The following is a 144,179-nucleotide window of genomic DNA, read 5'->3' as shown; positions in this document are numbered from 1 at the left end:
CAATTTATTTATTCATTTAATTTTTATTGGGTAAAAGTTCAGCTTAACGTTGTGCATAGTTTCATCAGAGGATCTGGTGCAGTATGCAGCACTTTCTAGTGCATTGTGATCTTTGCTTTTGATTTCTTTGGTCCATCTCTTATGTTATTAAAGACATATGAAAAAAATGACTTTAAATTAAACCTCCCAATCTTGTTCATGACAAAGAACACGGAGTCCCTTGGGATTTAAGATGACAAGTTCGTCACTTACCATTTGTAAAATGTGATAGATTGTTTATTTCATACAAAATCCATACATGTGTAAGGGAGAACTAATATGCTCACTTGAATTTGTCCAGCGAGAGGCGAATTTGTCAGTAGGACCAGACAAGTTTGTCCTTCACCATTTGTAAAATGTGATGGATTATTTAATCGGTAAACGTATAATGGAGGACTAATATGCCTACTTTTTTCTTCTGAATATTTTTTTTCAAAAAAAAAATTAAATGATGATTGATCAATATGTCCGGTGAGAGACGAGTTAATCTATTTTAAATCCTAAAGGGCTATTTTGGCCCTTGGGGTGGGTATGGCTCTATTGTATTCATCCTGCTCAAGTAATTCGAGTATATAGGGTAACACTTCTAGCAGTGTTTTCTTTAGCAATTTGGCTTCTCTCAAGTGTAGGGTGTGCATTTAATTTTTAGAAAAATAAAGGTTTAGGATTTTGTAAGAGATATAAACACACACATAATATGCCATATATGTGCAGCAACTGATCTCCTTTATTTTCTTATCAATAATTTAGATTGTTCACTTTGTTCTCCAAACTCAACTGTGCCCTTTAAATTATTCTGTTAATCTCATTAGGTGGTTGAAAAATTGCTTGTTCTATTCTTTTTGTGCTCCGTTGCATTCTTTTGCATTAAAGTTTTCATTTTCATCTAACCTACAGTTGACTTGCTGTGACTTTTTTTTTGTTGATTCAACTTCTGGTCTGGTTTATATAACCAATTAACCATAATTTAGGTCTGCCAGCTTTTTGAATTGTTAACTGATAATACAGGCATCATGGAGACTAAGCGCTGTAACTTCTGGCTTCCCAACAAAAAACGATTTTGTGCAAACTCCCCGATTGGTGATTCCTTGTAAGTTGTGTTCTATTTCTTTCTATCTTAGCTTTTGATTCATTTTTCTGACCTTTCCTTGATTCATGGACCTAGGTACTGTGGCAATCACAACTCAAGGTCCGAAGGCCAGTGGATCCCATGCCCCATAGATCCTTCCCAGTACATTCTCTCCCTCTTATGTTATATATTTTTTCTGTACCATTGCCACAATTTATTAAGGCTTCTTAATTTGGTTATTGTGCATTCTTCATTTGATAGCTCAGTACTTGAAGAAAACCTCAAAGGCCATGTTAAGCGGTGCCCATTGCTGAAACAGGTTCAGTCCTTGTCCCTCCATTCTTTCTATCGAAAGGGGATCAATGCTGGTTCTGATGGAGAACAAGAAGACAAGGAAGTGTTAGGGGTTGATGATTCAAGGTTGCCGGCTAAGACTGTTTCTTCGGAAATGAAGAGGAATGCTCTTCATAATATGAGTGTGCCTGAATTTTGCAATTTACTTGAAAAGATTGAGTCTATTCATGAATCTTTCTGTAAGGATATTCAGGACTCGTTTCAGATGCCAGAGGTTTGCCGCATGTGGATTAAAACTGGAGAAGAAAACAGGTACGGCCAGTGGTGAAACCATGAAATTTATTGAAGTGTGTTTGATTTTTCCCCAAGTTGTCTCGATTCAAATAATGGTGTCAGTGTGTTTTAACTTTGTTACTTTTCCCTAGTGGTTAGTTTTATCAGCAAAAGCGTTTTTATGCATAGTGGATAATTCAATTAGCATGAAGCTTACTTCTATTTGTCCTACTAGTTTAATTAAACACATGTTACACGTGTAACGTGACAAAGTTGAAATCACAAATGATGCCATTGATTTCAACTTGAAAGTAGAAAGGTAAAACAGATGTTAACCTTTTACTTAATGGATTTGATTTACTATTTCCATCTCGTGTTTGCAGGAAATTGCCATTTCAGGAGAAACATATAATGCAGCAGGCATCTATTCTGGGAAACTTGGAAAACTTTGGTATATTGAGGAGTTCTTTGAATAGAAAATTCTCCAAGAGCGAGGAACCAGATAAACAGGAGAACCCTGTTCCTGCGGTGATTGAGTTTGGAGCTGGTAGAGGGTACTTGACACAAATGCTTGCAGATTGTTATGGAATCAAAAGCGTCTTCCTGGTTGAGCGGAAGTCATACAAGTTGAAGGTAGGTTTTAGCCTAGAACCTTATCTCTTTGCTGAATCTAAAACTTGATTACACATTTTGATATATTCTTGGGTTATTTGAACTTAGTTTTATACTATTTACACAATGCCAATGCTATTTCTAGGCCGATCGAACTTTGCGACAGAATGATAGCTTGAGATTAGAACGTTTGAGAATTGACAGTAAGAGCCTTTAGTATTCTTGTCATAAAACTTCTGAATCTGTAATTGTAATGTCGAATTACCCTTCACGATGTTCCTATGTTTAGGAAGTCATAGGATGACGCTTATGATTTTGTCTTAAAATAATTGATTTAAGATTTGGTGTAATATATTACATATATTTATGTATATGTATCATTATGCAATGACCTTCAACAGCTTTCGAAACTTTGTTCAAAAGAAAAATAAATGTACAGAGTTGAGCTATATTTTTATATGTTAGGAAATTTGATTGCTTTCCTTTTCATGTTTTAGCTATGCTTTCTATTTGAAGGGAAAAAAAATGTTGGTCTTTCTTTGTTTAGGGTGTGGCTTGAAAGTTGAAAATGGCTATCCTTGTTTTATTGATTCTGCTAGTTTTATTGATGATCTTACTGTTTGCTATAGTGATATTTAAGCTATAGAAGATAGATTGGATTAGTTATGATAACTGTATGCGGTAATTGGGGTGTATTATACTTCGTTTGCAGAATAGGGTGAGTACAATTTAAGCATGAGAACGATACATATTTCTCTTGATCTTATCTTGGTCTGGAGTTCTACTTGGTTTTGATTTCCCTATAAATTTAACTTTCATGCATGTTATATTTACACACGACCAAACTATTTTAGATGTTCTGTGTTGCTCTCACAATTTTAGTAATTTTTAGGCTGCAATTATTTTAAAAGTTTTCTAATTTTATTTGGTTTATTTATATTTTGTGCAATTTCATTTCTTCTTCCTTATACTTCTGTACTACTGCATGATTATTTGTATTCTGTTTATCATATAATTTTCTGCACTACAACTTTGTACAATCCGACTTTGCAGTTGAGGATTTAGATTTGACTGCTGTTGAATCTTTGCATGGAGTTCCTTTTCTGGCCATTGGTAAACATTTATGCGGGGATGCAACAGGTAATTTTGGCCTTTTACACCAGCACTCTTTTGAATTTAATGGTCATTTTTTATTGATGAAAACATAAATGACTATGCAATATTTTTTTCTTCTTATTTTTATATCATCACAGACTTGGCTATGAGATGCTGCTTTCCTGTTAGTAAAGATAATGATGGTGGACAACGCGATGTCAGTAAAAATCTTGGAGGTTTAGCAATCGCGACATGCTGCCACCATCTTTGCCAGTGGAAACACTATACAAGTAACAATTTTTTTCCCTCTTCTTCTTTGCCTGTTAATAACTGTATATTTCAACCACATTCTGGATGTGATGTGATGATTTGTGTTGGTTATGACTTTTGAGCTTATTGTTATTGTAACACTTGTAGATAAAAGGTATTTCTTGAATTTGGGGATGACAAAAGAAGAATTCCATGCTATTACTTGGTTTACAAGCTGGGCTGTAGATGCTAATCATGGTTCAGATCTTCCTGATGCCACTGATTTCAGATCACATTTCCAATCAATGTAAATTTTCGGTTCTTGAATTTTATTTTCAAAAATTGAGCATCACAATACTTGTTAGCAACATATTAGAGGTTAGTCTAGGTATGTGTTATATATTGGTATTTAAAAGGTTAAATTACTCCGGATTTCTAATAATCTTAGTTAGTTTTCAACTAGGTCCTTATTTTTAAAAGTTTATAACTAAGTTTTTATTTTGTATAAAGATTTCCTATAAGGTCCCTATGATTTAACCATTTATAATCAAGTCCCTCTACAGTACAATGTTTTCCATCTAGATTAAAAACTGTGATCAAACCCCTATCTTGCATGATAAATAACTATATTGTTTGAGGATTTTGGTATAGCATAGGGATTTGATCACGGGACTTAAACTAGAGACAGTCTAGAGTGACCTGGTGGGTTTTACGAGAAGCATGTAAACTATTGGGACTTGGCTAAATTTTGTACTATATGGAAACTTGACTACGAAATTTTGAAATATAGGGACTTAATTAGAAATTAGGTAAAACTCTAGGGATCATCAAGTAAATAAACCTAGAGTAAAGTACTCTTTTAGTCTCTAACGGGATAGTCCTAATTTTGTTCCCAAATATTTTACTTTGTCCTATTTTAGTCCTCTGGTTAAGATTAATTTTTTCTTCCAAAAATATCTGCTTTCCTCTTATTATCTTCTTTTTTTTCTCTTATTATTTTATCACTCTTACTCCGAAATCACTACAACCACTATTATGACCACTATAATTACGATTTTTGCCGCTACCTAGAAGAAAAGGGTATTTTTGGAAAGAAAATTTTCATTTTGACCTGAGGACTAAAATAAAACCAAATAAGATATTTGGGATAAAAAAAGATGTTTCAAACGTTAGGAATGAAATTAGGACTTAGTTTAAACGTTAAGGATTAAAACAATACTTTATCCTTAATCGTAATGAAAATCTTATCATTATAAATTGGAATACTAAAGGTGTGTTTGGCAGCAGAAAGGAGCAAGGTGATGGTTATGTGGATGGAGTTGAAAAAATCCTTGCAGACATGGAAGCACCTAAACGAGCAGCATTGGGTTTCAAGTGCAAGTGGATTATTGATATGGGAAGGTTGATGTGGTTAAGAGAATTAGGGTTAGATGCAGAGCTTGTCAAATATGTTCCACCCACCTTGTCCCCAGAAAATCACTTGCTAATAGCTAGACCTGCAAATTATTTGTAAACTGTATTTTTCCCTCTTATTGTTATCCTATGTGACCTTATATTTATTTGATATGTTCTATTTTCTATGTGCTAATTTAGAACAATAAAGAAGAGAAGTGTTGTTTGGCAAAGTAAAATTTTGTTTTATTATTTTTTTTTTTTTTGTGACTAAAGTAAAATTTTGTTTAGATGTAGTTGACATTGGATGATTTACATAAATAAAAAAGAATCTCGTAAAATTGAAGCTGTTAAAAGAGTCTCTTTTAATCATGCAAAAGAAATTACTACTTTCTTTAATTTGAAACATTTTTTTTGGGGGGGGGGGGTGTTTGAAATAAAATACTTTATATTTGATTTGATTATATTTTTATTTTTTATTTACCACAATTTTTCATCATCATCAATAATTCGAGACGGCCAGTGTTCAGAATTGATTGGAAAAGTAAGTCTTTTCTACTTGGCATAGTGCCATGGATCACAGGGTTTTACATTCAGTATTGTCTAGAAAAACGTAATCTTTCTCCATTGCATTTATTCTATGATAAGGTGGATGACCAAGTCTAAGGTGCCAAAGTGTGTTTCTGTTTGTATGTGCTTGTGATGCAAGTGCACATGCATGAATTTCATGAGTGTGTAGTTGGCAAGTAAAAAGACATGATTCAAGTATAAACTAATATGCCAATGAGCCTTAGTTCAAGTGGTATATATTCCCCTTTCTTACCAAGAGGTCTCCGGTTCGAGTATCATCTAGTGCAAACTTGACCAAGAAAAAGGTTATTGAGAATGTGATTGAGAATGCTACTTGATTTGTAGCTTGAGTCAATGACCTAGGAGTTTGGGGTGACCAAGAAAAAGGGGATTGAGAATGTGATTGAGAATGCTACATGATTTGTAGCTCGAGTCAATGACCTAGGAGTTTGGGGTGAAAACAGATAAAGCCATGATATGAGAGATACCTTCTTGTGTGGTTCAATTTTTCAGTCTTTCCTTCTCTTTGGTGTGTCCCTTGTTAGTGTCACAAAATATACTAACTCAATGTCTCTGAACACAATGTCGCTGTTCATGTCTCATCTGTCAAACACGAGATTTTGTATTTCTATGTCCCTGTTTCAGTGTCCTCTCCCTCGTATTTGGGCGAAAACCATGTTTCTATAACAAACATCCACCAAGTATCTATTCTTCGTGTCCATTCTTCCCGCCATGAGTGCAATATTTGGAGCTTCTGCCTCCTTATAATTTGTTCTAGTTTATCACCAAACTAAAAACAAGAACATTAATTTTTCTGTCTCTGTTCTTTGTGCATTATTCTCAGCATCTTGTCAGCCTAAAAGGTCTCCTTGTCTCATAGCAAACAATTCCTCTTCGAACTGAGCAATTCTGCAATTCTAAAAATATTGCTTTGATAATACCTGCGTTGTAGTTCTTTCAACAAATCCTTTGCCGACCAATCTATCCATAACACGCTCCGTGCAGTCTATCCATGAAGTCACATAAGTGTTCATCGTTCTCACGCTTCCATTCTTCTCTGTTTTTATTGATCCATCTACAAACTGAATCTTCTTCGCCACATCACTTTCTCCCATGCATGATAATTGTTTACTCCAATGTTGCAATTAATGGAGTTCCTAGATTCTCCAGGGTGAATAAAGTAAGAACTCGTTTATTAGTTGGAGTTCTAGGTTGATTCATCTGTATATGATTGATCTGATTCACCAGATTTGCTAGCATTTGGATAGCAATGGAAGAAAATGAGGTTGAAATATCATCCATTGGTTTGAATTCTCAAAGAATTCTGGATCTATTCAACGTTCAAGAGATGCTCAATTTGTGATTCCTTCAACTTTTCTCACCGCACCATATAAAAAAATGTGAATTCTATGAGTGAAGAGAATCAAGAACAAGGAGTTGTTGAACTGAGAGAAAAAAGGAAATGAGATAAGGAAGTGAAGAGAGGAAAGAGAGAGTTTGTCCCAACTTTTATGTGAATTTCTAGAAGGTGGAAAATAAAACTTACAAGAACAAATCACACATTCACACTCATTACATCTAACTCAAGCTTATATACTACAATATGCCTACAATAAATATCTTACACATGCTTAATAGCATTGTCTTTTAGTTAGTCTAATTGCATAACTTACGGATCATTTAATTCTGCACTAACTGCTTTTGGCGCCAATTCTAACTAACTCATGTAATAAGAAGCATTATTATTTAACTACCTTATTCTAAATATCCAATCTGCAAGATATCTTTGCAACTTTGTCCTTTCTATACATCCTGCTCATAAAGTTAAATATTATTTTTATTAAATAGAAAAGAAGCGTATACATTCTTGGGCCAAAACAAGATTTGCACAAAAAAAACAAGAAATCATGAATTGTTGGTAAGACCAAGAGAAGTGACTGCACTAGAGGATAAAAACACATCGATTTTACCGGGCTAAATTTGGATTAAACGAATACATAACAATCTCAATTCTCAATATATCTATAATCAAATAAGGAATTACCGACCTATCCAAAAAAAGAACCATAATTGCTATTGTAAATGAACTTGAAACAAAATATTATCGAGTGGGTAAAAGCTATAATATAATCCCAGTTATGAGGATGAATGCTGACCCGAAAAACAATACCGTAGGGGCCATGCCTTTCATGGGTTTAACCGACTTCGAACTTGCTCTGCAAATTGATCTCTAGGAATGGTTACATCATTACTAGCCTCCAAGTTTTTCAATTGCACAACACCTTCCTTTATTTCTTGCTCACCAACAATCACCATCCATGGAATCCTTGATTCTTTGGCAAAGTCAAAGTGCTTCTGTCTTCTTTTATTCACCAAGAACTCTGCTTTCACACCAGCATCCCACAATTCACCTGCCAGCTCTGCAGCTAGCGTCAGGTCATTCCCTAATATGCTCACTAACACTTCTGTCTTGTTTGGCCGCGGCACCTAAAGAATCACAATACCAATCTGAAGTTATAAAGAACTAACAAGCGAGGTACAGAAGGGAAAACAAAAATAGGAATACTGGCTAGACAATGCCAGTATGCCACCATCATCACTCAAACACTGTACTAATCCAAGTTATTTAGGAACATTAGCTGGCTTGTATTTTCTTTCTCCTTTTTTTTTTCCTTTTTTTTTTTTTTGTATTCAGGTATAGCATCAATGTTCACTGAATGTTGTAACAAAATTGGTTTCAAAATGATATTCCATGCTCAGAAGAATCAATAATTATATATATTTAACATATACAGCCAATGAAGTTACTTATCAAGCATTATGACTTTTACCTGGTTCTGATCCTTCTGCTGTTGCTCCATTATCGCAAATACTCTCTCAATTCCAAGACTTACACCAACTGCTGGAACTTGCTTTGAGCCAAACATTCCTATCAAGTTATCATATCGACCACCAGCAGCAATTGAACCAACCTGTGGAAAAACCATAAATCCCAAAATACGAGAGAGATTCAAATAAAACTTATGTAGATGAACAAAAAAGTGTGCATACACAAATATGACTATCATAAGACTAAATTCAACATAGAGGTATTTTCGAGAATAAAAGATTACCCGTTAATGTTACTAAAGTTCAAACATTCAAAATGGAAGACATATAAGACATATGCATTACCTGAGCACCCCCTTTAAAAACAGCTTCGTATATAACTCCAGTATAATAATCCAAGCCCCTAGCAAGACTTAAGTCAAAAACCACTTTATCAATGCATTTTGATTTATCCAGAGCTTTAAATAAAACTTCCAGGTCATTCAATGCATCAGCAGATCCAGCATCTTCTAAGAAAGCACTGCCCTCTTGTTTAAGTTTAGATAATAACGCTAAAGGTGATCCTCTTTCTTTCACATAAGTTTCAATTCTATCTGCAGTCTCAGCAGTTAATCCTTTCTCTTCCACCTGCAGCATGACAGCACAAACCATGTTACTGACGAAAAAAGGGGGGGGGGGGGGGGAGGGACCGGAAAAGATATTATCCTAAGAGATCAGCAACGGGGGGGGACCGGAAAAGATATTATCCTAAGAGATCAGCAACATTTAAAAAGTAACAGCCATACTAAACTCACCCTATGTAAGTTATCAGCACTAGAAGAAAAGCAAATACTAAATACGAATAACCACAAGAAGAAGCATATGTCTCACCATTTCTTTTCTTATCTGTTCAAAAGACTGTTTGTCTAACTTGTCAATGCTTGAGCATATAGTCCTAAACTTCTCAGGCGGGACTCCACAAATTTGCATCATGCCATCCAGTAACTTCCTATGATTCAACTTTATCTGCAAAACATACGATGGTTACAAGAAAAAAGTCACATACCAAAATATACTGCATAATCTGAACACATTAATCAACAGAGTTTCAAGAACCACAGTCAATTGCCGGTCACATCCAAAGGAATGATTGGGATTAAAAAGGTAAAATATAGCACAAAAGTTGGGTTGAGCAAAGACCACATCAACTTCCATGTAGTTTGATCATTGATTAAGTGGCATAGAAAGGAACTGATATTCTGATAACAATGGGGGTTAACAATTGCACTTTGAAGGAAAACGAAGCCCGTAAGCACAGAACATATTAAATAAAAATCCTGGACCAAAACATAAGCCCAAGAATTAGCACATTTTCTAGGGGTATAATTCAGATTTGTTGCATTGCTAACCACTCTTCAAAAAGTATTGACAATTCATGATGTTTGATCTCAATGTCAAATTATGAGCACAGAAGACGGTCCTACAACATAAGAATATTGTGTCTACATAATAAATGACACAAATATTTACCTCATATTCCCCAACGTCAAGCTCATCAAGCAATTCAGTCAAAACTCTAACAACCTCAAAGTCTGGAGCCATTTTTTCAGAGGGTCCAGCAATATCAAAGTCACATTGGTAAAATTCACGGTATCTTCCCTTTGATGGATTGTCTCTTCTGTAGACCTTAGCTATTTGATATCTTTTTAAAGATGTCAGACCATTCATGGCCATAAACCTAGCAAATGGAACTGTCAAGTCATACCTCAACGAACAAAGTTCCCCACCCTGTCAAACAAGTCGATTACAAGTTAGCATGAAATAAACTTTGAAAAAGAAGAAACCAATCTTACAGATAACCTACATAAAAGTCATATGGAAGCAAAGTCAGGATAAATAAAATATGAACGTCATCAAATATAGAAGCAAGATTATAAATGAAACCAGCAATAAATATATGTACCTGATCAGCAAGATCATAAATCAACTTTGAATCTTCTCCATACTTCCCCATTAGAGTTTCTCGCAACTCAAAAACAGGGGTATCCAAAGCTGTGGCACCATGTCTCTCAAAAACTTGTTCTATTATTGAAAATGCCTTCTTTCTAATTGTCATTTGTTCTTTGGCGAAATCACGAGTTCCCTGAAATTTTGTATTGCAATACTCAAGGAAAGACTAAAACACATCCCATGTGGGAACAGATGCAAACACAGAACAATTCCATTATCTGTAGACAGCAGCACCAAAGGCCAAAAAGATAAAAGTAGACAAATGAATAATAGCTCAGCAACACAAGCCATTGGAATTAGAATATATGTTATTTATAGCTTCACCCCTTGTAAGCTCAAGCTCAAGCTCAAGCAGTCTACTCTTTCGATGATTAACACACATAAAAGTGCTCAAATGCATTTGATACGAATTAAGTAGATTACATATGTAAGCTTGACAAGTACATTTAGAGAATTACCTTTGGAATCTTTGGCAATCTTCTACTTTCATTGCTTTCCACAATATCCTTTACCTTCAATAAAAATCCATTAAACTCAGGTTCAGCTGAATCCAAAAACAATAGAAAGTTTCCCACCATCGTCTCTAACCCTGATTTTTGAACAGCAGCTTCTCTTTTACTCTGCAACGCGTCCTTAATCAATGGCAAAATCAAACTAGTTCCTTTGCCCAAAATAACCTTCTTCTTCTTCTTGTCTGCTTTTGAATTCTCTGCATTGCCCTGAACCCCTTGAAACTTTTCATTCAGCTCCGTACCTTCAAGTACAGCAAAGGCAGTCACAAGTTCCCACGCCACAATCTTCCAAACAGACCCCAAAAGCACGTTGACTTCGTGTGCAAATCTAACGTAGTCCTTTTCGAAAACCAAGCCCAAAGCCGCATTAAAACCACTGCCTAAGCTAGCATCAGTGGGGCATTCCTTTCCAAACATCTCGCCTATGCTCGATTTCAAATCATCACTGCTTATTGACAACAAATTATTCTTAGCACGCAGAAAACTACACTCACCAAGTTCCCTCAATGCCGCTGCCAATGACAATAGCACAGTGGAGACAGATTGCTCAGTTCCATCACTACCAGCCTGAATTTCAGCCAATTTAAAACCCGAATTCAACTCAACTCGCATCTTCAAATGCACCAATTTAACCTGCTCCCTCAAAGTTCCATGAATCTTTGGAACCTTGGCAACCGATCCAATCTTCTCCTTTCCCACCAGCTTGGATCCGTTAAGCAGAACCCTCATATCACTGGCGACTCCGACTTCCTCCTTGGAGGTATGACCATCACCGGAATCCATCAAATTGAAGGCGGTCACGTCGGCTTTCGAGGCCTCACAGGACAGTGCAGCGGCGACATCGGAGAAGGACGTCAATGCGGCGGATTGGTGGTCCAAAATAGCTGAAACTCCAAGCAATGCCGAAGAAGCGTTGTTGAGAACGAGCAACTCGTCTTCTGTGACTTGGAGGTTTTCGAATCGGAAGGTGTTGGGGTTGGAATTGAGGGATTCGGAAATGAGAAAAAGAAGGTCGGCGCGAATGGAAGAGGACGAAGTGAGGAGGAGCTTGTTGAGAAGTACGAGGAGGAAGGCTCTGGTTTCCGAGAGGGAGAGGAAGCTAGGGATTGCGATGGTGTGCTTCAACGACGGCGTTGCGGAGGACGATGAGGCGGAGAGCCTGTCGAGGGCGGATGTGTCGATGCGGACATGGGCGAGGCTGGCGGCGACGGCGGAGATGGTGGAGGAGGAGAAGGAGGAGCCCTTGCCGCCGAGTGTAACGGTACAGAGCTCAGCCATGAGTGGTGGAGGGTGAAACTGGTTGAGACTTGAGACAACGGAAGCAGGGTTTTACTGTTTTAGGGGTTTGGGTTTTTCGTCAATTCCACCTTCTGTTTCACAAAAAATAAAATAAAAACTGAGAAGTGGGAACACTAAACCAAAATTATCATATTAAAACTAAAATTAGAACACCACCGAAATTCATAAAGCATCCACGAAAGTTAAATGAGAGAACGTTGATAGTGTTTGTGAACCCTGTTAACATTCAACAAAGCATGTTTTGCTTTGATCAGGGTCAATAACGAATAACAATGTACCAGTTATGACAGTCACACTTTTTTCTCTATTGAAGTAATCCTTGTAATTGTAAAGGGTATTCCTTGAGAGATAGGATTTTGTTTATATTATGCTAGCCTAAGATCTAATCTAGGTAGTCTTTTCGCAGGACAAAACTCTAGGTTATATATATACACTTGGTTATTGGGAAAAAGATTACTGCCTTAATGAGATTATTGAGCTCACCAAGAATATAAAAAACTCCTGCATGGTTTGACTGGAGAGGATTATTTAAAGGCCAATTCTATGGTGTCTAGAGTTAGAGTCTAAATTTTGTCTAACTTATTTTTTTGTAGTAAATTTTGATTTTTTTAAAATTATTTATTGTTATATCTTTTAAATTAAATACTATTTTTTAACTTTTTTTAGTAAATAGACACCACTTTTTAAATACCATAGCATTCACCTTATTTAAATCCCTACAGAGCGAGCATTTTCCATACATGTCACTGTGCGACCAATTTGGTAAACGGGAAGCTAGTAAACGATGCAGGAGACATTGCGTTAGACCAGTATTTACATGTATAATATTTTTATTAATTAAAATTTAATATATATAATTAATTAAACTGTGTTATTTTTTATAAAATTAGATCAAACAAATTAATTTGGCCAAAAAATTGATAAATCAAATCTTGAACCGATCTAAATTAATATTTTTTTATAGAAAATAACTACAATAACTCTATTATAAAAAATGACTAAAATATTTATATTATATATATAATATTGTTAACTTCTTGGTATATTATACTACGTTTGTTTAGTAGCATAGTCAGAGATATTATGTTTAAAAATATTAAATTAATATATTTTATATTTATTCTGATAAAAAAGATAAAGAGACGTTAATAAGAAATATTATTTTTTTTATTTTTTATTATTTTTTTATAATTATATATTTTATTATTATATTTTTTCTCAAATTTTTTAAATAAAAAAAATAGAATAAATTAAACTTTTATAATTTGTTTTAGTTTATCACCAAACAAAAATATAAGAATATTAATTTTTATGTTTTTATTCTTTACATCTTATTTTCAATATATTGTATTATCCTATTCTTAGAATCGAACACAGCTTTATTGTTTGGGTATATATAAAAAAGTAATCTCTTTGTAGATGTGCAGGTTATGGGTTCTCGGCTAATGAGTATTGGACAATCTCAAAAAATTGTCTATAAAAATGAAATGAATGAGAAAATAGTGGCAAAAGAAAAAAACAGAATATGTTCAGAAAAAAAAAAAAAAAAAAGACTACGAGAAAATGGCTGAAAAATTAAAACGAATAGAAAAAGAATTAGCATACCTGAAAAAAATTCATAAAAACTGTGAATAAAAAATGTAAGGATTGGATGATGATAAAGTCGTGTTGTAGAACCAACGAGTGGAACTAATTGTTAAGATGAAGTAATTAATTTGGATTGATCGAGTAGTCAGTTCATTCGTCCGTTTAAGCAAGTGTCGAATGTTCGAATTTCGCTTTGTGCATACATTAACCCATTAGCTAGCGACAGACCTTAAAATAAAGCTCAAAACTGTGATGAATTTATCCTTAACTTGTCGAATTGAGAGATACCGTAGACAACAAAAAAAATTGTTCAGATGAACAAAAATGAAAAGCACCAAAAAAAAATGAAAACCATGTGGTTTACGCATTTGTTCGACTTTGCGAAGTACAAAGTCGCCAACTTGAAATGACCGAGGTTGAACTTTTTGGTTATATGGCCAAGCTATTTTCTATTACATAGCTCGACTTATTAAGGAGGCGACATTGCATGCCTCTTCAATGAGATCAAGCTTCATAAGTCTTGGCTCATTAGGATCACTCTTCTCTAAAGATTGATATCGAATAAACTCTTGTGAAACTTCTAATGGAATCATTGCATCATATCCATAAACCAATCGAAATGGTGTCTCCACAATAGAGGAGTGTGATGTGGTGTTATATCTTCATAAAATTTATGATATTAGTTCGGTCCATAAGTCCTTTGCATCATCTAATTTTTTCTTTAAAGCATGTAAGATGACTTTATTAGTAGTTTCTGTCAATCTATTTGTTTAAAGATGTTCAACAGAAAAAAAAAAGTGTTGAATAATTTAAGATTATGTAGGAAGTCAAAAAATTTTTTATCAACAAATTGTTTACTATTGTCAATGACAATATACTGTGGTATTCCATATTTATAGAATATATGTTTTCAAACAAAGGATATCATCTTGTCCAATATTATCTTGGCTAATGGCAAAGACTCTATCTATTTAGAAGAAAATCAATGGCAACAACTAGAAATTTTACCTAACCAGACGCAAGAGAAAAAGGATTAAAAATAGAGTTAATAGTCAAAATCGTCTCTAAAAGATACCTCGATCTCTATTTTCGTCCCCGAAAGATAAAATTAATCGAATTCGTTCCCAAAAGATACTCAACCTGGTCATGTTCATCCTTCTGTCATCTCCTTCGCTGAGTTGGCAAACGTTCGCTGACGTGTGTCGTTACCTGTCAGTGTGGCAGACGCCAAGTTGTACCCTGTTGTTGCTGACAACATAAGTCTTTTATATCAAGTCAAATTAGTCCTTGAGTAGATAAACCTTAATCCCAAATTCAACGATAAATTAGTTGCCGTCAACACTTCCGGTGGCCATAGACTTCAGTAGGAGCTATAATTGTTGGTTCACTGCAAGAATGGAGATAGGAAATGGAGGTCGTGGTGGTGGTTTGTCGCATCCGTCGCATGACAGTCATGGTTGTAACGCTTCAATGCGAACGAAGAGGTTGAAGACTCATGACGAATCATGTTTCTGTGGGTTGAAGACTGTGATTAAAAAATCTGGGACAGCAGAGAATTCGAATAGATTGTTCCACGCATGTCCAAGTTACCGGGTAATTGGTGTTGAAAAAAGTTAACGGTTTTCCATCTTGTTCTGTGTTGTTGGGTATTTTTTGATTTTTTTTGTTTCCTCCTTTCTAAAATTGCAGAAGGACAATCACTGCAATTATTTTAAGTGGGTTGATGATGATGACTATCAAGAAGTGAATGTATGTGGTACAGAGAGAACGTTCTCAACCTCAGGTTAGAATTAGATTTCTTCACTCTTTACGACTGCAGTTGGTTTTCTCATACCTGCACCAGCAATTGCCTGCAGATTTAAAGGCAGGAACCTCTACTAATTAGTGGTCCTAAGCTCAGAACCTCTCTTCCATTATCAACTAGGATTGTTTGACTGAATAGTACTTAAATGAAATAAACATTATTGACCTGTTCTTTATTATGAATTACAATATCAATTTCATCTTCTGAAGTAGTATGTTAATGATATTCAATTGTACAAGTTAGCTTTCTAAAATGATCAGGTAGGGGAACCAATAATGAGTGGGATATGCCATCATTAATAGGGATGCACAATTTTTGACATTATGCTAAATGTTCTTAATCATATCTATAGATAAATTGCACTTCTTTAAAGCTTTAATATGTGATTGTGAAGAACTGATGAGAGAGAATAATATGTGCCTTGCCTTCTTTTTTGCACATTTTACTTCAATGTGCTAAATTTTTTTCTTTATTCCTTTTGGCACATAGTTAATCATTTCTATTTTTCATGTCCATGTTGACTTATATATAGGAAGAAGTGGATCTATTTGCATCACAGCCAGCCATTCCTTCAATTACACCAACAGTTGACTTGTTTTCCATTCCTAAATCATGTAAAAAGAAATATATGGTGTTTTCCAATCTAAATCATGTATCACACTTACAACAAATGTTACTAGGCTCAGCTAGTGTAGATTATAAAAAAGTCGGTATAAGAAACTTTGTCTGACAGTTGCTAGTTTGGATAAAATATCAGAACGACTATTATTCTCTCTTGAGATAGGTCTAATTTCAAAATCATTGGAAAAAGAAATGAGCTAATAAACAAATATTTTAATGGCCAGCCAACTCGGTTTAGAGAGCATCTATCTTAACGGTTGTTCGGTATGAACGATAATTGTATGATTTTGGAAATAGTGACGCAAACGTCGTGTTGTAATAATTAAGGCTAAAGCGAGCTTTTCCAATTTTGAGTATTTAAGTTCAGCATTTTGTAATGATTTACTTACAAAGTAGACTGGATGTTGAATTTTATCTTCTTCTATAGCAAGCACAGAATTAATAGCTAAATTAGTGACAGATAAATATAAACATAGAAGCTTACCAAACTTTGATTTCTGTAAAATTGCTGCAACATATAATATAAAGCTACCACAAAGGAGCACCTATCTTTTAATACTTTTTTTTTTTTTTAGAACAAGTTGACATTGATTAGAAAGGGCTTCAAGAGTGCTTAAATGCTTCCAAGACTATATAAAAGAATTTGGAACCTTGATCAAGTGATGAAAAGCCAAAGAATAAGACCGAAGAGAAATATGCATCCCTTCAAAATTTTCTCATCATTCTATTCGCCCCTTGATATGTAAGATTACATTCTTGTAAAGCTAAGAAGAGTTTGTATTCGTTGGATAACATTCTTGAACTACACTGGATAGATTTTTTTATACAGTTCGTATACTAATCTAATAATGATCAGTCTAGAAAAAGCTTAACAAAAAAAATCTAAGGTTGTTAGATTAGGAGTCCGTTTGGAAACTTTAAAAATAAATTTTTTTAGTTTTTTATTTATAAAAAGTAGTAGTATTAATGTTTAGTGTAATTTTTAAAATTAAATTGTAACTTTTTAAAAAACTATTTAGGAGCTTATAGAGAAGTTAAAAAAAATGACTTTTCTCGTAATACTACTATTTTTTTTAATCATAAATACTTTTAGAACTAAAAATCTAAACATAAAATAACTTATTTATAAGCTACTTTTAATATAGCCATTTATTATTTAAACTATTTTGTTAAAAGGAATTTAATTAAACTATTTATCCAAATTAAACCTAGATTTTACTTAAAAAAGTCAAAAAAATATCAAAGGTTCTTAAATTGGTGGGTTGCTAATCTGAGTTTTACTTAAAAAAATCAAAAAAATATCTAATATTTTTAGAATATCACAAATGAACGTAAACTATTTTCAAAATTAGAAAAATGAAATATGGTCTAAGATATAAAATAATAATCTACCTAGATTACAACTCGAAGAAGTATATTTCTTTTAAGATAAAAGAATGAGGAAGAGAATAAACAAATGAGGTTATGAAAAGAGCACCACTTCATTCTCTATGATCATTTTTCTACTACTTCAAGAATTTGATTCTATTTTATATAGGTAACGAGCATTAAAGATCGTCAAACCTGTCTCCCCTTTTTTTGTTTCTATCTCCATATTTTTCAAAAGGTGATGAAATTTTAGTTTAGTGTACCCATAAATTTTGTAAACACATATAAAAGTATCTATCAAACAAGAAAATTAACGTTGTATTTATGAAAGATGGGTTTTATGTGACAATAGTACTAAAATCGTAATTTTTTGTTGACTTTTTAATAAAATTTCTAAATTACCCCTTCTATCTTCTTTCCCAAATTCCAAATTTCACAACCCTCATCCTTCGTCTTCTTCTACCACTGCCAGTCACTATTCCCTCAAGACCCAAACACCTGATGTCTTCCTCCAACCTTTATCTTCAACCTCCATCTCTCTTTATTCCAATTCTAATTTGTTCTCCAAATCTAAATCTTGTTTCTTTCTTCTTCGGATGCAACAACACTAAGAAAGCACACTCTTGTCAAACTCTTCAACCTCTTCAACCTGAATATTGTTGTTCTTCTTATTCCAAAGCAATAAGTAGCAGAATTCAGCAACTAGAGCCAACAAGAGGCAAGTGGCCACGTTCTCTTTCCAACGGTAATTCCAAACACTGCTCAGCACCGTCAATCTGTAGAAAAAGGAGCTGCTGTTAGAGTATTTTCATGCCATTTAGTGGACTGATATTCATATCGTAACCGCCGCCGTTGCTCAGGCTAGACTTCCGAGGCCACCGCAGAACCCTCTAGAAGGTTGTGATGGTAATAACGTTATTGTTGAAGGATCTTGTTTCACTTTGAGTACTAGAAAACAAGGAGGGATGATGATGGCGGGGTACATTGATGAGGATGAGTTTCTGAACATGTCGAGTATGATCGAAGACATGGCCAGGGGAATGCAGGGTGAAGAAGGACCCACACTCCCAAACCCAGCTTCGACGACATCATCAGCAACTGCTGCTCCTCCGGTGAGTTCCCAGCGAAGCTTCTCCTCTGCAACAAATGCGACCGAGACTATCTCCGACCTATCTTTCCTTCCGTTCCCAAAGGCTCTTGGTTCTGTGTCTCTTGTTCCCACAGTGATACCAAGAAACCAAAATGTATGTTTTTTTGTTAATTTTAAACTTCTTTTTCTTTTTCTACACCAGATCTACAAATTCATAATATTTGAACAATAACCTCAGATAATTAATAATCCACAGTTTTTAATCTTTTTAATTTTTTGGTGGCTGGCAGCAGCAGAGGAAGACGAAGGATGAGGGTTGTGAAATTTGAAATTTGGGGAAGAAGATAGAAGGGGTAATTTGGAAATTTTATTAAAAGGTCAACGAAAAATCACGGTTTGAGTACTATTATCACACGGAACCCATCTTTCATGGATACAACGTTAGTTTTCTTGTTTGATGGATACTTTTGTCAGCATTCGCAAAATTTATGGGTACAAATGGTAGTTTTTTCCTTTAGCTTATGTCAGCAATTTTTGCAAAGAATGGTAGCTTTGCGCTGTACTATGGTGCAGTTTGGGTAAACAACTTAAATAAGCTCTTTTGGAAAAAAAGCTTAAAGTATAAGAATTTTTATTAATAGCAGCTTATAAATAAGTTATTTTGTATTTGGACTTTTTAGTTATAAAAATACTTATTTTAAAGTTCTAGCGTTTGGATAAATAACTCAAAAAATATAATTATTTTTTCACAAAAAATGGATATTAAAACAACGATGATAACAAATACTTTTTGCTATTGAATGTTGATTTTCTATAACCTAATCACTAAGATTACAATTGTTTAGGCAATTAATTTTTTATTTGCTCTCTTATTAGTTATAGTTTTTAGGTAGAAATTGGTTCTTCTACTTCATCTTCATCTATAACCGTGTTTTTGTATGTGGTAAATAGTAATAAAATTTTAATTCACAATAATCTTGATAGTAATGCTAAAGAAATGATTTTGTAGTTAGTGTTTGTTGTTTTATTGTGTATGATATAGTAGATAAAAATAAAAATAAATGTGAAATGTATGTCCATGTATATTTTGTTGCTGTTTTTTTTTTTTTTTTTACTTTTATTAGAATTCCCTTCTCTTTTATTGGGGTCAAAAACTTGCTATAACTAATTATAAAAATAATAGCAACTATATAAAAATAAAATCACATGGAAAAAAATAAAATTAAAACTGAGATTATATCACACAGGTACACACAATGTTAAATACAAATTTAATAATAAAAATAAAATGGTAAAATAATTAAAAAAACTGAAAAAAATATATATAATAGGTGATTTAAATGAAACATTATTTTAAAATAGTGGTAGAGATAAACAAAAATACACAAAAATATTTATAAATATCAAAGTGCACTTCATAGATTATTTTTTATGGATAAAAGTATATGCTAAAGATCTATAAATATCAAATCCCTATTAACTCCACTCACTTGCATAACCCCCAAAAAATCCTAATATAAAAAATAATTTTTAGTTTTCATCACCGTATAGGAGAATGATAAAATTCCTCTCAAGAGTATAACTATATAACGCACATTAAAAAAAAATCTACCATTTTCTAAAAACAAAAATTAATACACCGACCATTAATTTACGAAACTTGTCCAAACCACCTTATCACTCCCCTCCTAGGATAGTGGTATAATGTTGAACTTGAACAAAAGTCCTGCCACCCCTCCTCGATTCAAGGGCACAAAAGAAAGTAAGACATAACTTTGACAAAGGTGATCCATTTAATATTATTTCTTTCAGAAACTAGAGTGCTTTGTTAGAACCAGAAACCAATCTCTAATTTTTTTTTGACAGACAGGGAAAGAGTTAATTTCATTCGGATGGGCAAGGAACATCTAACCAAGCTAAACTTTGTACATTGTTTGAAGCATCTTCTATCCATACCAACTTTGGAGTGGTAAGAACTAACTTGGCTAATTCATGACCAATTATATTCTTATTTCTTTTAAGATTTAATTATTCTGTTGGTCTCTATAATTTCGTAAAATTTTTAATTAAGTCTCTATATTTTTTTTCTTTTTAATTGGGTCTCTGCACCAAATTTTTTTTTCACTTAAGTCCCTCTTAGTAGTAATTGACTTAATTTTATAGGGACGTACAGAGACCTAAATAAAAAGAAAAAAAGTGTAGGGACCAATTAAAAAAAAAAAGTATAGGAAACTAATTGAAAATTTTGCGAAACTATAAAGACTAACAGAGTAATTAAACCTTCTTTTAACATGGCCAAATGAAATGCTTCTAAAATACTCACTTAAAGAAAGAGAATCAGTAATGAAGGATTCAAATTTTAAAGTTGAAACTATCTTTTTTTTAATAATATTTAAAAAAATTGCATAAAATTTTAATTTTTAAAATATATACTTAATATTTTTTATTTGTCGTTTCTATCTTTTAGAATTTTTTTTTGTCTGTGACGTAAATTTTTTAGTATCATTTTAATAATTTATATTGTATTATATTTATAATTAAAAAATAATAAAAATATAATGATTTAATTTAGATATTCATAAAAAATTAATTATTTTACTGAAAAATATATAAAATTTTATAATATATAATAATTAATTTAACAAAAATGCATTTTAAAATTTGATAACCAATTTGTAACATTGTCTTTACTCTTTAGCGGCACCCTTGGAAACTGGCATGGGAAAAGAGTAGAGAACACAGTTACAAAGATGCTTAATCAATGGCGATAGAAAGGGGAATAGACTGGGTCTACCTTCTTCAATGCTCTGTCTCTCTTGTGATCTTGTCTGCAAAATTTTTTTTTAAATGTTTTTATTAATTATTTATTTTTAAATTTTTTCTTTTTTTTTTTATAAATAGTTTTTTTTTTTACTTAATAGATTTAGATAATATGAATTCTTTTCAGGTTATATTACTTATCGTTAATTAAGTTGCTGAGATAATTGAAAAAACAATTATTTTTTAATTTTTGTAAATTTTAAATATTTTAATTTTGTTTGATTATATAAATAATTAACATTAAACGGCTTTTTAAAGAAATTTATTTGCGTGTCATAATTCTTCCAATAAGGCAAGGGTACTCTCTACCCAAACATTTCCCCTGAAATTACTACTAGCTAAGAAGAAAATGTATCATCAACTAACTTTAATTTTTAACCAATTATGTGTAAGCATCTAAAATTGGAAAACTAATAACCAAACCAAAAGTATATTAAATTTAGATTTTGTCAATTTGTGTCTTATGTGTTCACCTCGGTTTTAGGGAGGGTACCAAAGGTTATGTGCTTCTTGATCTGATTTCAAAAGAAATTTTTGTATCTCGAGATGTCAAATTCTATGAAAATCATTTTCCATATAATGCTTCATCTCAGTTGCCTATTGATTCTCCCCAAGAACCAGTTTTTCAGCAACGTAATACACCCCACGTCATGCATGATTATGATTTGTTTGACCACCACATAACCGATCTGCACACCCCTGCTTCCAATCCACTCCACACTAGTCAACCTACACCACACATACACACTGCCACACAGCCCACAGATATTGAATCCTCGAGTCCAGCAGTACATGCACAATCCACTCACTCAAACATTCAACATCATAATGTACCACCATCTTCTCACCCCACACCGAGAAGATCATCACGCATTAGTAAACCACCAGCATACTTAAAGGATTACAAATGCATGAATATTACTAATAATCACAACAGAGAAACTTCTTCCAATCAACGATATCACATCTCAAAGTTTTTATCATACAAATCTCTTTCACCCATGCATAGTGCATACTCATTAGCTATCTTGAACATTGAGCCTAAATGCTATGAAGATGCCATTCTTGAACCTTGTTGGCGAGAGGCCATCCGAGCTGAATTGGATGCTCTGAATGAGAACAAAACCTGGACATTGACTTCCCTTCCGAGTGGTAAGAAGGCGATTGGCTGTAAGTGGATCTTTAAGGTCAAATATCACCCTGATGGTAGTGTTGAGCGACATAAGGCTCGTCTCGTGGCAAAGGGGTTCACTCAAGTCCCCGGAATTGACTATAAAGACACGTTTAGTCCCGTTATCAAGCTAGGAACACTGCGGGTTGTTTTGGCACTGGCTGCTGTCAAGGGATGGCATTTGAAGCAAATTGATGTTAATACTGCCTTTCTGCATGGTGAGCTTGATGAGGAAGTGTACATGAAACCCCCCGAAGGTCTTGCGATAGCTCCGGGTCAGGTTTGCAAGCTTGAAAAGTCTCTATATGGGCTTAAACAGGCTAGTAGACAATGGAACTTCAAACTGAAATCTGTTTTGCTAGAGTTAGGATATAATCAATGTAAATCTGATTACAGCATGTTTACTAAATCCCAAAGTACTGGCTTTACAGTCATTTTGGTTTATGTTGATGATTTAGTGTTGGCAGGGGACGATTTGTTTGAAATTGAAAGGGTGAAACAGACTTTGCATGACAGATTTCGGATTAAGGACATAGGTGATCTCAAGTTCTTCCTTGGTTTAGAGGTTGCTAGGTCTTCAAAAGGCATAGCTTTATATCAGCGAAAATATGTTCTAGATCTCTTGCGGGACACTGGCTTTGAGCATTGTAAGCCTGCCTTCACTCCCATGGACTATGGGGCAAAATTGAGCAAGGATGATGGAGATAGTCTGCCTGATTCCTCCGATTATAGGAAAATCATTGGGAAACTGTTGTATCTCTCAAACACAAGGCCGGATATAAGCTTTGCAATTGGCAAGCTCAGCCAATTCTTGGATTGTCCCACAACTAATCACTTGCAAGCGGCACATAGGATCCTCAGGTACATAAAGAACTCTCCAGCAGCGGGGCTATTCTTCTCGGCCAATTCCGATCTATCTCTCACTGAATTTTCTGATTCTGACTGGGCTGGATGCCCCGACTCGCGACGATCAGTTTCAGCCTATTGCTTCTATGTGGGTTCCTCCCTTGTCACTTGGAAGAGCAAGAAGCAAGTAACCGTCGCAGCTTCTTCCTCTGAGGCAGAGTATCGGGCTCTTGCACTGGCCACCAGAGAAGCTCAATGGCTTAGTTATGTGTTGAAAGACTTAGGAGCACCTCTTGGTAAACCTGTAAATTTGTACTGTGACAGTAAATCTGCCATTTATATTGCTACTAACCCAGTATTTCACGAGCGTACAAAGCATATTGAGGCTGATTGTCACATTGTGAGGGATAAATTGCAAGAAGGCTTAATTCATCTTTTACCAATTTCTACACATGAACAAGTGGCAGACATCATGACTAAGCCTCTGGCACCAGGACCGTTCAACACATTGTGTAGCAAGCTTGGGTTGTTGGATATTTTTGTGTCCAACCCTCCCAGCTTGAGGGAGGGTATTACCTGATATAACATATATACTACATATATACTGCTGTTGTATTTATAAAGAGTTAGCCTTAGTTAGTTCTCCCTAGTTTGGTTAGTGCAGGTTAGCGTAGTATATATACATATGTAGTTTGTTACTGTAGCAGTTACTGAAAACATTTCTTGAGAGAAGTCATAATGAAAACTCTTTTCATTGGCTCTGAATCTGAACTTGCTTACCTCTTCCCTCACACACCTTCAACACACATTAAGATTATAAATAAAAAAAATAAAAAATTTAAAAAATTTAAAATTTTAATATATTTATTGAAAGGAAAAAAATTAAGACTTTTTATTATTGATAATCTTATGGGTCCTAAACCCATTAAATTTTAAGTATAGTGATTTCAGTTGTTCTAAAATACAGGTTAATTATGGTAAAAAATGTTAATTTTTCCCCGTACATTACATTATTTCATGTCATGGCTCCTCGTACGGCTCAAATTTATGAATATGGAAGGTTTGGGTGTAATCGGTCCAGATATGGAGTTATGGCATATAAGAAAAAAATGTGGGATATTTTTTTTTTGAGCCAAAGGAAGAACAACTCGAACCATGCGAATTTTTTGGTCATGAAATTTTGCTTCACAAATTGCATGGTCCGATTTGTAGCTGATGGAATTTGAAATCTGAACGTAGAATTTGAATCCTCCGTTTTTCTTGTTCTGAATAATTTTTTTTACGTTTTGAAAGACACAACTCATAGGGTTCAAATTCTGCTTCCTCTAATCCTACAATGAAATGAAACACAAACACCCCTCCTCTCCATATGCTAGTCCAACACTTCCTTCGCTTCGATATTCAAATTAAAAAGCACTCCTCATACATCTAACATTCTGGGCTTCTGGCTTGTGTCAGAGTTACCAGCCTCAGAAGACATAATCACATGCATGATGCATCCCATTTCCTATCTCCATGCATCCCATTTCCTACACTCCCAGTCAAAATCATTGTCGGCAAACAGTAATTTTCTTAGAGTCAGTAGTTCAGTACAGTACCCAAGGTTAAAAACTAAAGAAAAGGAAGATGTATTGTCCAAATATTTTTTTTTTCAATAATAAATATAATAAAAAATTATCAGAATTTATTATTTTTTGTTATTATTTTTAGTTATTAATTTAATTTTTTTAGTTAAATAATTCAACAACATATTTTAGTTTACATACACTTATAAATATTAATGACTAATTGATGGCCAAAAATAATAAATTTTGATGATCTTCTAATATTCTTCATAAAATAATAATAAATTTAGTTAATATATATATATATATATATTAAAATTATTAATAAAAAAGATTTTATGATAAAGATATAAAATTTAATTTTTAATGTATTTATTATTATTTATTAAAAAATATTAAAAAATTATTAATAATAATCTTATTATGACATTTAAATTAATATACTTTGATAAATAAGAGAGTAGAATTTAATGACATTTAAATTAAGTTTAACTAATTGAAAAATACAATTTATATATTAATTTTTTATGAATACACATTTAAATTAGTCTTTAAAAAATTTTCGATTGGGTATTTTGTTTTCTAACATTTTTTTTATAGAAGTTTATAAAATTACTATTGTAAGTGATAAATGGATAACTTGTCTAACAGAAATACTTTTCGAAAATTTTTAGAGCAACAAAAAATTATTAAAAATCAAAGTATTCAACTTGAAATTTTTTGGAGATAATTTGGATGTTTCTTCTAATTTTTTATTAATCGATTATCATTATATAAGAATATTATCCCATAATAATTAGTATAGAAAATGTAATTTACTTAATGAGTTCATTTTTTCTAGAAAGAAAATAAAAAAACAAAAAATTATGCAAGGGTTCTGTATCAAACATTCAAACAGATACCAACAAAACTCAGATGGAGTTAGTGAATAGTTTAATCCTTTAAATACTTAGTGGGATTAAATTCCTCACAATATGTATTTTGAAAACTTAGTTGAGAAAAGCATAGTCATTTTAATAATCTCAAAATTTTGAAAAGGGAAGCTAGTAATAGTGAACAAATATTAAACATTCAAATCATTCAAACTAGTGGTTAGGTGGCGTTAATGATGAAAGCTTATTCTTTAATGTGAGCGATTAAACCCTAAACCCTTTATACTTTCTTTGGATTGAGGATGGAAAATGAGAGGAAAGAGAATACACAGAAAGAAAATAGAAGGAAAGAAAATAAAAGGAAAAGTTTATTTTTTTTATGTTGTTTGGATGAAGAAAAAATGAATGAAAAAAAATAGAAGAAAATTTTTCTTTTGTTTGAATGAAAGAAAAAGTATAAAAAAAAAAATTATAACCAAATAAAATTATTTTAGTACCTTTTCTACTTTAGATATAGGCCTCACGCCACTATTTTTCTTTTTTATTCAATTTCTACGCTGATCCAATCAAAAAAAAATTTCATTTTCCATCAATTTTCCTTCCTTAAGTTTTCTTTTCTTTTAATTTCCATGGATCCAAACATAGTGTTAATGTTTAATCATAACATCCGGATCTGTGGGATCCAGTTTTTATTTCAAAACTGCACACTTTACAGTACAGTACTAAAAAACAGTCATATTACTTTTCCTTTTCACATTTTTCTAAGACCAAGAAAGGAACCATGAAGTATGAATTATGAATGCTGCTGCTGTTGTTATAGTAGGATATATATATATATAATTTTGATATACTGTTAATATAAAATAATTTTATACGTATAATTAATTATGTAATGTAATGTCAGACCAATAATAATAATTATTTTTTATATTAATTACGTAAATAATTATTCTAAAAAAACCTATATAATTATACGATGGTGTAAAACGCTTTACACTGTCAACATATCAAAATTAAACTCTATATATAATAATGAAGAATATTATAAAACAGGTTCAGTAAGTACTTTAGCTATGATTATGATCAGAAAATGTGTACTTGTAATGATCTTCATCAGCAAAACCAACGCTAGGATCTCTCCCATTCCTAATTGCTTCCCTCACTCTCTCTATCCTTTCAAGAATCCCTTTAACTGCCAAATCAAATGCATCTTCAATGTTAGACCTTGGATCTGCATAAATTATACTTGGAATCAGTTTAATAACCTCCTCTCTCAATGCAACTACCTCATCCTCTGGAATCGCCATTAACACCTTCTCCACACTAATATTTTTCTCATTCCATTCTTTCACATCCCTCACAGGTATATAAACTGAATACTTGGTTCGATTCTGCGGTAAATTCCATCGGTACTGCGAATAAGCCGTGCCAGGGTGGAAGAAAACCGGAACACAACCAGCCACCATTGAATCGAAAATCGACCTTCTTGTGTAAGAATCACCCGGAGGCTGTAAACAGAACACTGAATCCCCAAACTCCATTATAACGTTAACAGGATCCTCACATTTTTCTTTACCAATGCCATAGCTGCAATCAATGAATTTGCAAGCACGCGAGCTTCTACAATGTTGTATCACTTTTCCTCTAATGGAATCCTCGATTTCAGGCCTAGGGGCGCCGGTGAAGGTGAACAAGTGAGGCCTCTCTCTGTTCCTGATCTTCCTCTGCCACTCAACAATTTCGCTTTCTTTCAATGGATGGAACGAGGTTGGATATGGAACAGCGTAATCATTGTTCCATGAGCTTCCCTCCACGGCCAGCATTGACATGTTCATGGATTCCGGTAAGAATCTAAAGTTGCTTCCCCAATCCGACAAAGTATTATGTTGTCTTCTGAAGTCCCAAGAAATCCTCCCGGAAATTACGAAATGGTCCCTTCCCCACATTCTTTTCCACTCCTTTTGACACGAAAGCCAGCTAACAAGGTCTCTTCCAGAAGCATCCCTGACCGTCAGATTAGAGACCCAAAGGAATCTACTGACGTCGAGGCCGGCGTAGAACGGAACGAAAATCGCCGAAGCTACCGACGAGTCGTTCGTCAAACACTTGTAATTTTTTATCTTGTGATGAAAGATGAGCTCTAATGAGAATTGGTTTGTTTCATACCAATTGCTGTTCGTGAAAAGCTCTGGCGATTTGGAACCGGAAGAATCGAGTTTTGGGCCGAAGCCCATGTTTTTCATGTACGGACACATGTTGGGCTTATCGGTTCCTCTGGTTAGAGAATCGCAGTGGTCAATCAAGTAGCGGTTGAAGCGAGGGGGAAGGTGGTGAACGTAAACGTACCTGCCATGGCATGGATCTACTTGTTCTCCATTGTTGTTGAATACTAGTTCAAGTGAAGGAGAATGATTGAAGTGTGTTACGATTATGGTACATAAGAGGAGAGAGATGAGGGTTGCAAAGCGGAGTTGGTGATCGTAGCAGCAGGTTCTTGAGATCATTATTGATGGCTTTTCCATTTGATCATCACAAAAGGAGGAGGAGGAGGAGAGGGTCTCTTTAAGTAGTTAAAGTGGTAAACTGGGAGAGAAACGTGTAGGCAAGGTTGTCAAGTGTGGGAAAAATGCAATCTCAGTATCTCACTCAGCTTTTCGGGATGATTCGGTCATAAAGACAATTAGACAAAGATGGGTAGTCAAAACTCAACGATAGAATGTTATCATTCACCGGTGAACAAGTGTTTAAAAGATATTAGTTAAATAAATATAAGTGTAAAATATATACTTTGTTTTTAATATTTATAATTTTAAAAAACTATTTTTAATATTTAATTTTTTTAATATTTTTTATTTTTTAATTTTATTTTTAATATTTTTATTTGTGACAAAATTATTTTTAAAATTTTTTAATTTTATTTCTAATATTTAATATGGAGTTAATATCAGAATAATTGATATAAATAAAAAATATTAGGAACAAAATTGAATATAATTAAACGTTAAGAATATTTTTAAAAAATTATAAATATTAGAAACAAAATATATACTTTATTTTAAAATAAAAATAAATTTTTAATAAAAGTTTTTTTTTTACTTTATTTTTTGATGACTATGTTTTTTCTTATTTTTTTAAGTTAACAAAACCCTTCAATTATTTATAGATAGGAGAATTTTTTTCAAAACAAAAAATTCCATTACATATTAAAAAAAAGAATTTTATATCCACTAGTGTGTTAATAAGAATTAATATACTTATGAATCCAGTGTTTTTATTCATTAAATATGAAAACTTGGTATTAATGTAAGATTAGTTACAAAGATAAATATTTTATAGTAGATATAGCAGATACTAGATAATTGATAAACCCATGCTTTCTCTTTAATGAAGGAAAAATTGGTTGCGCTATCCAATTTTTAAATATTATTTATCTTTTGTAAATTTTAAAAATAAAAGATCAAAGGTATCAGATTCAACTATAGTGTAAGAACAGAGAAAAAGTATAAGAGAGACTTCTAGAGTGTAAGACATTTTTCGTAGGATCACTTTTTTGTTTATGGTTCACCTGTCATAAAAAGTAACTCCACATCAGCTTTTATGTCATAAACAGTAAATAGGAACTCAAAACATCTCTTTCTTCTCTATTAGAAGGAACTAACTTTAGTCCCTGTTGTGGTCTCACTTAATTAATTTATTAAAATACTTAAAATTAATGTAATTAATTTTTTTTAATAATATAATTTAAATATTTAAATTTAAAAATAATTCACTATTAAAAGATATTAATATTAAGAGTAAAGTATCGTTTTTGTCCCCAACATTTGGAATAAGTCCTATTTGTGTCCCTAACGTTTAAATTGTCCTATTTGTATCCTTAACGTTTATAAAAGTGATTCAATGTTATCCTACTATCAATTATACTAACAAATCAGATTATATTTTTTAATTATTCTCATTTGGATGTATTCATTCTTAATTAGGTCTCACTTGGATGTGTTCGATTTTAATATTATACCCACTATTTGTGTTTAGATTCAATTATGTCCCTAGAAAAGTGAATTATGTAAATGTTGTAGGAATTAGTTTCAACATTTGATGAGTTATTTTTCGGAGTAGATCATCGATTCTATTCCAGACATTTGTATTCTAACTTCAAGAAGAGATTTTTAAAACTCAAACTAAAGCACTCATGATGTCTATTTGACGGCAGGATAACATTGAATCACTTTTACAAACGTTAGGGATACAAATAGAACAATTTAAACGTTAGGGACACAAATAGGATTTACCCAAACGTTGGGGACAAAAACGATACTTTACTCTAATATTAAATAAATTCATATATAACAATAATACACAATATATAATTCGGGTTACACTAATTTGTAAAATTACTTAATATAAAGAAAAACATAATTAAACTCTATAGTTGAAGACAAGCATTGTGAAATTGCCATATGTGTTCAATCAAGTCCTCTTTCAATTGTCTATGGTGCTGCCTATTTCGAAATTGGGCATTTCTTTGGAGAAATTGATGGTATGGTGCAAAATCTTCTTCTCCCAAAATATTAATTTAAGTGGTATATATAGAGTAACAAAATATTAATTTATTAATAATAACGGTAACATAATAACGGCTAGTTTCTAACGGCTAATTTTACAACGGCTAGTTTTGCAACGGCTAATTTAATATAATAATATAAATATAAATAATATTTAATATTAATTATGATATAAATAATTAATATAAATTATTAATTAAATAAAAATTTAATTATTTAATCTAATTAATTATTATAATTATTAATAATTAATTATAATTTAATTACTTAATTAACTATTAGTTAAATAATTAATATAAATTATTAATTAAATAAAAATATCAATATTTAATATAATTAATTATTATAATTATTATTTAATTAATTATTATTTAATTATTTAATATAATTATTTAATTAATTAACATAACTATTTAATTAATTAACATTTTATACAATTTTTATTTTTTACCTAACTTGTCATTTGGCAAGTGTGGATTGGCTAATGGGAGTCCCCATTCAGAGGGACTCCTTCGTCTTGAAATGAGTGAAGGAACTCATTTGAGTTCCACTTCAATACTCCAATTCTCTTTTCTCTCTGACAAAATAATAACCGGATTCCAAAATTTAGCCCGTTGGAGATGCTCTAAGTGTATTATTATTATTATTATTATTACAATGAGAGTTGTTCTGCTTATATATGTTCTATAAGTGCTATGATTAATTATGGGTTAAGTATGATTTTGGTCCCTAAGGTAGGGGCTGAAAATTTTTTTCGTCTCCGACCTTTTTTTTTTGCTATAAAATGGTCCCGAAAGTTTAACTTAATTTTAAAATCGTCATTCGGATGAAAATACCCTTCCCATTCTTTCCCAAAATAACCAATTCTTCTTCTCAATCACAACAATTTCAATTCCAGTTCTTCACCTCAATCACAATCATATTTCTTCTTTTTCTTTTTCTTCAACTAAAATTTCAACAAAATTTTAACTACAATTTTAACAACAGCAGCATAATTTCAACAGCAACAACAAAATTTCAAATAACAAATATAAAAAAATCAAAACATAAAAGAAGAATACAAAAGCAATAAAATTTTAACATATCAAAACAGAAAAACAGAGAAATAGAATAGAATCAGAATCAAAATAGAAACAGAAAAATAGAAAAAGAAAACCAATGGAATCAATACCCAGGATAAAATCAGAGTCAACAATAACAGTGTGATTAACAAAATCAGAATTAGAACAGAAGCAGAATAATCAGAAACAGAAGCAGAATAATCAAGTTAATCTGAATCAGAATTGGAAACCTAGCGGCGAGGAGCAACGGCGAGCAGCGACGACGTGAGACGAGCAGTGTCGAGATCCAGGACGAGAAGCAGCAGAGGAGCTTCGGCGACGGCATTGGGTTCAACGGACGGCAGCGGTGGCAGCTGGCGCGATGGCGGCGACACTCCTCCTCTACCCTCAGCTCATGCATCTCTCTCTCTCTTCGCGGTCAGCGTCACGGTGGCAGATCTAGCGATGACAAAGCAGCTCAGAACGGCGACGACGAGGCGGCTCAACGGCGGCGACGAGCGCGGTGCGACAGCGGCCTCCCTTCTCCCTCGCGTGATTCCCTTCCTTACCTTGGCACCTTCCCTTCCCCTCTCCCGTTAGTGTGACCGAACACGAGGAGCGGCAGCGGCGGCGGCGGGAGGAGCAGCGGCGCTTCCCCTCCCCCTTCCCCCCTTCCCTTCCCTGGAACCCCCCCAAACAAAGCGCGACCCCCTCCCCCTTTTCCCCTTAACCCGTTCCCTTTTTTTTCCTTTTTATTTTTTATTTTTTTTAATTAGGTGTATTTTTGGAATAAAAATTATAAATTTAGTAAAAAGGACAATTTTAAAACTAAGTAAAACTTTCGGGACCATTTTGTAGCAAAAAAAAGTTTGAGGACGAAAAAAATTTTCAGCCCCTACCTTAGGGACCAAAATCGTACTTAACCCATTAATTATCTACTATACAGGTTACTCCTAACTAGCTTTATCAATTATAAACAGATTTTAACTATCACTTCTAACTATCTCAAACTTATTCATTTCATTCTCCCTTAAATTTAGGGTGCTAAACTCTGCAGTCTAAGTTTGTTTCGAAACTCTAAGAACTTAGTTGACGAAACAACCTTTGTTATGATATCTGTCACCTGAGCATACTCGGGAATGTGATGCACTTGCAACCTGTCTTTTGCAACATGATCCTTGAGAAAGTATAGATTGATTTCGAAGCGCTTGGACCATGAATGCTGGAATGGATTCGCAGCCATTTGGATAGCTCCTTGATTATCATAGTAAATCATAGGAACAGGAAGTGCGATGCGAATTTCGAACAAGAGTTTCTTGATGGCTAAGAGCTTTATAGCTAGGTTGCATACCCCTTTATATTCGGCCTCGGTACTGCTTCTTAAAACTGAGACTTGCTTTTTCGATGACTAAGAGACAATATCTGGCCCCAAGTAAACACAAAACCTCGATGTCGACTTTCTATCCTCTATATCCGAGGCTCAATCTGAGTTAGTGTATCCTGTAAGTTTGAAGTTCTGCATCTTTTATAAATGGAGACCCAAGGTGGTTGTGCCTCGAAGGTATCGCAAAATTTATTTGACCGCTTTTCAGTGAGGCTTGCGTGGTTGCTACACATGAACTGACACACCTTGTTGACTGGATAAGTAAGTTATGGCCTAGTTACAGTAAGGTACTGCAAGCTGGCTACAATGGACTGATAGAGACTCGGATTGTTAAGAGGTCACCAGCAGTGGATGTGAGCTTTAAATTAAATGTCATAGGAGTGGGAAGAGGGTTGCAATCTTCAAAACTTGCCTTCTTTAAAAGGTCCATGATGTACTTTGATTATGTGAGCAAGAGACCATTTTCAACTAGCCGAACTTCATTTTCAAGAAAGTAGTGAAGATTACCCTTATTTTTCAGTGAGAAGCTATCATTAAACTATTTGATGAGCTCAGAAATTGCACTAGCTAAAGTTTCAGTGATAATGATGTCATCGACATAAAGGAGAATGAAAATTGTGGTTGTTGGTATAGCTTTATAGAGGAGTGAAACATCAGATTTGGTGGCTGTAAAGCCAAGTTTCTGTAGCGCCCCTTTGAGCTTAAGGAACCACACCCTGGGAGCTTGTTTTAGCCCGTACAACGACCTTGTGAGCTTGCATACCATATTAGAATTTCCTACTTCATAACCAAACGACTGCTTCATATAAACTTCTTCACCAACCTCTCCATTAAGGAAAGCATTATTGACATTCAATTGTTTGATTGGCCAATTATTAGAGAGAGCAAGAGTGAGCAAAATTCTTATTGTTGTAGGATGAATTATAGAGTTGAATGTCTCTTTAAAGTCAATACTGAGTCACTGATGAAAGCCCTGAGCAACAAGTCGGCCCTTGTACTTATTGACCGAACCAGCAGGGTGATATTTTACACGAAAGACCCATTTGTTTCCGGTTGCTTTTCGTTGAGGCGGTAATTCGACAATATCCCAAGTGTGATTTCTCATTAAGACAGCGTATTCTTTGTCCATGGCTTGCTTCCAATAAGAAATAGTGAGGGCTTCTTTTGCAGATTTTGGTTCTAGTGGCTTGAGCTCAGCTGCAAATAATCTTGGTTTCAAGGTTCCACTCTTAGCTCTTGTGAGCATGGGGTGAGCATTTTGAATGACTTGAGGTTGGATAGTTTGTTGAAGGTTGTGGGCTGTGGGGTGGAGAGGGTTGGTTAAGTAAGAGCTGAGTTGGAAAAAGTGATGTTGAAGTAGATGGTTGAATTGGTGTTAGGGGTGTTGGTTCAGATTGAGAGTTTGTGAGAGGCAATTTTGGAATAGGAGAAATAGAGGGTATAGGTGTGGGTGGAAGAGCAGGTTTGGGTAATGATGAAATGAAGCCATAGCTGGGATCTTTGAAGGAAAACACTTTTTCTTCAAAATTAACATTCCTTGTGATAATGATACGACCAGTTCTTGTCAGACACTTGAAGCCTATATATTATGGAGCAGGCCCGAGATACACACATGCTTCAGAATGGAACTACAACTTGGTTTTATTGTAAGGTCTTGTACTGGGAAAGCATAAGCAACTGAAAACTTTCATCATATTTAGGGACTGAGTCTTGCCAAACAGTTTCTGGCTTGGTGAGGTAAATTTCAAGGTAGCAGAGGGCAGCAAGTTGATTAAGTAAGCAGAAGTTACAAATGCCTCTCCCCAGAACTTCATAAGCAAACCTGCCTCTTCCAACAAGGTTAGACCCATAGTGGTGATGTGTATGTGCTTCTGTTCTGCGCTGCCGTTTTGTTCATGAACATAGGGGCATGAAAACCTGTGTTGGATACCTTCATCACTGAGAGATTTAGTTAAAGCAACATATTCCTTTGCATTGTCAAACTGAATTTGTTTAATCTTTACACCTAATTGGAGCTCCACCATTATCTTAAGCTACATAAAGATTGCACATACTTGTGATTTGTGGTGCAATAAGTATATCCAAGTGAATTTAGAATATGCATAAAAAAAGTGAATGTAATAACGAGAACCATTTATTGATGGAATCGGAGAGGGTCCCCAAATATATGTGTATACTCTAATAGATTATGATATCTAGATGTGAAAATAGGAAAGGGGAGTTGTTGAAACTTCCCGATACAACAAGAATTACAAAACAAATCAGGAACTTTAAAGGGAATATCGCAAGACTTAAAGACTCATGCCAAGACATTATTAAAGGGGTGACCTAATCTTAGGTGCCAAAGTCGAAAATTAGCATTCTCTTTGACAGTGGTGATATGTGCAGCAGGTAAGTTTTTGTGATTTGGTCCAAATGCGTAGACGTCATGATCAACAATTTCTTGGAGAAGTGTTTCCTTGGAATCCTGACATTTTACATAACAAGTATTAGGGTGAAATTCAATCCAAACATTATTATCACACACAAATTTATGAACACTAAGTAGATTCTTGGTTAAATCTGGGACATGCATAAGTCTTTTCAGTTTAAAATAGTTTGAAGTAGAAAATGGCTTAAGTAAAGAGCTACCAATATTTGCAATGTGTAAAGAGTTACCATTCCTAACTTGCACTTGCTCACTGCCTCTATATGGATGACACTCTGTGAACTGAGAAGCATCTGGAGTCATATGGTGTGTGGCGCCTGAATCAGGGTACCAATTTGGATCAAACACCGTTGAAGGAGCCCCAAATGCATCTGTGGTTGTAAGATTTGCTTCAGTTTTAAAGTGCGAGCCAAAACCAGCGAATTCTTTATTGAACCTATGCCAACATTCCAAAGCTGAGTGGCCAAACTTTTAACACACTTGACATGTAGGCCTTTCTTGAAAAGATCTGCCTCTTCCTCTTGAGGCACCATAACTTCTACCTCTGCCTCGAAAATTCTGGTAACTATTATTATTATTATTATTCATATAACCTCTACCGGTTCTTCTATTATAACCATCACTGGGCTTCAATGTCCACTATTTTCTCTACCAAATCCTTCACTGTTGTACCTTCTTTATGCTACATCTTCTTGCACCATGAATTTTGACCTTCTAAATTTCTCAACGCACTCCTCTTGAGCAAGAAGCATAAATTCAAAAACATCTACTGTAACTGGAGTTTCCCTTGCATTGAGCATTGTAATAAATGGGTTGTACTCTTCAGACAACCCTCTCAAGATCGCATTCACACATTCTGTTTCATTCATATGAATTTCTGTTGAAATTAACGCATCCACTGTTCTCTTTATTTCCAACAAATATTCACACATTGCGCCTTTTTTCTTGATGTTGCTCAACTTATTCTCAATTAATTTTCTTTTGTCCTACTTTGTGAAGCAAAGAATGTCTCTAACATTTTCCAAATCTTATGAGGGTATGTGCATCCAACCATTCTAGCTATGAGTGAGGGAGTTATCGATGCAAGAAGCCATGTTTTCACTAGCGTATCTTGTCTTTCCCAAATCTTGTACTCTGCCAATAGCTTTCCATTCTTCTTATCTTCTTCTATTATTAGTTCATATCCTTCAACGGTGCCTTCAACCTGATCTTTTCATGGCAAGAAGTTATCTCCATCGAGTTTGATTCTTATTGGATTAGTGAACGCTTGAACTTTTTTACTTTTTGATTTCGCCATTGCTGTGGATTTGAACCTCTGATACCATCAAAGATATAAGACCCCAACTATAGTGTAAGAACAGAGAAAAAGTAGGGATAAGTATTGTTTTGGTCTCTCACGTTGAGGGTCAGAATCGAACCCGTCCCCGATCTAATTTTCGATTTAGAATCATCCTTAACGTTTTTTTTTTCGTATTAAAATCGTCCTTTTTAATTTTTATTCCTAAACTACCCTTCCTTTTTAATAAAATTTAAAAAATTAAAACAAAAAAATAAAACCCCTTCCCGCCTCCCCCTCCCCTACCCCCCTCCTCCCCTTCCCCTCTCCCCCTCCCCGTCTCCGTCTCCCCTTCCCCCCTCCCCCACCCCTCCGGTCTCCCCTTCCCACCACCATCCACCCCCACCCCACCCCCACCTCACCCCCGGTCTCCCCCTCCCCCACCCTTCGGTCTCCCCTTCCCACCACCATCCACCCCACCTCACCCCCGGTCTCCCCCTCCCCCACCCTTCGGTCTCCCCTCTCCCCTTCCCCCTCCCCCACCCTCTGGTCTCCCCTTCCCACCACCATCCACCCCACCCCACCCCCGGTCTTTCCCTCCCTGTCTCCCCTCCCCCCACCCTAACTGTGTTTTATTTTTTTTTAATTTTTTAAATTTTATTAAAAAGGAAGGGTAGTTTAGGAATAAAAATTAAAAAGGACGATTTTAATACGAAAAAAAAAACGTTAAGGATGATTCTAAATCGAAAATTAGATCGGGGACGGGTTCGATTCCGACCCTCAACGTGAGGGACCAAAACAATACTTATCCCGAAAAAGTATGAGAGAGACTTCTAGAGTGTAAGTGTATTATTATTGTATATTATTACAGTGAGAGAGTTATTCTTCTTATATATGCTCTACAAGTGCTATGACTGATTACCTACTATACAGGCTACTCCTAACTGTCTTTATCAACTATAAACAGATTCTAACTATCGATTCTAACTATTTCAACCTTACTCCTTTCAAAAGATATTAACAAAATCAACCATTAGGTTGTCTATTAAAATAAATGTGTATATAAAAAAAGATTAATTGTCAAAATAAATACCAAAACAATTCTTCCTCCACATATTCTCCAACCTAACAAGTTAATGATTAATTCATCGTGAATCGACGCTTTATTTAAAGGTTTGTCGCTATCCAATAAATTATTTCATGCACAAAATAAAATTCAAACTTTTTAACACTTGTTTAAGAAAACTAGTGAGTTAACTACTAAACTAATCCAACTTAGTTATACCAAAACAATTATGAAATACCAATTAACTATACTCAAATACGTGTCTTTAGTATCTCTTCTTTATCCTAAAACACAACTCTTAAGACACATAACTTTTCACTTTTGTTCCTTCTTTTTTCATTAAATTTTAATTTTAACCTTATGGTAACCCTAACTCTAATCCCTTTTACATTTCTCTTTTTTTTTTTTTTTTTTTTTATCTCTTTCCACCATCACCTTTCTCCCGCTTCCTTCTTCATTCTTCATTCGTGTTACCCACTATCTCTCTCCTTCACATGTCGCGCCGCCCGCGCTCCTTTCTTCCACATACTCCAAAATAAAAAACTTAAAAGTGTTAACCTTTTCTAAGTGAAGACGACTTTTTTTCACACACAAAACTTTACCATAAAATTTGAGTCTTAAAATTATATTTATTATGATTATGTAAAAAGTTGACGATTTATTCTATGCTTGTTTCGAAGTTTACACTTCTGATTTATATGATTTCACAAAAAAAGTTTTTTTGTACTTTTTTTCAAATGTTTCCAAAATTTTGGACTAATGAAACTATTTTTTCAAATAAAAAAAAGACTAATATGACTTACGATTATTTCAAAAACAAGATCTTGTTTTTTAGTAGACTAGAAATTAATTTCTTTCATGACCAGTGTAGGTATCAGATGGATAATGACTAGAGATTGATTTTTTTAAGATCGATTTCTTTGAAGAATAATCCTCTAATAAAATTTTTATTAAAAATTTAATTTTAAATAAATTAAAAATTAATATTAAAATTAAAATAATAATTTTAAAATATAATAATATTTTTTAATAATAATAACATTTTTAATTTATATCGTATATTAAAAATTTAATATATAATAATCTAATTGATTAATAGGATGAAATATTCTTATTAAAAGACGTTTTAAAATATTTTGTTCGAGTGTCAGTGTACACTCAAGAAGGAGGTCTCTTATATAGAGAAAAATTTAAAACAGTCTTTAATAATTATTTCGAAAGACAAAATTTTTGACAAAAAAAAATTCAATTTGATTCCTGACAATTATTTTAAAAAGACAACAAAATTTAAATTTTTTATTTTTAATATTGAAGTAGTAGTGGTATTTTTTTTAAATGTAAATTGTTAGGGTGTTATACTCATATATGGAATCGTTTAACTAGAAAAGCAGAAATCGGACTGTCCGATTTGTGAGAGATACACAAATCGGACCATCCGATTTGTGAAAGGTACACAAATCTTCACAAATTGGACCGTTCGATTTGTGTTTAAAAAAAATTAAAAAATTTTAGGTACAGAAATCGGATCCTTCGATTTGTCTACTTTTACAGTTTTAAAAAACACAAAAAATTACAATATTAAGATATATCATCACTTCTACCTCTATAAAAAAAAATTAGTCACGAAAAAATTTCTGTGCCAAAAAACATTAATATTAATTTTTTTGTCATAGAAATTAATGAGTCCCAAAAAAAATATCAAAAGTCGGATTAGATATTTTTTTAGAGACCTCGTTGTGCTTTCGAAATAATTGTCAGAGATCGGACGGAAATTGACTCTAAATTTTTAATAAAAGCATTTCTATTTAGCAGAACCGCGCCAGCTACTGTGGTATCACTGAAGAAGCTCAACAAATGGCGGCTACCAACTCAAACTCTGAGGTCACTATTCAATTCATAACTCCTTCTTCATACCACTCAACTTAATTCAATTCAATTCATGCGTTGCACTTACTCTGATTACTATCATTATTATTGCTGTAATATCATTTCTCTTAGAATGTTCAGAAACCAAGTTTCGAAACGTTTCAATTATTCTCTTCCACCGCTTCTGGTTTTGGAATTTTCGACGATCCTGCACAACAAGCACCTTCTATACCTCCTCCTCCTTGCGTTGAAGTTCTCCCCTCTGAGGTTTTCTTCCTTCTTTTGTTTCTTTATAACGGTTGCTTTGAAATGGTGCCGTTTCTTCAAAGGGGATTTTTTTCATCCAAATAGGTTCATTCTTCCGTCAAACACAGTGTGGAATCAGTAAATTTAGATGGAATTACTTTGCTCAAGGTAAAGTTTCTTTCTTTGTTTACAATTCGTTATTTGTATTTGGATTTGGGTTATCTTATCTTATTTGTTATTAAAGGAAGAGTTTTCTTTTTAATTTTTTTATATGAAATCCAAACATGATCCTAGGATTTTAGAAGTGAGATTGTTGCTTAGTTTTTTAATTGTTATGTGATTTCTGTGGATGAATTTGTTTCGTATGTACTATTGTCAGGGCCGAGTGAATACCCAACAAGTTTTTGGTTTATCTAACTCTGACTTAGTTCCTGGCAAATATGAAGGTAGTGACATTTTGTTCCTTGCATTTCTGTTTATTTTTTCTTGCTTGATCTTCATGTTTGGCTAATAAAGCAGTTTCGGTGTTTGTTCACTTTGGTTACCAAAAATGTTTGGCTGTGGATTCTAGGGGGTTTGAAGCTGTGGGAAGGTTCGCTTGATCTGATTAAAGCCCTTCGTTGTGATATCAAAAGTGGGCTTATCTCGTTTGGCGGCAAGCGAGTGTTAGAGGTGGGCTTCCCCCTTTATGAATTTAGTTGTCTTGATTCTGCACTGAATGTTATTGTAAAATATCATTGCGGCATACATCTTTTGTAGTACTTGGAATACATTGCTTCTATTCCTTCAACACAATCATTGTTAGTGTTGTTGTGTTTAGTGGTAGGGTTATAAGTGAAGCGAACGAATTTTTTTAATGCAAGATTACGGGACTAGGGGATATACCACATCCTGTTTACAAGAGGAGTAGAAAACAAACAAAAGGAAAAGATAACTAAAAAGCATAAGTTTCCAATTCTTTAAAATATCGGAGAGGGAAATTTCTCTAGAAAGATTATGATATTTACACTAAATAGAGGTCAAAGGTCTAAATCCTATCCCATAAAATTTACTTTTCCGAAAATCTATCAATTGAAGACACTTGAATTGTGCTTAAATCAAATACTGTGGTGTATATTACACATTGCCACAATGAGATCAGAGACTCAGAGTAGAAAACAAAGTAACATAAAATAGATATATGAAAATATTTATGCTAATTTGTTTTGGAAATGTAACTCACTGACTGGCAGTCTAACTAATTCCCTCTCCCTCAGTGCTGCATATACCCTTCCTTCATATACAGTCAATACCTTCACACTCCTTGTGAGCTAGTAATGGACTCCTTTCTTTATCTCATTTCTCAGCCTTTGGCCTTGGACCAATCACCCCTTTCTTCCTGGCATACACAATATTTTGCATGGTTGTCAAAATCACATGTAGAACACAGTTCTCAACACTTACTCTGGATTTTTCATTCATTTTTGGATGTTCGGCCAGGGTAGGGAGCACAAAACCCCAGCCTGCTGGCCTTTCCCCAATCTAAATGTATCAAATCCCCAATTTTACCTTAATGAACCACAGTACCTACTTGCTGCTGCAAGAGAGAGAGAGAGAGAGAGCAAGTTTGAACTGATTGGTGCTTGATGTTGTTGGAGCTGCAACTTGCCACGTGTCTCGGGATGCAACTTAACCGGGGTGGTGACACCGTGGCAGGATGGAGTATAATTGATGGGATCTGTGACGATCCTAATGGCTGAGGTGCAACGGGGACCCATGAGGAAGATGACCTTGCTTTGCTGTCCTTCAGTTCTTACTGTTCTGTTCGTCTTCCTAGATGTATTTTTGCAATCTGGTGTTTTTCTTCCCCGTTCAGAATTTTATTGTTTTTCTGCATGTTTGTTGTTTGTTTTGTTTTGATATATGGCTAACTTGTTTTTGGTAAAAAAGAATACAAACTCACATGAATAATAATTTTGAAACAAATATATGAAATATATTTAGATATATCACAGTTTTTTTTTATTTTGCATAAGTACATATATACTGATATATATTACTGTGTATGAATAGGTAGAAGCATTTGTGTTATGATCCTATGCTTTACGTTCCTAGCTCCCTTGTCCGTTCTTAGGAACTGCGAACTTGACAACCTGATCATTTGAGCCTAGTCTGGTTTTCTCTCAGAAATCTATAGTTTTTATAGAAGTTAATTAATAAGACATGCATAAGGCATATCTTTTGGTGTAAGCTATCCTACTCTCTCTCAGTTTCTGTATTGTATTTTCAGCTTGGATGTGGTCATGGACTGCCTGGAATCTTTGCATTGTTTGAGGTGAGTCTATGATTAACTTGCACTGCATCAGAGTCCTTTAATTCAGAAAACATAATAATGTATTTCTTCTGGTTGCTTAAGGGGGCAGCTGCTGTACATTTTCAAGACTTCAATGCTGAGGTTCTACGTTGCCTCACCATTCCCAATTTAAATTCAAATCTTTCCAATAAGTCTCATCCACTGTCATCAAACTTGACAAATTGTGACAAGATAGACGTTCATTTTTATGCTGGTGACTGGAATGAAGTTGATAAGCTGCTTCCTTATGTTGCTACACATGTAGAAGACAATCAAAATGCTGGTTATGACTTTATTCTAATGGCAGAGACAGTTTACTCAATCAACAGTCTCCAAAATCTCTATAATCTTATCAAGAAGGTATGTTTTATACACGAGATCTATGAGTGAATGATCTTACTGTAGATATGATACATGATAAGGCACAATGACGTTATTTGATCCATGTAGCCGACACCATTAGTGGGATAAGGTTTTGTTGTTGTTGCTGTTAATATAAGATTGGAACCTATTATGTATGTGCGACTTTTGAGGTTAAAACTTCAGATATTTTTGCTGATATTACAACAAATACATAATTATACCTTCTGTAACACATTGAGGCAAAGTCTTTGTCATTAACTAAAGCAACAGTTTTCTATGGCGAGTCATTGCAACGTACTTTAAGTTCGTTTTCTGTTTGTGTAATTATGTATATTTTTTTAATTATAAACATATTGGTTTTCTTATCTATTGAATTATTAACAGTGCCTCCGACATCCTGATGGGACTTTGTATTTTGCCGCAAAGAAATATTATTTTGGAGTAGGTGGTGGAACTCGGCGTTTTCTGTCTGTGGTTGAGAAAGATGGTGAGCATCTTTACATTTCTTAGTTTATTGAGAAACTTAAAATTTATATGTCCTCAATTCAGTTGTGCCAATCCTCTAAAATTATTCAGGGACGCCAATACTTTGTATCAGTGCAATAAAATTATTCTGATCTTGTATATCTTGTTACTCAGCAGTTCTAAAATTTAAAAATTAAAATAGTCATTGATGCAAACAACTCATAATAATAACAGCCCTACTAATTTATTGAAATATTATTAGGGTGCATTTGGTTTGCGTTTTCATTTTGTTTTCATTCTTAGTATTTTTTGTTTTTTGGATTTTGTGAAGGAAAAAGAGAAATCAGGAAAAACAATAAAATCCTGTTTTCTCTTTTTCCTTCACAAAATTCTGAAAATAAAAAACAGTGAAAAGACAATCCAAACGCACCCCTAGGTTTCCATCCTAATTACACGCATACAAGGAGTCTTATGTCTGAGTTATTATTTGGCACCTAATCTTAGAATTGTGAATTTCATATCCTCTTGTAGTATCAAAAGTTTGATCATATTGCGCAATGGGAATTATCAAGCATGCTATGCCATCTTCATCATGATATATTTACTGGTTCATTGCTCATTCCTCTTTCCACTTATTAAGCTGTTGTGATTTCATGAGTGCCCTTTATTTGAGCAGGCGTGATGGCTAGTAGTCTGGTTGCTGAAATCACAGACGGTTCATCTAATGTGCGAGAAGTGTGGAGGCTTAAACCCAAGTAATACTGGTATTTTCTTCCTTCAATCAAACTATCCATAATTTTTTTTTTTTTTTTTCCCTGGTTCAAATTGGAAAATCTGCACATGACCACTGCATTTTTTTCTAGAGTTTGTAATGGATGAAGCTGGAAAGGGGGCTGTTGGAAGGGAGTCTAGGGTACATTTTGTATGTTTATGTCCAATTGAGGGATTAATATTGCTGGACGAGTTTTTGTAATGATTATTTGAAACTTTGTGCTCTTTTATTTTGTAGAGAATATCATCCCTCATTTTCATGCTGCTCTTGCTTATACTGTTGTTGGTTTCCTTGGAATGTTCGTTTTTATTGGGTAATACAAATCTAGTCATTCATTCATCTCTAGCATTTATTTCCAAGTTGACAAGTTCCATTGAATGCAATTCGGAACAGGCATGAAAGCTTCTTGTTAATAGTTATCTAAAGAAATAAATAGTTGATATAGGATTTGGAGAAAGGAAAAAGCCAACCCATGTGGCTTCAAGGAAGCAAAATCCAGTATAGATGATAGCAGCATTGCCAAAGCACCCTGATCTGAACTGTGAGTAAGATTCCAAATCAGTCCCTAACAAATTTTCAGTCAACAAATTTTAATTACTAAATTAGTTCCTAACTTTTTTCTTGTTAGTAAAACCAATCTATATGTCAAATTTTGATAGAAGAGTTAGAAAAATCAATCCCTTTTATTTAATGAAGAAATATCATTCCCCTAAAAATTTTTAAAATTTTTAGATCAGTCTCTACATATAGACGAATAGTATAGAGACTGACTTGTCTAACGAAATAAAAATTTAAGGATTAAATTGGTGATTAAAAAATTGTTGAAAACTAGTGTCTAACTAAAAATTTGTTAGAGACTGAATTGGGGTATTATTCTATTATATTCCCAAATTGTCTCTAGCCATATACTGATATACAAGTGGTACCTTAATTCAATATTGGGTCTCAAACTCTCCCTAGAGGCTAATCTTAACTAATGATCAGAACACCTAACAAGTTCATTCATAAGGACATGAAAGTGAGAAACATACAACCTTTACTAGGTGAGATTAGTAGCATAGATGTAACAATTGATGATGAAAGTAGACTATTAGAAACTTTATTTGAATGCATGCTTCATCAACAATATTAAGATCCTTCTATAAAATTGCAGTCTTAAGAATCAGATCTACAGCGATAGTATTTTGAGCAACCTCTATTTTCAGGGTTTGAAGGGGGAGGAAGACACCCTTCATTTTTACTGTAAGCTTCGCCACGTTCACCACCGTTGCAAGCTGGTTTATCTCTGCCAAGAGCTCCATAAGAAATATACTTCTTTTCCTCCAGAAATCGTCGGCTTATTTCCGATTCCATCAACATCTCATATTCTTGGTTGCATTCAGCTATAGAACCATTGCATGTGTATGTGTATGCATGATTTGTTTGCGAGAATACAGTTGTACTTAAATGCATATAGCTAACTATCATGAAGCAACAGAAATTCTGAAACCTAATGGTATATTCTGAATCCATTCTTGTGTTTTTGATGTTTCCTTCCACTTCAATAAGCACTATATAGAGGAAGAATATACAACTCCCGTTTATAGAAAAGAGATGCAACTTGCAAGTGGAAGCCACCGTTAGTGGTACGCATGTGGAACGCACTGCAATAAAACTGTGGCCCAAAAGTGTTGCCAGTGTTATTTTCCCATGTGCCACTGATGCTGAAAAAAAACGTCTTAATTATTATTGATGGGGAATGCTAGGTAGACAATGACCTTGTTGAATAATATGAACAACAGACCCTAAAAATTAGCCTAATTAGATTACTAACACAGTATATCCGTATACATGCCCTTCTAAATCCTAATTTTAATCATCTTAATTACTAACATCATAATCATCCCACCCACTCCCACCTTCTTTGACCTAGCAGTAAAAAATTTTCCCCTTCCTCACTATTCAAACGGTATTCAGGAAGTAATAGCCTTCTCCTACCCCCAATTGGAACGGCATTGACAAAGGAGGACCTTCCCACATCCGGCACTTCTTCTCTGCTGCATCCCGTCGTCCATCCTGCCCCTCGCCGAATCGACCATCCTCGAGGGCGCCTTCATTGTGAAGACGAGCAGCAGCAGGCGAACCCCCTGTCGTCGTCTCGTGGAAGTCGCCCAGCCGCCATTCGCGTTGTCTTTTAACAGCCATCTCCCGAGGTTGAAGTCCCTGCATGTCCGCGCCGCTTGGAGTCTTCCTCGGACAAAACCAAAACCAGAGCAACAGTGGTGTGTGTTTGCTTGCCCCTATTGAAGGTCAGTCCCCCGATAGCCATTTCTTCAAGGTTTAGATGTTCATAGTAATGTTTATGTTATAGTTGCATAGAAGGGTTTTGTTGCTTGTGGGAATTGCTGGGCCTGTTTGACTTCTTCAAGTGTTTGTTAACATAAGGAAACTGAAAAGAATAATGATCCGTACATGTTGTTGAGGATCCGGTTTTTTGCGTCTTGTTTTTTAATGGTTGACTGTATTTGGGTTTGTTTTGTCTCCGAGTACTATTAAGTCAGCAATTGGTGTGAAGCACATGCTTAAAATTTGTTGCTTTGTGAGTTGTTTAATCACTCTAAGTTGGATGATCATTTCTATACATGAATGGATGGTTGAATTTTTTGCCCAGTTGTTTGAAATTTGGTTGACGATGTTAACTTTTTTTTCCTTCCAATACCTAACCTAAAAGGGTGTCACATTTGAATAACTGTTCAATTCTCTGATTATGCATATTTGATTTTGAAGAGGTATGTTTGAATTGGTATCCTGTTTGTTTATTTAAGGAAAAAATTGTAAGTATAATTTGGAATCAATTTACATTTTTCTAGTCTTAACTGAAAGTGTATTTTACTTTTTCCTCACATGTCTACTTGTATTTGATGCATTTGATTGGATAGGATCTAAATGAAAGTAGTTTTGGCATTGAGTTTGGTCATGTAAAGACTCTATTTACATGTTAATCAGCATATTTGCCTACCATCGCAATCAATATTTGGGAACATTCTAAATAAACCAACTTTAGACTTTAAAAACAGTGAGTAAGTCAGTATGAATAGTCCTTTTGACACGCTAGATCGAAATAAATAGTGCGTTGCCTTGAATTTGCAAGTTAATTGGTCCATTTGATTTTTTTAATACTTGCAGCGGAAAATTATACTAGATGAATGTTTAAAGTTGAGCGTTGTGACATGATCTACAACATTTAGGAAGCAATTCTTACTAATCTCTAGAGCCTATCAAGCTGATTATATTATGACTTGTTTTGGTGACTTTCGTAATCAGAAGTTCAATTTTGACTGCTACGCCTCCAAGGACCTTGTTTTTACTTGATTTTTTTGTTATCTGCCTGTGTACTCATACTGCGCACGATTGTAGGTGTTCTGCTGTTGATTTTTATTTTATCTTTTTGAAATTATAGCAAAGATAGTAATATCACATAGTTCATAGATGATTGGATTAAAACGAAGTGTATGAAATTTGATGGAGTTTGGGCTTGATATTTTAAAATTCTTTTCTTTATCTGTTTCTGGTTCATGTGATTGACTTTTAATTTCTATGAATTACGGATGTTCAATTTTGTAAGAAATGATGGATGCAAAAAAGAGATGGCTTTTAGTGGTGGTTTAACTAGATATGAGTTAAATTGGTTGTAAATACTATAGTTGCATAATGTTTGATGTCTACATATTTATGACTTTATTATTTTCGATCATGAATGTTGTAAAGACTCGTGTTAAACTTTTAAGAATAATACATAGTTATATAGAAATAATATTTTTTATGCGTGTGAAATTTTCTAAATAATGCGAGCGGACTATTATACTACATGAATGTCAAAAATTTACGGTTTTGAAATTATCTAAATCATTTATGAAGCAATTTTCAGTGTTAATAATTTCTAGTGCCTATTAAGCAATTTTTATTAGGAATTGTATTGGTTCATTTTGTAATCGGAAGGCCATTTTTTACTCATTCCTTTCTACGAAGCCTGTTAAGCCCGATTTTTGGTTCTTTGCCTATTTACTTGTATTGCGCACGGCATTCTGTTGTTCTGCCGTTGATTTTCAGTTTTTTTTTTTAAATTACAACATAGTTAGTAATATCACATGGTGCACGGATGCTTGGATTAAAGCGAATCGTATGAAATTTGTTGCAGTTTGGTGATTGATTTATTTGATTTATTTTGTATATCTATGTGTGGTTCATGTGATTGACTTTGAACTCTATACACTATGGATGTTAAATTTTGTAAGAAAACATCATACCTAAATGGAAAAGTATTTTTCTAGTGGCTAACCTACAAATGTATTAATATGGGAGTCATTACTATGGCAGTTTAATTGTTGATGGCAACATATTTATTTGTTAACCCTTCTAAAAATATAGGAGTCATTACATGGCAGCTTATGGTTGAATGTTTCCTGACAGACAAGAACCTGCTCTGAGTTTCAGTTACTGAATAGCATTTAAATGGAGAAAAAGGTTAGCAGTGTTTTGTTATTACGAAGTATTGATTCCTATTATTTCTAATAACTTGTATTGTGTTTCTTAATAGAAATTAGTGGAGACGTGATGTTCTCGATGCTACATCAACGGGATGATTAATCACTTGCAAGAAATTAATGCCGATGCGAAGCTAGCTGAGACTGACACTATTGGGTTTGGCTTTGTAAAGAAGATTTCTCACTGGGCAGTGAAGCAGAAGATAATAATTCAACTGGCCAGGGTTTATGATGTGGAGACAGACACACTTATAGTGGATGTCAGGAAAATCCGAGTTAATACTGAGTTAATATGGAGGGCGTTAGGGATACCCTCCAGTGGTAAGCTCCTTATTTTTACTTGTGAATTTGTTGTCGTATATGGTTCGGTGGGTTTTGCTCTTAGCTATCGTTAAATTTATTCTATTTGCTTGTTTCACTCTGAAATGTAGGTGTTGACATTCCAAAAATAGAAAAAAAGAATCCGGCTCACCGGGAAATCAAAGAGTAATTTAAAAAGAAGACAACCACTCAGCTGTGCGACTTCGTTTATGCCTGCCCTATGGACACAGAAGCGGATAGGATGAATTTTAGAAGGTACTTCATATTGGTGGTCTTAAAGATGTTCCTTTGTCCAACCAGCCAACAAACCATTTCTCCATGGCACATACCTCCAATTCTTGATGTCTCAGATCGCAGCAAATTTAACTGGGCACATAAGACATTCAAGTGGCTGGGGAAAGCGATTGAAACACACCAAAATAAGAAGCTTGAAACTTGTGGCGGCTACATGTTTGCCCTGATGGTAAGTTTAATTGTTCAATTACTTATTTAGCCTACTTGCGGTTATGCTGAACGAAGTAACCGTTCAATCTTTCCATCCAGCTCTTGTACTTTCAGCGGCTAAGGCATGATTCACTAGAGCGTTGTCGAGAACCAAAGCCATGGTTGACTGCATGGACTGCATCAGAACTTGAAAAAAAGGCAACCAATGCCATTGATTAGGTACTAAGATGGATGATATGTTCTCTGTTATATTCTAATCCAACTGAAACAGTCAGAATTTTCTATTCCGGGATTTCGGATGATTGTTTCGTAACCTCAGTTGACCCTTTGATGTTAGGGTCCCATTGGAAAGAGGGCAAAAGTTCGTGAGGAGCCAAATTTCGAACCAGGAAAAAGGGAGTAGAATCCGCCTCTAAAAAAAAGAGCGGAAAGAGAGAATGCAGGACTAGAGCAGTTCAGAAGGTAATGTATCTGTTGAAATTCTCGCTGAATGTACACATTAATGTCGCACGTACTTTGCATTTCAACAGACACATTACCTTATGAACCGCTCTAGTCCTGCATTCTCTCTTTCCGCTCTTTTTTTTAAAGGCGTATTCTGCACCCTTCTTCCTGGTTCGAAATTTTGGTTCCTCACGAACTTTTGCCCTCTTTTCTATAGGACCGTAACATCAAAGGGTCAACTGAGGTTACGAAACAATCATCCGAAATTCCATACTAGAAAATTTTGACTGTTTTAGTTGGATTATAATATAACAGAGAATATATCATCCATCTTAGTACCTCATCAATGACATTGGTTGCCTTTTTTTCAAGTTCTGATGCAGTCCATGTAGTCAACCATGGCTCTGGTTCTCGACAGCGCTCTAGTGGACCATGCCTTAGCCGCTGAAAGTACAAGAGCTGGATGGAAAGATTGATCGGTTACTTCGTTCAACATAACCACAAGTAGGCTAAATAAGTAATTGAACAATTAAACTTACCATCAGGGCAAACATGCAGCAGCCACAAGTTTCAAGCTTCTTATTTTGGTGTGTTTCAATCGCTTTCCCCAGCCTCTTGAATGTCTTCTGTGCCCAGTTAAATTTGCTGGGATCTGAGACATCAAGAATTGAAGGTATGTGCCATGGAAAAATGGTTTGTTGACTGGTTGGACAGAGGAACATCTTTAAGACCACCAATATGAAGTACCTTCTAAAATTCATCATATCCGCTTCTGTGTCCATAGGGTAGGCATAGACAAAGTCGCGTAGCTTAGTGGTTGTCTTCTTTTTAAATTACTCTTTGATTTCCCGGTGAGCCGGATTCTTTTTTTTTTTTTTTTCTATTTTTGGAATGTCAACACCTACATTTCAGAGTGAAACAAGCAAATAGAATAAATTTAACGATAGCTAAGAGCAAAACCCACCGAACCATATATGACAACAAATTCACAAGTAAAAATAAGGAGCTTACCACTATAGGGTATCCCTAACGCCCTCCCTATTAACTCAGCATTAATTCGGATGTTCCTGACATCCACTATAAGTGTGTTTGTCTCCACATCATAAGCCCTGGCTAGTTGAATCATTATCTTCTACTTCACTGCCCAGTGAGGAATCTTCTTCACAAAGCCAAACCCAACAGCGTCAATCTCAGCTAGCTTCGCATCAGTATTAATTTCTTGCAAGTGGTTAATCATCCCGTTGATGTAGCATCGAGAACATCGCGTCTCCACTAATTTCTATTAAGAAACACAATACAAGTTATTAGAAATAATAGGAATCAATACTTCGTAATAACAAAACACTGATAACCTTTTTCTCTATTTAAATGCTATTCAGCAACTGAAACTCAGAGCAGGTTCTTGCCTGTCAGGAAACATTCAACCATAAGCTGCCATGTAATGACTCCCATATTTCTAGAAGGATTAACAAATAAATATGTTGCCATCAACAATTAAGCTGCCATAGTAATGACTCCCATATTAATACATATGTAGGTTAGCCACCAGAAAAATACTTTTCCATTTAGGTATGATGTTTTCTTACGAAATTGAACATCCATAGTGTATAGAGTTCAAAGTCAATCACATGAACCACACATAGATATACAAAATAAATCAAATAAATCAATCACCAAACTGCAACAAATTTCATACAATTCGCTTTAATCTAAGCATTCGTGCACCATGTGATATTACTAACTATGTTGTAATTTAAAAAAAAAATTGGAAATCAACGGCAGAACAACAGAATGCCATGCGCAATACAAGTAAATAGGCAAAGAACCAAAAATCGGGCTTAACAGGCTCTGTAGAAAGGAATGAGTAAAAAATGGCCTTCCGATTACAAAATGAACCAATACAATTCCTAATAAAAATTGCTTAATAGGCACTAGAAATTATTAACACTAAAAATTGCTTCATAAATGATTTAGATCATTTTAAAACCGTAAATTTTTGACATTCATGTAGTATAATAGTCCGCTCGCATTATTTAGAAAATTTCATACGCATAAAAAATATTATTTCTATATAACTATGTATTATTTTTAAAAGTTTAACACGAGTCTTTACAACATCCATGATCGAAAATAATAATATCATAAATATGTAGACATCAAACATTATGCAACTATAGTATTTACAACCAATTTAACTCATATCTAGTGAAGCCACCACTAAAAGCCATCTCTTTTTTGCATTCATCATTTCTTACAAAATTGAACATCCGTAATTCATAGAAATTAAAAGTCAATCACATGAACTAAAAACAGATAAAGAAAAGAATTCTAAAATATCAAGCCCAAACTCCATCAAATTTCATATAGTTCGCTTTAATCCAAGCATCCATGAAGCAGCAGAACACCCAAAGTCGTGCGCAGTATGAGTACCCAGGCAGATAACAGAAAATCAAGTAAAACAAGGTTCTTGGAAGCGTAATAGTCAAAATTGAACTTCTGGTTAAGAAAGTTACCAAAACAAGTCATAATATAATCAATTTGATAGGCTCTAGAGATTAGTAACAATTGCTTCCTAAATGCTGTAGATCATGTCACAATGCTCAACTTTAAACATTCATCTAGTATAATTTTTCCGCTGCAAGTATTAAAAAAATCAAACGGACCAATTAACTTGCAAATTCAAGGTAACGCACTATTTATTTCGATCTGGTGTGTCAAAAGGACTATTCATACTAACTTACTCACTGTTTTTAAAGTCTAAATGTGGTTTATTTAGAATGTTCCCAAATATTGATTGCGATGGTAGTCAAATACGCTGATCAACATGTAAATAGAGTCTTTACATGGTCAAACTCAATGCCAAAACTACTTTCATTTAGATCCTATCCAATCAAATGCATCAAATGCAAGTAGACATGTGAGAAAAAAAAAGTAAAATACACTTTCAGCTAAGACTAGAAAAATGTACATTGATTCCAAATTATACTTACAATTTTTTCCTTAAATAAACAAACAGGATACCAATTCAAACCTACCTCTTCAAAATCAAATATGCATAATCAGAGAATTGAACAGTTATTCAAATGTGACACCCTTTTAGGTTAGGTATTGGAAGGAAAAAAAAAGTTAACATCGTCAACCAAATTTCAAACAACTGTGCAAAAAATTCAACCATCCATTCATGTATAGAAATGACCATCCAACTTAGAGTGATTAAACAACTCACAAAGCAACAAATTTTAAGCACGTGCTTCACACCAATTGCTAACTTACTAATATCCGGAGACAAAACAAACCTAAATACAGTCAACCATTAAAAAACAAGACGCGAAAAACCGGATCCTCAACAACAGGTACGGATCATTATTCTTTTCAGTTTCCTTATGTTAATAAACACTTGAAGAAGTCAAACAGGCCCAGCAATTCCCACGAGCAGCAAAACCCTTCTATGCAACCATAACATAAACATTACTATGAACATCTAAACCTTGAAGAAACGGCTATCGGGGGATTGACCTTCAATAGGGGAAAGCAAACACGCACCACGGTTGCTCTGGTTTTGTCCGAGGAAGACTCCAAGCGGCGCGGACATGCAGGGACTTCAACCTTGGGAGATGACCGTTAAAAGACAACGCGGGTGGGGGCTGGGTGACTTCCACGCGACGGCAACAGGGGGATTCGCCTGCTGCTACTCGTCTTCACAATGGAGGCGCCCCGGGGATGGTCGGTTTGGCGAGGGGCAGGATGGACGACGAGATGCAGAGAAGAAGCGCCAGATGTGGGAAGGTCCTCCTTTGTCAATGCCGTTTCAATATAGGGAAAGGCTACTACTTCTTGAATGCCGTTTGAATAGTGGGGAAGGAGAAAAGTTTTTACTGGTCAAAGAAGGTGGGAGTGGGTGGGATGATTATGATGTTAGTAATTAAGATGATTAAAATTTGGATTTGGGAGGGGGTGTATACGGGTATACTGTGTTAGTAATCTAATTGGGCTAATTTTTAGGGCCCGTTGTTCATATTGTTCAAAAAGGTCATTGTTTACCTAGCATTTTCCTTTTTATAATATTAAACTGCAATTGGTATTATCCCTATTATGATGCAGACTTGTTTATTATTCGAATATTGGAAAGCAACAAAAATCGTTGCTGACTTATATGGAGCCGGAAGAAGACAAAAAAAAAAAAAACTAGAAAGAGGGGATGATTACTGCAGAAATTTTTTTTAAAGAAGATGGTAGGAGCGACTTGAGGGATGGTGGAGGCAACATGAGCAATAGAAGGGCGACTCTGTGTATGTTGGGAGCGATTTGTTCAAGCCAAAAAAATTTGAACAATAGCTGCTAATAAGGGCTGGACCAAGGTTTTGCGTTTATCTTGTTACTTTTCCTACTCTATTTTTTCTCTGTTTTTGTTTTTATTTTTTGTGAATTTATTACGGTTGGTTATAATTTAGAAAAATATTGAAAAAGAAAAATAAGTGATAGGGTTAGTTTGAGAATATATTATAATAATCAAATTTTATTTCAAACATTTGAAAATGTAATATTTATGTGCGAGAATCTATATAATATTTTTGTTTCTTTTACTATATTATTTGAAGAACTAAAAGTCTAATTTGTAAAATAATAGATTCTCAGATATTGAAAAGAGTGACTAGTATTCTTTACAAATATTCTGTAATAATATTAAAAAATTCATACCATTCGAGATAAAGTATGTCAATGGTAAAACAATAATACAAAAAATATTTTCAATATGTCACAAAAGGCGATGACAAAGAGTTTGCCATCGAATTATATTATTATCGTTAGTAATAATTTTTTTTTAAATATTAATTAAAACTTTTGATATTCCACTCTTATTAATCACGTATTATTTCTATTATACCTTAATATATTACAAATAAATTTAAGTACAAAATCTAAATTTTAACTAATTATGTCAACTTTATATTAATTCAAAATATTTTTTAAAAAAATTTACTCTATATATTCAAACATTTAAAAATTAGTGCGATGAAGTATTTTACTAATATCTTAACTAAACTAAATTTTTAAACTACACTAACAAATTCTAATATATTAACAATCTCTAAATAATATTAACTAATACAGTCAACACTAACATTAATTAAAATTAATATTAAATAAATTAATTTACATATATAGAATGATCTAAAAATTGAATAATATATTCTTCAAATTTAGTGAAATCACCAAACACCAGAATTATTTTAATATTTTAAATTTAAAATTTTACACTACTCCAAAGAAGCTTTTCTTAAAACCATCCATAAAACTCTTCCTCCTTCTTTGTAAAATTTTTTCAGTAACTAAAGAAATGAAAATGACTTTATTACTTGCCATCCAATTTTCAATTACTTTGTTGGGTGAACCTATGAAGAAAGAGACAAAGCAATCTATCCAATCAGCCATGCATCCCCTCTCCTGACTAGCTATATTGTGGACATTTGTCCTCTCTCCATCAATTTGCCCTTCGGACTACCCACGCGTTCCCTCCATTTTCTATTCAAGTTTCAAAAATGTTATTGAAATTGAGTCTCTATCTCCAACGCTGCCCTCAGATTTTTTGGGGAAGTCGCAATTCACCTCGTTCATTTGGGCTTGATAACTGAACTTGGCAATTTCGGCACTTCCATTTTTGTTTTCTATAAAATCTGATTACACATTAAATGGGTCATTTTCAGCAAATATACTAAAATTGGCCCAATATTTTTAAAAAAAATCGTGATATTAAATACACAAAAATGAAAAAGAAAAATGTTGGAAAATAACATATATTCCAAAAGGGTAGCATATAGATATTTTATATTTCACATGCAATTTTGTTAAAAGACACAAAGTCAGAGGCCGAGCTTTATTAAGATAATGGAGCCATCCCCCAAATTTTTTATAAAAAAATTAATAGTAGTTCTTTAAACAATAAAGAGTAGTTGAGTTGACTCAAATAGTTTACTATAATTTAGAGTATCTAGATTCAATTCCTATTTCATATTTTTATTGCATAATAATTTTTAGTTTTAAAGTGGGTATTTGTTGGCTTCATAATACATTAAAATTAAAAGATAAAATCAAATTATATCAAAAAAATTATCTAACAAAAAAAATAAGAATAAAAAAAATCATCTAATAATCAAATCAAATATAAAAAATTATCTAACAAAAAAGAGATAAGAATAAAAAAAAATCTAACAAAATAAATAATGATGAAAATAAAAAAATTGATGCATTTTTTAAGAGGAAGACTAATATTTAAGAAGGAGAACATATAACTTATATAATATCAACACCTGTAAATAGTTCTTCTACTTTAATGAATCACGAAGAAAATGAGATACAACTTTAAAAAATTCAAAGAGTTGCATCCGATGAGTTTGACCTTAATTCTTTAGAATAAGACCCTGGAAAACGGCTTCAAATTTGGCAATATCACCCAAACCAGAGAGATGAGGTTAGATGAATTTATCTTAAATGGGATCCATATTAAAATCATTTTGACAATTATCATCTATCATATAGAATTATTTATTTAATATCTTATTAATAACAAACTTAAAGAATAATTATTTTTATAAATTTTTGCCCTCAAAATCTTGTTTCAAGCTCCGCCACTGCACAAAGTAGCGTTTGGTGGAGAGACAGAGACGGAAAGATTGAGACTGAGAGAGACTAAGAGACAGATATTGAAATAAATTTCAGTATTCTATTTGGTATAAAATAGGAGACAGAAATTAAAACAAGAATGAAACTCTAATTTAATTTGTACAAAAGGTAAAATTGGAATTAATTAATTGAAATAAAGGTATTTTAGGTATAAAATATTATTAAAGTTTCAGCCTCCATCTCTACAAATTTTAGTCTCCTATATCCTCACTTTTTGGAAGTATTAAAATACTAAAATTTAAAAGAGAGAGACAAAAATTTTAGTACCAATCTTTAAATCAACAAAGATGATATAAATCTTAATTTCTCGGTCTCTATCTCTAATAACTATTCTGGAACAACAACAAACCCAGTCCCCTCACTCCTTCCTCACCTTCTATCAACAAAACCCTAAACCCCATTCCTAAACTCTCTCACTCATTTCTGAGCTCTGAACTTTTTTCTTCTTCTTCTTCCTCGAAACTATGGCGACTCAGATCTTCTCTCGAATCATCCCCAAATCCCTAACCCTAACCCCTTTCATCTCTCGCTCACTCTCTTCCTCCACCTCCACCTCCACCTCCCTCGCTTCTGCTTCGTTCCTCCGCCGCCTCCGCCCTCTCGCCTCCGTCGCCTACCCCACCCTCCGCAGCCTCTTCCTCCCTCCTCGTTCCTCTTCCGCCCTCTTCTCCACCCGCGCCTCCACCTCCTCGCTTACCGACCCTAACCCCAACTGGTCCAACCGTCCACCGAAGGAAACTATCCTCCTCGATGGTTGCGACTTCGAGCACTGGCTCGTCGTCATGGAGAAGCCTGAAGGAGACCCAACCCGCGATGAGATCATTGATTCCTACATCAAAACCCTGGCTCAAGTCATTGGAAGGTGATAATCAGAAACCTAAATGTTTATTAAGTTTCATTTTTTGTGGTTCTATTTGTGTCTGTTAAAGTTTGGAACTGTGTGTCTGTTGCTATTTGAGATGAGGATTCTTATGATTATTATTGTAATGGTTGTATAAAATGGTTTTGCGTTCTTAGCTCTGATCATTTGGTATCTTTTTAATTTTTATTTTCTTGGGGTGTAGTGAAGAAGAAGCAAGGATGAAGATATATTCGGTTTCAACTAGGCACTACTTTGCGTTTGGGGCACTTGTATCCGAAGAACTTTCATACAAAATCAAAGGTTAATAAATATGCTTCCCAACTCTCTTTCTTTGGTTTCTATTTATGTTGTCTTTGCTAATAGGTTTTGATTTTTGTTTTCTTGGTTGAAATTTGCAGAGTTGCCTAGAGTTCGTTGGGTACTTCCTGACTCGTATTTGAATGTCAAGGAAAAAGATTATGGAGGTAAGGTTCCTTGTTTTGTCACCTTGCTCATGTTTATTTGTGTATATACTCGTGTGCACTTGTTATGTTTCTTTCTCTTAATTCTTGTACTTCCCCAACTGGAAATCAAGTTAAACAATTCTTAGGCTTTATAACATGGTATGTCATGATGCCTAATTTTTATGGTGTTGGCTATTGGCTAATGCATTATGGATTTTTGTGGTTCCATCACCAGGTGAACCCTTCATCGATGGACAAGCTGTACCATATGATCCCAAGTATCACGAGGAGTGGGTTAGAAACAATGCCCGAGCAAATGAAAGGAACAGGCGCAATGACAGGCCTCGAAATGCTGACAGGTCAAGAAACTTTGATAGGAGGAGGGAAAATGTGGTGAACCGAGACATGCAGGGTAGGCCTCCCATGCCAAATCCTGGTGCTGGTGCTGGTGCTGGTGCTGGTGCTGGTGCTGGTGCTGGTGCTGGTGCTGGTCCTAACATGAGTGGTGCACCACCCAACAACCCAGGTGCATACCCTCCCAACAACCAAGGCGGATATGCTCCTCCTGGCGGCCCAGGTGGATATGCTCCTCCTGGTGGCCCAGGTGGATACACTCCCAACAACCAAGGTGGATATGCTCCTCGTGGCGGGCCAGGTGGATATGCACCTCAAAATGCAGGTGGATATGCAGCTCAAAATGCTGGCGGATACCAACCACAGAATGCACCGGGTGCCTACCCTCCCCGCAACCCACCTCCTAACACAGGGGCTGCTCCTCCAAACAGTGGTTATGGTCAAATGGGAGGTGTGCCACAGAATAACTATGGCGGCAACATGGGAGGAGGAGTGCCTCCAAACCAGAACATGGGTGGGGTTCCACCAAACCAGAACATGGGCGGGGTTCCACCAAATGCAGGATGGTCGAACAATGCTTCCAACAGGGACTACCAGCCTAGAGACATTCCAAACAGGGATTTCAGAGGCCCGGCTGGTGGGAACACGTACACTGGCTGAGGTGTGACGATAGAGTTTCTTGTGCAATTCTTGTGCTGCAATGTAGATAAAGAAGAATTGTCTTGAGGACAACTTCGGGTTTAGTCTTACTTCACTTATTACTTTACTTTCTAATGAACCTGCATGTCATGGAATTGAAGTTCACAATTTTTGATGGCTAGATACAGTCATTTGTTTGCAAACTTGATAATATTGTACACGAAAATGCAATTGAACTAGGAGAAATTTTCAATGTATATGTGAGAAGATAATTTTATAATGCAAAATCTCCCCTTACATCCGGTTGTGTATTTGAGAAGTGGAAAACGATTCAGATTATTGGTTATTATTCATAACATAATTGAAATATAAGATTAGAATAAAGTATTAGGGTTAAGTATTAAATTCGTCCTTTACGTTTGGGTAGAATCTTGTTTTGGTCCTTAAGCTTTAAAGTGTCTTATTTGAATTCAAAAAAGTTTCATTCCTCACAACTTAGCAGGCCTGGGTAGTGATGATGATTTTGGCTATGTGGGTATGCATCACATGATTTATTATTTTATTCTAAAATGGCTTTTCTGATTGAACCATGGTTAGACCGGTTAGACCAGTAAAACAATGATTAGAGCGATTCGATGATCGTCTAGTTTTCAGAACCTTGATATTATGTGATAATGATTATATATATAGTGATAATGAATAAGACTTTCATTCAATAAACTATATCAATTCAATTTAATTTTATCACTCATTTTCAAATTAATGATATTTTTAATCATATTTAGTATTTAGAGTTTGCCTCAATTTGGTACTGCTCTCATGGCTTGCATCGAAACAGTGCTTTACCCCTAGATCTCCAGTCAACTGCTGAGCCTCAACGCATTTCGGGGAGAACCAGCTCGCTCTGGGTTCGAATGACATTTCACCCCTAACCACAACTCATTCACTGATTCTTCAACATTAGTTGGTGCAGAGCTCCACTTAGTTTCACCCAAGATTCATCCTGGTCATAGATAAATCACTCAAGCTCGAGTCTATAAGAAATGACAATTGCTCTATGAAGACTCGCTTTTGCTACAGCTCCAATGGTTTCCCTTAACTAAGCCACTGTCTATGAGTTGCCAACTCATTCTTCAACAGGCACGCGGTTAGATCCCCGGGCTGGGATTCTCCAACTGCTTGGGAGTTTAAGGTTTCATGTTCTATTTCACTCATCGATGGAGTTCTTTTCACCCTTTATTCATGGTACTACTTCACTATCGATCACCCATGAGTATTTAGCTTTGCAAGGTGGTCATTGCTAATTCACATGGGATTCCACGTGCCCCATGCTACTCGGGTCAGAGCGTAAGCTACTGATGCTTTCGGCTACTGGACCTTCTCCATCTAGGGTGCAACACTCCACCGCTTCGCCCAGTACAATGCTTGTATAGCTCTCTCACAACCTCGTTTTCAAGATTTAGGCTGCTTCCATTGTGCTTGCCACTATTACGGGAGTCACTTTTGCTTTCTTTTTCTTTGGCTACTAAGATGTTTTAGTTGGCCAGGCTGTCTCTTGCCTGCCCATGGATTCATCTGCAATTCGAAAGGTTGACCTATTCAGTAATCTCCGGATCTACGCTTATTTTCAATCTCGTTTGACCCTCGCCCGTAAGTTGAAGGTTATGCCATCCTAAAGTGTTGTTAGATAAACAGATCTTATCAACGTCCATGAATAATAAATCATAGCACAGATCATGCTGCCAAATCAGAAAAATTGGGTGTTATCATATAGCATAACTTTGTATCGATTAAGTTCACGAGTTGGAGATAAGCAGACTCGAACCACTGACATCTACCACAGGGTAAACCATCGCCTCTCAGGCCCTGACTGATTCTATTATAGAGGCCAACGATAGACAATAACTCTCTCTCAAACATAGCTTACAACTTTTATTGTATTGTGCTTTCCAAAGAGCAACTCTTCTCAAAATCTCAAAAGGTGCTGAGTTGGAATCCCCTTCTAACTAAAGATTATTGTGGTTCCAGAGGATCCAACTATAAGAGAACCGGGAATGGAGATCCCCCTTTCCGCTCGACTCTTTGGTCTTAAGAATTATGATTTTAAGAATGAGTGATTGCCATGCTTCGACCCTTACTGCCTAACTTAAGAGCAGATAGATGATGTGCTTCGCTTTTTGAATAGGGTTTCTATGGTCGGTCTGCAACCCTTTGGATGCCGAAGATATCGTTGGGATGATATCATTGTTTCTATAGGGTGGAGACGATGGGGCCAATCCATGGATTTTATTTCCTTTTGCCGCATTTCATTCAAAGGACTGAAGGGAGATAGTGCATCAAGCTATTCGCAAGGGCCAACTTGATCCTCTCCCCCAAGATCAGAGGTAGGAGAGTTGCCATCTCCAACTACCGTCCATTTACAATCCCTATTAGATCTGACCAACTACCTATCGTACTTCCTCTACGTTCTTGACAACCCATCTTTGTCTCAGTAGAGTCTTTTAGTGGCATGTTTCGGTCCTCTTTTCCATTACTTAGAAAAAGTGAGCCACCGGTTCAGGTACAAGAAACTATCATTACCACTTGGACAATTAGACATCCAACTAATAATAGCAATGATCCAATTGCAAGAGCAGAGCTCTACCAACTGAGTTATATCCCCCCGAGCCAAGTGGAACATGCATGAAGGAAGTCTTCTATTCTTTTTCTTGGTGCAGCTGGGTCATCCTGGACTTAAACCAGAGACCTTGTCCGTAAAGTAAATCATCGCACCTATGGTCCAATCCAACCAATTGGGAAAGAACCAATAGATTCCTTTTCAAGAGCGATTCATCATTCTCAAACACAGCATATAACTATCCGCGGGACTGTGCTCTCCAAGTGTGCTTGCTCTCCCTTTTTCCTTACCTTGGCAAATTTTTGTGAAAAGATTCTGATGAGAAGAAAAAAGAAGGCACTAAGAGACCCTCTTGGTCTCACCTTAGACACTTTAAGATCCTTTTTCAAACTTGTTTTCATTTCGAGTCAAGAGATAGATAAATAGACACATTCCATTGTACTGATCGGGGGTGTTTGTAGTGACTGAGGGGTCGAAGACCAAGAAATGAGTTATTTATTAGTCAAGCATTCTTCTTCTTATAGCTAGATTCAATCTCTTGATTTTTACGGAAAGTATAAAAAAAAATTAAAGTTCTTCCTTTTGGGAAGGGAAGATTAGGAAAATTCTATTGAAATTTTTTTCAGAACCCCGAAAAAGTATGGAAGAAAAAGCTCGAATGGTATGATCCCGCCATCACCTCAAAATGAAAAGGGCGATCTCATAGTTTTTGGTCTGTGAAGATACGTTGTTAGGTGCTTAGTTTTTCTTTTTTCATTGAGGCCGAACCTAAACCTGTGCTCGAGAGATAGCTGTCCATATACTGATAAGGGATGTATGAATTCTCGAGAAGAGAGGAGATACGGAACAGAACCTAAGATAAGATGAAAATCAAAGAAAATGACTCATCTACCTTAATTTGATTTCATAATGTAACAGTTAAGAAAATCATTCTATCTCTCCTGTTCATACCAAAGTTTCTAAAAGAAATTCAAAAAGATTTTCATTCATCAAAAAAAAAATGGTTACAAGGTAGAGATTTTTATACCTCTTAGGTTTAAAACTCCAACTCATAAATTTACTAAAATAAAAATGGGTCAAATCACAATTAGGCCTAAAATAAACAAAATAAAATAAACATAAAATAAACATAAAATAAGTCTTAAAATAAATACTAATAAAGTGATGTCTATTTGATTCAACTTGACTAACGAGAGTCTTCAATGCAATTTGTAAATAGTAAGACGTTTGGTTTTTCATAATAGTTAACCATTGTTTTGGTTTCTCTTAGTTTTTGCTCTTGTAATTGGATCAATTGGCATATGACAGTTCTCAATTTGTTCACCAGTGCTCGTATCAAGAGGAGTCGTGGTGGTTCCCCCGGACAGCCCAGAACCCATGAGTGAGTACGTAGAAAGTTAGATCTACATTAGATCTCACCTGAATCGTCCTATCTATCCCCCTGAGGAGAAGTTTGGTTTCAAATCCTGGTTTGAACAGGAGAAGTATGCTATGCTAATATGCCTTGGATGTTCCACATCTCAGGATCAAGCGCCGATGAGTACATTGAATTATCCATGTGATTGAGAGCCCTCACAGTCCAGACACAACGATAGAATTATCAGGGACGCATTCTGCCACTGAGCTAATAGCCTGTTATGCCAAAAGCAAGAAAAATCCCATCCTTCTTTTTCTTTTTCTTTTCGCTCTCGTATGGCAACATGGGGCAAGAAAAAAAAAAGAAAGAGATCCTATCAACTTGTTCCGACCTAAAATAATAAGCTCATGAGCTTAGTCTTATTTCACCTCCGAGAAACAAAAGAAAACTTCCATCCCTAAATTTAACTCAGACGTTACTCGCTTCTTTTAGGGTGTGAAGTCGTGTCAAACAGAACTAGGCAACAAACATTAGCTCTCCCTAAAAAGGAGGTGATCCAGCCGCATCTTTCAGTACGGATATCTTATTACTTTACTCCAATCACTAATCCTGCCTTCGGCATCTCCCTCCTTACGATTAAGGTAACGACTTCGGGCATGACCTACTCTCATAGTGTGACAGGCAGTGTGTACAAGGCCTAGAAATGCGTGGAGCTTGTGGGGAGTAACACTACAATAAAAAAGCTCTCGTGGTCATTAATTCTTAATCTATTAAGTTGGGAGACAATCAAAAATAAATAAAAAAAAGTATCCAATGAGTCAATGACTGCTCTGTGGTCGGTAGTTAGGTAGAAAAAAGTCTGGTTTCCATTTAATTTGACTTAATGATTTAATGAAGACTTCTTGAGTTCCATTGATACTTATACTAATACCAAATCAAATTGTTGAAAAGTGGGTAAATGTTCGAAAGCGTGAATGCTGCTTTTTTCTTTAAGCATTTGTTTTCACCAATTCTCAAAATAGTGAAAATACAACTAATTGTTAGGTCATTGTGGTGTATTGATTTTATGTGAGTACTCAATAATGGAATGAGGACACAACCAACCCATTGTTGTTGCTTTTCCTTTCTTTTATTTCTTTTTTTTTTTTTTCAAAAATCGATACTCTCAAATTGTTTTCCAATTAAGTTTATAAAATATAATCTCTTACCATACACTCTTTTAAGTAGTCACCAAAAATACACGCTTTTAAGTAGAATTTAAAAATATATAAAAACTATTATATAATAAAATATCACACTTGACAACATTAAGAGAAAAAAAATGATGAAAATCAATTTATTTTCTTCTTCTCAATTCACACTGTATGCAAAATCATACAAGAGGCTAATAATCTAAGCTACAGACTTTTACCAATTATTTGCCAACCATATTTGTAGTTGAATATTTGGATTTGACTAAATAACATTTTTTTTTTTTTGTTGTTTAGGGAGAGGAGCTTTATTTCCTTAAAAGAGATTAGTACGATAGTATACTTTGCATTTGCATTTGGTTTTACATCACTGAACGGGAGCAGCAACACCTTTAAGGAAAGCTAGACTCCTTGTCGTCCTAAATGAGTATATACAAGTATAACTTTTTTTTAAAAAAAAAATAAAACAAACTCAAATTATGCATTTTTTTAAGAAGAAAATTCAAATTTTTTTGGCAATTATACAAACTATCCAAACTAATTGCTTACTATATATTATTAGATTCCTCACTACCAGACCAATCTTAATAGCTTAAAATTTGATTACTTTTGTGTCCCGCTTTCCTTTGGCACAATTTTTAAATGTAACATAAGTACATAACCAGTACTATATTTGACGAATTACAACTAGGAATTAAACTCTAGTAAGAAATCGGCTATTTTATCAGAATTCTAATAAGGAAAAGCTACGGTATCTAACCACAAAGGTTCAAAACAATAACAAAACTACTCATTAAAAAATGCAATTCACCTTACCGTAAAATATAGATTTTGGTTAACGAAAATATCTAAACGTTAAACTTTTATTGATTCCATTAAAATATTACACTAAATGCTCAAATTACCTCCTTCTATCATCTTCAAACTCTCAAACCCTCACATTCACCAAAAACATAAACCCCATCTTTGACGTTTTTGTGATCTTCAAGGGCGTAGATCTGAGTAGAACACGAGTAGAACGTGCAGATCTGGCTGTCCATCAGAACCCTGCAAGCAACACTATTGGCATTGAGCAGCAGCACCCACAACAGCACTGTTGGCTAAGAGCAGCAACGAGATCTGATACGCCCTGTCACAGATAGTTGATCGCAACACAAGACATTGGAGATGCTATGGCAGTTACAGATATGTTAGAATAAAGGGATCATGCAGAGGAGCTTGGTAGGGTTGCGACTCATCGTTCGGATCTGGTAGCGTGCCGTCAATGGACACCTTCCGTCTATCGCTCTGCCTTTCTAGTTGTTTAGCAGGTGTTCCCTCTTGTAAGGATCAATCACTCTAGTAACTTCATGCACCATGATTAACTTATGCCAGCATTGACGCTCTACACTTTACAGCCTCCGGAAAAGGCAAATCACATAATTTCTAAGAGACAATTGAATACTTTTTATATTAAGTGGAAACAGACAACTAGGAGAATATAATAGATTTCAATGACTCTTGCTACAAAAAGTTATATGCAATGCCACCCCTGATACCATTTGTATCAAATCAAACCACTATGCTTGATCTCACTGAATAGGGATGACTACATAAGTCAAATACCATATACTCCCCCTATCAAACGACCCTTCTCCCCATAAAAGGGGAAAATTTATATATTGTACAGATAAATTGTGTTCCCAAACCATTTCCCCCCTTCTAGAAAAGTATCAGATAAATTGGATCTTAGTTAATGCCAGGTTTCCTGGATGGATTTCTAAAGAAACTCAAAAATGCTTCAACAGCAAGAAAAAATTGTGGCTATATAATTCACAACTTCACACATCAGTTATGGTATAAAAGGGAAACTAGGGTGATTTGTGGTCAGAATATTATACCCAAGAATATCAGCTGCTTTGTTCACCATCATGCATTTAATGGTATTATGCATTGCTACTCATCACGAAGGGAAAAATAAAACGGATGAGTTAGACTCACATTCACCAGGGAAAACCAATCAACCAGAGCGTCGTTTTGATTTTCTACGTTTCCCCAAGAGTTTCAGCATGTTGTCAGTGACATCAGGAGGAGAGTTATCATCTTCTTGTTGATAATTGTCAGAGGTGTGAGTCAGCCAAGCCAATGCCTCTATAGCAGCATCTCTTTCTGCAAGCTGCTTGTTTCTCTTTGGTTTGCCAACAAATTGCATGCCTTTAAACTCCACCAATGCTCTAAATTCATTTGTCTTTAAATGTTTTGTTTTGTATGTAGGTGGCGAGTGACCCGCTCGCATCAACAGTGTTTGCAACAAGCTCTTGGGGTTCGTACCATCTTTTGTAAATCTATTCTCGTCGCTAGAGGGCTTGGGCTTCCTGCTTTCACGGCCAAATACAAATCTTCCTTCACATTGATCCCCTGTAACCAGTTCCTGAACTGCAAGCATTAAATACTTTCCTTCCTTGTGAATGTCAATGCTAGGATCATCAAGCTGCATAAGCACAAAATTGTTACTCTTGATGTAACTTTCACCAGCAATCACAAATTGCGTTTTATGTTACGTTAACAATAACTTTTATTAGACGAATTTGAAATTTACAGACATCCTGCAGTACTTTCTTGAATTGAAAATTAAATAAGGATTTGAAAGACAAGGAAATGTATATATGCTAACCTTCTTTTGGATAAGCTTATTAAGCTCTTCCTTCATCTTCAAATAGCAATCAGATAAATTAGGATCCATGAAGAAGTCGACATACCCATCCAACATTTTCAGATGCCCAGCCTAAAACCATCAAATCAGGGAAAGGCATGTCAAGGTATTGAAATTTCATGGAGCCGCATGTTCAGCAGAAAGATACATATGTATCAATGAACAAGTCACCTGTATCCCATTACTTAGAGCGCCACCAAAGAGGATGAGTATTGAGTCAGATACACCGGTGGAGTCACGGATGAAGACAGCATTGACCTTCACCTTTTCACCAAAAACCAGCCATGGGTAAGGAATGGTCTGGTAACGTGCATTCACTGAATTCTGCTCAAAATCAAAGAAACAAATAAAGAGCAAAAACAAAAAAAAATAATATAGGGACAGGGTAATTTATCTCATAATATACTGAAAATTGTCAAGTGGTAGCACAGCTCAAACCTGATGAGAAATATAACTTCAAATACTTTTCTTTTAATAGACAAGCATATTATCATAAGAAAGAGGGTATAACTAATTAACTATGCAATGCTAATATACCATCTAAAATTTGAAACATTGTATCAAGGAAGATAAAAAAAACACAAGAATAAACCTAGGCAGCTCAATGTCTTTTTTTGTATCTAAAATAAACTCCCTAAAGAGAGTCATGAGCAGAACAAATGAGACTGATAAAGGGATGACTTTCCAATCCTAATATCCCGAGACAAGGATATATTCAAGTAAAAGCAACAGTAGGTTAATAGTTTCCAAGGCTCCAAGATGGTGAAAATACTAGGAAATGTTTGGTCTCAGAGAGAAAAGATTGGCTTAACTATGCAAAAAAGACAGATGAAAGCATTACACACTCAGCACTAATTTATAAGGTAGGGTTTGATAGAGAGATAGAGACGGAAAGACGGAGAGATAGAGACTAAAAGACAGAGATTGAAATAAATCTCAGTATTCTGTTTGGTGCAAAATGGGATACAGAAATTGAAACAAGAATGAAACTCTAATTTAATTTGTACAAAGGGTAAAATTGGAATTAATTAATTAATTGAAATGAGGATATTTTAGATATAAAATGTTATTAAAGTTTGAGTCTCCATCTCTAAAAATTTTAGTCTCCTGTGTCCCTACTTTTTGAAGGTGCTGAAATACTAAAATTTTAGAGACAGAGACAGAAATTTTAGTACCAGTCTCTAAACTAACAAACATGATACTGAGTCTCAGTCTCTTAGTCTCAGTCTCAGTACCTCAAAACAAACTCTACCTAAAGTAAAATTACATTGTACAAGGTAATTTCAATGAAAATGGAACTGAAATCTCTAATTTTAGTTAACTCATTCTAATCGTTATACAACAAACATGATTAGATTACACACAGAGAGCGCCCGCGCACACACGCACGCATTAATCTTTTAGTCATAATTATACAATATAAAACAACTAATAAGAAAAGGTGCCACTTAAAAGCTTGATACCACAAGAATCTGGTGTCCATAATTCCATAAAGTAATAATACTCAAATGTAGAGCAACACAAGTCCGAAGGTTTTCCACAAAAGATAGCCAGAGAGGCTTAAATTGAACTTTTTCATTTAATATCAACAACAATTGTTAAACACAGACCCAAAAACAAATCAACCAGTGCAACAAATGTTTTCAAGCGAAGACTCCCAAAGGTTTGGTTGTGATCCTGAGGAAATATAAAGCAAAGAATATTCTCTATGATAGTTAATTTCATGCCTAAATATTTGTGAAAGTAGAATAATAAAAAGCACCCACAATATTTACGTAGACAACAAATTAATGTATGCCACATTTCACACAGACAGAGATGCTTTGCAAATAAGGGCAGCAACAATTCAATAATAACCTAGACTGCGAAAGGATATTCCAAAAAATATGGGGCAGATTTTTGTTGGACAAGATAACCAATGAACATTCATTGAAAGCGACAAGAATACAGGCATCTAAGTATTGTTTTGGCACTTACTGCGTATAATAAAACCTGGCCATCGTCCATTGTTTTAAATGACATGGATGTCTCCCTATGCTGTAAGAGGAAGAATTAAAAAATAAATAACAAACAATGAAATTTTAACTTCTAAGGCAAGAATAGGTATTAAAGAATAGTTTTACAAGAGAAAATCGCTCACCACTACTGATGCTATCCCAGGAAAGAGTCCAGAACAAATGACTGCACGCACAAGAGCTTGATTGTGACTCAATTTGTTGTTGAGGCTAGCATCTGTGTCTACCAAGCCAGCTTCTTTCAAAATGAAGTTAAACTGCTTCCTAAGTGAATGGATAGCCTGAAGGGTTTGGGCAGAGAGGAAATTTCTCCAGCAGTATTCATAAGCAGACCCTTCTCTTTCTGCATCTTTCCATCCTTCATATGCTCGAACAAGAGCCATATGATCGCTATAATCCTTAGCAGAAAACCTAGACTTTGCTGTTCCGGCTAACTGAACACAAACACGATAGTCATAATTAGTTTCAGTAATAGTTAAAACTTATATTGTATCAGTGCTTGAAACAAGCAATAATATGCCAAACTCTAAAAGGTAATTGGCATATCTAATAAAAAGTGAGAAAGGATCAAATAATTGATAATGCCTCAATTATCCACCACCATATTATATAATGACTATTACAGGAAACAACCGTCAAATATCACATACCAAGAAAGGGGGAATTTTATGCAGGAGAAGAGTTCTTGTGTGACCAAAATGGGAAATGCAAACTCAGTCAACGAAGAGAAGAAAAGTTAATAATTCCTCAAGCCCACATTTGGTTTATAAGATCAGTAATGCATTTGATGTTAACTACCAGCATATTATGCTAGGCAGGTCGCTATGCTTGCAAGTGATTAGAGGATCATGCTATCAACATCATGTTAAAAATGTGATTAGCGAAAAGGACTTATAAAACCACATTCAAATTATTTCCATATAAAAATCTCACAAGTTTTACCAAAAAATTAGATCATAAAGTGATTGAAACAAGAGTTGGTATCATTGCCTTGCTATGCAGCCCAATCAATATATACGAATGATTAAGATTTTACAATGCACCAAAAGTTAATAAGCTGCCTTACATCTCTCTTGTCTTGGGGCAAAAGGAATGGGTCCCTGACACTAAGGCCAGCAACTATCGTAAGAACAGGATCAAAGCAACGAAATATAGCTCCCATTATTAACATTTTCCCTAGCTTGGGATCTACTGGAAGCATAGAGAGAAACTTCCCTGATGAATAAAAGAGACAAAGGAAATAATTATAATCAATAAAAACAGCCACAGACACATAACAGTCAACACAAATGAACAGAATTAACAGACTAACCGAGGTGGGTAAGACTTTCTTTTTCGTCTAATGCTCCAATCATCTTGAGAAAATCAATAGCATTTTGGACCTATTTCATTAAATTTTTGTTGGAAAGTTTAGAAACAGCCTAACAATCCCAAATCTGGATAGAAATAAACAGTGAAACTAAACAGTGACACTAGTTTCATATAATAGAACACATAATACACATATCAGGAGACAAAATAGTAGGAGACCTGTACTGTTATAGCATGTCGTCTAGTATCATTCCTGTTAAGTACAACTGTCCAAACAAAAGATTTTACAGTAGGAAAAGCTTTGAATTCCAAATGGATTGTGCAGGAAAAAAAATGAGTGGAACTCTTGCCAGAATTATTTCCAATTTACCAACCACTTGATTGATTGATTAAGTTAATACAATATACTACACATTATTATTCTTTGAATATCAATATTTATTGAAGGATCTAGCAGCAAATAGTTCCTCAATTAAATATTTTTCACAATTTCATCCAAAGAAATGATTGTTTTAAACCAATGATGCATCAATCTCTTGCATAACATTTTCCTTCAGATATAACAACTATCTAATATTAACATACAGAAGAAAGGCAATAGAGATAAAATAGGGACAATAACAATAGCACTTACAGCCCGTGGCTCTGGTGCCTGCAAAGCTGCCGACAAGAACTCCCCTATGCTCTCAACCTGCAAACTTTTTATTTGTAAACAAAGCGAATTTAAGGGTGTTCTGAGCAGCTCAGGAAGTTGATATTCAGAAAAAGCTTCATAAACACATCTAGGGTAAAGGTGATAGCACTCTCCTGGCTGCACACGACCAGCCCTACCCCTTCTCTGCAATCAATGAAGCCAAATAAGAATGTTAGTTGCAAGTGTGGGCGTATACAATACGCAAGTATACCATATGAACACACAGCACAAAATGACTCAACATTTACAATTACTTGTAACATTCAATTGTGAATGGGTGAAGCCGTTTCTTGCTCTCTTAACATTTCGAATTTTAGAGATTTAGTACTTATTATGAGTTTTGTGGTGTTTTTACTCGTGCCATAAAATAAGATCGTGTCTTGTGGATTTGTGTGCTTGTTATGAGTTTATTGGTGCTCCTATATGGAGATTTAGTGTCTATTTCAATTGGATTTTCACTTGTGTTTGTTCCAATCAATCTGAAATTCATGTGAAAACATGGCTAAAAGGGATGATAAAGATCCTACTGTTGTGTTTTATAGAACAACAAAAAAAAGCTCGACAGAAAAATTGCAATCTGGGTCTATCCAAATGGATATTGATCCTAAGGGACGTATTTCAGATACATGATCCTAGGGTTTTATTTTGCAATCTCTTGGTATTAACTTTTATTTAAGTCCTTATATTTATTTTCCCATCAGATTTAGATTGTTTTTCTAATATTTTTTATTTTTAACATATATATAGTTACATTCTATGGTGGCTATGAAACTTTGGCAACACTTAAAAAGTGTAGCTAAACTTAAGGTCACACTTTATATTATTTGAATATATGACCTTAAATTTACCTACATTGTTAAGTGTTGCCAAAAGTTCTTGGCCCCCATAGAATTCATCTATATTGTTGGGGAATTTTCTGGAAATCTGGGAGAAAAATTACAATAACTACATGAAATTTTCTGGATCAAATGGAAGAATAAAGTTGAACACCAATTGAGAAGATACAGTGTGGAGTACAAGCTAATGTCACTCCCTTCAATTGAGAAAATACAGAACAGCAATAAGCAAGAACAGCTTACATTTTCTATTTATTTATAGAAAAATAAATTTTATCAGAAAGGAAGCCTGTGGTGACATTCACCAACTAGTCCCTCTCAACTAATCAAGTAAATCTATAGTCTGATTGGGAAAATTTCTTTGCTGAGGTGCCTTGCTCAAAGCCCTGTAAACCACACCATCTCCACCCTTCATCTTTGCTATTTACTAAAATTACAAGGCTTTAGTAGTGGCCTTTCCTAGGCAACATAATACTAAATTCTACATATCACCAACAATCTTTCCATCTTTCTGTAAAATGCACCACCAGTAGGATCAAATATTTGGGATTCCAGCTCCCAAGAGTGTGATGGCATGATAATGTCTATCAGGTAGTAGACCTCAAGGAGCATTGGAGACATCTTCAACTTCCACAAACCCTTGCAAACAAGTTTCCAGCTCAAACAGCTAAGTCTTCTCGTCACACACTGAACTGGAAACCCTAAAGCACAGCAAACCCTAAAGCACAGCCTGTTTGAACTATCTCCTTGTAGGCAGGTGATAGTTGATGGTGCATTGGTATTCGAATAACCCAAGATCAAACTACATGCACATCTCACTCTGTCTAATTCAACCGTATTTTCCATTCCTTCACCATTCCTAGTAACATCTCCCTCTTACTCCTACTCCTCCATTCCAACCACCACACTCACCTACACCAACCTGTGCACACCACATGGCCAGTGGGTAGCCTCCACAGATAAACCGCCACCACTACAATTCCAATGGAGGTGAAGTGATAGTGTGGATAGACTTTAACCACAGTTCCTATAATGTAAATGGCAATGGAAGACAAGGGTAGACAGACTTGGAACATGAGTTCTTGAGAGTGACCTAGGACTTGTAATCAGATTTTTCTAGGTCAGGGAGCCACAGTAGCCGCCACCAAGGGTGAGACTGCAAACATTTTTATAAAATAAAGAAGCAACAAAAGGCTACACTATTTTTCAGTCGAATAACCTAGCTATATTTATCAGGAAAAAAGAAAAGAAAAATATTAAAATACGTAATAGGCAATACAGAGATATTCAATAGGAGTGCATCGTCAATAATCATGTAACAATTAGAATAAAAGAAAATGCAACGAACATAACTTAGGAGAATGCATACTTGCCTGACGAGCAGATGCTTGTGAAATCCAAGAAGGTAGTAGACATGGGGTGTTATTCAAAGCATCATATGTGGTCTCTTTTGCTTTTCCACAGTCAATTACAAATACTACGTCATTGATTGTAATACTTGCTTCAGCCATATTTGTGGCAAGTATTACTTTCCTTACATTAGGAGGTGGTCTCTCAAATATGATTTTCTACATAAATAGAAGACAAAAGAACAAATCACTTATCTAGTTCGAAATTAAAAATTAATCATCAATTATCAATTATAACCTTCAAAAATGGAAAGGTTACATATGTCCCTCAAAATACACAACAGATTATATATCATCATTTAGCCAAAAAGTACTTCAATGAAACAGAACAATCCATTATTATTTTATATAATTCAAGTTTTAATGGTGAAACATTAGATAATCTAAGAAAATGAGAAATAACTTAACTCCATTAGTTATTAGAATAAGATAGGACAGTTTCATTAGTAAAACAAATCAGAAGAAAGAGAAAGAATAAAGTAAGAGTAAGGCAGTACAAGATATTGGAATGACATCCAAAAGTATGAGCAAGGAAATATCTAACCTGTTCGGAAGTTGCCATTGAACCATGACATGTTAGAAGCAGAATCCTATTCGGATCTCCTAAGAGAGGATGTGCTTTAAGCTGATCTCTTAAACAGCTTATATCCTCCCATCCAGTCATAAACACTAAAACACCACCCGGTCGCTCCTTACGACAAATATGGCACAGAACGGCCTCAATAAGATTAAATCCAATGCAATCAGGTGCCCACGCTGCTAGTGAATCACGTGCCCTGGAACTGTAGCTCTCAAAACTCGATTTAGAAAGTGCGTCCTGTCCAAAATTACGAAAGAAACATCTTAATTTTTCAACATAATGCAGTTCACAGAAATCAGTTTCAGTTTTTTAAGTGAAAATAGAATATCTAAAAGCTTGGTCAGTTTCTTTTTTCTTTTAAATTAAAAAAAAAAAAAAAAAAAAACAATTGCATATCATTCACAGAATACTATTGAACTTGTAAAACAATAAGAACACTTCATGCTGTATCTGTCAGTGTTCCGAGAGAAGATATTTGAGTCCAAAATTAAAATACAATTTTTTTGGCACCCAAACCTTGTGATGGGGGATGCAAGTAATAAAGTGAGCTGCCCAGATGACAGCATTAATAAATTCAAAGCTTGACTAATTGCCAAAAGGTTCATAAAAGATTGGTGTGGATTATTCAGAGACATCTTCACCAATGGTGAAGCCAGCCACCATTTGAGTGATTCTGACCTTAGCTTTAACTCATTGCTAGCCACTGGGGAACTGAATTTTAATAATGCGTTTCTCAATGGGATATTAACAGAAGTCGTCTACATGAATAAGCCCGAACCCCGAAGGCTTCTCAGACGGATCTGCATTGTTTGTAAACTCAACAAGTCACTTTATGGGCTCAAACAAGCCCCTCGTGCCTGGTTTGAGACACTCAAAGCCTCCCTTCGTAGCTTCGGTTTCACTAACACTAGGTGCGACACCTTATTTGTAAGAAAGCAACCCCTCACACATCCTTACATTCTTGTGTATGTTGATGACATTATACTCACTGGCTCCTCTTCTACCTACATTAGTAACCTTGTTTCTACTCAACAAATCTTTCTCACTTAAGGATTTGGGAGACCCTCACTACTTTTCTCAACCGTCATTCAAATTAAGTTTCATACCTCAACAAGGGCAGTGATCTGATTTTTCCTTTTTCGCGGTGCTAGCTGCTTTTGTGTTTTCCACATTTTCTCCTGACCATAATCATCGATTTGGTTGAAAGAATTCAACTTATACCCAGTCATTTCCAAAACATCTTCTAAGAAGTGAGCTCTCACAGGATAGGTGAAGCCCTGAGGAATGAACATATTAACTCAAAACATTTGTTTTCATGAATAAACATTAATCACATATGTAACTAAAATTACAGGAAGAGATATATAAGCATTGTAGTATTATAAAGGAAATGATGAATGCACAGATTCACAATTCGTTTCCACAATCTAGTAAGCTATACCATCAATAGACTTCTTTGTATTGGTTCTATTATATTAGATTTCATAATCATAGAAAGAAAAGCAGAGGGGTGAGTAGTGAGGAAAACTCGAGACTATAATAATGTTAAACTGTATCCAATATTGAATTTGAAGCATCAAAACAGAATTTATACATGTGTTGTAAATCACAAACTGGTATGGCTACCTGTAACCACATGCCAACAGATTAACTAACTTTGTAACTAAAATGCCCCGTAGTAAAATTCTCATGAAACAAAAAGCAAATGATATAAAGTATCATGTTATGCACTAATCACATTTCACAACTTTTCAGGTAGAAGTTTTCTATTGCTACAGTATGTAGTGTGTCTGGGGATTACTCTAAATTTTAAAAAGCAATAAAAACCATTGAAAGAATCTGTAGAAAAATCAAGCAAGTTTGAGATACCCAAAACTGCTTAGTTTTCTAAACAAATATTGGTGACCAAAGTGAATGTGTCAGCTTTTGGACACTGTAAAGGAAATGACTGAAGTCTCCAAAACAAAACATTTTGCTCTTGCTGATAACAGTTTTGAGGCCTTTGGAAGCTTAGACAAGTACACACTAAGACCTATGTTACAAACAGAATACAGAACATTTTACTCTGGCTGATAACAGTTTTGGGGCTTTTGGAAGCTTAGACAAGTACACACTAAGACCTATGTTACAAACAGATTATAGAACTGATATATTATGGTTTAAAATAGCCTTTAATGGAGTACAGATTAAGCATCGATTTGGAGATAAGGTTGCATGCACCCAACCGCCTGCATATATCTTAAGTTGTCAATGCATGCTCAATACAGATAAGTAACCAATAGCTATGATAGGTAAGCCAATATACTCGAAAGTTTAAGAGTCAATACAAATAAAGCTCAAATAAAAAATAAACTTGAGATCAGCATACCGGAATATGAAACGTTGGTGCACTTCCAAAATAATTAGAAAAAAGCTCAGCATTCAAGGTAGCACTCATTAGAACCAATCTTAAATCTGGACGACGTGGAAGAAGATCCTTCAACACAATCAGTAAGAAGTCTGACAGCGATAACATCATAGTTAGAAAACATAAACCTACTTGATTAATTCCCTAGCTATTTGTAAGTCATTAAAAATTATGTGAATAGGGGAAACTACCTTCATTCATGCCTCGCTCATGAATTTCATCAACAAAAACATGTGTTATACCGTTCAGGTTTCGATCACTCAGCAGCCTTCGAAGTAATATACCACTGGTACAAAAGAGCAAATGGGTGTTTTTTCCTTTCATTCCTTCTAATCGAACTTTGAAACCAACCTATCAAAAAACCTCTGTTGTCGTATAGCAGCAACACAAAGATATCCCCAATTTTAAAAACCCATTGAAAAGAAACAGTAGTTTATATCCATGTTTTATTATCTGCATGAAAAATTACATTTGTATTCATGATTGCCATACATTACATGCATGTCTTTTGGTCCATTTCCTTAAAAGGCAGAGCTTACTGTTTCACCGAGAGGCTCGCCTCTCTCAGATGACACTCTCTCAGATACAGCCATGGCAGATATCCTTCGAGGTTGTGTGCAAATAATGCTGCAAAATGCTCCACGGCCAGACTCTATCTCTGACTCTAATACATACTGAGGAATTTGAGTAGTTTTACCACAGCCAGTCTCTCCAGATATTACTATCACCTGCATGACAAATATTCATAAAGATACGGAATCAATTAATTGCATAGGAGCCCCAAATTTGTTCACTACTTTCAATTCATCCCATGAAAAGTTACAAACACAGACAGGAGTGCTTGAAGTTCATTAGCTGAAAGATTTCAAGTTAAATAATTACAAAATGAGGTTAAATTGTTAAAAACAACCTGCTTCTCGTCTCAAAACAGCATATCATGATGAGAATTCTATTAAGTACATAGCTTAGCAGCCTTTTGTTTCAAAGTTCAAAGTTTTTCAATGGTAAATTTACTACTTTATTCAGGATTTTAAATTTTCTTGAACTTGGAGGACTTGTGTCTATTGTTACATTGCTAGGAAACTTCAAGCTACTGCCTCAGCTATCTTTAATGGTGTTCCTTATTTTTATTATCGGTAAAGGGTATTTCTCACAAGCTTAAAGCATAGTAATCTTTAGGAGGAAATAATGTGACTTAAGTTATTTAGCTATGTTGAATCTTTATTATTGTTCTTGCAAGTAAAAGCTGTATTTGTTTCTTATTTTGTATTATATATAAATATAGATATAGATAGGAATGTCGACGTACATATCTTCCAAATTAAGCATTAACATACAGAATTGAATATCATACACTGTTGATTTTCAAAGTCCAAACTAATAAAACACACAGATAGCTGATCCTGGAAAACATTTTATCAAATACAATTGGCAAACACACCTGATTCCGAGCTATAGCTTGAAGTAAACCTTCCTTCTCTTTGAATGCTGGAAGAGACTTCCGGAATTCCAGCATCCTCTTTCCTTCAGGTGAGTCCTATAAATGGGTACAAAATATATAATGTTGAGCCAAGGAAATGTATAAATTACTTCAAGGGCATTCTACTTCATAAAATATAATTATAAGGGCAGCCATGCAGTAAAATATGTGTATTATCCTTTCTTTTTGTTTACTTTAAAATGTCATCTGAGAATATCAATTCAATGTGAGTTGTTGGTAGAAAACCCAGAGATTGACGAGGATATACACAAAGAAGGCCGAACAGAACATACTGAAACCAAGACATCATAGTTATATACCTTATGTCAGAGTAGTTATCAAGAATTTGAGAAAGAGAGACAAAATAGAGAAAAGTGAGTTCTGAATCTATGATATTATTATTGAACCGCATTTACCAAATGGCTTCATTTGAAAACTTTTTAACACAGACAAGCAAAAACCTTAATCGGTGAGCCTTCTAGGGAAAATTTTAAAGGTGGAATGCAAAATGCAAATGCAATTTGGATTAACAAAGTCTCTGCCAATTACAATACTTCCTTTATAGAAGCTTACCAAGAGTGCTCCAAGCCAAGAAATAGAGCAGCAACAATATCAATTATGACCAATTAAAAAAATATTTTTTAACAAAACGATTTTTCCTTTTTCCTCATACTAAATAACCACAGGTTATGAAAGAGACTAAACAATAAAGAACAACAATATAGTTGACAAGAAAATGGAAATAAGAACAAGGGTTCTTCCTGTGGCATGTATGAATCAAGTGAGATATAGGGTGCATTTTCTTCAGCTGTCAACATTTGTATTCTAACTTGGAATAACTAACCCCTTTCAATTGATAAATCAGATATGAAATCCAAAACGAGCAATGAATTAACAAATTATAAGAATAAACACAACAGAGTCGCACTTGTGACAATTACTCACTAATTCAAGCATGTGAGACCAAAGAAAATATGCAACACAGAATCAATAAACTAAACAAAAAAAAGCAAAACCTGCCAAGATCTTTGCATATTACGCATCCTTAAACTCCTCTTCTGGAGAACCTTTTCCATAACAGATCCATCCACAAATGAATCAGCATTTTCATCCAAATCTATATCTTTATCCTGACCAGGGGGTGTAACATAATCCCCCTTGCCAATTGCCTTTTCAGAATTCAAATGAAGTCTATCAAGGTGCTCCTGCAACAAACCCTCAACCCTTCTTTGCAAGCTTAGTGGAACCACCACCTGCAACAATGAAGTATTAGGTTTAATATTCTATGCTGACACCAATCTTGTTATAATTTGAAGCACCCCACCATACCTATCCAACCCAAGTTATTACCTCCCTTTGTGGACGTTTGTCATCCAAATCTGGTCGGTAGTTAGGAAGAGGCACCTTGCTTGCAACAACCACTTTCCCAAACAACTCACTGTATTTTACAGTAAATGACAATAACATTCAATGATTGATAAAAACACGCAGATCTTCATTTGCAATTTGAATTTAACCATCAAAAGTCAATCAAAGTGAAGATACTTCAAGCAATGGGACAACTTTGCAGCTCATTCCACACCGCCTAAATAAATATCTGTTAATGTACCTGTAAAGTCCCATTCGTTTGGCAAGATTAGCTATCTGTTCATAGTCTCTCCTGTCTTTTCTGTCTCTAGATACAATCTCCTGGTCCTTTTCGCTGCGTAACAGCATGCTGAGTTTCCATTTCCATTCATCCACGTTGACCACTGTGGACGATGCCTGCAATATAACCAATCCATTTTCTTTTAACTAATGAATTCACAAAATAATGACCTTATGACAAAGCTTATCATGGTTTTCAGAAGATAATCACTAAGAATAGAATATTGATAGGAAGAATAACAAAAATTCCAACTCCACTGCTAAATCAAAACAGTATCAGAAGCAAACATTCATCATAACATTAACTTCAAATAAAAAATCGCTACTTAACAAAAATTAAAAAAACCAAAAAAGGAGCATTTGTCACATGATAGCAACTACGTTGCCATGCCAAGAAGATTTCAGTAATGAAAGAACAAACTTCAGGTCAAATTCGAATTCTGTTTGATTTAAGCAATCAAAAGACAGATATAAAGTATTAAATTATAGAATTCCAGCAAAACCAAGCACCAAAGTATATTTCAAAAAAATGAGACATAAAAATAAAAATTAAGAAAAGAAAGATACGTGGTGGTTCTCGAAATCGCAGTCATATTCATCGTCGGAGAACTGCTCGAATGCATAACGAGAGAAGAGGCGCGTTGAAATGAAACGTTGGAATCTGAGTTTGAAAGTGTAAGGAACAGAAAGGTGATTTTTGGGAAGATGGAGGCACCTCAGACGTGCTATGAGAAAAGTATGCATTGTTGAGGTTCAGGCATGTCGATGCGGCTTTACCTTCAACCGCCGTTTGAGTGTTTCAGCTGAATAAGGTGGATTGCTCCGTGGGAGTAAGTAATAAATTTAGAGCTGTCAATACGGCAAGCCAACCCGCCGATCAAGGTAGCGAGTCGAATCGGCCTTTTTTTTTCTTGCAAAAAAAAAAAAAATTAGAATCGAAGGCTCAAAAAATGAGTTGCTTAATTATAGATTATACGGAAAACAATTTGATTCCCTAATCTAATGCCAATTAAGACTTAATAATAAACCAACAAACCAAATTAGATTCATCTAATAGTTAGCTCATTAGTTCGTTTAAATAAGTATTAGATATTGACTTTGTTAGGTAGACAATAACTTTTGTAAACAATATGCTTTAAAATTGGCTCAATAAAATAAAAATACACTACACCTTAAATTACTCACCTAAATCTTAATATTATGATAACCATCTGCACACCCAGTGAATTAAACATCCAGTATATTCATTGTTCATATTATTCAGTATTTTCATTGTCTACCTATACTTTTCCAATTCTTAAATGAAGTTCAGTACCACAATAAATTAGTCCTTAATTTACCGAGATAAAAGATACCTAGGTAACCAAAAAAATTAATAAAGCAACAAAAAAGCACAACGATTTGAATTTGATGGAACAATTTAAATTTGTTCCAAATTATTTCTCTAGGTCTAATACTAGTAATCCAACTTAAGTGCATTTAAAAAGTATTAAAAATAATAATTAAGTTTCATCGATTAGTACCTAAAGTGAATTTTCACAATTTTTTTAATTATTTGATAAAATATAATCTCTTACCATTTAATATTTTCTTTCATATATTTTTTCTTAATCTCACTTAAAAAATATAAAATAAAATATCACACTTTACCAAATAATTGAAAAAAAAAAATTCATTCCTACAAATAATTTACATCCTTTATAATTGGAATTGTAAACGCTCATATCAAAAGTAGTATTCATTCTATTTAAGACATAATTTTCATGGGATTAGGAACCCAGATTAATATTTGTCACAATTAGTTCTACGATACCATGATTGCAGATAGATTACTTCGTAAATGTACACGAGAAACAAACGAATGAAAGGTGTTCCAACCCAAGATAGATGATATCCAAAAATTTAGCTTGGGATTAAAACGAAGCTCTTCCTTTTTTTAGAACTTTTTTTACAGAGGAATCTAGGATCTTAGGAGACAAAACATAAGCCCAGCCGTCAGTCTCAGACAGCTAATTACATTCAAGTTACCAATGGACATCTTGCCAGAATATCATGATTTGCCATTTGCCATTTGCCAACAAAATCTGAAGTTCCGAAACAGGATGAAATTTCCGCTCATCTCTGCTGTCAGCAAGAGAATAGATGAAGGCATTATACAGTCATGTATTAGGCTATTAGCATAACATAAACATAATTAGATGAAAAAGGAGTCAAGTCTTGGGCTTTTTGGTGGTATCGGAGTTTGATGGCTCAGCTTTCCTCTTAATTCCCAGGAAGTGCTCTACCTGAAACAAGTGAAAAACGAACTTTAATAAGAAAATATGCATCTGTTCAAATTGAATGCAAATTATGCTTAAAGATGGGTAGGACTCAACCACATGCTAGGTAACTATAACATTCACCATCTCTAACACTAAAAACTGATTTGAAGTTCCAGGATCAAAGATACTGAACAAGCTCCAAATGTAATCAGCATAGAGCAGTGCATAAAACAAGATTACAGTAGTATGCTTCTACACTCGAATCAAAAGTGCGTCTCAGATTTCCTAGGAATTCTAAACATTCCTACAAATAGCATTCACCTATACAGGAAACAAGATATATCAATTTTTGAAGGGTAAGCATTCAAATGTATTTCTTCTAGCCTTAAAAAATCATATATCTTTTAGCTTAAAGCTACCACAAGAATTCACTGGGACACTTGAACATTCATAGGTCATGGCAGTTTGGCAGGGCTTGTTATAACAATACTTGGAATGAAAACCAAATATAATATAATAGAATCTTGAGAAAATGAAAATGCAACAAATATGGTGAGATGCAGTTATACCTATGTATATCCTTATTGTAGTTTCCTTCTTGGTTTAATGCAAAATTATGCACGACAGAACAAAATATTGCACGCTTTATATTACCTTCCGATCACCAAGCATGGGTGTTAAGCCCCCAGGAAGATCCTTCTCAACTGTAGCAAAACCGCTTTTTGGGTCGCTAGTTTGTCTGTGAATAAAAACAACTTCCGTGAGTATATTGACTGAGAAAATGAGAGAAAGAGAAAACCTACCATGAAAATATTTGCTATATTTATTTAAATATTGAAATTATCAGAAATGTGCACAATACAGGAAAAAAACACTTTAATTTAACTGGGATATCAGTCAGGAAAAATACTAGTTTTTCATCAGATTCCAACTGCCAGCACAATCTGATGATGTTTTGGTTTTGAGGTTTGTAGCTTAGTTGATAGCATAACAGATCTCAAAAACAGTAAAACACTTCTTTAAGAAAACGTAGTTCTGGAATTTCGGAGAGAGTTCAGATGCAGAGACAGAAGAATTTATCACTGACAAAACCAGGATAAGAGAGTTTGTTTCAAGCTGAAAACAATTTAGACTTTCAGTGAATACTGGAAATCAAACATAAGATACACTATTATAGTAGTTGGGGTTTTGAAATGAGAAGTGAATTTATCAGACAGTAGACAAAGAGAAAAAATTTCATTGGATACATTTTCCAGAGCAACCCTTAATGGACATGGATCCAATCATATTGGTACAGTGAAGACAAGGAATTTGTCGGAGCAATAAATACATCCCTCATATGTTTCAAGCCAAATATTATTCCACTGTATATTGGAATTCAAATATGAGATAGCTTTTGATGTTTTGAGATGAGAGTAATTTTATCCAAGTAGCCAAACAAAAACAAGTTCACCACCTACAGAACTGCTAATATGCAATGCCAAACACTTATCCCAGCATGAAATGAAGGCTCTGAAAAGAGTAATAATGTGGAAATATAAAATGAAATAAGTAGAAAACGGAGCAGGAAACCAATCATATACTAATTGTAATCTGACAAGGAATCTTTCAACATAATAGAAATACCCCTCAGGTGATGAGTAGTGTTGTTTGAGGGCACCTATATCCCCAAACAACTACACTTTTAAAAAGCAGCCTAAACCTATGCTATATCTATTATCTAGGTAACTCTTGTACAGAAAACCATAAATGAGATATAGAACAGTAAACTAACACCAGCAACTGGTGTTCTAAGCATTCAAACATTAGTGTTCTAACTGCAACATGTTACTGAAAAAAGAAGTATCCTTTAGGGGAAGGGAGAAATTATAGTCTCAATTTAAGAAAGCATGTCCCTCATTGCAGCTCCAACTTTTTTCACCAATCCAGGAATTTTATTAAAAGTACATAACAACTAATTTTATTGAAAATTCAGCAAATTTTAGTCTTTGAAGTCAAGAACATACCCTGGTTTGACATGACCACTAAGAACAAGGTAAGGAGTCTGCAATCGAGCTTGAGTCTCCCTCATTCTCTCCACGGACAGTGAGGGAGTATCTGAACTCTTCATCTGCTTCATCTTCAATTCTTCTTGATATTGCTTCATACGCTTTTCTTGCTTCATCTTACCAGGTCCTTTACCATGAAATTTATGAGAAAGCATCCGAAAGGCTTCCTTTGGAGTCAACTGCAGCAGTAGAGGGGAAATCAAATTAAGATCTGATGTTCCACTACAATTTCCAAATAAAACATTGTAATGTATAGTGCGAGGCATTGACTAAAAATACTCAAACGTGTGTAAACTTAAATATCAAAAAATAAAAACACAAACCTAAATATACACACATGCTGTTAAGTACTTAAGGAAGGTGAGGAGCCACACCTTAAAAACTAACTATTAAGGAGGAAGAACGACTTTACTTAAATACAATATCAACCATCCCTTACTATTTGATTTGGGACTTTGGGCACCCCATAATACCCAAGTACCTAACAACACACCGGCCCTAAAGAACCGACGTATTTCGTATTTACCATAATCCAACCTAAAGGTAGCCCTTTGCCACCGACAACCTAGTCTCTAATACCATTGTTAACCACCCAAGAAAATGGGGAACCACACCTTAAAGCTAACTATTAAAATGGAAGAACCACTCCCCTTAAATACAACGTCAAGTATCTCATACTATTCGATGTTGGACTTTGGACACTGCATAATACCCAAGTCCCTAACACATACATGCAAAAGAATTGCACTACTCACATATTTACAAAATGTCATCATTCCTATTGGCTATTAGAAGAAATCACACCATAACCTACACATATCAATAGAGCATACAGACATAGACCAACTGCATCTGGGAACTGTGGGCTCTATTTATGTTCCCCCAATAAAATGATTACCTGACAGTGCTTCATTTCACCTAGTTATCCTCCCTTAAAATTTTGGATTTCTATGCTCAAATGAATTGATATGGAACTACTCAGTTATAAAACAGCAACATTGACTAGGTATTAGTAGACTGAGGTCAAACTCGTAATGTTTTGGTATCAGCTCATTCAATGCAAATTAATGTGAATCTTTTTTCATCCCTGAACCTAAATAATATTAGAAAAGAAAATTATAATTAAAGCAAAAGATAAGGACATGTAAGACTCACAATTCTCCCAAATTCATCTGTTCTCTCAATGCGAATCTCCTTTTTCTTTTGTTCTTCCTTTCCTTCATCATCTACGATCCCAACCAATTTGCTTTTCTTCTTGTCCATGTTTCTGCCACCCCATTCAATGCTTTCTTTAAGTGTCCCTCTGTCTTTAAGCAGTTTCAATGCCCCTGACAATCCTTTCCCCACAGCTACTTCATGGATAGTTTCATCGGGAACTACCTCTTCCTTGTCTTCTGAATCAGGTTGTTCATCCACATTTGTTTCTTTAACTTCAGTCCACCCACCAGCCTCATCAGTCTTTCCTTCGTCAGGAGCATTTGCATTTGCATTTGCACTTGCATCTTCATCATCATGCATGAAAACATCCTCGCTTTCTGGCTTACGTGCTTCTGAAAAAATAGAAAGTTATAATGTCATATACCTATTATCAACTTTCTCTTTAGATAATTTATTCTCCAACAGTTCCATGAGCTTACTGCTCATAATTATTGCACCCTGAACATAAATGTCAACAAGAACACGACAGAAGACTGTCAAAAGAACAACAGAACTCGTATAAGCCAGAGAATACTTATGATCAAATACAGCATTTTGCTTGCTAATTGATCCGAATATCTTGAACATCCAAAAACATGTCTAAAGCACAAGAAAGATAATGGTTAGATTTTATATTTAATAAGGGAACTCACACTTCTGGGGATATAATTAAATAAGAAATACACAATTGTAATTTACCTTCGTCAATCTGGAGACGACCAACAAATTCTTCCATCTCAGTGAAGACCACCTTGTTTTCCCGTGATTCTCCGGCTCCAGTGTTTTGATCATCTACAGTCTCATCATTGTGATTTGATGTGGCCAGCTTTGCAATAGCTTGAGGACCAAATATCCCTTGTTCCTGCTTTTTGACAGCTAGTCTTCTTGCTCTTTCTAAGGATTTGCGAAGATCTTCATCATCATCAGCAAAAACTGGAGTTTCATCTTCCTCTGTCCTCATAGTGTTTGTTTGTCCTAAACGAAGTAATTTGGAGGCTTCATCTGCCTTAGCATAAGCAGCCTCATAAGCATTCTTCCTCCTCTCAGCCTCCAATCTTTCTTGCTCAGCCTTGATAGCTTGCCTCCTTGCATCTTTCCGAGAACCAAGATCACCAACACCCAATCCTGCAGATATAGCCTCAGCTTCAAGGGCATTGACGTCAAGCTTATCTTTCTTGCGCAAAGATTTTTTCTTCTTGGGCTTCTTAAATTGAAGCATTTCTTCATGAGTAAAGTAATCTGATGATACCTTTCCCGATGAATTAAGATCTTCAAAAGTATTTGTTGAAACACCTGTCAACCTTCTTCGCAACTGGCAATAGGGATAACAAGGATATGCATCAGATACATCATGTGACCAAAACAGTTCTGAGCTGTATCCAAGAGGAAGAAGTGATAATAAAAGAATAATAGATAGGTATCGATGTAAACGATAAGAAAACAATCTTCTGGTCATAGCAAGCTCCTATACCCAGAAAATTCGATCTCTATCTTTAACTGATCTCAACATGTTTCATATATATGTAACTGGGGAAAAAATCATAACCAACCTCTTCAAGTTTCTTTTCGGCTTCACCTGAGAATCTTCCCTTTTCATCCAAAGTTATACCCTGAATAAAAAAATAACTCAGAGGAGTCAAAGCATTGAAAGAAAGAATCCGCAGAACATCTATGGCTATGGAATGTGCTGGACCCCTGGGCCTCTCCATTAGTCTAGGAAGGAAAATAGAGGTCACAATGTATCAGGCCACGTGGTATACCAAAAAAGGAATGTGAATATTCAAATTGGGGGATTATAATTGAATGTGAGAGAATGATGTGAAAAGAGAAATTTAAAAAAAAATATTAGTGAGGGTACCTCCACTTTCCAAGACAAAAATAGAGAGAGAGAGAGAGAGAGAGATTTTTTTAAATTTTATCCTGTTCTTTACTATAATTTTCTGAAATAATTTTCATTTTCTCTTCATCAAAGCAATTGAAGAGAAGATTCCCCCTTTTTTCTCCTCTCTTCATTTTCTTTTAGGCAGGAAGGAACAAGACCTCAAAGTGCCTGTGCTCTGTATTATTGAATTCTCGGAATTTATTGTAATATTCCTATTCTTAAAAGTTTTTTTTTTTAAATCTATGCTGTGCTGTTTCTCCCTCCTAAGAGAACAGGAATTGCAATACTTAGTATACTTCAGTGACTCGTGCTCTAGACCATCAGAATGTAAAAAGAAAGAAAAGCTTACTTCTTCTGAAGCTGGATCATCATATTTGGCAAGTATTTTCTTCTCCACAGAGGGATCATCATTGAACCTGAAATTGAGAGCCAAGCTTCATGAAAGTTCTGATTTATATTTTAACCCTTATTTTCATAATAATAATAATAATAATACATATACTGGTCAACCTACTTATCATCATATATGCCCGTTTTCTTTTTTGCAGCTTTATAGGCCTCATCTCGTCGTTTTTGCTCTCCAAGCTCCACATTCTCAAGCATATCAACATCTGCCATGTGAGAACAAAAAACTCATGTCATTAACAGATTTCGTACTTGAATACTATAAAATGAACCAACTAGAGTACCTTCATTAATATCACCATCTGCTAGTATTGGCTGATCTTTGATGGTCAGAACCACTGTCCCACCTTCCACAACTTTCTCAATGCCATGAAGAACTTTCACCCCCGCAAGATTATCTGCCAAATGCAGTCAACATACATTGTTTAACCCCATAATTATCAACAATCAGAGATATGCGGCATCATCAATGAGTCTCAAATGACAATAAATCCAATTTTGTAGCAGTTCTATTGCAGAGTTTATCACAACTAATAATTGTGTCAGTATCGTTGAAGTTAAGCTTTATTCTTGAATAATTTTTCTTAGCAATATTTGAAATTGTAAGAATAGAGAAATTATAAAATTTATATTATTTAGAAAAAAAAAATTTGATAAGGGTTTCCCTATACAAAAGCAAAACAAAACAAAAGATTTCCTTATAAAGATCAAGAACTTTACACCAAAAATAGATGCTAGACATCTAATCCTATCCCATAAAGCATGCTTACTAAAAGATCTGTAATTGAAGGGGTGTGCATTATGCTCCGACCAAATAGTCGAAATAGTAGCACAAGAATTTTGCCTCTTTTCTACTACCACAATCCCAGTTAACAGGACTTGGACTAGGGTTACAGGGCACACCCAACATTCATCAAAGATGCTAAATAAATTGTTTCATAAAACAACAGCTATAGGACAATGAAAAACATATGTAAATTTGACTCTGAATTTGCCCACATAACACACACACCAGGAGAGAAACTCGTATAATTTAAACATTCTTTATATCATTTTATTTTACAAGGGACTATCTTTTAGTAAATATGTGATGATGCTTAAAATACTGCTCCTTAGATAATTATATGAATCCGTTATTTTTTTTGATAATGAATCCATTATGCTTTATTAATTATTTAAACTCATTTATCTACAATATAATTTTCTGTATCCACATATTTGAAAGGTGCAGAAGTAGCCAACTTATATCATCTTTAGCATTTAGAAAAGCTCCATGTCATGGTTTGCACAAATGCTTGTAGCTTTAAATCCGAAACATGGTTTTAGTATTTCAAAACAATGCTTGTCTCCTGAAGCTTTAACCCAAACTATGGTTTTGGGATATCAGAAACTACACCTTAACATAAAAAGTCTGCAGCTGTTTCCTAAAGGTTTTCCAAAAATGCCAACAAATCGAGTGTTCGAAATAGTAAGGGTGCATTTGGCACACGTTTTTATTTTCTGTCTTTATTTTCAGTGTTTTCGGCTTTTAGGATTTTATGAAGGAAAAGGAGAAAACACTAAAAACAATAAAATCCTATTTTCTGTTTTCCCCTCTTGTTTTCTCTTTTTCCTTCACAAATTTTAAGAACAGAAAATTCTGAAAATGAAAATAGACGATGAAAATGCAAATCAGGCGCACCTTAAGTTTCCAACTTATCATTTTTCATTGATGGGGAGGATGAAAATAAGGAAAGAAATATACCAACAGTGTCTTGAGCTGTATCCTCATCTTCACTTCCCTCTACAGCAATGTTGTCCTATAAAAAATTGTGTTTCACTGATTACATATGTAAATTGTGAAAATACCAATTTGCAAACATATTGTATTTGAAGATAAAGAAACTAACCTGCTCCTCAAACATCTTTGAGCGTTGTAACACTCGTTCCTTTTCAAGCTTACGGCTTTTATTGACCCATGACGAGATCTCCGAGGCAGTTTCTGATTGCTTCTTTGTCCTCGTTTCTTTCATCCTTAAAAAGAATATTGCCAAAAGAATAAATTTCATATAACAATAAACCAACAGGTTGACATAAAATGCTAGTATCAACATTCAAGACAGATAAAATTCAAACAACAAACAACAACAAAGCCTTGTCCCACTAGGTGGGGTCGGCTACATGAATCAAACGACGCCATTGAGTTCTGTCATGTATCATGTCTACAGAGAAACCGTTTACATGTAGATCTCGTTTGACCATCTCATGGATGGTCTTCCTCTGCCTCTCACCCCTTGTCCATCTTCCATCTCATCCACCCTCCTGACTGGGTGTTCTGTCGGTCTTCTTCCCACATGTACAAACCACCTGAGACGCGATTCTACCATCTTTTCAATGAGAAAATTATTTTATGAAATATTCAAATGGTAAGGGAGGAATGGGAAGGGAACAGGTGACTGGAATCATTGAGCTGAATTTTGAAGGTTTCAAGAAAAGAAGAAAGGAAATGGATTTGTTCTGAGGAAAAGAGTATACTTCTGTTTTAGTAATGACAAGTACCTTCCTTTCTCTGTACTTATAATACCCACAAATAACACTCCCTCAGTGCCTTCCCTTGTTCTTCCCTACTGCTAAAAGAACCTCCATATTATAACTGGTCTACCGTCTATATATACAAACTTTTGGCTAATATTCATATTCATATACCTTGCTGAATCACTGTTATCTTTAATTAATTACTCATTACTTATGCTTCAAAAGAGTACATGAGTAATACTTACATCAGAGGAGTTCAATGTATATATTTAGAAAAAGGTTCAAAATGCACCAAACTTCAGAGGAGGTAAATGTATTTACCTTAATTATATGATATATGATAGTATGAATGTATGATACAATAAAAATCCTTGCACTTAAAACAAAAAAATAAATAATTCAAAACTCATATCAAGGGTAAGAATATTTTAGGAATATGAAAACCATCTATCTTACAAGAAAAATATTATAGTAAAGGATAGTTCTACAATGGCATTCTATACAACCTGGTGATACAAAATGAAGTGAATTCTACCATCCTTGTGATGACATAGCAATAAAGTATTGGGTGTAGTTTATAAGCAATCTCAATGACGCTACACAAACTAATTAAGCAGAAAGACCCAAGCAAAACAAAATGACATTCATTTTTTAACCTTTAAAAAGAAAGGACTTTACCATTCCTTTTATTCTGGTTCTAATACAGAAGCACTAGATGTTAACATCAACTTATTGTATTATTCTATGTAGCTTCCTTAAATCTTTCCACTATGTTAAATGTTACTTGTTACATGTTCTACTGATTTGATAGCATGGCAAGACATGCTATTTGCTTAACCGACATCTTAAAAACAAAAACTTCAAAGAAAATACTTTTGAACGTTCTCTATAATGTAGTACGTAAGTTATCAAAAGTTATCTCTTAATAAGAGTATCCTAAAACAAAGAGTTTCATATTTCCTGCTTCCTACAAAAGAACTCCTGACATCATGAACATAATCCCAATAGTAATAAACTTTCCAGAAGCAAAAAGCAATACATCTCAAACTTATATCGCAAATTAAACCAGTTGATAAGAGTTCAAACTACAAAAATAAGTAACTAAATAAATAAATGCAAGCAAACTTATCAAGTAAGAACAAATCAACTTACTTCAGGATGCGCTCTTCAAGTTCTGCTGATGACAGATGTGCTGAGGATTCACCATCTTTCTCATCTTCGTTGAGCTTTGAAGCCTTTGCTATCTTGCCCACCTCTTCTTCTCTCTTGTCATCATAGTCTGCTCTATCATCATTACTCAATTCATAATCATCCTCGTGAGTCTTTCTACTTCCTCTATCTCTTGACCTTTCCTTATTATCTCGATCTGTATCCCTCTCCTTCTCTCTAATTTTATCCTTCCCCTTATCCTTGTCTCCATTATCTCTATAGCTTTCCCTCTCCTTCTCTCGATCCCTATGCTTCTCGCGCTCCCTCTCCTTCGCCTTGTCCCTTTCTCTATCCCTATCCCTACTCTTCTCTTTTCCCTTTTCCTTCTCGCGTGCCCGATCACTCTCTTTCTCTGCCTCGCGATCTTTTTCTTTATCCTTACTCCTGTCCTTCTTATCCCTGTCCCTCTCGCGCTCTTTCTCCCTATACTTCTCTCTATCATAATCTTTGTCCCTAGCCTTACTATCTTTTCCCCTGTCCTTCTCACGCTCGTCCCTATCCTCCTTCTTCCGTTCCCTGCCAGCCACTCTGTCCTTCTCTACCTCTCTCGCCTCGTCGGTAGTCCTCTTTGGATGTTCCCTGTCTTTACTTCGATGATGTTCCTTCTCATCTCCTCGGCTACTCTTCTTCCTATCCTTACTTCTGTGCTTGCTAGACTTCTCATCCAAATCATCATCATATTGCTCTCTCACCGGAGAATCATCTTTATCAATTTTACCTTCACGGGCCTCGTACCGCGATTCAGACCACTCCACATCCATGATAACCTCTACAGATAGAACCAGACTAATATATAACCACAACCCTATTTCAAAAACTAGAGTGAATTCTTAAGTTAAAGTTAACGAATTAGAAAAGCTAGTAAAGAAGGACATTGCGAATGCCTTAAAACATTGAATGACGAAGAAGAGGAAGAGTTTGATGGAACCCTTTGAAGACGAAAAGAGCTTACCTCTCTCGAGAGGTTTCAAATTGACGAAGGTCGCTGCGCCGCTGGAAGACAGAGTCACCGTCGCCGGAGATGGGAAGATGCGATGCTGCCTGTTCCTGTCTCAGCCACACAGTCGGCGGAGATTCGGGAACTTTAGAAGTGCGAGCTGAGAACAAAGGATGCAACGAAAGAAAGGATCAAAGAGAATTAAATTTCAATTCTCTTGAACGGTTTTTTCTTTTTTTGGGTCGATAATTCTCTTGAACGGTTGAACCTTGTTATTTCTTTTTTTCTTTTTTTTTTTGTCAGGATTATTTCTAATTCTCAACATTTTAGGGAAATATAAATCCGGTGTTACTGTAGAAGTGTTTTCCGTGATAAGCCCAATCGAGTTGGGCCGTTGGCTGAATAGAACACCATCTGACCTTTTTTTTTTTTTTTTTCGTGAAACATATCGCATGTTAATCATTTTTAAACTAATCGATTTGGGTTGGGCGAGGGATAAACTCACTCTTCATTCTTTTTTTACCTCTTTTTTTTCTTCTCCTTCCTCTTCTCTTTTTCTCTTCTTTAGACCATTATCATTACTACCTACCTCCACAATCTTAAAAATTAAAACATTTCTTGCATTAATCTTGACAATATCAATAAAGCTAATACATACATTATTAATAATTTAGCATATACTTCATGCATATGCAAGAAGACAAGATTTGAGGACAACCAAAAGTCTCGGCAACGAGCTTAAATGCCATACCAGATGCCATGTGGGGGCACTCGTTGGGGTAGAGTAAGAGCGCCAGCTTTTGGTAGCGCTTGCGGAGAACGGAGACAGAAGCGAAAGGCTCAGCATCTAGGACGGTGTACCAGTCAAGGAAGGAGGAGTTGTTAACAGCGGTGAGGCGAAGGATGGTGAGGGGCGGCGAGGATCATGGTGACGCTAGGGATACTTGAGGCGAGACGCTAGATGCGCTTGGCATAATTGAAGGCGGCGTTGAGGTCTTTAGAGGAAGTGAAGTTGGACTCTGCCAGAGACTTGAGGCGGACGAGGGCTATTGAGCTCTGGTTCAGTGAGCTTGAGACAGAAAGGCGCGAACTATTGATGGAGGTTGGGCGAGGAGGAGAAGGAGAAGAAGAGGAGGAAGAGGGAACCACAGTGGTAGTGGCTGTCAGTGGTGAAATAGAGGGATAAGATGGTGGTTCTAGATATGGCATGATGGAAGAAGAAAAAGGGAAGAAGAGGAAAGGAAGAGGAAGAAGAAAAGAGAGGTTGGTTCGGCGATGGTGATGCGGAGATGATAGTGGTGAAAGTGAAACTCGATGATGACAGTGATGGAGATGATGGTGACTGGCCGAAGAAAAAGGAGAAGAAGAGGATGAAGAAAAGGGGGAAGAAGTGGATAAGAGAAGAAGATGAGAGTTTTTTTACTTTTTGCAGGGAGGAAATTTTTAGTCCCTACAACTATTTGGAGTTGACATTGACATTGTTAATTGACACATCAGACTCAATCTGACACGTCAAACGGAAAACTATTTACTAACCAATAGCAGAGGTCGATCTGTCTATTTTTCTTAATGGGTGGGGGTTTGGCTGAGTTTTAAGGATGATTAAGGACTTAAGGTGTGCGATGTCTCACGGAAAAAAGGTTAGTGGCCAAAAAGGATATTTACCATACTTTTTATTATTTGAGGTAAATACCAAATCGATACCCGAAAGATTATGGTGCTAACAAAATTGTACCTGACTTTTATTATTGACAAAATAGTCCTTAAAAAATTTTAAAATTTGACAAGTGTGCCCCGAGTTCGCCAGACACATTTCCGGTGAACACGATGTCAATGTGGCCAACCCCCTAACCCTAATCCCTCCCCCTCCCCCTCCCTCTCCAACGTAGCTTTGAATCCTATCCGTGCAGCACACTCTCTTCCCAGAGATCTCGAATTTATTCCACTCTCTTTTTTTCCCTTTTCAAAAGCTTAATACAAAACTAAAATAATATATCAGTTCAATTTGGATTGGTTAGATTCGATTCAGTTCATAATCAGGGCAGAGTTTTCTGCGAGTAATGGAGATTTTTTTGGATTGTTCTAATTCATTTTCTTGCCAAAGCTAAAATTCAGGGTTGCGATTAATCTCGTACTTCCATTGGTACCTGACTTCCCCTAACATGAGAATCAAGGAGCTTGGCATCAGTAAAATTGGAACTTGAAGCGAATCGGATTGAAGAGGCATCTGGTCGAAAAAGGGTTCTCTATAGAGAAGAGGTTGAGGGAGAATGGAGGCTGATGAGGTGCAGATGAGGTGGTGGGCCTAGGGAGGAAGGTGGCCGAAGAGCATGGTCTATTTAAATTTAAAATTGTTTGTTGTGTTAACTAACATTATATTTATTACTATAAATTATTATTATTATTATTATTATTATTATTATTATTATTATTATTATTATTATTATTATTTAATAAATAAATAAATAGATAATGTACTAATAGTGTGTCCTAATAGAATTTTTTTGCTATGTTAAAATTTAGCTAAGTAATCCTAAATTCCTAATTTTGAGTGTGAACATTCCACCTAAGCATTAATCGGGTCTAGCCATGGCAGCGAGTAGTGCTATATTATATCTGGAGACAATTAGAGGACTTTAACATCCTAAATCATGGTAGTAATTTATTTTAATTTTTTATTATTGAAATAAAATTGATTTGAAAAAGGTTAAGAGACTAGAATTCATAACAAAAAAAAAAATATTTATGAATGAAATTAAATATGAATGGAATTAAAAATGCAGTATATATAAATAAAGAGGTATTTAGTTATTGGTGAAAAATTAATATACTTCTAATGCCGAATTGGGATTAACTAGGACAAAAGTAAAGTATTGGGTCGAACTCTTTTTTGGTGTCAAGGTAATAGCTATGAATAGTCATCGACTACCAGTAAAGGGTAGAAGAATGCGACGTATTATGGGACATACAATGCATTACAGACGTATGATCATTACGCTTTAACCGGGTTATTCTATTCTACCTCTTAAAAAGAAATGAACTTAAATCAAAATATTTAATAGCATGGCGATACATTTATTCAAAACTTTTACTTCGAGCACACACAATGGAGTCGTACACAGTCAAGTCAAATCCAATCCACGAAATAATTTGAACTATGGATAACATCGTTGTGATAAAGGCCGTAATGTCAGAGGAATCATTACCGCAGGACATATAGGTGGAGGTCATAAACGTCTATACCGTAAAATTAATTTTCGCCGAATTGAAAAAGAAAGGACTCCATCGGTCTTTAAAAATTACATTTTAAATCTAAAGAGGCATATGAGGACATTTTTATGGCTAAAAGTAAATTTTCTCATGTCCTTATTTGGATTTAGTTATAGGGATTGCGAAAACATTGTAAATCCAAAGAATTAGGTAAGAAAGTAAGAGAGTTAATGGGAGAAGTGAAGGAGGTGGGATTTTTTTGTTTACTAGAGTAAGTAGAAAAAAAATCTCAAGTTAATGATCAATATAGATATCACAAATTGTTGTGGAGAGTTCTAAAAATTACTAGTAAAGATGAGGAGTGCTAAGAGCTAGTAGAATTTGTGATGTTTAGCCATCAATTAGTCATTATTAATATTTTCAATGGTGTAAGATGACATCTAATAGTATAAAATTAATCATTTTTTCTTTGATTGTTAAGTGTTGGCCAAATTTTAACAAAAATACTAGTTCCTAAACTTTCTCTTAAAAGATAATTGAGCAATAAATTAAGTACGAGAAAGTTAAAAATTTTTGTCAATTGATGTGGCCACCTTGGCCATGAAGCCATATGCTACAACAAGTTTCTGTAAGCTTCGGCCAAGGGAGTGATAGAGGAGGAAAAATGGGGAACGTGATTGAGAGCCGAGCAGTTTGGTAGAAGAATCGAGGAACATAAAGAAAATAATACCCAAATATTCCTAAAAAATTATGGTTGGTAAGAAAGATCAAGAAAACCAATGGCAGTTAGGTTGATCAAGGGATTTAATACTCTCAGTGCAGGAGGGTAATTCTCACATTGGTGGTGAGAAATAAGAGGTTCAAAAAACATAAAGAAGGTAGGTGCTGAGTCAGGTGAAGCAATAGATTATAGTTAGACAAAACAGTAGTAGAGATATTAATGAAATTGGGAAGGTCAGATTGGATGTTGAAAATGTTTTTCTTTTGCGTCAAATTGAAGGAACATTTTCCAGCTAAACTGATGTAGAAGGAAAGTCTTTTGTCAAGGAAGGTAGAAAATTAAAGAGTAATACTCTAAATAAGTCCCCAAAGAATTTACGGTTGGACAGATTTGTTCCCAATAAAATTTAACTAAAATTTTGTTCTTGACGTTTTTAGTTATACACCAAATACATTCCCATGGCAGTTTGACCCGGTCAGAATGTCCTACGTGGAGGTGAACGGGTTGACGTGTCAGGTTAACTGCCATGTGTCACCTCCAGGACAATTTGGTCCCCATCCAAGCTGGACAAAACGACGTCGTATTGGATCATGAGGCGAACGACGTCGTTTCGTGGAGGACAAATTCGTCCCCACCATAGAAGGTAGCGTTGCGAAACGGCGACGTTTTAAATGGGGGACCTATCTACCTGTTCGAGGGACCTATTTGCCCAATGATTATGCTTCTATAGGGACTTATTTGTCTGATAACCTAATGTTTGGAACCTATCTGACCTATAATTGGTGACATTATCTTCAAATATATTCATTGTTTTTTTGGTTTCATTGAAAACACAAGCTGGTATATCTGGACCTGGTAGCTTGCAAAATTCTAATCCTCCCTCTCATGACACTCAAATTGAAGATTCTCCTTCAAATGTCATAAAAAAATATATCATGCAATCCCAAAGTATGCTAATTTTAATTGACTTAATGCGTATGTTGAAATCTGTATGAAACATCCTCATAATAATTTTGTTAATTCTAGGCTCAGCAACCTTTTAGACGTCCAAAGCAAACAGTAATCACGTCGAAGGCTCAGAAGAGTGTTAGTGCTGAGACCATGGCAGCTGCAACCAGTGGCACAGCATCTAAATTGTTTAAATTTATTCCAACACTGGGATTGAAGTAGTCTACGAAGAAATGATGCTTTTAAGGATTCCAATACCATATTTTGTTACGTTGGAGGAAATAGACCTTTTGTTGTTTGGGTTGGTTTGGTTTAGTCTATATTGAAGGAAATAAATCTTCTTTTGTGAGATTTGGTTTATGTTACTACTGAACTTAGCTACTTGTGTGGTTACAATATTTTAATTATCAGTTATGTAACCATTTTGATAAATGGATGAAACAAACCAAAAAGCAATGTGTTTTTTTTTTTTTATACTATTTCACCACAATTGATTTCATGCATATCTATCTAAATATAATGAGACATTTCAATCTAACAATTTGATCATCAACACAGATTAAAATTTGCCTAAACAGCCACCACATACATACAAAACACAACTACAACTACCAATGCCCCCCACTTATTATACCCCTAAACAAAGCAAAAATAGTATGCTTCTTCATAACTTGGCTATCCTCATTCTTCTTCAACAACAAATTCTCCAACTGCTTCACTCTCTCTTCCAAGCCATCGTTCAACATACGCATTAAGTCATTCAAAATTAGCATACTTTGGAATTGCCTGAGACATTTTTTTTTGTGGCATGTGAAGGAGAATCTTCAATTTGAGTGTCATAAGAGGGAGGATTAAAATTTTGCAAGCTACTAGGTCGAGATACATCAGCCTGTGTTTTCAATGAAACCAAAAAAGGGCAATGAATATATTCGAGGGTAATGCCACCAATTATAGGTCAGATAGGTCCCCAAACATTAGGTTATCAGACAAATAGGTCTGACAAACCCCATTTGTAGGGTTTATCTTGTATTGATTTTTGGGGATTCTATCACCTTTTACCCATATTTATTTAAGAAATAGCATGGTTTTGTATATTCTCCTTTAATTGTGCTTGAATGTGAAAACATGCTTTTTAGGACTCAAAATAGCTAAATTTAATTCACCTTGATTCTATTAGATGCCTTGATATGTTTGTTAAGTGGTTTAAGGTTTAGGAGGCAAAGATTGGATCAAGGGAATGAAGAAAGAAAGCATGAAAAGTTGGAGAACTCATGAAGAAATGGAAGAACCAGAAAGCTGTCAAGCCGACCTCTTCGCACTTAAACGACCATAACTTGAGCTACAGAGGTCCAATTGATGCGGTTCCAGTTGGGTTGGAAAGCTAACATCCGGGGCTTCGAAACGATATAAGATTTGCCATAGTTGCTATACGTATGGTGGCGCGCACGCGCAAAGTACGCGCACGCGCCGTTGCTGCCACCTGGTTCACTTAAAGCAAAACGTGGCCAGCGAATTTTGAAGCCTTGTGGGCCCAATCCAACTCATTTCTGATGCTATTTAAGTCAAGGATTGAAGGGGGAATGAGGAGACTTTTCATACTTTTCATACTTTAATCATTAGTCATAGTTTAGTAGTTAGAAGTAGTTTCTAGAGAGAGAAGCTCTCACTTCTCTCTAGGATTAGGATTAGGATTAGTTCTTAGATCTAGGTTTTAATCTTTGCTTTCTTATACTTCTACCTTTCAATTCTTTGTTGTTACATTCATCTTCTTCTATTCTTTTATTGTAATTTCCTTTATGTTGTTCTTATATTTTGTTGTAGATCTAGTATTGTTCCTTCTACTTTCTTCCAATTCAATAAGAGGTAATTCATAATAATTGTTCTTCTTTGATTTTCTATTGTTGATCTCTTGCCTTTGTAGTTTTAGATTCCTTTAATTCTTGCAATTAATAATGTTTACTTCTATTGCACTCTATGTGTTTGTTGAAATGCCTCTTCTAGTTTTAGTGTAGATTTTGTTCCTTTTGGCCTAAGTAGAGTAATTAGTGACACTTGAGTTATCTAATCCCTTTGTTGATTGATGATTGGAGAGATTGCTAATTGGTTTGGAGTGCACTAAAGCTAGTCTTTCCTTGGGAGTTGGCTAGGACTTGTGGCTCAAGTCAATTCATCCACTTGACTTTCCTTTAATTAGTAAGGGTTAACTAAGTGGTAGCAATGAACAATTCTCATCACAATTGAGAAGGATAACTAGGATAGGACTTCTAATTTTCATACCTTGCCAAGAGCCTTTTATAGTTGTTAGTTTATTTTCATTGCCATTTACTTTTCATGCTTCTTATCCAAAACCCCAAAATAACTCATAACCAATAACAAGACACTTTATTGTAATTCCTAGGGAGAACGACCCGAGGTTTGAATACTTCGGTTTTAAATTTTAAGGGTTTGTGTTAGTGACAGACAACTTTTTGTATGAAAGGATTAGTGATTGGTTTAGAAACTATACTTGCAACGAGATTTCATTTGTGAAATTCTAAACCGTCAAAAATCCAATCATCAAGGTCCCTATAGAAGTATAATCATCGGACAGATAGATCCCCTCGAATAGGCAGATAGGTCCCCATTTAAAATATTGCTGTTTCGCAACTCTGCCTTCCATGGTGGGGACGAATTTGTCCTCCACGAAACGACGTCGTTCGTCTCATGATCCAATACGACGTCGTTTTGTCCAGCTTGGATGGGGACCAAATTGTCCTAGAAGTGACATGTGGCAGTTAATCCGACACGTCAGCCCGTTAACCTCCACGTAGGATGTCTTGACCGGGTCAAACTGATATAGGGACGTATCTGGTGTATAATTAAAAGCGTCAAAGTCAAAATTTTAGTTAAATTTTGTTGGGGATAAATATGTCCGACCATGAATTATTTAGGGACCTATTTGGAGTATTACTCAAAATTAAACAAATAACAAGAGAGAATCAAAATAGATCTATTGTTGAAAGGAAGAAGAGGCCAGAAGAAGAGAGGGGAGAGTTTGGGAGTTAAGAAGCAATTCCAAAAAGAAATGATCACATGAGCAATGGGAGACGATGTCACCCAACAAATGACACCCAAGGAGCTATAAAGATGATGGTGTGATTTTGAAAATTTTTTTGAATAGTCATAACATTAAAGGGATTAAAAAATCTTGTTCCTTTGAGGTAATGTTCTTAAGCTAAACCAAGAACAATGGTTATAATATTGGTTTCAAGGAGATATTTCGTGTTGATCCTATGGGTTATGAGTTTGTTTTGTTACGAAGGATAGTGATGGTAATGGAATGAGGATGTTAAAATTCAAATTATAGGTTATACCATAGTTGTAAGAACCGGACCGGACCGGCCGGTTCGATCGGAAAATCGGTGAACCGGACCTATAACCGGTCCGGTTGAGTGCTGTAACCGGATAAGGAAGAGAGCCGTTTCGAACCGGGTTGAACCGGCCAGTTTTGATGAAAACCGGAAAACCGGCGGTTTCTGGTTAACCGACCGGTTCGGAAATGTTTTTTTTTTTTTCTTTTCCAAAACGACGTCGTTTTGGTTTATTTTTTTTTTTAAAAAAAAAAAAAAAAGAAAAGTCCTACGGCGCCTAAGCCCCCCACCCCAGTTTTCAGTTTTCACTTTCCCCTTTTCCCCCCAAGGCCCCAACCCTAACGGCGCCTAAGCCCCCCTCAGTCCCTCACCTCACTCACCCAGCCCCCAGCCCCCAGCCGCCCGCCGTCATCCTCTTCGTCTCACCGCCGAGCGCCGGTCTGAACTCTGAAGGAACCAACTCAACCAAGGGAGTAGGAACAGGACAGACAGATACAGACCCGCGACGGCGCCACCCGCGAACTCGCCGTTGCCGCGAAGTCGCCGTTGCCGCCCAGTCGAAGTCGTCGTTCCATCGCCGTCGCCCTCACCCAGTCGAACTCGCCGTTCCAGCGCCGTCGCCCTCGCCCAGTCGAACTCGCCGTTCCAGCGCCGTCGCCCTCGCCCAGTCGCTGTTGCTTTTCCGGTCGAACTCGCCGTTGCCTCGCCCTTCTGCTCTGTGACTCTGTGAAACAGGTAAGCTCCAGTTGACCAGTTCTGTAATCTGCTGTCTGCTTCTGCTCTGTTCTGCACTAGAAGTTTAATGATTGTTCTGTGAAAAATGCATTACACCCGCTCTGTTCTGTGAAAAACTTACTTTGTTTCTACACTTCTTGCTGACTTGCTGTTATGAATATGAATATGCTTGTTGAAATTGTTAAGCTGAATATCCTTGTTGAAAGATTGAAATATGAAATTGTTGAATATGCTTATTGAAATTGTTAAGCTGAATATCCTTGCTGACTTGTAAGTTGTAAATTTGTTGTTTACTTGTTTTGTTGATTTGTACTGGAAATATGAAACTGTTGAATTATATGCTTGATTTGAATCTATGAAATATGAATATGTTTGTCTTGCTGAATAGGAAATTTAACTATTTAAGCATTTAAGGTTGCTGTCTTGGTGAATAGGGAATAGGAACTAGGGAATTTACTAATTTAGGATTGTTATTGTTTTATAATTTTGCGGTTTTGTTACTCCATATTCTTTTAGAATGTCTGCTGCGAATACACCATCAGAAACACCATCTTCGCAAGAACAAGGATCAACTGCTGATGCATCAATCGGAACCCAAAAAAACAATAATAGAGCAAAAAATGATCCTGCATGGGGTCATTGTAAACAAGTTGTGGAGTCTGGAAAAACAATTCTGCTATGCATATATTGTGAGAAGCTTATTAGGGGTGGAGGAATTCATCGGTTTAAGCTTCATTTGGCTGGAAAAGGAGGAGATGTTGAGTCTTGTCGAAAGGTGCCAGCTGCAGTGAGACACCAATTCCATGAAAGTATTGAAGAGCTTCGAAGCAAGAAAAGAAAAACTCAAGAACAATATGCCGAAAGTTATAATGCTTGTGATGATGTTGAAAGAGAATTTGACGAGATCGAACGTAATGAGATGCAACAACAACAAAAATCCAGGGTTCCAACACCTAACTCTAGAAAAGGAAAACAAGTCAAAGGTTTACAATCCTATTTTCCACCGGCAACAACACCCGGAGCTCAACCAACTATCAAAAGCGTTCTTCAAACAAAGAAATTGTGGAGAAGTGTGATATTTCTATTGCGAAATGGATGGTGGATGCCTCTGTTCCATTTAATGCGGTTAATTCAGCTTACTATCAGCCAATGATTGATGTTATTGCAAGCATGGGTGCAGGGTATAAAGGGCCAAGTTATCCAAGAGTCCGTGGGTATTTGTTGAGTAAATTAGTTGAGGATGTGAGGAAAATGATTGATGGTTATCGTGAGATTTGGAAGCAAACTGGATGCACTATTATGGCCGATGGATGGACTGATCGTTGTAGGCGTACTTTGATTAATTTTTTAGTTTATTGTCCTAAAGGAACTGTTTTTCTAAAGTCGGTTGATGCTTCTAATATCTCAAAAACTGCTGAAAATTTGTTTAAGTTGTTTAGGGATGTTGTATTGTTTGTTGGTCCTGAGAATGTTGTGCATATTGTAACGGACAATGCTGCAAACTATGTTGCTGCGGGAAGGTTGTTGGAGGCTGAGTTTCCTAAATTATATTGGTCCCCTTGTGCAGCTCATTGTGTTAATCTGATGTTTCAAGATATTGGGAAGTTGCAAGAAGTGAGTCAAACTGTGTCACAAGCTTCACTGATCACTAAGTATATCTATAATCATTGCTATCCACTGTTCTTGATGAGAAAGTTTACAGGTGAGCGGGAAATACTTCGTCCAGCTCCAACTCGGTTTGCTACTAATTTCATTGCTTTGCAAAGTATTTTAGCTCAAAAGGATCCTTTGAGAGCTATGGTGACTTCTAGAGAATTTACAAGCTCGGCTTACTCCAAAGAAGCCAAAGCTAAGAAATTCGTGGATCAAGTCTTGGATTCTAAATTTTGGAGTCAATGCACTGATATTGTTAAGCTTACTGAGCCACTTGTTCGTGTTTTACGTATTGTGGATAGTGAAGACAGACCTGCCATGGGTTTTCTTTATCAAGCTATTTATAAGGCTAGAGAAGAAATGGTGAAGAGGTTTCAGAAAAGAAAGAAGGTTGTTGATCCTTATTTGAAGATTTTGGATACCCGTTGGGATGCACAACTTAAGAAAAATCTTCATGCCGCTGGTTATTGGTTAAATCCAGCTTTTCGATTTAATGCTGGAGAATTTGAAAAGCACAAAGAAACGATTTCTGGCTTGTTGGATGTCATTGAGAAATATGCTTATGATGATCCTGTACTGAATTCTAAGCTGACAAGTGAGAAGAGGATCTTTAAGAATGCTGAGAAAGATTTTGGAAGACCCTCTGCAATACGTGAACGAAGCACTGTTATGCCAGGTGAAATTTCTTCATAAATTTGGTCTTTTACTATTGTGATAAATTATTTATCTGTTTTTTTATGTGATATTATGATTGTGATAAATTATTTATCTGTTTTTTTATGTTAAGATCAATGGTGGGAATCTTATGGTTGTGGAGCCCCAAATTTGCAAAAGTTGGCTATTCGTGTTTTAAGCCAGACTTGTAGCTCTTCAGGTTGTGAGCGTAACTGGAGTATTTTTGAACACATTCACTCAAAGAAGAGGAATCGGTTAGAGCATCAAAAACTTAATGATCTTGTTTATGTTCATTACAACTTAAGGTTACAACAAAGGTACTTTTTTGATTGTTTTAAGTTGAAAGCATTATTTTAAAATCTTAATCATCACATGAGTAACGAAATATATTGATAACATAGGAACCAAATGAGAAACCAAGTTTATGATCCAATTTGTCTTGATGCATTTGAGGATCATTCGGAATGGATACTGGAAGATTCACCACCATTTTTAACTCCTGAAGAAATTGATGCTTTACGAAATGATCTTGCAAATATGTCTCTTCAATCACCTTTAGATGATTTAGGTATGCTTTTATTTATTTATGAATTTTGATCAACTATGATTTTTGTATGCCTTATAACATGTTTTATATTATTTTTTATCTTGATTTGTGAAACATTATCTATAATGCTAGATCAATTGGATTTGGAAGATGATCGGGATGAAGATGGAGCTAATAATTCTGTGGAAAATGCAAATCAAAATGAAAGCAATCAGGATGTAGCTCCACATTTGTCAGATGAAGAGCAACTTGCCGACTTTGAAATCACTCCTTGGATTTAGTTTATGAATTGTTATCCATATTGTGTTTAATTAAGATACTAATGTACTAGTATTAACTACTTTCATGTTTATCTTTGTATTAGTTATATTTAGACTTTGAAACTTGTTTGTTTTTAAAATGTTGGTGAAGAACTAACGATATGTATTTTGAATTTATCAATTTTATGACTATTTTTAGTATTTTATATTTTTTATTTATGTGAAACCGGTTTTATCGGTTCAACCAGCGGTTTATCGGTTGAACCAATAAACCAGTGAATCAGTGACCTGACCGGTTCGATTATCGGTCCGGTTCTTACAACTATGGGTTATACTATTTTTTCATTCACTTTAAATAAAAAGATTATTTGCTATAAAGAAATTGGATGTAGTGACTGTTCACTTGCATACCGATGACGGCTAAAAGAAAAATCAATTTGAGAGTATTTTAGTCATTGTAAAGTAACAAGGAGATAAAGACACAATGAATGTAGAGGATTTTAACACATTGTTAGTTATAATGGAAAAGAGGGTGGGAAAATGAAGTCAGCAAGATCAATTATAAAGTTCACTACTAATCTTATCAACAAAGGGATATGTTGGGAGAAAGTTCACATGGAGTAATCGATAATTTTGAGGCAGCCTTACCAAGGAGAAACTGGACAGGATTTTGGTAACTAATTCTTGGAGACTTCACTCTCAACCGCTTATCATAAGTTCGGACAATGGATGTTCTATGTCTAAACCGAGGTTCTAAACAGAAGTGTCCAATTTGTGTTTGTTGATGAAACAAATATAAGAGTCAAATTTGTGAAAATTATATATAGACAAGTGTTTTTAACAAATCTAAGGGTCATATTTGTGAAAGTTAACTCCACACCATGCTGAAATACAACAAGCTTTAATAAGGCACGAAAACGTCATCGTATTGTCAATATCAAAATTCAGCAACAGTATAAAATATATGTTGAAATATAAAAATACACATTAAAAATGACATATATATATTGAGAAGTGTTACGCATACAAGTCATTTTGATTTACAAGTCATACAAGTTAGGCCAAATCCAACAAAAAAGACGCTCACCCATACGAGCGTGTCAACACGCGCGCTACTCAATGGTTTTCATAGCGTCCTTTGTGTTTTTCCTCCTCCTCCTCTTCCTTTTTCTTCTCCTTCTTTTTTGCGTTTCTCCTCCTTTTTCTTCACGTGTTTCATCTTCATTGTCATTTTTTTACTATTGTTGTTGTTGCTGCATTTTTTTCCTCCTTCTCTTTCTATTGATTTTGCAACATTATGTATTTTTTTTCTTTTTTGTTTGATTTTTCCTCCCAAGAAGAATTATGAGAATATAAAATAAGAAGATGAAGAAGAAGACGCAGCAGAAGATGAGAAAGAGGAAAAGGAAGAGTTTTGAATTATGCAGTCAGAATAAAAACAGGGGCGGAGCCAGGTGGTAGGAAAGGGGGCGATGGCCCCCTAATTTTAATTTTTTACATGTAGATTATATATAAATTTCAGTTTAACCCCCTTAAAATTTTATTTTAGTCTTAGTTTATTGTATAAATATTTTTGGCCCCCTCTAATATTTTATCTAACTCCGCCCCTGAATAAAAATACACCCAAATATTTTCGTGATACCCCAAATTTGCTGCAAATACAGAAAAATGTTTCCTCTAATGCTGTATTTTTTTTTTTTCTTTTTCTTATTTCTTTTTCTTTTAGTTAAATGAATGTAAGTTCATCCTCTTCCAAGTAATTTTGCAACATTATGTGTTTCTTCTTATTCTTTGTTTGATATTTTTATTTTTATTCTTGTTAAGAGAGTAAAACAAGAAAAAATTTGAGAAGGTAAAACAAAAAGGAAAAGATGAATAAGAAAAAAAGAAGAAGAAGATGGTGATGATGATGAAAAAAAAAAGAAGCAGCAGCAAAAGATGAGGAGGAGGAGGAGGAAGAGGAGGAGTTTTGAATTATGCAGAACTTATCAGAATAAAAATACACCCAAAATTCTTAAAATACACCCAAATATCTTCATATTAGACTCAAATTTTTTCGTGTTACACCCAAATTTGCTGCAAATACAGAAAGATGTTTCTTCTAATGCTGCATTTTTTCTTCTTCTTTTTTTTCTTATTTATTTATTTCTTTTAGTTAAATGAATGTAAGTTCATCTTTTTCCAAGTAATTTTGTAGCATTATGTTTCTTCTTCTTTTTTGTTTAATTTTTTTTATTCTTGTTAAGAGAGTAAAACAAGAAGAAACTTGAGAAGGTAAAACAAAAAGAAAAAAATGAATAAGAAAAGCAGCAGAAGATGAGAAGGAGAAAGATGAAGAGTTTTGAATTATGCAGAACTTATTAGAATAAAAATATACCCAAATATCTTCGTGTTACACCCAAATTTGCTGCAAATACAAAAAAATATTTCCTCTAATACTACATTTTTTTCTTCTGAATTGAACCACACCTCAGCCAGTTGATTGGATTCAAAATAATAATCAATCACGTTTTGGTTCAATTGACAATCTGAACCTGAATTATTCATTATCTTCAACAACGAGATAACTAATGATGGAGAAGAAATAGAAAAAGAAATTCTAATGAAAAAAGAAGGAGGAAGAGAAAAAGGAAGAAAAGGTGGTGCTGATGACGACAATAACAAAGAAGAAGAACATGCAGTAACAAGAAGAAGAAGAACGTGCAGTAACAGTAGGAAGCGCGTGAATATAAATGACTTGTAAAGACTTATATGGGAAAAACGCTTGTATGTAGAGAATAATTCATATATATTTATACACAAATACAATATCACTGATTTTAATGTATATATAATATTTTTTATATTATTAATATATTAATTTATGTAATAAAAATTATCTTTTATACTTGTCAAATTTTTAATCACCTACTTTTAATAATTGTGCGAAAAAATACCAGAATAATGCTATACATCTAAGTCTTTTTATTAACCAACTCCAATTAAGTTAGTCTAACATAACAAAAATCAATTATGACTAATGTTATTCTAAATCTTATTGTTTAACTTGGTTGGATTTGGTTCATAAAAAAATTTAAATGTGTAGTATTACCCAAAATGCTAATAATTAAAAAAAGCAAAAACAATAATTATTTATGATATTATAAATAGTAAGAATATCTAGCATTAATAATAAAATTTTTAATAACAATTTCAAGTTTTAATTTTTTTTATATTTTTGGTTTCTTATATAATATTTTAAGGATATATCTAAGAGTATAATAATATAAATTTTTAAATTTTTAATTTATTAAAAACATAAAAAGTTATAAAATTATATTTCGATAATTTTTAATAAAATATTTTTTTACAATATTTTAAAATATGTCACAGATTTTTAAAAGTAACAAGGATTCTTAGGCGACACAGACAGATAACGGGAGAAACCAAAAATAGAAAGTGTACGTCAAGAACACGTGTCAACATGTGAAGGGCCAAAGGAGATCCGTTATCGAATAACCATCTTCGGCTATTGGTTCATCCTCTCTGGACATTTCACATTAATACATTACACACCAACACCATCACGTTGTATCTGACTGCGATTACGATTACGTACAAACTCAAAACAAAATCAGATAATAATAATAATAATAATAATAATAATAATAATAATAATAATAATAATAATAATAATAATAATAATAATAATAAATAATGATAATAAATTAATAATAATTCATTAATGACTATTACCACTCTCTTATATGTAGCAGGCACAAGGCAGTGGACTTACCTCATCACTTCAGTTTGCTGGCTTCAGTGGCTTACTCCATGTGAACGGTTCTAGTTGTTTTCTTCTTCGTACGGCAAAAGCTCTGAACTGTGAAGTGAATCAGTGAATCAAATGGCTAACCATAACGGTTCTCATCAAGGATGCTGCAAAACGGGTCCTGGCTATGCTACACCACTTGAAGCTATGTCCGGTCCCAGAGAGACTCTCATTTATGTCACTGCTGTCTACACTGGTAAACCTAATTAGGTCTCAAATTGCTTTCTGATTCTGCTTCGTTTGAAGGTTTTGGAAAAATTGTTCAGGTGGTTTTTTTATTTTGTGGCAAAAGATTCTGTGCTTTCTTGTCCATTTTTGGAATTTGAAGATTCAAAGGTTACATCGCGTGTTTTTGTTAAGCTTAATTTTGATACCTCAAGGTTTTGTGAACTTTGAAGGAATGAACTCGATTTGTCCTCTCAGAATTTCATACCTGTTTTGGTCATAGATAGAATTGCTTAGCTTTGGTGATTTCTGAATTTTCAAGACAATTATTTTTCCCATAATTTTATCAGTTATAACTAATTATTACTGTCTCAATCAGAGCAATTGTTGACTTTAGTTGTTGACTTAATAATGCAATACAGGAACAGGAGTACAGAAGCCTGATTATCTGGCCACAGTGGATATAGATCCAAACTCCCCAACTTATTCAAAAGTCATTCATAGGCTACCTGTTCCCTATTTAGGCGACGAATTGCACCATACTGGGTGGAATTCATGCAGCTCCTGCCATGGTGATCCATCCGCAGAGCGACGATTTCTTGTTGTACCTGGACTGGTGTAAGTGGTGGTAAACACTAATCAGTTACTTTTACTAAAAAAAATTTACAGATCAGTGACAATAGGATTGATACTTGATATTTGATAAGTACAAGGAAAATCAGAGCCTAAAGGACTCTTGGTTTCCTTGTGTATAACACTATGAATCGAATGGGTTGTTGAAATAAGGACCATACTTGTGTGTATAATCCTCTATCTGTTTGGATTTTGTAAGTTATTATGTAACTACAAAGATTGAATACAAGGACACAGCAATATATCATCTTCAAATTGAAAAGCAGAGAAACTATGAAGAAGCTTTATATATACTACAATTGTTGTGTCAAAAGAGTGATACAGTTAAAATATTGTTAAAAAGGGGATCTGATTTCAATCTCTGTTCCTTACTAATACCTCCTTTTCTTCTCTCTTGTGGCACTTGGTAATGAAGTTCAAGTACATATCTATGTTGCTTACTTTGTGGATTCCAATACCTCTAAACAAACATGTCGTATTTTAATTATTATCTTTATCCCATTGCAGATCAGGTCGCATATATGTGGTTGACACAAAAACAAATCCAAGAGCACCATCTTTGCATAAAGTTGTTGAGCCTTCAGATATCATAGAGAAGACTGGATTAGCTTTTCCACACACATCTCATTGCCTTGCCTCCGGCGATGTAATGGTTTCGTGTCTTGGAGATAAGGATGGAAATGCTGAAGGAAATGGATTTCTTCTTCTTGATTCAGATTTTAATGTGAAAGGAAGGTAGCCTTTTACATGTTAGTCAACAAATGCAATAATTCATATTCGAATGTGCTTGCATAATCTTTAGATCTTGCAGTTTTTGGTTGCTCAATTTGAGGTGCTTTCTGATTTACAAAAATTTCTTGTACTCATTATGTAATTGGGTTGCTCAATGAGCATACAGCAGCATGTTTCTCTGCATATGACGCTACAACTTTGGCAACATTGTTTTAGTTTATATTCCCATTTCTTATGTTCATTTTCAGTGTGTTCAATTTTCAGGATTTTTGTAAAGTAAAATGTGAAAATAGTTAAAATGATCTGTTTTCATTTCTTATTTTCAGTTTTCTACTTTTTTCCTCAAAATTCCACAAACAAGTTAAGCAAATGAAAATAGAACCAAATATGGATGCATTTCATAATTTCTAATAGTAATATTATGTCTCTCATTCCACAATTGTTAGGTGGGAGAAACCAGGGCACAGTCCAACATTTGGGTATGACTTTTGGTATCAACCACGTCACAATACTATGATCAGCACATCGTGGGGTGCTCCTGCTGCCTTTACCAAAGGCTTTAACCTGCAGCATGTCTCGGACGGATTATACGGGAGGCATCTCCATGTGTACAACTGGCCTGGGGGCGAACTGAGACAAACACTGGACCTTGGTGATTCAGGGCTCTTACCATTGGAGGCAAGTTCTTTATTATAATATTCTAAGGAGATGTTTGATTTACATTTTTTAAACTTTTGGTTCTTTTATGTAATTTATCTTACATTGTACCTGTCCACTTATGCCTTATACACCAGTAGATAGAGTCTACGTGGGGTCCCCTATCCACACCTCTTTCATAGTGGATAGAGTGGAGTCGCACAACATTCCATGCAAGATATGTTCAGCAAGCATTTCTCTTTTTATGTTGATAAATTCTCCGTACATTTGTTTGATTTAACTATGATTTTACCCTATTCCGTCCTTCTTGTGGCTGGTACTGGTGAACCTTCTTGCACAAGTTAGCATATAATATGACTAATGCTGTAATGCATCCTGAATGCAGATAAGGTTCCTGCATGATCCTTCCAAAGACACAGGTTTCGTTGGCAGTGCATTGACTAGTAACATGATTCGATTTTTCAAGACCAAGGATGGATCATGGGGCCATGAGGTATTATTAAGAAAATGATATTTGATATATACATATATATTCTCTTCTAGTTAGTATAGGTACTTAAAACCAGCATAAGTTTGTCAACGCTAGTCACTATACCTAAGCAGCAAGTTTTCTTTGTAGGTTTCCATATCAGTGAAACCACTTAAAGTGCAAAACTGGATTCTTCCCGAAATGCCTGGACTTATAACTGATTTCCTTATCTCTCTCGACGACCGGTTTCTGTACTTTGTAAACTGGCTTCATGGAGATATAAGACAGTACAATATTGAGGATGTTAACAATCCTGTACTTACTGGCCAAGTATGGGTTGGTGGACTTATTCAGAAAGGTAGCCCTGTGGTAGCTGTAGGGGAAGATGGTCAAACTTGGCAAACTGATGTGCCAGAAGTTCAGGTAAGTGCTGTTTAATTGTTGGAACAGAGTTTAAACAAAGAGAAGAAATAGAATAGAATATTTAGAGTAGACATAATGGTTTAAACTCTGCTAAAATGACATTTTCTTGTGGATTTTGATGTGAGTGCCCACTTTTTATGGTTATCATTTTCAGGGCAAAAAGTTGAGAGGCGGCCCTCAGATGATTCAGTTGAGTCTGGACGGTAAGAGGCTATATGTTACAAACTCACTGTTCAGTACATGGGATAAACAATTTTATCCAGAGCTTGTGGAGAAAGGAGCACACATGTTGCAGATTGATGTTGATTCTGAGAAAGGTGGTCTCAAGGTTAATCCAAACTTCTTTGTTGACTTTGGAGCTGAGCCTGATGGCCCTTCCCTTGCCCATGAGATGAGATATCCCGGTGGTGACTGCACTTCAGATATATGGATTTAATTAAATTAAACCATATGTATCATATTTGTAAGAAAGTTGTCTTATGTTGTTTTGTAATCAGCTACAGTTACGATCTTCTTCAAGTATGACATCATAAAAGACTAAAATTATTATGGATGAATTAACTAAATAAGTTGTACCCCCAAAGCTCTCTTTAGGGAGGTTGCTAATAAATTGGGTCTATTGAGATCATTATCAGTGCCTTTTTTTTTTTGGTTGGCAATTTACTAATTTTGTACGATAAGTGAATTCATCCACTTTGGAATTTGGATTGCCCCTCCTTAATGAATATTGTTATTTCAGGCTCGTATGAAGTTATTTAATACAGGCCTAATGTGTGTGTATATATATATATATAAGTCTTTTTGATATACAAGTTAATACAAATTGGTCCAAATTTAACAAAAATAAAACCGCAATATTCAAAATTCAAACAACGAACAAAATTTCTAAAAAATTTTCTCAAAATATTTCTTTTAATGCTGCATTTTTTCTTCTTTATTTTCTTATTTCTTTCTTTCTTTTAGTTGAATGAATGTAGGTTCATCCTCTTCCAAGTAATTTTGTAGCATTATGTGTTTCTTCTTTTTCTTTGTTTGATTTTTTTTTTGTTTTTATTCTTGTTAAAAAAATAAAACAAAAAGAAACTAGAGAAGGTAAAACAAGAAAAAAAAGATGAACAAGTAAAAAAAAAAAAGATGATGACGATGATGATGATGATGAAAAAGAAGAAGAAGAAGCAGCAGAAGATGAGGAGAAGGGAGAAGAAGAGTTTTGAATTATGTAGAACTTATCAGTATACATACATTAAAAATTCTTAAACAATACACATAAATATCTTAGTTTTACACCGAAATTTGCTGCAAATACAAAAAAAATATTTTCCTTAACGAAGAATTCCTACATTACATTCAATTCAAATCATCAATGATGAACATTAATTTTCACAAACAAAAACAACATTATTCACCTATAAAATCATAAACTACTAACAAAAATATTAATTAGAATCGAACCACACCTCAGCTACTTGATGATTGAAATTTTAATCATAAACTTTAATTTTGTTCTTCATCTACTTTGTTACATTTAAATATATTTGTCAATCTAGGTTTAACAACATAAATAATATTGATAATTGAAATTTAATGCAAGTGATTAGTGACGAAGAAAACATGACAAAAAATTTACAATGTAGTATTATAAAATACATAATATTGATTAAAATTCTCATGATAAAATACTATACTCCCATTAATTATATGATATTTTTTAACATAATCATGTTTAAAAAATATAAAATAATTGATGAGAGTGCTATATTTTATAATAAAGTTTTTCTTTAACTAAAATGATCTCTTTCGTATATGGTATGTTTTTTTATGATTAATACTCTTATTTTTAACTTATGTTGTTCAACTTAGTTAAAAATTTTGTATCCCTTGATTATTGAATGATCGTTTAACTTTCTCTTCAACGAATCTTTCAGATGATCAATATCTAACTAAAATATTTATAAAATCCTCTAATTCTCTCATCTCGAATATGCACCTATAACCTTTTTATTAGGGCCATCGATTTTTAAAATCCGTCTCATCTGCTTTGTGATATTCAGAAAAAAATTGAATTTTGTCAATTTTATTTTTTTTTCTCAAATCTAAAAAATATTAACATCTAAGACTTAGCAAACACAGTTGGGTTGGCAAAATAGGTTGAATCCGTCAAGCCGACCCGCTAAAAAGGGCAAATCGGACTAGGATTTAGAACCCGCCAAATTAAAAAAATCCGCCAAACCCGCACTGCTAAATTGGTGGATTTTGGTGGGGCGGGACGGGCAGGTCCGTTGGGCCGAAAATTTTTATTTTTCTTTTTTTTTATTAAATAAAAAAGTAATTAGTATTATAAAATTAATAATTATAGAATTTTCAAACACTTTTTTTGTTTTTATTTTTATTCTTCTTTTAGTTATTAATTTTATTTATTTTATTTTATAATTTCGTATATTTGTTCAAATTATGTGACTTGTTTTTTAAAATAAAGATAGTTCTATTGACAAATATTATTTTGAACAATTTTATTGAAGTTAAAAATTAAAAAAAATAGTAAAAAAAATTATATTATAATTTGACTATTTTTTATTTGTATTTGATTTTTTAATTATTATTTTTTAGTTAATTTTAATAAATTTTATTTTTCAAAAAAAAAAATCAAGCGGGCTAGCCTACCGACCCGCCAACCTGCTATAAAACAAAATGGACTAACATTTTAAACTCATTTTAGTTGGCGAGACGAGTTAGGGCGGGCCGGCCCGCTTTATCACCCCTAAAACATACCCCCTAATGAAAAGGTTATAGGTGCATTGATGACCATAAACCAAGTCCATGATCTGTGCAGCATTCCTACTTCCCGTTCCTTCGGGAATATGAATTGAGAAATTAGCCTTCATCTCTCTGTCTCTTTCCTCTGCAATACCCTCTCCTCTTTCGGAGTGTTGGGGTAAAGAGGACGCTCGATCACTGTTGAAGTGACCTTCACTGTGAGATTCTGAATCTAACGCAATGCGTCCATCTTTTCGGTGAACAGTTATTAGTATTCTATGGGATTACCTGAAACCAATATAGTATGGATCTAAATATGAAATCCAAACTTCTTTAGATGAAGATTTCGACTTGTTCGTCGGAAGGGAAAATCTATTTGACATTCTCAAGTGAATGGTGGATGGTGGTGGCAAAGATACTTGTAAAAAATTTCGATACTTAAATTATTAAGGAATTTAGTCAGATTTAACTAAATTGAGATTGAAAAAATATCTGAATTAGATAAAATATTTATAAAGATAGGAATTAGGATGATGATTTAGCCATCACTATAAAATTTTACCATTTATAATAATGGATAGTTATTCTCCCAATATTTGGGAAGCGTTTTGAGTAATGAGTTGCAAGCGAGCATCCGCCATGACATGGCGAGGCCTTTCTTTTCATTCAAGTTAGGTCGGGCATGGTTTGAGAAATTCGTGCTTGGAAAGAATGGAGTGGATTAATCCGCAGGGATCTATTGGGTTCTTTGTAAAATTGAATTAATTTATTTGGCCCTGCTTTTATCGGGAATTAATTCCTCTGAAGCATGACCTAACTGAAAATGTTAGTTCCTCAGGCAGTCCTGTCCCAGGCACGATACAAGCCATCCCTGGCTCAGGCCCTCCACGGCCAGCTGTTGAAGTGGGGCCTCCACGACCGCCACCCCTACTCCGCCTCCCTCATCGACTCATACGCCAAGTCCCGCCTCCCCCACCACGCCGTCCGCCTCTTCCTCTCCCTCCCTCTCCCTCCCCACCCTGTCGCCTGGTCCTCCGCCCTCTCCGCCTGCAACCTCTCCTCCCATCCCCGCCTCTCCCTCTCCCTCTCCCTCCCCATCCTCCGCTCCCACCCCACCCTCCCCGACCACTTCGTCTTCGCCACTCTCTTCAACTCCTTCGCCTCTCTCGCCCCTCTCCACCTCTCCCTCGCAAAGCAGCTTCACGCTCGCTTCCTCTTCTCTCCTTTCTCCCAAGACGACGTCGTTAAGTCCTCCCTTGTCGACATGTACTCCAAGTTCTCCCTCCCTCTCTACGCCCGCGCCGTTTTTGATTCCATCTCGTCGTTTAATAAGGCCTCTTGGACCGCCATGATATCGGGCTATGCACGTAACGGTTTCAAGAACGAAGCTTTGAGGCTATTTCGAGAAGCTCCCAATAGGGACTTGTTTGCTTGGACAGCTTTGATTTCGGGGTTTGTTCAGAGTGGGAACGGTGTTGATGCATTGCACCTGTTTGTGAAAATGCTTCGTGAAGGGGTTGAGATTTTGGACCCTTTGGTGCTCTCTAGTGTGGTTGGGGCTTGTGCTAATTGTGCTCTTTGGGAGCTTGGGAAGCAAGTGCATTGTTTGGTGATAGGTCTTGGCTTTGAGTCTTGTGTGTTTGTGAGCAATGCGCTTGTGGATATGTATGCCAAGTGTAGCGACCTTGATGCGGCCAAGGGTGTGTTCTTTGGGATGTGGAGGAAGGATGTGGTTTCTTGGACTTCTATTATTGTCGGCAGTGCGCAGCATGGAAGAGCTGAGGAAGCATTGGCTCTGTATGACAGCATGGTTTCGGCTGGTGTTAAGCCGAATGAGGTGACATTTGTTGGATTGATTTATGCCTGTAGTCACGCTGGTTTGGTTGGCAAAGGCCGCAAATTGTTCAGGTCTATGGTTGAGGATCACGGAATTAGGCCTTCGCTGCAGCATTATACATGTTTGCTTGATCTTTTGAGTCGATCAGGTCACCTTGAAGAGGCTGAGAATCTTGTACGGGCGATGCCAATTACCCCTGATGAACCTACTTGGGCTGCTTTACTGAGTGCTTGTAAGCACCATGGTAATGCCAAGATGGCGATTAGGATTGCGGATCATCTATTGAGCTTAAAACCTGAAGAGCCTTCCTCCTATATATTGTTATCTAATGTTTATGCTGGGGCTGGTATGTGGGAAAATGTTTCAAAGGTGAGGAAGATGATGATGGTAATGGAAGTTAAGAAACAACCTGGGTATAGCTGCATTGAATTGGGAAAGGAGAGCTATGTGTTTTATGCTGGAGAGACGTCTCATCCGATGAAGGATGAGATTGCAGCTTTGATGAGGAAGTTGGATGAAGAGATGAGGAAAAGGGGTTATGTTCCTGATACTAGCCCAGTTTTGCATGACATGGATCAGCAGGAGAAGGAAAGACAGCTTTTCTGGCATAGCGAGAGGCTGGCTCTAGCTTACGGGCTTCTCAAGTCTGTTCCGGGAACTATTATCCGTATAGTTAAAAATCTTCGCGTCTGTGGAGATTGTCATACTGTTCTGAAGCTCATCAGCACCATAACAAGCAGAGACATTTATGTTCGTGATACTACAAGGTATCACCATTTCAAAGAAGGGAAATGTTCATGCAATGACTTCTGGTGAATTGGGAATTCTGATTGAGATTCCTCAAATTTTGATGTTAGCCAGGGACCATGCTATTAAGAATTACTTGTGGGTCTTGATTGCAGTTGCTGCAGAATTGTGATCCTTGTGATGATCACTATGAGTTATATGACTATTAAAGGTGAAATTTGCATTTGCATCTTGAAGCCTGTTCTGTTAAGCATTATGATTATGCTGCAGCAAGTTTCATGATTGGGAGTCACATTGAGATGTTGGTCATGGCCGTGTTGCAACTGTAATATTTGCATACATGTCACATTATAAGTCCATAATTTGAGACATCAAGAGCCGAAGTTGGAACCATCCATCTGATATTGGTTTTGATTCAACTTGGTGGTAATGGCCTCTCAATTGAAGTGAACAACTGATTTGAGAAAATATAGATTGCTCTATACCTCTCCCTAGTCCCTTCAGCTACTTCATGTTCTGAATATGCGAACTCTTGGAACAAAGGGTAACCAGAACTCATTTCTCATCACATTCATTTAATTTTGTTGACTAACAATGCTTCTTATTTGAGCTGGCATATTGGAGTTGCGATTCAAGTGAGCCAAAGCCAAACACATGTTCTTTTGTGAAACTTCAATACTAAGAAAGGTTGATGGAGAAGAATTGAGCACAAATCCAGAGACCATAATTTATTTGATTTTATTTTTCAAACTTGTGTTTTGACATTAGACAGTTATGTCAAAAATTAACTGTTAATGTCTCTTGCTTGTTACAGAAATCAAACGAATATGATTCATCGTAAACTTCTTACATTTATCTGAGAGTAAACTACCAAAATGATATCCAAAAATTTGCATTGCTGACAAAATAAACTCTACAGAATGCTAACAACAAATAAGTTCTCGAGAAATTTAAAAATAAGACAAAAAGAACTATATATTAAATATATATTCTAAAAAATAACTTTTAGAGATTAACTTTTGATATAAATTAATAAATTTTTACAAATATTATTAGAAAAATAAGATTTTTTCATCTTTAAAATTTGATAATTTTTTGTCAAGTGAATATTTAAAAAAAAAAATTATTGTGAATGATCACATTATTTGAAAAATAAAAAATAAAATCTAGAGATCAAATTTTGCTCTAAATTTTTTTGTGCATATTCTAAATATGTATTCAAATGTTGCCACAAAAATTTAAATCAAATGGATAAATCGTTTGTTAAATATAAATATTTTTTGTTACTTACAGAAATTATAATATTATTGGTTCTATTTGTCATATTTTTAAATCATTTAAAGGCTAGTTTATCGATGACATCTTTTAGGGATCTTTTTGTTTGCAACTAAATCTCTTGGATACTGAATTGGTAGTTAACCCTTATTTATAACATAAAAATCTATACCAAGTTTTTTTACAATAAGTTTAAGCCCTCTTTTCTTTGCTAACAATACCTCCTAATTTTAAATTTTTAATCATTTGGTAAAAGATGAGAATCAACCAATCATTCTTTAGTAAAAGATTAAAAAAAAACTCTTACCGATTATTATTCAATTGAAACATAAAATACTAATTAAGTATAGTAAACATACATTAAAAGTGCTATAATAATAATAATAATAATAATAATAATAATAATAATAATAATAATAATAATAATAATAATTTAATTTTTATGCATTATTAATCTAAAGTGATTTTACACGTACATTCAATTACGCGAGCCATATCAACAAAAATAACTATATTTTACGTTGACCACATAAATGGTTTTATCCAAAAGAACTGTATAAAATATTTTGTATAGTCAATGCATCAAAATTTAACTCTAACAATAATTATAAAAACTGAATTACAAATATTGAAATTCTATAACTTATACATGTGAAGACTCTTATTACTAGTTGACTATACTATTTGGTCTACTTATGCATACTACATAAAACTCTTACTATCCTTCATTTCTTAATCTCTCATATCAATCAACATAAATCCCTCCAAATAAATTTAATTTTGGCACATCTCCTTATTAGATACATTCAAATATATCATAATTATAAAGTTAATTCATAATTTTATATTGTATTTTTAGTATTTTTCATTCTCATTTATTTTTTTATTTTTTTTAATTATTTGTACACCAAAAAATACTATATAAAAAAAAGTATAGCAACTAAATAAATATAAAAATAAAAACAATAAATAACAATATATCTTTGTACGATTTTAATTTAAAATGTATATCTTTTTTAAAAATAAATGAACTCAAATTATTAAAAAAATAAACTATATTTCAAATTGTATTATATTTTAGTTAAATAATTATATAAAATTATACAAAAATTATCAAATAAATATTTTAAAAAATAATTTTAGTATAAAACACTTTAAAGTTAATATTAATTTATTTATTATCTAATTAATTTTTAAACAATACACTATATATTATAATTAATTTATTATTTTACGCATTGTACGGTTCTTAATCTGATAGTTTTCAATTATGTATTAATAATGCAGTAAATATAATTATTGATTATTGATTCTTTCCTGGTTTTCTTGATTGGTTAAGTCTCATGAGAGAAACAAATAATGATGATTTTTGTTAAGATCTTAAGGATCTTAATATAAAAAAAATGTATTGAAAAGTTAAAAATTTAAAATTTCAATGCATCTATTAGTTAACTTGTTAAAATTGTTCATGTGACGAGAGAAGCAGAAAATTAGAAAACTCAGGTTGCTCGTATCCAAGTAAGAGAAGAATGTGTCAATAGTAACTTTTTGAGGTTTTGATTTATGAAAAGTAGTAGTATTAATGTCTAGCGCAATTTTTAAAACTAAATTACGGTTTTCTAAGAAGCTATTTAGGAGCTTATAGAGAAGTTAAAAATAAATGACTTCTCTCATAATAATACTATTTTTTATCATATATTTATAAAATAAGTATTTTTAGAACTAAAAATCTAAACACAAAATAACTTATTTACAAGCTACTTTTAATATAATCATTTATTGTTTAAACTATTTTTTTAAAAGTAACTTAATTAAACTGTTTATCTAAAAATAATATAGTATATAACTTATCCCAAGTAATTTTTTTTTTAAATGTATATCTCAATTCTAGTGGCTACAGATTAGATTAGCAATCTTATCAAACTAAATTGAGTAGAGTTAGGTACTTACAAATAGAGAATATATTGTCACCCCTAATTATGAGCAAGGAATGTCACTTGACAATTTAGGACTTAGGAGATCTTAGGCATTAAAATCGGAATTAGGAAATAGGGTGCCTAAGTCCCATTTATGATTACGTAGGTTTTATCCAATTTCATAAGTCATAACTTTGTTGAGAACCTTTAGATTTTTACGTTTTGTTAGTTTGTTACTTACCTCCTTTTAATAGATGGAAGTGATTTAGATAAAAATATTTAAAATATTTTTTTAAGATATTTTTTAATAATAAAAATTAATATATATAATTAATTAAATTATATTATTTTTATTAAAATTAAATCAGATAAATTGATTTGACTAAAAAATTAATAAAATTTTAAATTAATTTAAATTAATATTTTTTTATAAAAAATAATTACAATAATTTTATTATAAAAAATGATTAAAATATTCTTATTTTATATATATATATATATATATATATATTTAATTTTACAAATTTTAAATTCTAATTTTATAACGGTACAAAAAAATTAAAATTTAATATTTTCAAAATTTATATATATATAATAATAATAATAATAATAATAATAATAATAATAATAATAATAATAATAATTATTATTATTATTATTATTATTATTATTATTATTATTTATAAAAAAATATTAATTTAAATATTTTTTATAAAAAAAATACATAGCTAAACTCTTAGAATATTATGTGTAGCTGGATTTGTGTGATATAAACATAAAAGGTAATGTCAAAGAGACCATAAGATAATAACTTTAACCTATTTTATTTAATTTAATATTTATTAATCTCTATAATTATAAACTAACTATATCTAATATTACTCAATTATTTCAGCGACTATTAAAAATGCAAAACAAGGTAATTAGCAATTAATGAATATAAAATAAAATAATATTGAGTTGATTTGGGTTAATTTTTTATTATTTTCCAATCATTTTAAGAGTAAATAAATTACTAATAGCCTTGTTAAGAGATATTTCTTATTAAGTATCGATTATGATCCAAATCGAATCATGATATTGTTACTTGTTAGTCTCTCTAAATTTGATTACGAAATATATATATACCAATTCATATTTCATAAAATTAAAAAAATATACCACTTTTGTTGTTTGATTTATTTTCAATCTCTCTAATACTCTTTTACTTTATTATAAATGGAACCTCATACGAAGGTGCTTATAGTTGTTTTTAGATGAAAATGCAATGCAAATATCGATATGTGACATGTTGCTCAAGAGAAAAGAATTTGATTTATACTTTACTAACAGTTACAAACTTTGATGTTAAATCTTCGCATAAACAAATAACTACAGATAACTTTGTCTAAATTTTTTCTCAACTAATAATATATGGGCCAATCAAGACCTTATTTTGGAACAAAAGAAAACTATTAAAAAATAACACATTTCCATACATGTAGAGATATATAATTAAGCGCATCAAATAGCCACACTGCGGAGAACAACGGTTTCAATAGTGAGACCAGGACCAAAGCCAAAAAGTACACCCCAATCAAGTCCTTCACCCGTAGTTTTAAGTCCTTCTTCAAGAGACTTCTTCCTCATCAAATCCATGATGAAGAACACACATGCACTTGACATGTTACCATAATTGCTAAGCACATCTCTAGTGGCTTTCATCTTTTCTGGTTTCAAGTTCACTTTCTGTTCAACCTGGTCTAAAATTGCACGTCCGCCAGGATGTGCAATCCAAAATATTGAGTTATAATCGGATATACCCAATGGATCAAAAGCTTTACTGAGTGCGTCGTTGATATTTTGTGAAATAATATCAGGAACACTCTTGTTAAGATAGAATGTAAGGCCAACTTCACGAAGGAGACCACCGATAGCTCCATGGCTACCAGGGACAAGTTTTTGATCAGTCGAAACAATCTCAAAGAGAGGCTTCTCAACCTCTGGCACAGGATCAGAACCAATGATAATCGCAGCAGCTCCATCTGCAAACAATGCTTGCCCTACAAGACTATCCATGTCTGTCTCACTAGGACCACGGAAAGTGATTGAAGTATTTTCAGAACAAACGATAAGCACACGAGCATCCTTGTTGTTTTCAGCCAAGTCCTTAGCCAAGCGAAGGACAGTGCCACCAGCAAAGCAGCCTTGGTGGTACATCATGTACCTCTTGACGCTAGGGTCGAGCCCTAAGAGTACGATGAGTTCGTAATCAACGCCAGGCAATGCAACGCCACTGGTGGTGCAGAAAATCAAATGTGTGATCTCAGACATTGGCCGACCCCATTCCTTGATGGCCTTAGTTGCAGCCTCTTTTCCAACTCTTGGTACCTCCCTAATCATCATGTCTTCCCTTGCATCCAACGACGGTGCCTTGTATACACATATGTTAGGATTCTCTTTCAGTATCTCTTCTGTTAAGTACATATGCCTGTTCTTGATCTGTGTTCTCTCACCTGAAATAATAATGTGTGATTCACATCTATCATTATCTTTGACAAAGTTTAGAAAATGATATATATATATATAACGATAATAATGTTATTTTTAAATTATTTTTGTAGTGACTTGAATCTTTAAGTACCATTTTAATATATAATTTATTTAAATTTGTAGTTATAGAAGTAATATTATTATTAATATTAAATAGTGAATATGATATATTGTATAATATGTTAATTTTGTGTTATAATTAATAAGAAAGTAAAACGATAAAAATTTTTTTGATAAATATTTAATAAAACAAAACTAAAATACATAATAAAAATACATACAAATGCGTTGAAATTTTTTCTTGAGATCAGTCATGTGCTCGCTGTTAGTTACTCTGAAATAGTAATCAGCATATGTGCTCTGATCGACACAATTTGATGGATTTGCCGTGCCAATCGCCAATACAGTTGCAGGACCTTCTGCCCTTTGAGCATTGCGGATCTCACTCACAGATACCATCTTTTCTATTAGTTGTGTTTTTTCGATAGCAAAGCTTCGCTATGTTCTTTGGGATAGCAAAGCTTATTAGCTATGTTGTTTGGTATTTTGGTGAAGACTTAGGCACGGAGAGGGGGGATATTTATATGCATCAGATTAGGGGCATATTTGGAATTAAATGGTCGAATTGGAACATTTACATAAAACGTGCTCAACTCAAAGTTTAGTAAACTCGTAATTTCCTAGATTCAAACCATCAGCAGATGTATTCTGACTACTTCTTGGTTGTTTTATTATTTTACTTTGACTATGATTGATTATATATATAATTCATGATATTGTCATTATTGTATGTGGATGGCGGCTCAGATTGTTGGCATCGCATATTTTTCTAATGATTTATGTATTTTTTTTTTTAGAATATAAAATTTATCATGATGATACTAATTTTTTTTTTAAATTTAAATCGATAAAAAATATAACATGAATATAATATTTGTTACTACAGTAATACTAAAAAATAATATTTAAAATTATTTTATATAACATAATATTTATAATTTTATATATATAATATTTATAATTATATATTTATCATATTTAAAATTATATAATTGTTTTAATAATAATTAATAAATATTAAATAAATAATTTTAGATTATTTTGACTGATTCGTTATCGTTTTTATTTAATGTGTGTTTTATTTTTTATTTGCTTGTGAATTTTTTTAATTTTTTAAATAGTAACTTTTAGTATGTTATCTCATAACAAAAATACTAGTTATTCTTTAATTTTTAATTTTTAATCAATTTTTTTAAGAATTTATTATTATTTAATTAATTTAAATATTTATTTTTATATATTAATTATTTAACAATAAAAAATAATATTTAAAAAATACTTAGTTATTCCGATACAAAATTGTTATTAGGGGAACATAAAATTTTAAGTGAAAACTCAAGTGCAGTCGATTTCACGTAAAGTTAATATCTTAAAAGCATTAAATGATTTAATTGATTTGACTAAATTTTTATCTAACGACTTTCAAAAATCAATTTTATATAAAGTCGATTTCACGTTAATTTTCACCAAAATTTTATATGTGTGACGGCTATTTGAACAGATGCAGTAGACAGTTGGACAGCACATGCTTCGTTAGTACCATTTATCTATGTCATGTAGAAATAGACTAATTTTTTTTTTTATATTGGGTTGTTATTGATATTTTTTATTAATATTATAGTATTTTAGTGTAATGCAGTGATATGGGATAAGAAGAAATCGTGAGTAACGATTTTAAATAAGACAAAAAAAATTGTAAGTCACAATTTCAATTTTTTAATTTAAAAAAAATGTGATTTATGAAATCGTGAATAACGATTTCTTTTGTTATGCAAATCGTAAATAACAATTTGTATTATGCATCACATTTGTAAAATATATTCATTTTAATTCATACTATTGTATTACACCGTTTTATCTATCATATAAAAAATAATTAACTCGTAGAAATCTTTTCGAAGCAAAAATGTTTGTGTCATTTATTAATTAATTAAAATATTTATAAGTGATGGTGATGTTATCATTTTTTATATAAATTAAATTTCATCATTCAAAGTGAACATGTTAGTTTGACTGGGCGTGTGAGGAGTTTGGTGGAAACAATGGAGTCTACCACCACATATGTTTTGGTATTAATTAATTACTCTTGCTTGACCAAATTAAACAATAACATAATTGACTATATTACTTTATAGTTTTTATTAGATAGATATTTTACAATAAAATATAAATTAATAAAAAAAACAGTACAAAAAGAGAGTTTTGATGTAGTTTAAAGAAACCGCAATAGTTTAAATAAGGAGTTAAAATCTGATAGCTAATTAGGGTGTTATTAGTTTTTTAAAAAATTGGAAAGTGGGTTTATAAAAATTAATGTAATTAATATATTAAATTTAAAAACTAATTAAAAATTGATAATTTATTGGCTAAATAACATTTTTCTAATTTTACGATGCTTTTAAAAAAAATATTGCAATAATACATTTGTTTAAGATATTTCAGTAAGGTAAATTATATAATAAAAATATAAGTTTATAGATTTTTTTTTATGGGATGAAAGAAAGATTGAAAAAGTTAGGACTCATATTTTAAATAAAAATAAAATAATAAAAATAATTATAAAAAAAATTTATATTTTCTCTCTATACAACTTTAATCCGTATAGTAGAGTGTCTCTTCCAGTAATTATGTATATGTCAACATATGCATGCAACAATACATCCCTTCTAGTTTACGTAAGAGGCAAAGCCGCAAAGGTGGCCAGTCTTCATTGGCAACAATATAAATAGTATAGGAAGCTTTTCACCTGTTCCAGTGTACTTTTTGGAATATCACTATCTATTATTTGTAACCAACCAGATTTAATATAAAAAAAACAAATGGTCTAGATTTAAGAAAAGAAAATTTTGTGGACATTCACAAAGAAATTGTATGGTAGGCATGCAACCGTTACATCCTTTGGACAGTTTAATTGATTTGAAAATGTCTTTTTTGTCCAAATTAGCTTCAAGCTAGTTTTACTGTTTTAGATATATTTTAAACTGTATCATTGGGCGAGTGATGATTTTGTTGTAAGATTTTTATTCTTTCATAAAAAATGAGCTTACATATTAATAGAAAATAATACTCTACTAGTAAGGTAAGTGTCATTAATTTGTTTTATTGAAAAAAAATTGATATATTGACTGGAATTGTCACTAAATATATTTTTAGTTTAATTAATTGAATGTAAAATAAGTTAAAAATATATATATTTTAAATGACTAGAATAATAAATACAACAATTTTAATATTAGTATAAGCTAAATTTAATTACTCAAGTAAATACCACTGTAATAATATTAATAGAAATTTGTACAAGAATAATATTACTTATATTTTAATTTTATCAACTAAACTCATTTTAAAGTATAAGTATTAAATTTAATGTGCTAAATTTTTAAGGATAAAACAGAATTTTACAATAAATTAATTTTATCTGATATTCATTAATTAAATAAATAAATTTACTAAAATCTTTTTCAATAAATTAATTAATGATAAATCTTAGAAAAAAAGCTAATATCATCATTTTTGTTAACTAAACTATAATATAGGATAGTAGTATGAATATTTTTATGAGCAGGAATTATCAAGAATAACTTAAAAATTGACATTAGATAAATAATAAGGGTTGATAAAAAAATAAATAATAAATTTTGTGCATAGTTAACATTATTGGTGAAAAATATTTATTAAAATAATTAAATATTAAATCATTAATTAACATCTTTAAGTGAAAGATATATGGAGGCTTAATTTGGTAAAAGGGTTAAATACGATTTTGGTCTCTAAAGTAGGGGCTAAAAAATTATTTTATTTTCGGCCTTTTTTTTACTACAAAATAGTCCCAAAGATTTAACTTAGCTTTAAAGTCGTCATTTTTACCAAAATTTTAATTTTTATTACCAAATTACCCCTAATTAAAAAATATATAAAAAAAGAAAAATGGGTTAAAGGCTGGAAAACCGCAGAAGGGTTAATCACGCTGGGGGTGGATTTTTAATGGAAGAAGAGGGGAAAGGGAAGGTGGGGAAGGGAATGGGAAAGGAATCCGCCGCCACTGTTGTTCATTGTTCGGTCGCTGGATCTCGCCGTTGTTCTTCGTCGTTCGGTCGGCTCGACGTCGACACCAGCAGATCCGGGAGGGTGGACGTCATGCGTCGCTCGCTGCTCGCGGTTTCTGCTTCTTCTCCACGCTCGGTCGCCGGTCGTCGCTGCTCCTCGCTGGTCGCCGCTGCTTTCGATCGGGTTTGCTGTCTTCTTGGTCCACTTAGCAACCATTCCTATCACTGGAACTGGGATTAACCCAGTTAGGAGCCGTGGTGCTACCATCATCTTCAACAGAGACTATGCATGGAATGATCAAGTATGTCTTCTTTGTTTTTGGCTTTTTTTCTCACTCATTTCTTTCTGAATTTCATATGTCATTTTCTTCATTGCAGTTGATTTTTCGGGTTGGGCATTTCATAGGAGCTGCTCTTGCTGTCGTGTACCACCAGATAGTCATCCGATTTTGCTTCTATTTATGCTTCTGATTACATTTGGCATTTCTTTCTGTTTATGCTTATGTTTTATTCTGATTCTGATTCTGTTTATGCTTCTGATTACATTGATTTTACTTCTGATTTTATTATTATTGCTGCTGGTGTTGTTGTTGTTGTTCTACTTTTGGTTATTGTTGTTTTATTGTTGCTGCTGCTTCTGCTTTATTTTTGGTTGATTTTGGGGAAGGAGGGGAAGGGGAAGGGAATTCTGGTTGATTTTGGGGAAGAAGGGAAAGGAGAAGGGGAAAGGGGAAAGGTATTGTAGTCCGAAGGACGATTTTAAAACTAAGTTAAACATTTGGGACCATTTTGTAGCGAAAAAAAGGGTGGGGACGAAATAAATTTTCAGCCCCTACCTTAGGGACCAAAATCGTACTTAACCCTTGGTAAAACTTCTACTTTTTAAAAAGTATAGCATTTATGTTTGGTAAATCAAATTAAAAATTATTTTTAATAAACACAAGTAACAACAATTATGTTTAGTAAAATAGCATTTAAAATTTAAAAATACTATATAAGACATAAATTTAAACATTAAATTCGAAAATTAGTTAATATATGAGGTTATATTAGACTTTTAAATTTTGAAAAAGTCAACTTTAAAAAACTCCACCTTAGTTGCTTTCAAAAGTATTCCAATCTTTTAAAAGCTACAAATATAAGCACATACTCTTTTTGATTTACCAAATACAAAATGAAGAGTTTGTGCTTTTAAAAAACACAAATACTTCTCCAAAAAATTTTATTAAACTAAACCGTAGTCAAATTAAAAAAAAAAAAAGAAGCTAGAATTATAGACTCACAAATTTTGTAAACCCATACTGAATTAATTTTTTTGTATATAAGAAATTATTTAATAAATATATTTAAAATTAATATTAAATCTATTTTCATTAAGTTTTATTAACTAATTGCTTACACTTGTAAGTTAAGGATAATTACTTATGCTACTTATAAATGATTAGATGAAAAATTTGAGAATCATAATTATTCTAAATTAATATTCTTTTGTTTGACTCTTTTTTCTTATTTTATTTTATGATAAAATTTAGTTTAACATTTTAAAAAATAATGATAATTCTTATCAAAAGATAAATGAGCACATATGAACTTTTTTGTTGTGATCTTTTAGAATCTATTTAGAATAATCATCTTTTAATTTAGATTTTAATAAGTATTATCGTTAATGTTTTTTTCCATACCCTATGATAATAAAAAAAAGTAAACGAAACGAAAAGATATTAATATTAGTAAATTAAAGATGGATGAAGAAAATATTAAATGAAAAAAATATATCAACTTTATTATTAAGATGTATGTACAATATTTTTTACTTATATTATGTGTTAGCTTTTCAAGATAACAATATTTAATTTCACCTTTAATATATTATAAATAAGTAGATAAATAAAAGCAAAGAAATAGAAAATTTAAAAAGAATGAAAAAAATAAAAAGAAAAAAATCATTTTTAATTATAGAGATCTATTTAATATTTATCACTAGTTTTTTTTTTCTATTTCTCTTTGTTTTTCTTGTTTAAAATAATATAGTATTAAAAGACAAATTTCAATAATATATTATAAAAATATTTTTAAATCGATATGCTTATGCTATATTTAAATACTATTATATAAGAAAGAAGTCATTATATGCAAGGTAAGTATGATTGTCTTTTTAGTTCATCTATACTTATTAAAGAGAAATAATATTAATATTAAATATATTGAATAACCTAAAGAAAAAAATAAAATAATGCTATACATCTAAATATTTTTGTTAACCAAGTATAACTAAATTAGTCTAACATAACAAAAATCAGTTATAGCTAATATTATTCCAAATCTTATTGTTTAACTTGGTTAGACTTGGTTCATAAAAAAATTTGGATGTGTAACATTACTCAAAAAATATTTTATTTGGATTAGAATTTTTTATAAAAAAACACTTTTTAAAATAGTAAAATAATTTTATTAAATTTTAAACATATTTGATACATTTGAAAGAAAAAATTTTCCTAAAAAAAATTATTTGATTTTTCTAAAAACCAATAATATTTTTATTTAAAAAAAATAGAAGTAAAATAAGTTTTAATTATTTTCTTTACTAGGCATATCTTTCATCATAATTAATAATTACAATTTATACCTTTAAAAATAAAAAATAAATTACTCAAATTGAATAATTTTATTTTAGCAATGAAGAAGTAAATTGTAGCAACATAATGTTATCATATTTGCAAATATTAAATGAGGAATGCTAAGGGGCCAGCAACTTTTGTTATTTGTAGTCATCAATGATGGTTTTAATGGTGTGAAATTGATGTGACATTTCATCCAATGATTTACTTTTTTTTGTTGGTTACATGCTGGCCAGAATTTAACAAAATTGCTGGCTCCCTAGACTTTTTCATATTAAATTTAAGTCTTTATAAATTTAATAATTTGTCATGTATCATATATGAAATAAGATTAAGATTTATTATTTTAATTTTTTTAATTAAATCAATGTGTCAATTATATAAATCATAACTTCTCAAATTAAGAAATAATATATAAAATAGATACATAATTATTTAATCAATATACAATAATTAACATGATATATATAATTTTTGAAATATAAAAAAGTGTTGTTTCTTTTAATAAATTTGTTATTTTTATACATTTAGCTCAAATTACTGTAAATAATTTTATTTTTAAGCATCTTGTAAATAAAATTCTTTTCTTTTCTTTTCTTATAAATAAAGAAATAAAATTTCTGCACATAGTGCAAGTTTCTTCAAAGTTCAAGCTACGTACGTTATCTTTTTCTCTTTATACATTAGGATTGAAGGGCTGTTTTCGTCTTTTTCTGAATAGCTATAAGACAAAAAATTAACCTGCAACTTAATCGTACATGGAACATTGAAGTTCCAATAAAGTAAGTGGAACACTTGAAAACTTTCCAATAGTATATTGCTCTTTTCTTAATATATAATAATATAATATGCCCACTTGTTAAGAATTATTACAGATAAATTAATAAAAGCATAATTGAATAAAAGGGAATAATTTAACCAATAAAAAATATTTACCATTTCGTTTTATGTTACATTTTTTTTTACAGAAAAAAAACTTTTATTTAAAAAAAAAGTCAAACAATATTTAGATATTACATGCAAAAAAAACATTAGATCTTAAGACTAAATAAAAAATTGGATAAATTCTGTTACGGTGGGTAACCGGAGATTAATGGGCTGGATGGCGCTGGTTGGCCCAAACGTATGAAGGAGGTGGCTTTCGAGTGGATCTGTTACTCGGTGTTCCTCCGTCCGACTTGTACGTGTGAAAGAATGGGGGGTGGTACCTGCAAAGACACTCCGATGCCTAAGTTAGCAAGAGTGTGAGCAGGTTAGAGAGTATTGAAACTTCGAGATACCTGAATGGTGTCAGTGTATTTATAGTGGTGAACCAATAACCACCGCTGAAGTAGTGCCACCTTTTTAGGTGGATAACCGTTCCCATATCTTAGGGAGGTTAAGATATGGCTCTATGAAGTGGTTAGAGAGTTTCTAGGGGCAGTTACTCATTCGAATGAGTGTTATCTGCCAGCTAACCCTCGTATCCGACTTCTTTGGAGCAGGTCGTGTTCAGTACCGACTTCTTGGGATGAAGGCTGGTACTGGGTGAGGGCCAACCCTTTGGGTTGGGCTTCTTAGCTTGGATCCTGGGCCTTTATTATTGGGCCAGGGTATGAACAGTGCCCCTACTCGAGCCCAATTTCTTTTTAAGACTTGGGTTCGAGTATTCTACTCGGGATCGTAACCGATTTGTAAGAGGACCGACGTGATGGTTTGAAACCGACGTGACCTTTCGTGACCTTTTGGTTCTGACAGTTACGTCTAATCAAGCGTCGTGTCCGTTAGGGGTGTGCGTAGGGATTCAATAGCCTTGGTAACGGTGCATCTTCATTAATGACTGCCCCCATTTTACCATTATGCCCTCTAACGTTCTTATAAATACTTTCCTTCTCTTTCATTGTTTCGTTTCTGCGATCTTTCAAATTTTCCTTGCATTCGTTCGTACTGCATTCTTGTGCTTTCGAAGGCTTTTGCTTCCAACCCTCATTTCTAGATAAAGGTTAGTTTTTTAATATGCCTTTATAGATAAATTTGATTTGCAGACTTTAGTTTCGCATCCCCCTCCCTTTAGAGACCGTGTTGGTGATTTTTCTTTTCCCCTTGTAGGTTTTGTCACCCCTTTTTTAGAAAAAGAAATGGCTTCTGTAGATGCTCTCTCTCACTGGGTTGATGTCACAGTCTTAGGGGAGGAACCCTCAGTCGATTCTGAATTTATCACCCATCTTCGTACTCGCCACAGAATTTGTACTTCTGAGGAGGACGAGCCGAAGTATGAGTTAGTGGCCCCGGGTCCAGAAGACCGGGTTTGTTTTGGGAGGGCTAATGAGGCGGCCTCCCATTTTTTCTTTATGTATGAGTGTATGATCACCCGTTTGGGTGTTTTTCTTCCTTTGTTAGACTTTGAGATGTCTGTTTTACGTCATTGCTGAGTCGCCCCTACCCAGCTTTACCCCAACTCTTGGGGTTTTTTGAAAATTTATCAATTCATCAGCCAGGCTTTAGAGTTCCTGACTTCTTTAAAGATTTTTTTCCATCTTTTTCATATGACAAAACCCTTTAGTGGGCTAAACAATAAACAACAGTGGGTATCGTTCCGAGCCATACAAGGAAGGAGAATTTTCACCCTTTTTGACGAATCATTCCACGACTTCAAAAACTATTTTTTCAAAGTGCAAGCTGTAGAGGGTCACCACCCCTTTTTCCTGGATGATAATTCTTCCCCCTGCTTTCCTTTATACTGGTTGGAGGCCTCCCCTTGTGAAAAATATGGTCTTGACGACCTGGATGATGTGGAGGCAGCCATTGTAGGGTTCCTCCGAGAAGTTTGGGGGAGGTCTCCATACTTGGACACGAAAAAGTTTCTCCAGGGGTCTCCGAGTTTTATCCAGGCACAAATAGGTAGCTTCCATTTGGTTTTCCGACTTGTCTGATTAATTCTTCCGACTTGTCTAATCTATCAATTGTTCCTTTTTTCAGAGATGGCAAAAACGAATGCCCAGGAGTCTTACCAAAGAGTTCAGGAGGCCAAGGCGAGGTCTCGTGCCAGGTCTGGTGGTGCTAGGGCGGTTGCCTCTCCTCCTCCTTCTCCTCGGAGCGTCGGGACTCCCTCCCAACCTATTGTGATTTCCTCTTCTGCTTCCTCTCTGCCACCCCCCTCCATCCGACCTACTCCTGAACCAGAGAAGAGGAAGCGTAAGACCTTAGAGTCTGGCGCTTCTGGTGAGGCGGACGCTCTTGCGTTCGTCCGAAAGAACATTTATCCCCATGCTCGTATGAGCATGGATGATGTTTCTGTTCGACACTACCTCACTGCTGTGGTTGAGGAGAGTCTCAAGACGGCGGGAGTTTGTGGCAAACTCTTAGATATATTTGAGAAGACTCCTCTCAGCTCTTTAGGGATGACCTCGAGGGTCGAGGAGCTGGAAGACAGGCTTCGCATATATCAGGAGCACGAGATGGAGTTGGAGGGGAAAGTCGCCAAGCTGAAGGAGGAGAGGGATAGCCTCCGGGAGAAGGAGAAGAAGTTGCAAGCCCAATGCAACATGGAGGTGGATTTGAGGAAGGCAGCGCAAGCCAGCTACAACAGTTTATTTGATGATCTTGTGTCTGCGAAGAATGACTTGCTGAATGCCCGGAAGGCCTATACCGAATTGGAGGACTCTATTGCGGATGGTGCTGATAAGGCTTGGAGGGTTTTTAAGGAGCAGGTCGGAGTCATTGCCCCTGACTTGGACCTTTCTCCTTTAGACCCTGATAAGATTGTTATTGATGGTGCCATCGTGGATCCTCCTGTCCCCATGGTGGAGTCCGAGTCCGATTTGAAGATTCGGGGGCAGAGGATCATAGAGTCCCCTCCTCGCACTAAGGACGCTCCGAGCTCTTCTACCGTTCCTCCAACTTTCTCTCCAACTCCTGGTCCTGGTGGTGGTGATCCTTCTACTCCTCTTGCAAAGAAGTAATTTGTTGGCTATTGGGGGTCCGGCCTGTGGGCCCCCCTTTTTTAAACTCTTTATATTTTTTCGTTGATGTTTGAACAATTTTTGGCCGTTTAAGGCCGTAAACAAAATAGTTTTATCATACCCTTTTTTGATAAGGGTTTAATTTTAACGATTAAATAAATACCCCTTTTTTTTTGGATAAGGGTTTTGAGTTACCTTGTGCGCGCATGCTTTTCTATTCGTAGTTCTTTTGATTTTTGATCTTTTCTGGAAAAAACCTTTTCTTTGGGCTTGTCTGCTTTTCTGAATCTTTTTGATCTTCAGGGCAGCCTTATAATCTTTTCTTAGTTTTTTCCTATCTCTTTTTGTTATTCCTAGTACTCAATTTCGTTTCATTGAGCTTTTCGTGACTCATGCTACTTTTGCGATTCATTTTAGTTTTACTCGGTTTCGCATTCCGACTTAAAAGTCGGACTGCTCCCGAGTTTATCATGATCGACTTTCATAGCCTCTTTACGCTGACTTGTACCTCGTCGTTTCATCCTGACGACCATCTAGGTCGGTTCATGGGATTTTCACGTTTTGTCGAGCTTAAATCGGCGCGTTTCGTAGAAAGAGAATAAAAAAGGGAATTTTGAAAGAGATATATGAAAGAGATCTTTATTAATTGAAGAGGTACCTTATTGCTACTAAGGGCTTTTGACAATCTATTTTCCCTTAGCCCCTACTGTGATGCCTCGTTAAAAATCCTTTTCAGAAAAAACCCTTTGATTTTGGGAAAAAATCATGAAGTTGGGAAAAGAGTACATCAGGGAGTAGGGTTCGCTTTTAGCTGTAGTACCTTTTCATATTACAAGCATGCCATGATCTTGGTAACTCGTTGCCGTCGAAGTCGGTTACCCTATAATAGCCTTTTCCTAAGACCTCGCTGATCTTGTATGGTCCTTTCCAATTAGCAGCGAGCTTTCCTTCCCCAGATTTGTTGACTCCAATGTCGTTTCTGATTAGGACCAAGTCATCTGGGGTGAAACTCCTTCGAATGACTTTTTTGTTGTATCTTGCGGTCATCTTTTGCTTCAACGCTGCTTCTCTTATCTGGGCTTCTTCTCGGACTTCGGGGAGCAAGTTGAGCTCCTCTTTGTGCCCCTGTACATTCCCGATCTCGTCGTGGAAAATCACTCTTGGGCTTTGCTCATTGACCTCTATTGGGATCATGGCCATAAACTAGTCGGAAGGGTGTTTCTCCAGTGGCGGATTGGGGGGTTGTTCTGTAAGCCCATAGTATTTGTGGGAGCTCTTCAGCCCAAGCTCCTTTCGCATCTTGTAATCTTTTCTTCAGCCCTGCCAGTATGACTTTGTTGGCTGCTTCGGCTTGCCCATTGGCTTGTGGGTGTTCCACCGAGGTGAACTGGTGTTTGATGTTCATACCGGCTACTAGGCTTCTAAAGGTGGAGTCGGTGAACTGGGTTCCATTGTCTGTGGTAATGGAATAAGGTATCCCATACCTTGTGATGATATTTTTGTAGAGGAACCTCCGACTTCTTTGTGCAGTGATAGTAGCCAGTGGTTCTGCTTCTATCCACTTTGTGAAATAATCTATTCCCACTATTAGGTACCTGACTTGTCCTGGCGCCTGAGGAAAAGGGCCTAACAGATCCATTCCCCATTTTGCAAAGGGCCACGGAGAAGTGATACTAATGAGCTCCTCTGGAGGAGCCACGTGGAAATTTGCGTGCATTTGACATGGTTGGCACTTTTTCACAAACTCTGTGGCATCTTTCTGCAAGGTTGGCCAATAGAATCCAGCTCGGATTACTTTCCTGGCTAATGACTTTGCTCCGAGGTGGTTTCCGCAGATTCCACTATGTACTTCCTCTAATACCTCGGTGGTTCTGGAGGTCGGTACACATTTTAATAATGGCGTTGATATCCCTCTCCTGTAGAGGATATTTCTTGCCAATGTGTAGTGTTGTGCTTCCCTTCGGATTTTCTTGGCCTCCTTTTTCTCCTTGGGGAGGATGTCGAATTTCAGGTATTCGACTAAGGGGTTCATCCATCCGAGGTTTAATCCGACCACTTCGAAGACTTCTTGTTTGTCTTCTATTTTTACCACCGAAGGCTCCTGGAGAGTCTCTTGAATCAGGCTTCTGTTGTTTCCTCCTGACTTGGTACTTGCTAACTTGGATAGGGCATCTGCTCTGCTGTTTAGATCCCGAGTTATGTGTTTCACCTCGATTTCTACAAAGCACCCAAGGTGCTCCAAAGTTTTTTCCAAGTACCTCTTCATGTTTGGGTCTTTTGCCTGATATTCTCCACTTATTTGGGAGGTCACCACTTGGGAGTCGCTGTATATCATCACCTTTGTAGCACCGACCTCTTCTGCCAGCTTCAGTCCTGCGATCAAGGCTTCATACTCTGCCTGATTATTTGAAGCTGGGAATTAAAACTTGAGGAAAACCTCTATCTGGGTTCCCCTTTCATCTACCAATATTATGCCTGCACCACTTCCTGTTTTGTTGGAGGATCCATCTACATAGAGTTCCCATGTAGTTGGTTTATCCTCTTGATCTCCTGGGTATTCTGCAATGAAGTCGGTGAGGCACTGGGCTTTAATCGCCGTCCGAGTTTCATACTTCAAGTCGAACTCGGAGAGCTCTATTGCCCATTGAACCATTCTTCCTGCAACATCCGTCTTTTGGAGGATTTGCTTCATGGGTTGGTTCGTGCGGACTCTTATTGTGTGAGCTTGAAAGTAAGGCCGTAGTCTTCGTGAGGCTACCACTAAGGAGTAGGCAAATTTCTCTAGTTTGTGGTACCTTAGCTCGGGGCCCTGTAGAACTTTACTGATGAAATAGATTGGGTGTTGACCGTCCTCGTCTTCTCTTATCAAGGCTGCTGAGACAGCCTTGTCTGCCACGGATAGGTACAGGACGAGGTCTTTTCCGGCTACAGGTCGGGTCAAAATAGGAGGTTAGCTCAAAAACTTTTTGAACTCCTGGAATGCCTCCTCGCATTCGGGAGTCCATTCAAACTGGTGTCCCTTTCTCAATAGGGAGAACAGTGGAAGGGATCTTAGTGCTGATCCTGCCAAAAACCTGGAGAGAGCTGCAAGTCGGCCGTTAAGTTGTTGGACTTCTCTTAAACAAGTCGGACTTCTCATTTCCAGGATAGCTCTGCACTTATCGGGATTGGCTTCGATCCCTCTTTGCGTTAGCATGAATCTCAGAAATTTTCCTACCTCCACCGCGAAGGCGCACTTTGCAGGATTTAGTCTCATCCCGTGCGACCTTATGGTGTCAAAGACTTGTGAGAGGTCAGGCAAGAGGTCGACTTCTTTTTTGGTCTTTACCAGCATATCGTCGACGTATACTTCCATTAAGCTCCCTAGGTGAGAGGCAAACACCTTATTCATCAACCTCTGGTAGGTGGCTCCTGCATTTTTTAATCTGAATGGCATGACCACATAGCAAAAGTTGGCTCTGGGTGTGATGAATGATGTCTTTTCTTGGTCTGGCTCGTACATCGGGATTTGGTTATACCCCGAGTAGGCGTCCATGAATGACAAGTATCGATACCCCGAGCTAGAGTCTACTAGGGCATCAATGCTTGGTAGTGGATAAGGGTCCTTGGGACATGCCTTATTTAAGTCGGTATAGTCGACGCACATCCTCCATTTGCCATTTTGCTTTTTGACTAGCACTACATTGGCTAGCCATGTTGGATATTTGACTTCTCTGATGAAGCCAGCTTCCAAGAGCGCCTGTACTTGCTCTTCCACCACTAGGGCTCGTTCTGGGCCGAGCTTGCGTCTTCTTTGTTGAACAGGTCGGGACCCCGAGTAGACCGAGAGTTTGTGGGACATGAGCTCGGGATCTATCCCAGGCATGTCGGAGGCCTTCCAGGCAAAGAGATCGGAATTATCTTTTAGGAGCTTAGTCAACCCTTGTCTTAGGGTTTTCCCTAGGTTGGCTCCTATGTGGGTGGTTTTTCCTTCCTCTTCGCCGACCTGAATCTCCTCGGTTTTTCCCCCGGGCTGTGGTCGCAGCTCTTCTTTAATCCTTGCTCCACCGAGCTCTATTGTGTGGATTTCTTTATTTTTTCCTCTCAGATTTAGGCTTTCATTGTAGCATTTCCTTGCCAACTTCTGATCTCCCCTTACCGTTGCTATCCCTGCTGAGGTCGGGAATTTCATGCAGAGGTGGGGCGTCGATACCACCGCTCCGAGTCGATTAAGGGTAGCTCTGCCTATTAAAGCATTATAGGATGACCCTACGTCGATGACTATGAAGTCTATACTCAGAGTCTTTGATTTTTTCCCCTTTCCAAAGGTGGTGTGGAGGGGCAAAAATCCTAGTGGCTTTATTGGCGTGTCGCCTAATCCGTACAAGGTGTCGGGGTAGGCTCTTAACTCTTTCTTATCTAATCCCAGTTTGTCGAAAGCGGGCTTAAAGAGGATGTCCGCTGAACTTTCTTGGTCTACTAGTGTTCTGTGGAGATGGGCATTTGCCAGGATCATGGTAATTACCACTGGGTCATCGTGCCCCGGGATTATTCCCTGCCCATCCTCCTTTGTGAATGAAATGGTAGGGAGGTCGGATGACTCCTCTCCGACCTGGTAAACTCTCTTGAGATGTCTTTTACGAGAAGATTTTGTGAGTCCCCCTCCCACAAACCCTCCTGAGATCATATGGATATGTCTCTCCGGAGTTTGTGGTGGTGGGTCTCTTCTATCCACATCATCTCGCTTTCTTTTTCCCTGAATGTCCGACCTTTCTATGAGATATCTGTCAAGCCGACCTTCTCTGGCCAGCTTTTCTATCACATTTTTAAGGTCGTAACAGTCGTTTGTGGAGTGCCCATATATCTTATGGTACTCACAGTAATCACCGCGGCTCCCCCTCTTTTATTTTTAATGGGCCTGGGATGAGGTAGCCTTTCAGTATTGCAAATTTCTCTGTATACATCTACTACAGGAACTTTTAGAGGAGTATAAGAGTGATATTTTCTTGGCCTATCGAGGCCGAGTTCTTCCTTCTTCTTGGCTTCCCTCTCCCTCTCTTTTGTTGAGGGAGGGTGACCAGGTCACCAACTCAGGTCTCTTAGCTTAGCATTTTCTTCCATATTGATGTACTTTTCAGCTCTTTCCTGTACATCACTTAAAGAAGCGGGGTGTCTTTTTGATATGGACTGTGAGAAGGGACCTTCTCTAAGACCATTGACTAGCCCCATGATGACTGCCTCGGTGGGCAGGTCTTGAATCTCCAAACATGCTTTGTTGAACCTTTCCATATAGGCTCGTAAGGACTCCCCGACCTCCTGCTTTATTCCTAGGAGACTCGGTGCATGTTTTACTTTGTCTTTCTGGATGGAGAACCTCATCAAGAACTTCCTTGAGAGGTCTTCAAAACTGGTAATCGACCTCGGAGGGAGGCTGTCGAACCACTTCATCGCTGCTTTTGACAAGGTTGTCGGAAAAGCTTTGCATCGCGTAGCATCAGAAGCGTCAGCCAGATACATCCGACTTTTAAAGTTGCTCAGATGATGTTTTGGATCAGTGGTTCCATCGTAGAGGTCCATATCGGGGCTTCTAAAGTTTCTCGGAACTTTTGCCCTCATTATGTCCTCACTAAAAGGATCTTCCCCCCCTAAGGGCGAATCTTCTCTACCGTCGTGGGAGTTCTGACCTTTGAGGGAGGACTCTAACTTTAAGAGTTTTCTTTCTAACTCTTTTCGTCGCTCCATCTCCTCTTTTAGGTTCTTTTCGGTTTCCTTTTGTCGCTCCCGTTCCTGTTCTAACTACTCGAGGCGACTGTGGACTAATCCCATGAGCTCAATTGCGTGGGATGGTCCTTCTTTCTCTGATTCGCGCCCCTCAGAAGAATTTACCTTCGGGTTTTTGATTCCGGAGGTGCCTTCCCTGTGTTGATCATTGGCTTCCTGGTGAAGGGTCTGGTCTGCCTCATTGTTTCCAGTGTTCAGATTCTCTTGTTCAGAATCTGTCTCCACATGACCCTCTTCAGGGGATCTATCCGCCATTACTGGTTGATCTCTCGGGTCCCCGGCAACGGCGCCAATGTTACGGTGGGTAACCGGAGATTAATGGGCTGGATGGCGTTGGTAGGCCCAAGCGTATGGAGGAGGTGGCTTTCGAGTGGATCTGTTACTCGGTGTTCCTCCGTCCGACTTGTACGTGTGAAAGAATGGGGGGGTGGTACATGCAAAGACACTCCGATGCCTAAGTTAGCAAGAGTGTGAGCAGGTTAGAGAGTATTGGAACTTGGAGATACCTGAATGGTGTCAGTGTATTTATAGTGGTGATCCAATAACCACCGCTGAAGTAGTGCCACCTTTTTAGGTGGATAACCGTTCCCATATCTTAGGGAGGTTAAGATATGGCTCTATGAAGTGGTTAGAGAGTTTCTAGGGGCAGTTACTCATTCGAATGAGTGTTATCTGCCAGCTAACCCTCGTATCCGACTTCTTTGGAGCAGGTCGTGTTCAGTACCGACTTCTTGGGATGAAGGCTGGTACTGGGTGAGGGCCAACCCTTTGGGTTGGGCTTCTTAGCTTGGATCCTGGGCCTTTATTATTGGGCCAGGGTATGAACAATTATAAAGTTAATTCATAATTTTATATTCTATTTTTAGTATTTTTCAGTCTCATTTATTTTTTTATTTTTTTTAATTATTTGTACACCAAAAAATACTATATAAAAAAAGTATGGCAACTAAATAAATATAAAAATAAAAACAATAAATAAAAATATAACTTTGTATGATTTTAATTTAAAATGTATATCTTTTTTAAAAATAAATGAACTAAAATTATTTAAAAAATAAACTATATTTCAAATTGTATTATATTTTAGTTAAATAATTATATAAAATTATACAAAAATTATCAAATAAATATTCTAAAAAATAATTTTAGTATAAAACACTTTAAAGTTAATATTAATTTATTTATTATCTAATTAATTTTTAAACAATACACTATATATTATAATTAATTTATTATTTTACGCATTGTACGGTTCTTAATCTGATAGTTTTCAATTATGTATTAATGATGCAGTAAATATAATTATTGATTATTGATTCTTTCCTGGTTTTCTTGATTGATTAAGTCTCATGAGAGAAACAAATAATGATGATTTTTGTTAAGATCTTAAGGATCTTAATATAAAAAAAAATGTATTGAAAAGTTAAAAATTTAAAATTTCAATGCATCTATTAGTTAACTTGTTAAAATTGTTCATGTGACGAGAGAAGCAGAAAATTAGAAAACTCAGGTTGCTCGTATCCAAGTAAGAGAAGAATGTGTCAATAGCTTATCTACATAATGTAGTATATAACTTAGGAAAATTTTTAAATGTGGCAGCCACTTTATTGGCACACCAGTATAACAAGTACGGTTCGGTGGAAATTAAAATTTTTGTCGTGTTGTGTGAGGTGAATTACCTAAATCATCCCTGAAGTTTCGCTTGAAGGACGAAATTGGACCTTATAGTGCGGCAATTGTTGAATAATTAGGACAAGCTGAAAAGTAGCTATAGTCGAGTTTTATATAATATAGAATGAAGGGCTTGACTTGAACATCATGGGCAAAGGTGAGTGGGCCTGGCTATGTCGTGAATAAAAGAATTCGATGTTTTAAACCAAGTTGGGTTGGTCTAGTGGTTAGCTCACTAGTCCGCTTAAACAAGTGTCGGGAGTTCGAATTCCGCCTTGTGTATGCAGCAATCTATTGGCCAGCAGCAAACCCTTAAATGAAGCTCAGTATCGCAATAAATTAGTCCTTGACCTGTCAAGTTGAAGGATACTGTAGAAAACCAAAAAAAAAAAAAAATCGATCTTTTGATAAAGTTCCACTTGGTTTGAGGAGCTAATTTTGTTTATGTCGTTTTTAGACTTTGTTGTTGCCTTGTTGGGATGATCTATAATAATTGAAAATTACTCTATATATTATTATTAACTCTAAAATTATACGTAATCTAAAATATTTATTCATATAATAATTAATATCTTTTATTTAATGAATAAAAAATAAATACATTAAAAATTTAAATTTTTTATACTTTTAATAAAAACCGTTTTAATTTGTATATTTAACATATGCTCTGATCAACCTGAAATATATTTTAATATTAACTACTTTGAACATTTAAAAAAAATCTTTGTAGAAATCATTCAATTTTTAGAGTTGGTGTCCATAACCTTTTGTTTAAGAGTTTATTGCTAACCATTGATTACTTCATGTATATGACAAGATTTAAATTTTTAATATTTATTTAAGTATATTAATGAATTAATTATTCGATAAATCCAAATTGATTTATTAATCTTCCATTTAGACAAGAGAACAAAGGGGTCCTATTAAACCTTTTTGAGTCACGAGACTCACAGTCCATACCCTACTAGTGAACAAAACAACGAGCAAAACACCATCATGTCATTATGTAGAGAAGCCAATATCCATATCTTTCTTTCTTGTTTTTTTTCTCTCATCAACATATTCATATTTCACTCCAAGCTATTTAGTTGTTTTCGGGTATAAACTCAAAGCTAATTTATACCTTAGCTAATAAAATTAAATTTTTTGTCCACTCATCCACTAAAACAAACCTACATACTTCTCACATATTTACCAATCAACATATTCATATTTCACTCCAAGCTATTTAGTTGTTTTCGGGTATAAACTCCAAGTTAATTTATATCTTAGGTAAAAAAATTAAATTTTTGTCCACTCATCCACTAAAACCAACTTACACACTCCTCACATACTTATCAATTTTTTTCTTTTCAGCTGCAGCTGGTAAGACTCGAATCCGAGACCTTTGAGATAAAGAGGGGACAGAATGCCGTGTGAGCTATGACTCGTTGGCAACTCTTTTTCTGTTAACTTTACTAAAAAAAATACAAACCTAGTAAAACATTCCATTATTTTAATTGGAGCCCAAGATAATACTACCTATAGACAAATTAAACTAAAAAATTTCATTCTTTTTTCTACGGATAACGCCACAGAAGATCAACTACTCACCATGACCTGCATACTCAGATGTTCACGTGAATAATTTCCATTCAAATCTATGCGGTCAGTATATTTAAATTAATATATCAACGCTATACAATTACTATATACCGGTATGTCAATCAAGTATATTGACATACCTAAAAATCTTCCTATAATTTATTCCAAGTAATTTTTTTTTTTAAATGTATATCTCAATTCTAATGGCTACAGATTAGATTAGCAATCTTATCAAATTAAATTGAGTAGAGTTAGGTACTTGCAAATAGAGAATATATTATCACCCCTAATTATGAGCAAGGAATGTCACTTGACAATTTAGGACTTAGGAGATCTTAGGCATTAAAATCGGAATTAGGAAATAGGGTGCCTAAGTCCCATTTATGATTACGTAGGTTTTATCCAATTTCATAAGTCATAACTTTGTTGAGAACCTTTAGATTTTTACGTTTTGTTAGTTTGTTACTTACCTCCTTTATTTAGATAAAAATATTTAAAATATTTTTTAAAAATATTTTTTAATAATAAAAATTTAATATATATAATTAATTAAATTATATTATTTTTATCAAAATTAAATCAGATAAATTGATTTAAAAAAATGATAAATTAAATTTTAAATTAATTTAAATTAATATTTTTTATAAAAATTAATTACAATAATTTTATTATAGAAAATGACTAAAATATTCTTATTTTATATATATATATATATATATAATTTTAAAAATTTTAAATTCTAATTTTATAATGGCACAAAAAAATTAAAATTTAATATTTTCAAAATTTATATATAATAATAACTATTTTTTTATAAAAAAAATATTAATTTAAATATTTTTTAGAAAAAAAATACATAGCTAAACTCTTAGAATATTATGTGTAGCTGGATTTGTGTGATATAAACATAAAAGGTAATGTCAAAGAGACCATAAGATAATAACTTTAACCTATTTTATTTAATTTAATATTTATTAATCTCTATAATTATAAACTAACTGTATCTAATATTATTCAATTATTTCAGCGACTATTAAAAAATGAAAAACAAGGTAATTAGTAATTAATAAATATAAAATAAAATAATATTGAGTTGATTTGGGTTAATTTTTCATTATTTTCCAATCATTTTAAGAGTAAATAAATTACTAATAGCCTTGTTAAGAGATATTTCTTATTAAGTATCGATTATGATCCAAATCGAATCATGATATTGTTACTTGTTAGTCTCTCTAAATTTGATTACGAAATATATATATACCAATTCATATTTCATAAAATTAAAAAAATATAATATACCACTTTTGTTGTTTGATTTATTTTCAGTCTCATTGCCCATCTTTTCATCTTCAACAACAATAACAAGAATGTCCTCCTAATTGAAGATAACATCGTCCCATTTGCAACTTCCGTAAAATTAATTTTATTATCTTCAAGCTTCTATGATAACGCTTTAAAAATTTGACAACAAAGTAACATTATTATATAATTATATGGAATAATACACACAATAACATAAAAATTACAAACATAATACTATCAGCTTTATACTATCATAACTAATACTTTTTTACTTTATTATAAATGGAACCTCATACGAAGGTGCTTATAGTTGTTTTTAGAGGAAAATGCAACTCAAATATCGATATGTGACATGTTGCTCAAGAGAAAAGAATTTGGTTTAGGGGATGTTCCATAAAAACGCAAAAAAAAAGTCTTTTTTTTAAAGATATTTTTTAATAATTAAAATTTAACATATATAATCACTTAAATTATGTTATTTTTGTTAAAATTAGGTCAGACAAATTAATTTGACCGAAAAATAGTAAATTAAATTTTAAATTCGTCTAAATTAATATTATTTTTTTATAAAAAATGACTACAATACCTTTATTATATAAAATTACTAAAATATTTTTATTATATATATTAATTTTAAAAATTCTAAATTTTAACTCTTTTCTTCTCTATGGTTATAGGGTTAAAATTTAAAGTTTTCAAAATTAATATATATATATATATATATATATATATATATATATATATATATATATATAATAGAGATATTTTAGTTGTGTTTTATAATAAGAATATTGTAGTAATTTTTTATAAAAAATATTAATTTATATCGGTTTAAAATTTAATTTATTAATTTTTTTGCTAAACTGATTTATCCAGTCTAATTTTAATAAAAATAATATAATTTAATTGATTATATGTGTTAAATTTTAATTTTTAAAAATCATCTTTAAAAAAAGATATTTTTGACATCTTTATCTAAGTGACTTCCTTTGATTTATACTTTAGTAACAGTTACAAACTTTGATATTAAATCTTCGCATAAACAAATAACTATAGACAACTTTGTCTAAATTTTTTCTCAACTAATAATATATATATATATATATATATATATATATATATATATATATATATATATATATATATGGGCCAATCAAGACCTTATTTTGGAACAAAAGAAAAATATTAAAAAATAACACATTTCCATACATGTAGAGATATATAATTAAGCGCATCAAATAGCCACACTGTGGAGAACAACGGTTTCAATAGTGAGACCAGGACCAAAGCCAAAAAGTACACCCCAATCAAGTCCTTCACCGGTAGTTTTAAGTCCTTCTTCAAGAGACTTCTTCCTCATTAAATCCATGATAAAAAACACACATGCACTTGACATGTTACCATAATTGCTAAGCACATCTCTAGCAGCTTTCATCTTTTCTGGTTTTAAGTTCACTTTCTGTTCAACCTGGTCTAAAATTGCACGCCCACCAGGATGTGCAATCCAAAATATTGAGTTATAATCAGATATACCCAATGGATCAAAAGCTTTACTGAGTGCGTCGTTGATATTTTGTGAAATAATATCAGGAACACTCTTGTTAAGATAGAATGTAAGGCCAACTTCACGAAGGAGACCACCGATAGCTTTATGACTGCCAGGGACAAGTTTTTGATCAGTCGAAACAATCTCAAAGATAGGCTTCTCAACCTCCGGCACAGGATCAGAACCAATGATAATCGCAGCAGCTCCATCTGCAAACAATGCTTGCCCTACAAGACTATCCATGTCTGTCTCACTAGGACCACGGAAAGTGATTGAAGTATTTTCAGAACAAACGATAAGCACACGGGCATCTTTGTTGTTTTCAGCCAAGTCCTTAGCCAAGCGAAGGACAGTGCCACCAGCAAAGCAGCCTTGGTGGTACATCATGTACCTCTTGACGCTTGGGTCGAGCCCTAAGAGTATGATGAGTTCGTAA

The 144,179-nt window shown here is 34.5% G+C and overlaps 11 protein-coding genes and 2 pseudogenes across 35 annotated transcripts in view; 6 read left to right on the top strand and 7 right to left on the bottom strand.

Annotated features, from left to right (window-relative positions):
- The window catches only part of LOC107638235 (methyltransferase), a 5,746-nt gene extending 490 nt beyond the window's left edge, over positions 1–5,256 (top strand). The window contains exons 2-10 of one of the 4 annotated variants that reach the window (XM_016341395.3): positions 1,048–1,129; positions 1,205–1,270; positions 1,370–1,714; positions 2,059–2,308; positions 2,433–2,490; positions 3,341–3,427; positions 3,541–3,672; positions 3,800–3,938; positions 4,919–5,256. In XM_016341395.3, the coding sequence (XP_016196881.1) occupies positions 1,048–1,129; positions 1,205–1,270; positions 1,370–1,714; positions 2,059–2,308; positions 2,433–2,490; positions 3,341–3,427; positions 3,541–3,672; positions 3,800–3,938; positions 4,919–5,144 (1,385 nt within the window). In that variant the 3' untranslated portion in view covers positions 5,145–5,256. Of the gene's footprint in view, positions 1–1,010; positions 1,130–1,204; positions 1,271–1,369; positions 1,715–2,058; positions 2,309–2,432; positions 2,491–3,340; positions 3,428–3,540; positions 3,673–3,799; positions 3,939–4,915 lie in introns of all 4 variants that reach the window. The other 3 variants (XM_016341394.3, XM_016341397.3, XM_088485324.1) reach the window with 3 other exon arrangements.
- Positions 5,257–7,505: 2,249 nt separating this feature from the next.
- LOC107638236 (histidine--tRNA ligase, cytoplasmic) lies at positions 7,506–12,615 on the bottom strand. 3 transcript variants are annotated; one of them, XM_016341399.3, is made up of 8 exons: positions 12,379–12,615; positions 10,870–12,293; positions 10,365–10,544; positions 9,932–10,189; positions 9,293–9,427; positions 8,768–9,049; positions 8,425–8,565; positions 7,506–8,080 (listed from the first exon to the last, which is right to left on the bottom strand). In XM_016341399.3, exons 2-8 carry the CDS (start codon positions 12,199–12,201, stop codon positions 7,781–7,783), a joined length of 2,628 nt encoding a protein of 875 aa, XP_016196885.1. In that variant the 5' UTR covers positions 12,202–12,293; positions 12,379–12,615; the 3' UTR covers positions 7,506–7,780. The 3 variants fall into 3 exon arrangements, with proteins under 3 accessions (XP_016196885.1, XP_020976098.1, XP_088340183.1); XM_021120439.2 differs by having other exon boundaries at positions 12,501–12,615; XM_088484057.1 differs by having other exon boundaries at positions 12,438–12,553.
- Positions 12,616–26,817: 14,202 nt separating this feature from the next.
- On the bottom strand, positions 26,818–28,648 carry LOC107637490 (Exostosin family protein). Its single transcript, XM_016340900.3, has one exon. It carries the CDS (start codon positions 28,486–28,488, stop codon positions 27,034–27,036), a length of 1,455 nt encoding a protein of 484 aa, XP_016196386.1. The 5' UTR covers positions 28,489–28,648; the 3' UTR covers positions 26,818–27,033.
- A 10,863-nt stretch (positions 28,649–39,511) lies between these two features.
- Positions 39,512–45,448, top strand: LOC107638237 (Putative methyltransferase family protein). Of its 17 annotated transcripts, none has more exons than XR_015880926.1 (13): positions 39,512–39,603; positions 39,730–39,855; positions 39,940–40,002; positions 40,214–40,280; positions 40,406–40,506; positions 42,104–42,148; positions 42,230–42,526; positions 42,914–43,016; positions 43,671–43,758; positions 43,858–43,907; positions 44,004–44,079; positions 44,212–44,307; positions 44,972–45,448. XR_015880926.1 is itself a non-coding variant. In XM_088484164.1 (12 exons), exons 1-11 carry the CDS (start codon positions 39,577–39,579, stop codon positions 44,272–44,274), a joined length of 1,047 nt encoding a protein of 348 aa, XP_088340290.1. In that variant the 5' UTR covers positions 39,512–39,576; the 3' UTR covers positions 44,275–44,307; positions 44,972–45,448. The 17 variants fall into 17 exon arrangements, 11 of the variants coding, with proteins under 11 accessions (XP_088340290.1, XP_088340293.1, XP_088340300.1 ...); XR_015880923.1 differs by having other exon boundaries at positions 39,520–39,603; positions 39,721–39,855; XR_015880927.1 differs by lacking the exon at positions 43,858–43,907.
- LOC110270843 (protein RALF-like 32 pseudogene) lies at positions 44,882–45,301 on the bottom strand (annotated as a pseudogene).
- An 11,056-nt stretch (positions 45,449–56,504) lies between the features above and the next one.
- LOC107638240 (multiple organellar RNA editing factor 8, chloroplastic/mitochondrial) lies at positions 56,505–58,785 on the top strand. Its single transcript, XM_016341415.3, has 4 exons — positions 56,505–57,041; positions 57,244–57,341; positions 57,440–57,505; positions 57,720–58,785. Exons 1-4 carry the CDS (start codon positions 56,644–56,646, stop codon positions 58,496–58,498), a joined length of 1,341 nt encoding a protein of 446 aa, XP_016196901.1. The 5' UTR covers positions 56,505–56,643; the 3' UTR covers positions 58,499–58,785.
- Positions 58,786–64,431: 5,646 nt separating this feature from the next.
- Positions 64,432–79,671, bottom strand: ABO6 (DEA(D/H)-box RNA helicase family protein). Of its 3 annotated transcripts, XR_015880851.1 has the most exons (21): positions 79,280–79,671; positions 78,675–78,829; positions 78,416–78,503; positions 78,082–78,318; positions 77,027–77,122; positions 76,125–76,313; positions 75,777–75,936; positions 75,547–75,677; positions 74,285–74,455; positions 73,143–73,415; positions 72,563–72,757; positions 70,294–70,497; positions 69,661–69,730; positions 69,415–69,563; positions 68,474–68,782; positions 68,311–68,370; positions 66,505–66,657; positions 66,295–66,405; positions 65,622–66,111; positions 64,876–64,986; positions 64,432–64,770 (listed from the first exon to the last, which is right to left on the bottom strand). XR_015880851.1 is itself a non-coding variant. In XM_016341414.2 (19 exons), exons 1-19 carry the CDS (start codon positions 79,454–79,456, stop codon positions 65,641–65,643), a joined length of 3,399 nt encoding a protein of 1,132 aa, XP_016196900.1. In that variant the 5' UTR covers positions 79,457–79,671; the 3' UTR covers positions 65,086–65,640. The 3 variants fall into 3 exon arrangements, 2 of the variants coding, with proteins under 2 accessions (XP_016196900.1, XP_088340043.1); XM_016341414.2 differs by lacking the exons at positions 64,432–64,770; positions 64,876–64,986 and having other exon boundaries at positions 65,086–66,111; XM_088483917.1 differs by lacking the exons at positions 64,432–64,770; positions 64,876–64,986 and having other exon boundaries at positions 65,086–66,111; positions 78,395–78,503; positions 79,280–79,657.
- Positions 79,672–80,435: 764 nt separating this feature from the next.
- Positions 80,436–91,538, bottom strand: DOT2 (SART-1 family). Of its 2 annotated transcripts, none has more exons than XM_016341416.3 (13): positions 91,181–91,538; positions 90,172–90,997; positions 88,395–88,518; positions 88,250–88,304; positions 86,790–86,903; positions 86,615–86,711; positions 86,450–86,516; positions 85,769–85,828; positions 84,918–85,530; positions 84,177–84,571; positions 82,980–83,200; positions 81,628–81,712; positions 80,436–80,997 (listed from the first exon to the last, which is right to left on the bottom strand). In XM_016341416.3, exons 2-13 carry the CDS (start codon positions 90,987–90,989, stop codon positions 80,923–80,925), a joined length of 2,724 nt encoding a protein of 907 aa, XP_016196902.1. In that variant the 5' UTR covers positions 90,990–90,997; positions 91,181–91,538; the 3' UTR covers positions 80,436–80,922. The 2 variants fall into 2 exon arrangements, with proteins under 2 accessions (XP_016196902.1, XP_088339791.1); XM_088483665.1 differs by having other exon boundaries at positions 90,172–91,033; positions 91,181–91,509.
- A 9,108-nt stretch (positions 91,539–100,646) lies between these two features.
- Positions 100,647–103,285, top strand: LOC148566456 (uncharacterized; annotated as a pseudogene).
- Positions 103,286–106,987: 3,702 nt separating this feature from the next.
- Positions 106,988–110,782, top strand: SBP2 (selenium-binding protein 2). The gene is made up of 7 exons (XM_016341419.3): positions 106,988–107,271; positions 107,663–107,858; positions 108,381–108,608; positions 109,052–109,283; positions 109,648–109,755; positions 109,882–110,154; positions 110,309–110,782. Exons 1-7 carry the CDS (start codon positions 107,151–107,153, stop codon positions 110,588–110,590), a joined length of 1,440 nt encoding a protein of 479 aa, XP_016196905.1. The 5' UTR covers positions 106,988–107,150; the 3' UTR covers positions 110,591–110,782.
- Positions 110,783–113,488: 2,706 nt separating this feature from the next.
- On the top strand, positions 113,489–116,331 carry LOC107635793 (Pentatricopeptide repeat (PPR) superfamily protein). The gene has a single exon (XM_016339359.3). It carries the CDS (start codon positions 113,732–113,734, stop codon positions 115,559–115,561), a length of 1,830 nt encoding a protein of 609 aa, XP_016194845.3. The 5' UTR covers positions 113,489–113,731; the 3' UTR covers positions 115,562–116,331.
- A 3,643-nt stretch (positions 116,332–119,974) lies between these two features.
- Positions 119,975–121,770, bottom strand: LOC107638244 (stilbene synthase 3). The gene is made up of 2 exons (XM_016341420.2): positions 121,497–121,770; positions 119,975–121,178 (listed from the first exon to the last, which is right to left on the bottom strand). Exons 1-2 carry the CDS (start codon positions 121,672–121,674, stop codon positions 120,187–120,189), a joined length of 1,170 nt encoding a protein of 389 aa, XP_016196906.1. The 5' UTR covers positions 121,675–121,770; the 3' UTR covers positions 119,975–120,186.
- A 21,579-nt stretch (positions 121,771–143,349) lies between these two features.
- The window catches only part of LOC107638245 (stilbene synthase 3-like), a 1,639-nt gene continuing 809 nt past the window's right edge, over positions 143,350–144,179 (bottom strand). Inside the window, exon 2 of the mRNA XM_016341421.3 lies at positions 143,350–144,179. This exon is cut by the window's right edge and continues 244 nt beyond it. Within this exon, the coding sequence (XP_016196907.1) occupies positions 143,432–144,179 (748 nt within the window). The 3' untranslated portion in view covers positions 143,350–143,431.

Source organism: Arachis ipaensis, chromosome B4 (assembly GCF_059453495.1).
Source record: "Arachis ipaensis isolate K30076 ecotype BB chromosome B4, ASM5945349v1, whole genome shotgun sequence".
In the NCBI taxonomy this organism is placed as follows: Eukaryota; Viridiplantae; Streptophyta; class Magnoliopsida; order Fabales; family Fabaceae; genus Arachis; species Arachis ipaensis.
The sequence above is the reverse complement of the archived record's forward strand: the minus strand, read 5'-3'. Positions and strand labels throughout refer to the sequence as shown.

Bases quoted from the DNA above. Each gene is read 5' to 3' on its own strand.
- LOC107638236 (XM_016341399.3), bottom strand. From the start codon at position 12,201: ATGGCTGAGCTCTGTACCGTTACACTCGGCGGCAAGGGCTCCTCCTTC. The intron at 10,545-10,869 runs GTAATTCTCTAA...ACAAAATTTCAG, and splicing joins GATTGCCAAAGATTCCAAAG to GGAACTCGTGATTTCGCCAA. The intron at 9,050-9,292 runs GTGAGACATATG...GTCATGCTGCAG, and splicing joins AACAGATAAGAAAAGAAATG to GTGGAAGAGAAAGGATTAAC.
- LOC107637490 (XM_016340900.3), bottom strand. From the start codon at position 28,488: ATGGAAAAGCCATCAATAATGATCTCAAGAACCTGCTGCTACGATCAC.
- LOC107638237 (XM_088484163.1), top strand. From the start codon at position 39,577: ATGGCGGCTACCAACTCAAACTCTGAG. The intron at 39,604-39,720 runs GTCACTATTCAA...CATTTCTCTTAG, and splicing joins CTACCAACTCAAACTCTGAG to AATGTTCAGAAACCAAGTTT. The intron at 40,281-40,405 runs GTAGTGACATTT...TGTGGATTCTAG, and splicing joins AGTTCCTGGCAAATATGAAG to GGGGTTTGAAGCTGTGGGAA.
- LOC107638240 (XM_016341415.3), top strand. From the start codon at position 56,644: ATGGCGACTCAGATCTTCTCTCGAATCATCCCCAAATCCCTAACCCTA. The intron at 57,342-57,439 runs GTTAATAAATAT...TGAAATTTGCAG, and splicing joins ACTTTCATACAAAATCAAAG to AGTTGCCTAGAGTTCGTTGG. The intron at 57,506-57,719 runs GTAAGGTTCCTT...TTCCATCACCAG, and splicing joins CAAGGAAAAAGATTATGGAG to GTGAACCCTTCATCGATGGA.
- ABO6 (XM_016341414.2), bottom strand. From the start codon at position 79,456: ATGCATACTTTTCTCATAGCACGTCTGAGGTGCCTCCATCTTCCCAAA. The intron at 78,504-78,674 runs GTACATTAACAG...TGTAAAATACAG, and splicing joins AAACGAATGGGACTTTACAG to TGAGTTGTTTGGGAAAGTGG. The intron at 68,783-69,414 runs GTAAGGCAGCTT...GTTTGTGTTCAG, and splicing joins TGCCCCAAGACAAGAGAGAT to TTAGCCGGAACAGCAAAGTC.
- DOT2 (XM_016341416.3), bottom strand. From the start codon at position 90,989: ATGGATGTGGAGTGGTCTGAATCGCGGTACGAGGCCCGTGAAGGTAAA. The intron at 86,904-88,249 runs GTATATTTCTTT...TGCATTTGGCAG, and splicing joins TACAGCTCAAGACACTGTTG to ATAATCTTGCGGGGGTGAAA. The intron at 80,998-81,627 runs GTAATATAAAGC...CACTTGTTTCAG, and splicing joins CCATGCTTGGTGATCGGAAG to GTAGAGCACTTCCTGGGAAT.
- SBP2 (XM_016341419.3), top strand. From the start codon at position 107,151: ATGGCTAACCATAACGGTTCTCATCAAGGATGCTGCAAAACGGGTCCT. The intron at 108,609-109,051 runs GTAGCCTTTTAC...CACAATTGTTAG, and splicing joins GATTTTAATGTGAAAGGAAG to GTGGGAGAAACCAGGGCACA. The intron at 109,756-109,881 runs GTATTATTAAGA...TTTTCTTTGTAG, and splicing joins ATGGATCATGGGGCCATGAG to GTTTCCATATCAGTGAAACC.
- LOC107635793 (XM_016339359.3), top strand. From the start codon at position 113,732: ATGTTAGTTCCTCAGGCAGTCCTGTCCCAGGCACGATACAAGCCATCC.
- LOC107638244 (XM_016341420.2), bottom strand. From the start codon at position 121,674: ATGGTATCTGTGAGTGAGATCCGCAATGCTCAAAGGGCAGAAGGTCCT. The intron at 121,179-121,496 runs GTATGTATTTTT...TTATTATTTCAG, and splicing joins GAAAAAATTTCAACGCATTT to GTGAGAGAACACAGATCAAG.